Here is a 140,273-nt window from a genome sequence, read left to right as displayed (position 1 = left end):
TTTGATTAGCTTCTAGCACTGCAACAACCCCTTTCTCTAGGTTGTTGATTTTAGTGCTGTCCTATTGATGTAAAAACTATTTCTGCCTCCCCATATTAAGTATACCACCTGTTGGAACATTACCTGCCAGTCCAGGTGATCCCATCTGCCTATATTTCCTCTCATCATATTCTAGTCTATCCACTCTTCTGCACTCTTGTTATTAAATTCCTTCTAATATCTTGGATGAACTAGACTAAACCATAACTTCCTTGTTCAGGCACAATCTCTTAGAACATGTAGCTGCGTTTCCGGATCCTGCCCACATAGCTCACAGTAACTAATCTCTTGGAGGTGTCTTCTCTTCTTTTCCGCATTAGTTAATAGTCATTGGTGCCTAGCTAACCACAGTATGAACTGCTATTTGTCCGGTCCTCTTTGCTTTCAAATTTGCTTCCATTCGCAAGCACTTCTTCATCACATTCTAGCTGATATGCAGTTCTTATTGAGAACACTCCCCTGGCACTGGCAAATCCTTGTCGGTGCTTTCTTCTACTAAGCGAACTTCCAATAGTTTACTTAGGATTTGGGAGGACAGTAAAGGTTCCAATGCATCCAAACTCCATCCCTCCCCAATAACCCAGTAATCCCTGACTTTCTTATGCAGTTCTCCTATCGAAATTTCCCTCCCACTTATGTCCACTAGCGGCTTCTCTAATAACCATGCGCCCTTTCAAAACCTAGTATCTATCCCATTTACCATTGTCCACCGCACTCCTTTCCTCACCACCTTCTGCCTTTCTCTATGCTCCTCCAGACGAAGGATTTGCTCCCATATCCTCCTGAGTCCTTATACTTGTTGCTAAGAATCCTTACCCATAGTGCCTCCCCTCTTTAGGCTCTAATCCATTACACAATTTCTTTATGCTCTTGCTCCCCTTTTTAGGCTCTAATCTCCTATACAATCTCTTTAAACTCCTCATTTAGACTTTAACACAACTCCTCTTTTAGGCTTTCTTTCCTCTCTTTAGGCTCTAACCCTACCTCTTTAGGCTATTCCTCCCTTCTTTAGACTCTAACCCCTTACACATAATTTTTAGATTCTTCCTCCTCTCTTTAGACTCTTCCTCCGCGTAGAATATGATAGATTAAATTAAACAGTCTTTTTAGACTCTTCTTTCTCTCTTTAGGCTCTCTCTGCATGTTGATATGATAGATTAAGTTATAAAAATATTATCGTTGTCCCTTTTTAGGTTCTAACTCCTTACACAGCCTCTTTAAAACTCTTACTCCTCTCTTTAGGCTCCCCCTCCCTATAAAATAGGATAAATTATGTTATAAAAATATTATCATTGTCCCTCTTTAGACTCTAACCCCTTATAAAATTTCTTCAGGCTTTCTCTCCTCTCTTTAGTCCTTCTCTCCCTATAAAATATGATAAATTAAGTTATAAAAATATTATTGTTGCAGCAAAAATTAAATTACACTAACCAATCGTCACATTTCCAGTCAAATTTTGACAAGAATAGGTCATAAACCCATCACATGAATAGTTTTTGAAAAGTAAATTTGGCAACTCAGTTGATGATGATCCGATTTCTCCTTTAATCTATCGTTTTCTTTCCTATTTCTCATTTAATACTTTGGACATTCGATGAGTCGTGATTGATTTATATACACAACCATAGTTTAACAATGAAATGTGTAAAAAAAACTTGGTAATTGTTTATTATATAAAGAAAACTTCTCTATCATCTATATACATAAATATTGTTGATCTAATTCATTATGTGCATTTGATAAAAAAAAATGTTATTTGCACTATGTTGTTATTATTTACATTCTCACTGTTTGTTTCATTATATAATCTAATAAATAAAAGGAATAATTTCATAAACCTCTCATGAGGTTTTTGACTATGTCATTGGCCTCATTCCAAATTTTCAAAATTATACTAACCCCCGTTAAGATTAATTATTTTATAATATTTAAATCCAATCAGTAATTAAAAAGTGATATTAGAAGAGAAAAGTTGATATGATTCCATCAAACCTCTGATCTACTTTAATTAATTTAATACCAACTCACATATTAATGAAAAACACTAAAATTTGATGTTTATCATTAGAGATCAAATTACATATAATATCAAAAAATAATGTATTGTTTTATATTTTCACATAATGTAAGATCTAAATTAATCTTTTCAATTACATACCCATTATCAAACATGGTCAATAACAAATAATAAAAAAATCTGCAACCAAAATATTATAGAGAACAAACTTTAACATCATAAATATTCTTGTCAACATATTAAACTTAGTCACTAAAATTTTTATAATATTAAAATTCGCTCTTTGTAATATTTTTGTTACAGATTTTTTGATTATTTATTGTTGATCATGTTTGATAATGAGTTTGTAACTGAAAAGAGCAATTTGAATCTTACATCAAGTGAAATATATAGAATGATATACTATTTCTAATACCATATACGATTTAATTTATAATGATAAAAAACAAATTCTAGTATTTTCTTTAATTTTTAGACTGATTTAAATTAATTAAATAATTTAGTAGATGAGGGGCAATGATGAAATCATATTATCTTCTCTCTTCTAATATCATTTTTTATTATTAGTTGAACCTAAATGTTACAAAATAATAAATTTCAAGGAAGGTTAGTGTAATTTTCAGAACATGGAAGGAGGCAAATGAAATAGTAAAAAATCTCAGGGAAGGTTTTTGAAATTATCCCTAAATAAAATCTATATGAATAAAATGATAGTAGAAGTGTGATTAATAAAAATGGAAGTGCAAATAACATTTTCTTTCATAAAATGGTAGTGGACATCTATCATTTAGTATTTCTAATTCTTTTTGACCTTTCGATGATAGAAAAATGATATTAGTTGCATATGTACATTGAAGACATTAATATAATTAAATTATATACTTCGAAATTAAGTTGTTATGGATTGGTTTATATTCCTTACACTTTTGGCCTTCATTTATTAAAAAATTCATATTTTTATAAAATCAAACAGTACTCTGTTTAATTAAATGAGTGGTTCTTTGAATTATAAATACACTCGATAAATTATTAATTTATCAATTAATTAATATATTTTTAAATTAATAGATTTTGTAAGGTTCAAAGATTATTAATTTATAAGGTTTCATTAACACTTCTATGAGTTTGTTGAATAATATAATTTAAACGTGTGAATGATACTATTTAGATTGAATAGCAAAACCATTATGTTGCAAAAAAATATCGACTGTCAATTGTCTCTGACAAATACTCAAACATTTCCCAGCCAAGACTCTTAAAATAGTTCTCAGAAAAAGAAAGAAATGCAAGCAAAAAAAGTGTACCATTCTTCTGTTGTTTTGAAAAAATGAAGGCGCTCAAACTTCAACCAAGATTTTCTTAATCAATTAAATTTGAGGCCAAATTTGACGTGGCCTTGAAGACGCAAAAGGCCTTTATTCCTCGCCGATGAAAGCAATACAAATACAGGGGGAGCGAGACGGCCGTCCGTCGCCCATGAAACCTATTTCCCGCCAATTTGTTTCGCACTTGTCAACTGCCCCCTCTTCACGAACAACAATCCTCACCAAGAAATCATGTGTATACCTCCTCAAGACTTGCAAATCCATGACCCACCTGATGCAAATCCAAGCGCAAGTCTTGATATTAGGCCTCCACCAAAACTTAGACATTATCCACAAGCTCGTGGCCTTCACTGCTGACCCTTTTCTAGGAAACCTCGGCTACGCACAAAGAATCTTTGACCACGTTAAAACCCCGAGTCTATTTATCTACAATGTGATGATCAAAGCACACACGAAAGCTGGAAATTTCAGAAAAGCCCTTTGTTTGTTTGATCAGCTAAGAAAGCACGGTTTGTGGCCTGATAATTACACTTATCCCTTTGTTTTTAAGGCCATTGGAGAGTTGAAATCGGTAAGAGAAGGTGAAAAGATTCATGGCTTTGTTTTGAAAAGTGGGGATGGATTTGATTGCTATGTTTGTAACTCAATCATGGATTGTTATGGCGTGGAGGGTTCTGTGGACAGTTTGAGAAAGGTGTTTGACGAAATGCGTCAGAGAGACTTGGTCTCGTGGAATGTCTTGATATCTGGGTTTGTTAGGTGCCATAAATTCGAGGATGCCATTGGGGTATATACGAGGATGAGGCATGAAGCAAATCTTAAACCTGATGAGGCTACGGTTGTGAGTACTTTATCTGCTTGTACTGCACTGAGAAATTTGGAACTTGGGCGAGAAATACATGACTATGTGAGCAATGAACTTGAATTGACTGTTATAATTGGAAATGCCTTGTTGGATATGTATTCCAAGTGTGGATGCTTGAATATAGCTAGGCAAATTTTTGATACCATACCAAACAGGAATGTCATATGTTGGACAAGTATGGTTTCAGGTTATATCAGTAATGGTAAGCTCGATGATGCCAGAGAATTGTTTGATAGAAGTCCAGTTCGCGATCTTATTCTTTGGACAGCTATGATCAATGGGTATGTACAGTTTAATCGTGTCGATGATGCACTAGCCTTGTTTAGGGAGATGCAAATGGAAAGGATAATACCAGATAAATTCACATTGGTTACTTTACTTACTGGATGTGCTCAGTTGGGTGCCATGGAACAAGGGGAATGGCTTCATGCTTGCATTGTGGAAAACAGGATATCAATTGATGCTGTTGTCGGCACTGCTTTGATAGAGATGTATGCAAAGTGTGGATGTATTGAAAAGTCCCTGGCAATTTTCAACACGTTGAAGGAGAAAGACACGGCATCCTGGACTGCTGTTATTTGTGCGCTAGCCATGAACGGTGAGTCCTTCAAGGCGCTGGAACTGTTCTCAGGAATGAAACAAGCTGGAATTAAACCTGATGATATCACTTTCATTGGAGTTTTAAGTGCTTGCAGTCATGGTGGACTAGTAGAGGAAGGCCGCCAACATTTTGATTCCATGAAAAATGTCTATCACATTGAACCAAAGTTAGAGCATTATGGGTGCTTGATAGATCTTTTTGGTCGCGCTGGACTATTAGGGGAAGCTCAAGACATGATAGCAAATATACCCAATAAAGATAACAAAATTGTAGTACCCCTTTATGGTGCTTTACTCAGCGCTTGCAGAACCTATGGTGATGTCGATATGGGTGAACGCATTGCTAACATTTTGATACAAATTCAATGTAGTGATTCTAGTACTCATTCTCTTCTGGCCAACATTTATGCGTCTGTGAACAGGTGGGAAGATGTCAAAAAGGTCAGAAGGGAAATGAGCACCCTTGGATTTAAGAAGTCCCCTGGATGCAGTTCAATTGAAGCTGATAGCAATATACATGAGTTGATTGCTGGCCATTTGCAGCACTGGAATGAAATAGACTAAGTTCACTTTGTCTAGCATGGCTAGCCCACTATTGCACATAGAAGAGACAAAAGCCGAATAAGGCAACAAAATGAAGGCGTGCTTTTGTGATCGATCAGGAATCAGTGATTTCTCCACTCTAGTAGTTCAGATTTCTAAGCCTTGATCTTCTGGAAGTTCTTTAGTATGACAATGATCATACATTTAAGTGCTGGAAACATAAAAAATGTAATCTTCACATCGTTGATAAGAGGTTCTCAAACTATTGGTTTTACTTAAATCAGTTTAATGAGGGCTGAGGAATAATTAACACAAGCAAAGCCAGTATCAGATGAAGACAACAATCCTTGCCACGCTGCATGTGTTTTGATTTGCTCAGCTTCTTGTTTTGTTCTTTGACAAGAAAGGTACTCAAGGATTGCGTCAACGAAAGTGGGGGTCTTCAAATACAAGCATATCACAAATCATGCAGGTCTAGAGGGAGTAGGCAGCACAAGATCAGGTAAGTAATAGCCATACTAGTTCTACGCATAGTTACTGGAGTTGCAAGTTTTAAGTGAATCAGAAAATTATTGTTGTTAGAGAGTAGGGATCTCTGAGGTTCCTACTATTAGGTTAACAATGATGCTTAATATATCTAGACTTTGGTAGAAGATTGCTGATGTGTGGAGAGATTTCTCGAATCATTGGCCAAACAAAAGAAACATTTCACATATAAGTAAGCCTTTGTGCCAGCCGGTTTATGTGAACTGTGAAGTTACCTTAAAATGAAAATCAAGAATGCAATTGTTAATCTGCCTAGATATTTAAACCTTATTACTATGAATTACTAAGCTGTCATTGAGGAAATTGTCTTCTCGTAATTCATCCGGCTCAACTACAAAACACAACTCAAACGTATCAGAAAATCGTGTATGTAATTTTTTCTTTGGAGAGTGACATGAACTTTCACCATGGCTAAGTTGCTGTTCTTACTCGTAACAGAGACCATTCAATATGATCGCTGTCATTACTAGCTGCCAATCAAGGAATTTTCTTTCTTATACCAGAAAGAATTAAACTGCCCACTTAAACAAGAAAAGCATTGGTGTTGTTTGAAATCATTTAGTCTTTTTTAATCATTACAACCTTCACTGGCTTCTTGCTGGTTTGCTTGACTGTCCAAGTGATATGAATTTGTTGATATATATTTCTACTTTGGGTGCATTCGTGCAGCTGGCCCCTGATCATTGCCAACATCATCAATTTCCAGGAATCCTGCCAGAGCACAGTTTTAAACCGCCTAACATTGTCTTCATCTCCTTCCAGCCATTCTGCTGGAGCATGATTCTTTGGCATGCTCTCATCAAATCCATTTGGATGGCTTTCTTGTACTTTGGGCAAGAAGTTGGAAAAATGGATGGTTTCTGGGTCGAAGAGTGTGACTGGGAAAGAAACGGGAAGTGGGATTGCATGGACGAGGATGCCATAAAAGCTTGTATAAGCGAGTTCTAATAAGCACTGGTATACTGAATTAGGCACAGGGCCAGCTCGTGGAAATTTGTGGAGTGGTACCTGATGGATGTGAATACCCAACCCGGGTTGTATGTAGCCCAAATAGCTTTGCCAGATCAGGAAACTGCACTCCAGATCGGACATTCAAATGACAAGTCAGCAAGCACATTGGCTGGCAAGTAAATAGTTCACCATCATGGATGGGCAAAAAGGCGAATTGTCGGTCCAGAATCAGTCAAAAGAGTTTGAAAGTTTTTGTGCATGGTGGTGACTGGTGACAGCTAGACGTAGATGATGCCGTTTTCACGGCTCTACGGAAGAGAAGAGGTGAAATTACGGCTCCGTTTGGGAGACGAGTTTTTTGGCCGATTTTTAATAGATAAATTTTGTAGCAACTTTAACTATAATAACCCTCTAAAATATCCCAAGAGTTTTAAAATACATACCACAAAAACACACAGTTTTTTCCTTTCTTTCCTTTTTTTTCTTCCTCCTCCTCCTCCTCCTCCTCCTCCCTTGCCTCAACCCATCACTGCCAACTGACACCCTTCTTTGTTTTTTTCTGTTCTCCCTCCCTCCCTCCCTAGTCCCTCCCTCCTCCTCTGCCCCTCTTTCTCTATAACCGGGCCTCTTTTATGAGCCCCGCGACCCCAAAGTTATGCTTTGTCGTTTGAAAAGAAATTTAAAACACGTCAGTTGCAAAATTTATTCATGCTGATGGTCGTATTATACTGTCACAAATAAATTATATAATATTGTGACTTTATTTAAATTATCACTCTGACTGAACAGTACTGCAACCCACGTAACGTTAGCAGTACAATTAAACAAACCAAAAAGAGCAGCAGAACCAGAAACTGTAAAAATCCGGAAAAGGAAGTTAATAGATTTCACCATTAGGGTTCTGAGGCTAAAATATCAGAAACGAGGAATACTACAATTAATCAATACTAATTGAGTTGTAACTTGGAAGGTTCGATATGATTAAAAAAAAAAAAAAGAACATGCGAAAAGATTCCCAGGTGCAAGTATGAAATTTTGGGTGAAGTAAATGAAGTTCATGCAGCTGGAGCACAATGATAACCGTCATCGTCATCGTCATCGTCGTCATCACCCTCCTCCTCCAGGGATGCAGCCGGAGCATAGTCATAATCTCCGTCATCGTCGTCGCCATCGCCTTCAACGCATGCGGCTGGGGCATAATCATAGCCGCCATTATCATCATCGTCATCTCCATCTGCGTGCTGCCTCCTCATCTTCTTCTCGTACCATGACGACTCAATAATGATGTTCCTAAAAGCAATCGACATTTATTTTTTTTTCTCTTGTCGGGTAGTCGGATCAACTCAAACTTCACCGAGGAGACAAAAATGGAAAAGGAAAATTTAAATATACTTCTGGTAAGCGAAGTACGAGGACTACGTATTGGAGGAGTTTTTTCTTTTTTCTTTTTTTTTGTTAGACTGGACTTGGTGTAAAGGAAGACTGGGTAGCAGGGGAGTATATAACACTATAGAAGTGGATCGGAAGCAGGGGAGGCGTGGTGCAGCGCAGGGCTGGCACGGGGATTATGACAACATCCCGACGCCGATTACGTGTGTGCCACTGGTCCCTTAACCACGTCGGAGATCTCATATGACACGTCAGTAATATCCGTTTTTTTTTTTTAAAAAAAAACTTTTTTAAATATAAGTGAAAGTGTTGAAACTCGAGACATCTCTCTTTGAATTACTTCTTCCGTGCCATCAAATTTATTCATCACTCAACAAAATGTTAACCGTCCTTCTACTACTTGCTTTTTTTAAAAAAAAAAAAAAATCAAATAAATGTCGAGGTCTTAAAGGTTTACTTACAATCTTTCCTCCTAACATTCAATGTTCATCTTTATGTTTAGTGTGGCTCTGGAGTAAAATAAACGGGGATTGGTACGCAGGAACTACTCTCCGGTGCGGACACGGGAAGAATTTTTTTGGTCAACTTAAATTTTGACAGACAAATCATATGATCAGCAGATCATAATCCAGGAAACTGTTTATTAGAGTATCTATCATGCATCACACTGTCTTGTTTCCATATACGGTAATACTCCATTCTTTTTGGGGCAAAATAGTTACCCGGAGACGCAAGTACAATTTTATGGTTAAAATATCGATTCATCGGACAAAATCCAGTACGGGAAGACAAGACCGGTGACGTCCACCATGTCGTTGGGCCACAAGGGCATGACCGGACGAGGGCTTGACGCTACCGGGACTTTATTTTTTTTTATTTTTATTTTTTTAATAAAAAAGGGGAGTAAACAATTAAAACTGCCACATCACACAATCTGGTCGGTCGGTTCTTGAAACGGCATCAACACTGTACACTTATTATGTTTGAGGCTGAATTCTATATATCACTCCATGTATAATGGATGGCTCACGAGTTTGATGTTAAAAAATTACATCATTATTATTTTTTATTTGAAGTGTATCCTTTCAAAATTCAACATAATATACTCACGTTTTAATCACCAAAAAATTTTGAATAATCTCCAAAAAAAAAATTATCCCTTTTTTTCCTTGCTTTAAAAATATTTGTTTGATGTGCACACACACAGTATGTGCGATTCCCCACTAGTATTTATAAATATAGGCCTAATGAAGATAAAAGAGCAAGCAAGATTGAAAAAGCTAGCACATTTTTAACGGACCTGATTTGATTACGGTATTGCTGTTCACGTATGCATCGCATGTGCACACAAAGCCAAGCTAAACATCCATTGATCGAATATTCTCAGAAGCTTTATATCCTTGATTTGTTCTCTGATCCATAATCACCTCTCATACAATTCAACGACCAACATACCCCTTAAGAGAGTTATTTTTGCATTGCTCCAAATTTTTGCACTGCGGTTTCATCATTCATGTGCTACAAACCTACTACTCCCTCTGTTCCAATTATTTAATTATGTTTCGGAAATTCAACTTTCTTAAATATAGTGATTTAATTGTGATGTTTGTATTTCTTTTTTCAATTTTATCCCTATAAATTCAAATTTTAAATTTGAATGATTAGATGCATACGATTAGAAAGAAGAATTATATTAAAAAGATAAACTAAAATTTGCTTTGACTTTTCTGACGTGATAAATATCTTGAACCATTCAATCAACCATTCAATGAGACGGGGACTACTTTGGTTGCTGGAAGTGGAGAGACTCCGGAAGCACAATCATATGATGTGAAATCAGGCATGTGGTCGAGCTGCTACCGTGGAGCATGGGGAATGGACTCAAGAGTCATGGCCACATTTTGAGCATTCAAATTTCAAAAAATGTCGACATTCATATTCCTATGGGATAATTTCAAAAACCTCCCTTGAGGTTTTTAATAATTTCATTTAGCTTCCTGAGATTTTAAAAATTATATATACCTCACTTGTTATTTAAAATGATAGTACTATCCTTAAATATTTTAATAAAATTCCCTTATTTTGTATGTTTATACTTAGAATGACTTTTAAAAAAAATTTTATTCTTTTCCTTCTTATTCCTTTTTTTTTTTGAATTTTTTGCCAATAAAACTGTAGAACTATCACTATTACCTATAGTTTCTATTGTAATCAAATATCAAACTAGTGATTTTTTTGATAAATTAACTTTATACGCAATCCAATGTTTTTGCTGATATTTATTTTCTATTTTTTGGTATTAAAATTAACAATAAATCAAAAGGAAATGATCCAAAATCATTACTAAATTATGATAATCCCACAACTCAAAAAATTTCTAAACTCTAAATGAATTATTTCAACATTTTCTTTTCAACTTATAAATTTAAATTCAAAATAAAATACCATAAAAAATATTCTACCATAGTGATAAAATTATTATTATAGTTATTTATTAAATAGTAAGTATAGACATGAAAATTTTGGCACCTTTTCTTATAATTATACTAGATAATTTTATAATTGTATGGAAAAGTAAATTAAAACTCATTACACAAGAGCATTTTTGGATATTCATTTAAAAATTTGACCAACTCAATATTATTTTAAAATTTTGTTAATAAAACTATCAAATCAAGGGAGATACGTGTAATTTTTCAAATATCAAAGGAGGTCAGTAAAATTGTCAGAAACTTCAGGAGAAGGTATTCGAAATTATTCGTATTCCTATTCCTGCAAGTAGAATGCTTTTTTTTTTTTTTTTGTCAATCGTCATTTTTTTTATCTATAGTATCCTACACTATCCTAATATAAGGGGCAGACCAACTGGGTTTAGGGGGATCGATGGAAACTGAATCACTATCGGACCAGACGAGTGCACTACACACTTGTTGAATTTTTTAAGAAGCTACTTAATGTGGCAGTTGGTGAGAGGCAACTTAATGTGCACTACACCAAGCGTCTGAACCCTTGTCTCCCACCTCACCAAGCCTTTAATGGCAAGGTTTTTTTAAGTAGAACTCTTGTTAGACATACCTATAAAAAAGTTCCTAGGGTCATTGCAATTCTAAAACGAAAGGTCCGGGCTGGAGCTTCCATTCTAGCAACCATTCAACCTTAAGTGGAAAATTTTGCCATATTAGTTCATTCGAGGATCACTTTTAAGAAAATGCGTAAGTTATAAAATTTAATTGAAGCACGACGTCTAGGGCAAACAATTTTGGGTAAAATACTTATTACCCCCCTGTGATTTTACAAAATGCCAGATAACCCCCATAAAGTTAAAATAGCCACATAATTCCCGTGTGGTTCTATGTAAACTAGAAAATGGACACCAAACGGGCTTTAAAGCACATGTGATAAAATCTTAATATCCATGTACTCCCTTATAATTTGTATAAATATTCACTTTAATTCTTATGATTTTTGAATTTATTCATGTAATTTCCTTATACTTGCATACATGATGGTTAAACCATTTATTAATTTTGCATTTAAGTAAAGATACTATTGATATTTTAACTACCGATGGTACATAATTATTTTTCGTCAAATTTTCATTTTACATAAAATCATAGGGCAGTGAAGTGGATCTTTTGAAACGTTAAAGGGATCACGTGACAACAGATGAAACTACGAAGGAATTACATGTAATTTACCCAACAATTTTCTTGAAAGTAACGATGGGAAATAGATTTTAACTTAGAATAAATTTTATATACATTGTCAATATATACACTATCACAATTGGATGGATGACACATGAGCAAATTTTAGATTCTAAATTCAAATTTTACACATGTGACATATATCTAATGGTGATAGTGCATATATTGAGAATGTATACGAGATTAATCTTTTAACTAATAAGCATGGGACCATTTTTGGATATATAGGGCGGCTCTCAAGTGAATAAGATGCCACTAGATCCCCCAAACCAATCTTTTGGAGTCTCGAAGAGACAATTTGAGATAGATTTTCTCCAAACTGAACACTGTTTGGATATATAAATCCATGAGAAACGGAACCATCTAAAACTTATACTTCCTGTAACAATTAGTAATTAGATATATATCCAACATAAAAGTAATCAAATGTATGAAAAAGATATAGATAATTCAAATTATGAGTACGAAACTTCAATGGCTTGATTAGCCCTTTTCATCTTGGTGTAAGAAATATTGAGATGATGGAGCTCCATTATGCATTATATCGTGCTTTTGCGTGACAAAATGCTCAGTCAGAACTGGAAAAGTTCCAAACCCTACTCCATTTCCTTTACCAAAAACGATTAACCTTTTGTCAGAAATGCTCATTCACCCTCTAAATCAGACCATGATTGAGATATGGAGGCCATTCCAGGATTGTTTTTGTACGTATAAGCCCCAGTAATTACATAATTTTGACCATGGAAATTGCAATGGAACTATAATTCCTAATTAATATTTTGGAGGCCTTTTTGATAACATGAACATGAACATGGCCTACCAGGACCCCAAAAAAGAAAAAAAGAAAAAAGAAAAGATAAAACATGAACATGTATGGATTCACAAACCGTTGGAGTTTATAATCCTTAGGGTATAAAAAGTGACTAGCAAGAAACGAGTCATTCACTAGTACCTCAAACTTTCACAGCGTACTGATTTAATAGATGCAAAGCCAAGAAATTAGGGCTGTATATAACGATCAACTGCAGGATTTCTTCCTTAGAAAGCACTACATACATATTCTCCTTATTTCAACTAAGTGAAAGACATTCTTGGATAACCTTGTACAAGGGGATAGATACACTCTATTAGCGGTCTTAAAATTTTAGGGTTTAAATAAAATATGGGATTTAGTATTCAAGAACTAGGGTTTGGCTGATGGTATAAAAACTAGGGTATTGGTAAAGCCCCGATGAAAACTTCAAGCAGCTGGAGCATAATCATATCCTCCATCACCGTCATCGTCGTCGTCATCTCCGTCTCCATCAGCAGGTGCAGCTGGAGAACGGCAGTACCCTTGTTCCTTGTCTTCCATAAACATTGACGATGGAGGATGAGAAATGTGATAATATTCGAGGTCATCATTTACCATGGACAGTAAGATTACCATGACCATCGAAATGGTGGACATATTAGCTTATTGTAGGATTTGAAGCAGATGGATGGTTGCTGGCTTGCAGCTAAGTGGATTTATTTTGGGAGCTTAGAACACTGAGCTGAGGGTAGAGATTGTGAACTTATATACCTGCCCTAGCATTCTACAGTACGAGGTTGTACACTACGAAGATTAAGGCCTAGTTTGGTAGTTACTATAGAAAAAGAGAACTTCCCCAAAAAAGAAAAAATTGGATTAATGTTTCATTACCATTTTTTTCTTTTGGTTCAACCTTCAATGAATATAAGGTTTGTGTGACGGAGAGTTCCCTCCGTTTAACTCCCACGTGATAAAAAGGCTGGATCCTATTGTCTCTGTTCTTTTTATTCTCCTTCAATTTCTCAACTAAAAGAAAAATTGCAAGCATGTTTGAGTAGCAGAAAAATTATGTGCGATGTTCTTCAGGAAAAGAGTTTTTTTTTTTTTTTTTTATTTTGAGTTGGGGGAGGTGGGGGGGGGGGGGGAATAGAAAGAAAGTACAAAGAAAGCAGCATTTAGTGAATGGTTATTTGAGTTATATGATTAGCTGAAATTTTATTGTAGCATTAGGAAAAAAAGTTTAGAAAATGCAGATTTGTTACGACAAAAGGAAAGTAAAACATCGTTGTGTATGTATTTTTTCTGAATAGAAAAAGATATACAAGAAACTAGATTGAAGACAAGAATTCTCGAGATATAAATTTTGCAAGATTGAAATTTTTTTGGGGTGGGGGGGGGGGGTGGGGTAAGCTAACACCCAGCTAAACCAAATATATTTGAAGGGCAGGGCAGGACTATTTACCAGCTACTCACTTTTCGTTTACTCTGTTGTTGTTCAAGCAATGATATCAAATTGGAGTGCATGAAATATCAGCTCAGCAAGAGCTAATTACCTGATCATAATCTCTTCATAATTCAAAACAAGAAATTCCAATAATGAACTTGTAGAAATTTTCTGTGCTATCCCTTTTCACTTGAGAATTCAATGCCACCTATAGTATTGCGCCAAGTGTCCTATTATTATTTACACTTGTGTTAAACCAAACCAAGTTGAATTATTTGAAAATTAAAATGTAAATAATAACAGAACACTTGGCATAATACTATAGATGACATTGAATTGGCATAGAAAATATGTCACGGATGATCCCAAGTGATCCCTTTTGCCCTCACTCAAACAAAACCTTAGTGAGTGTCGGACCCGTGCACGGGTGTGCATTAAATGTTTAGAAGCGTGTATTTCGCATGGAAAAATATGCCATGTTGGCATCACCTTTTTCAAATTACAATCATGTGGTCTTTTTTTTTTTTTTTTTTTTTTTATCGTAAATCGTAATGGTGTTTTTGCCTTTTGCTCTCCTGAATCTTAACAACGCTGGCCATTTAAATTTGGGGCTTTTGCTCGATAGATTCCTCCAGATAATTTAGCAGGCAAGAAGTGAGGCTGATTGCAAGAAATTGTTTAGGCAAAGATCCCTCATCCACGAAAATTCATATGACTGAAGCAAATTGATGAGTCAAGTTTCTTCCATTCAAGTGAACCTTCTAATCAAAAATTAAAGAACATGCAGCAGATTTTAGCTAAGTGGAGGATTTAAACCTCCGTTCTTTTCATTAATGTCATTACTCATTCGTGATTTACATTTAAAACTCAAATGCCTCTCTCTCTTTGACAAGGCAGGGAAAAACTGCTGATAAAAGTACAGTGAAAGGAGCCGAGAGCACCTCTGGGTAGGAATAAAAATTATTTTTAAGTGTGTGCATATCTTTCATGATATGATTCCTTATTTATTTATAGGGCCTTACCCAATAAGCGCTAGGGAGAATAGGTTTATCCCTTTGTTTCACGATATCCATTCCATAAGATGATTACAAGATTATCAGATTACCAGTTTACCCTGGGCGGAGCTCTAGAAATGTTGAATTCACGCCTCAAACTTATCCTGTAAGTTTGGGACCAAACTTAATACTACCCTTTTCCCTTGTTCGGGAAATGGCCGAACAAGTCACCATGACACATGTCCATGGTGACTTCATTCCTCTGACTGTAGCATGCAGCGGAGGAGGGGCAGGAACAATCATTTCTGAAAGTTTATGGCGAAGATTTGACAAAAAATATATATATATATAAGATCCATATTATATCATATATGAAATTTATAAAATTTTATTTTACAGTTACATGTTTGTTGCAAGTGAATTATGCAGTACACGTACAAAGTTACTTTTTATGCATTTTGTACAAAATCAGTTCGAACGATTTTCCTGGCAACCGATCGGACCCATGTCCGCATGCAGCATATTACCACCTGAAAATCCTAGGCTACAGTAGGTCAAAAGCATGCTCAAGCCATAGGCTGAACCTGACTACAGCAGAAAACGCTAAAGCTTTCCTCCGAAAATGAAAACCAAGAGGAGTAAAAGGCTTAGCGCCCTCCTCCTCGACTCCTGGAATTCAGTTTCAGTTGGACTCTCTGCAATGGTCCCGATTTGTTGTGTCTCCAAGCATCGTTATTGGGCCTTCAGCCCATGGATAATTCTAATAAGATATTTTTGTCAATTATCCATTTTACTAAATTTTGCAATCCTCGAATAAACGGTGCTGCTTCGAGCTGCAACGAAAAATACCAACCAATCCTTTTGTATGGCCAGGACTTTTGTAAACACCGGCCTGGCCAGTGGCCACCAATCACCCAGTCGTTCGATGCCTCACAATCTGCGCAGCAATCCACATGGCCACTGCACAGTTGTGCCGCGACCAAATTTGCCGGCGCACGCCCACTTTCCACCACCACCACCCCACCACCGCCGCCAAACCCTCCACGGCACTCCTCTTCATTCCTTCCAAAAACAACCCAAGTAAAATAAGAACTACACTAACTAGAGGGAAGCCAAAATTGGGATGGGCAGTTAGGATGAGCATTGTTGAACGGAGCCCGCCGAAAGAACCAACTAGTGTAAATGACGTCGAAAGGTTGGTTGGCTTCTTGTACGAGGACCTTCCTCACCTCTTCGATGACCAAGGGATCGACAGGACTGCGTATGACGAGCGTGTCGATTTCAGAGACCCCATTACTAGACACGATACTCTCAGTGGATACCTGTTTAACATTGCTACGTTAAAGTTGCTGTTCCGCCCCCATTTTCAGTTACACTGGGTCAAACAGGTATGATATATTTTGTGACATTCAATTCTGCTGTGAGAGGCAACCCCAGATGTTGTTTAATGATCCCAAGTGTACCATATTTGTTCCCTGTCTTTATGGTAGGCTAGTATTCTGCTATATGAACAACTACGAATGCAGGGAAGGAAGAAAAGAATTAAAAAAAAAAACAAAAACAAAAACCAAAGCAAGAAAAAGGCAGCAATGGAATGTGTATTTTACTTACAAATTTTAATATGTGCTTTTTGGGGCAGTCGGTTTCTTTCGTGAGAATGGTAAGATCATTCGAAAGTTTGCATATGGAGTAGCGAATTTTTTGGTTGTCCAGAGGATGGTGGTATTATAGTATCTTTCATTGGGGTGTCATTCGTGACCTGTATATTTGTTAAATAGACGAGTGAAACTATTTTGGTCGGCATGCACGTCTCCTTCACATTTTGCCATGCGTAACTGGTGTTTTTACAACTGGAAAGCTAGAAGTATAATCTGTCAGATTTCCAAATTGATATTGCTGGTTTTACTGATTGAGTTGGTATAGACAGGGCCTTATGAGATCACCACAAGATGGACTATGGTAATGACTTTCATGCTTCTGCCCTGGAGACCTGAATTAGTCTTCACAGGAACTTCTGTCATGGGAATCAATCCAAAAACCAACAAGTTCTGTAGCCATATTGTAAGATGTTGCTCTTTGCCTTTGACACAGAAAGTCAGAGTCAGTTCTGTAGTCTTTATTTATCGTTTGTCATCATAATTAATAGGACTACTGGGATTCTATAAAGAACAACGACTTTTTTTCTATTGAAGGCCTCATGGATGTGTTGAAGCAGGTATCTGCTACTTAATTCGCTAGTGCATTTTTCCATTTGCAATTTTGTTATTTGTCAAATTTCCATTGCCAATTTTAAGCAGCCGTAACTGATATGGTTGCAATTTTAACAGTTGCAGATTTACAAGACTCCAGAGTTAGAAACGCCTAAATATCAGATACTAAAAAGAACTGCTACGTATGAGGTCTGTGGTTTTTTCCCTGAATGCAGCAGCGTTCTTAACTTGCACCCGTTAAATCTGGCATTGCTTTAATTCTTCAGATCTGAAACAAAACTTACGTGAAAAATCAAATTTCCTTTGTTGCTAACCGACCCATTGTTGAAGCTAAGGAATTCCATCCTGCTGATATAAATGTCAAGCCCTCCGGGTAATAACTAACTTTCCATCGTTAAATACAGGTGAGAAAGTACAAACCTTTTATAGTCGTCGAAACAGATGGTGACAAGTTGTCTGGTTCAAGTGGTTTTAATGCCGTTGCTGGGTGAGGTTTGGTGTTTGAATCCATTGTTTATCATTTGATTGGTAATTGCTTTCGTTCCTACCGTCAGCTCCTTAATCTTTTCTCACAGGTATATTTTTGGGAAGAACGCAGCAGAGGAAAAGATACCCATGACTACTCCTGTGTTTACTCAGGCAGTTGATGCTGAAACATCCAAAGTGTCTATCCAGATAGTTCTGCCATCAGAAAAAGATTTGAGCAGGTGAAGTTCACCAAATTGCATCAGGTTACAACCTTTGAAGCTGAACCCTACTTGGCAAGGGAGACAGCCAGTGTCAAAATTGGGGGTCTCTTAGGAGTTAATTAGGGAGCTCCAATAAAACCACTCAGTTTTCTATCAAATACTGTATATAAATAAAAAGAATTTGTTTGAACAGTTTACCGGCTCCGAATGAGGAAGCAATCACATTGAGGCAGGTTGATGGAGGCATAGCAGCAGTAACAAAGTTTAGTGGAGAACCTATTGAGAATATTGTTCGAGAGAAGGAGAAAGTTCTCCGGTCTGCTGTTATTAGGAATGGTTTAAAACCTAAACCCGGTTGCTTGCTTGCACGTTACAATGATCCAGGTCGAACGTGGAGCTTTATCATGGTAAGGACTAGGGAATGGAAGTCTTTTCTTCCATATTTTTGAATGTTTATTCATGAAAATTGTTGGTTGCAATTTTTGAGCTTTTTTTTTTTTTTTTTTTTAAATAACTACTAAATAATATCTTGTGTATCTCCTGTTTTGTTGTTAAAAAAAGAGGAATGAGGTGCTCATATGGCTTGAGGAATTCACATTGGAATAAGATTCAACATTCTTCACTTGCTGCCATGGAAGTACGTAGTTGCAACATCAGAAGCGATGGTAATCTTCAATCGCTGTTTTGGCTGTGTAGAATCTTTAAAGATGGTTGTGAGAGCCAGTCACAATTGAATTTTCGTTTGTACCATAGTACCCAATTTCGATTGTAGCTACAAAGTCCAGTTTCACACTCCTTAGTTACCTCAATCCCTTTGCTTCGAATTGAGGAATCACAAATGCTTTTGGTTTCTCTTTTAGCTCAACCCATCCTGGATTTAGACGGAACCTTAAAGCAGAAATGGCATCGATATTTAAAAGAATTCACTCTTTAGTTTTATACGCTAATGGTATAGTAATTTTTTTGATACTAGCAGCTATGAATGTACGTCACGTCACGTGTGCATGATTTTAAATTTAATTCAAATCATGTTATATGGTATGATTTAGATTTATTAATATAAAAAATAAATTATACAACTTAGAGAATTATAAGAAACTTATCCTATTTTTTTTTTTAAAAAAATTATAAGAAATCTGTTTGGATTGGTCTATTTTTCAAAAACTAATTTTTCAAATACACTGTTACAATAATACATAAGCAAAAAAAACTCTAAAAACATCTTATCCATATAATATATCAAAAACAACTCATAAATATACAAACAAAAATATTAAAAAAATAAAATTTACAGCACTTTCCGTCTATGAAGAGTGAAGAGTGAAGCAAAGGGAGAAGGAAAATGAAGGAAGAGGGAGAAGAAAGGAAAAAAAGACAGGATGGTGGCGGTGGTGAGTGGTAATGTTAATTTTTAAAAGCTACTCTAAAAAATTTTTTAATTCTAAAAGTTACATCAAAATATATTCCAAAAACTTTTCAAAAAACATTTACAATAAAAATTTTTCATATACACTAGTACAATAAAATATTTTAAAAACATTTCAAAAACTGCGAATCCAAATGGAGCCATATCCTCTTTAAAAATGCACCGCACATGGCTTTATCATCTTCAGAAAGGTCAAAATTGAATTTGGACAAAAGAATGACAGTAGATTAGAGAAGAAGACTAATTCGCACAAAGCGTACAGCAAAAGGGGAAATGTGATCAATGATTCGAATTTGGAAAATGAGTTGGGTATTCCAAATTTTGACCAAACCAAAAGAACGGGACTTGTTTTGGTCGCAATCAAATAAATTAAACAGACCGACTCTCCGTGAACAAGAGAGGGTGGTCACCAATTCACCAACTTTGACCCGTTCAACCCCCGATTGCTTGCCCAAAGAATTTGAATACATCTGGCCCCTTTGCCTCCATAATCTGTAGCGTCTGGTTTTTCGTCTAGGCGTCTAAACATACTTTGTCTAATTATTTTAATAATGAGTTTGAAATTGTGTTCAAGTTTAATTTGTTTATTAATTAGAATCGAATTCAAATACATTTTTATTGGGTTCTCGAATTTGTCTAATTATTTTAATGAGTTTGAAATTGTGTTTAAATTTAATTTATTTATTTATCAGAGTCGAATTTAAATGACTTTTTATCGAATTCAAATATTTTGAAAATTAAATTTGAATTAAATTTAAAAGTTTATTAAACTTAAAATATCATTATTGAAGTTTAACTTAAACTCTTTTAATTTGACTTACAGCCATGACAATTGAAAGTGTAGAACCAGCGGCTGGGGCAAAAGAAAGGAGGCCAGCAAAGCAACGCCTCAGCAGTTCAAATATATTCTCTCCCCGTTTACGTTTCCGCCGCCGCCTCCTCCTCCTCCTCCTGCCGATATATATACATCTCTAGTCATCTTCTTGGACTCCTTCTATACACACAAAGAAAGAGAAAAAGATCGTGCATGAGACACGGTTTCTAGAACACGTTGCCAGTGAGGTGGGGGGGACTAATACTAGCATAATTTTGACCATTTAAATTTGGTGGCATTGCTTGTTATTCTCAATCTTTTCTGCGTATATTCCCAGAAGCCCTCTTCGACTCTCATTTCCTCTAATTCTTCACTGGCCACAACACGTTGAAGGAAATAAACACTCTCATTTCCTCTTTTCCCTTTTTTCCTAATATACTTCCTCTAGTAAAACTCCTGCATCCATTTCATTTTCTGGCGCTCTCTCCCTCTGCATCCGGGGCTTCTATCCTTCTTTAGTGAAGAGATCGTTGAAGCTATCTGGGTTTGAGATTCACCTTAGAGGTAATTACTTTTTCTGGGTTGTTTTATTTATTAATGGTACTTGTGTAGCATACATTAGTATTTCACCATAAAGATCTGTTCTTGATTTATTTTTTGGCTAGATTTTATTTCTGCATTTTATGTTCTTGCGTTGTATGATGCTTCAAATAATATTTTATTTTATGTTTGAACTTCTAATCCTGGTTTTGTTTTAAAATTAACAACTTCAGCGGTGTATCCGATCTACTTCACAACAGATTTCATTGTGAGGGTTTTATGCATGGTGATTGGTTATTGATATTTAGCTCAATTTGATCTGTCAAGTGTCAGCAGACGGATTTATACAGAAACGACCAGATTTAACTGCCTGATCTCTTGATTATTGCGGTTGATATACACATTTTTTCGACCAGATTTAACTGCCTGTCCTCTTGATTATTGCGGTTGATATACATATATTTTTTTTTCCTCTGTCTCTTTCTGTGGAACCAGATTGTGGCTACTTTACAACTACAATAGAACTGCATTTAGGTTGATAAGTTGGAAAATCTGTCATGACCTTCTCTCGGAACAATATGAATGTATTTCCCTGCAATTGTGTAGTCTCCCAACAAATTATTGGTTTTCTCTTTTTTTCAATGCTTTGGCTCACATTTTGTCAAGTACGCTTTATGAGACACAGTATTCTCCAGAAATTCTCAATCGGAATCAACTCTAGATCATTTTCTTCTCTCTCTCAGTTGTCTGTTTTTGTCTTCTCTAAAATGTTTCTGCTTATCTCACCAATTCTTGTTATGTTTGAGCAGGAAAATAATGGAAGAAACAAAGACAAAGGCGCCATTGCTCGCCCCTTCATCAGGGAAATTTCCAGATTATAAGAAATCAATCAAGTTGAAATATGTCAAACTTGGTTATCACTACCTTATCACTCATGCAATGTACCTGTTCATTACCCCCTTTGTAATTGTAATTGCAGCACAAATGTCCACCTGGTCTCTCCCTGATCTTTACGAGCTATGGGATAATCTCCAGTATAACCTCATTTCGGTGATCCTGTGCTCAAGTCTCATAGTTTTCATATCGACCATCTATTTCCTCACTCGTCCTCGTCCAGTTTACCTTGTTGATTTCTCCTGCTACAAGCCTGATGAAGCTCAAAGATGCACAATGAAGACTTTCATAGATCAGTCCGAAATGGTTGGCTCATTCGCAAAAGAGAATCTTGAGTTTCAAAGGAAAATCCTTCAAAGGTCTGGCCTTGGAGATAACACTTATCTTCCTGAGGCTGTCCTTAAGATACCTCCAAATCCATCAATGAAAGAAGCTAGAAAAGAGGCCGAGGCTGTTATGTTTGGTGCCATCGATGAGCTTTTGGCAAAGACTAAGGTAAAAGCAAAAGACATTGGAATTTTGGTTGTCAACTGTAGCTTGTTCAATCCAACTCCATCTTTGTCTGCAATGATAATTAATCATTATAAACTTCGAGGGAACGTAGCCAGTTATAATTTAGGCGGCATGGGATGTAGTGCAGGTTTAATTTCTATTGACCTAGCTAAAAAACTCCTTCAGTTCCATCCAAACTCATATGCCTTGGTCGTCAGCATGGAGAACATCACTCTGAATTGGTATTTTGGAAATGACCGATCGAAGCTTGTATCCAATTGTTTGTTCAGAATGGGAGGTGCCGCAATACTACTTTCCAACAAATTCTCGGAAAAAAGAAGATCGAAGTATCAATTGGTTCACACTGTTCGCACCCACAAGGGTGCTGATGATAAGTGCTATGCCTGTGTCTTTCAAGAAGAAGACGCGGATGGAAAGATTGGAGTTTCTTTATCAAAGGAGCTCATGGCTGTAGCTGGTGATGCATTGAAGACCAATATCACTACTCTAGGACCTCTTGTTCTCCCAATGTCGGAACAATTGCTTTTCTTTGCTACGCTAGTTGGGAAGAAACTATTCAAGATGAAGCTCAAGCCTTACATCCCCGATTTTAAACTAGCTTTTGACCATTTCTGCATTCATGCTGGAGGTAGAGCCGTCCTGGATGAACTGGAGAAGAATTTGCAGCTATCTGAATGGCATATGGAGCCATCAAGAATGACACTGCATCGATTTGGCAACACCTCAAGCAGTTCTCTGTGGTATGAATTGGCTTACACGGAAGCCAAGGGAAGAGTAAAAAGAGGACACAGAGTATGGCAAATAGCATTTGGTTCAGGTTTCAAGTGCAACAGTGCTGTATGGAAGGCCCTCAGAACTGTGAAGCCTGCAAAGGAAAAAAACCCCTGGATGTCTGAGATTGATAAGTTTCCCGTGGAGGTTCCAAAGGTAGCAGACATTTGAGGTTCGCAGATGATATTGAGCATATTCTCAGTTCTGTTAGTCTAGAGGTTGCCATCGTTAGTTTTTCTGTTATGTTCTGGTCTAGATTAGTTACTTTTACTTATATGAAGGGGGCGATTGACTGGGGTTTTATTATTCCAAAGCTCTAAGACTTAGCCATCAACAATGTACATGAGTTCAGACAAAAGGTTCTGATCCCTAGTTCAGGACGTGGATCAGTGAGAACATCGTTAGAGATGGTTTGGCATTTCCTTTTGGCCAACTCTGTGACTCAGACATTTGAGCATGTCAAGATTGCGTTCTTAACCCTCTTTACCTGGCGGAATCTCTTTGTGCGTGTATTATTACTGGTACAACCATAAGCTGCACCTTTTGTCACGATACGGTGCTTCTAAATTAGAGGTGCAAACGAATCGAGCGAGCGGCTCGATTCAAGCTCGACTCGAGCTCGATATTGGTTGAGCCAGTGTCGAGTTCGAGCTCGAGTTCAAAACATTAAGTTCGTGGCTCGCGAGCTCGAATATATATATTTTTTTTATTTTTATTTTTATTTTTATTTTTATTTTTATTTTTAATAGTAAAATTACATAAATATCCTTAATATTTTATTATTTATTTAAAAAAATATTATTTTATTTATTTTTTTAAAAATAAAATAATTATTTTTTATTTTTTTCGAGTTCGAACTCAAGCTCAACTCGAAATTTTTTATTTTTATTTTTAATAATAAAATTACATATATATCTTTAATATTTTATTATTTATTAAAAATATTATTTTATTTATTTTTTAAAAAATAAAATAATTATTTTTTATTTTTTTCGAGCTCGAACTCGAACTCAAGCTCGGCTCAAATCGAGTCGAATTCGAGCTCGAACTTGCAAATTACTAGCTTGTCAAGCTCGAGCTCGATGAAATTAAGTCAAGACTTGACTCGATAAGATCAAAACTCGAATCGGCTCGACTCGTTTGCACCCCTATTCTAAACTGCGAGTAGGGCAAGAAGTAGTCTTCGGTTTATGCTCTCACAACCATTTTGTGTACTCAGTAGGGAAGCGTCTGATTCAGAAAAAGGTCTTAGAAAACTAGAGACCAGATTAGGATTTAAGCGTATGGAATATTGTTACATTAGATCTCTAATATTCAACTCGCTCAGGACCAAAATGACCAAGTTCAGGAAGAATAGCAACGCTAGTGCCCTAATTTTTAGCTCGCTCAGGATCGAAATGACTGAGCTCAGAAAATAATAGCACACCAATCTCTCTAATGAATTTTGAGGTTAGTTAAGTCTGCCAGTACATGCAACGATCAGGAAACAGTCTTGGCACCGGAATATATAGAAAAGCACAAATATAACAGACTTGAGAAACATGGCTTTATTTACACATTCAAATCCGCCAGAATATAAAGACAAAGACACGATCCTAATAGCCTATAATTGTAACCACGTCTACAGCATCTAAGAACCAGCTAGAATTCATGCAGACGAGTTTAGATGCACAAGCAAAGTGACACAGGGTTAAGTCAGCCAGTCTTCTGAAAGTGAATTCTCTCAACTAAAAGAAATCCACCATCCGTTGGAAACTAGTCCTTGGATGATTTGTTGATAAGTGACTTGTGGATGTGCGGAATCACACCTCCACCAGCAATGGTTCCTTTGATCAGTGTATCGAGTTCTTCGTCACCTCGAATTGCCAGCTGCAAATGTCTTGGAGTAATACGTTTCACCTTAAGATCCTTACTTGCATTGCCAGCAAGCTCCAACACTTCAGCAGTCAAATACTCCAAGATAGCTGCAGAGTAGACTGCCGCTGTTGCACCCACTCTCCCATGTGCTGTTGTCCTCTGTTTCAGTAAACGATGGATCCGACCAACTGGAAACTGCAGTCAAATGCGATATACAGTCATTTCACTAAGAGAATTGGTTAGCTAACACATCACATTCGGCTTAGCAAATAACAGCTAGTACAAACATTTAGAACCAAGAAAACAATATATCCAACTAACAAATGACCTTTGAAAAAGTAGACAAGTTAAAGAATTACTCCATAACCACAAAGAACCCTAATTTCTCATTAAACATGAAAGAGGGGAAGGGGGGGGGGTGGGAAGAAAAACTTAAAGCAAGTACACGATATCAAAAACAATAACCAAACAAGAAGAAGACATACAGATGTTCCCAACAGTCAGAAAACTTTCAGTGTGTTCATAAACATGAATATGCAACAAAATATCACTGCTAAACAGTAAACAAATACATAAGAAATTTTACATTTGCTAGTCATTAAGAAGAAGGGAACGGCAAAAGAGAGGAAGAAAATACTAAGATGAAGAAATTCAGTTTGATTTCTTCCTGGCTCTCAATAGTTATCCTATCTTGCATGAGTGGAGGGCACATAATGGCCAAAGAAAGAAGAAAAAGAAGAAGAAGAGGTAACAAAAGAAAGTTATTCATGTCACACAGATCCATATGAACAAGAACCGGGTTGATATGTTCCTGAACCATCCGCAGTTGGGTAAAGACTAATATGGTTATTGAATACTTACAAAACAAGTTCAACTTCTAGAACAAACCGACAAAACTGATTTGAGCATTTCAACCAAACATCTTTTTTTGTCTCTTACTTGCTGGGCATGTGGATCATGGAAGAGTAACATGTAAACTGTCCAATGATCTTATCTCCTTTTATTTTTGATCATTTGAGTTTTACTGATAAAGCATCACTGACTTTGAAATTAAGAATAGAACATTCTTCTCTTTTTCTTCCTTTCCTCTTTTAATAGTTTCATTTTTCACATAGCATTAGATTGTATTACCACATGAATAAGACATTTTACAAATCCATAACAATGAGCACCATTACTTCGATTTTCCCAAAAATAAAAATAGTAGTGAAATAAACTCACAACTTTCTAAAATTCCTAGGTAGAAACTATAAACTAATCATTCAAATGCACAGAAGTAGAGTAAATCTACGGGCTTATTCCCACAATATTATAGTTTTTAATCAATTTATCGCACCTTTAAAATCAATTAAAAGCCCAATAATCATGTAAATAACCGCAGAATCTCCGCATGCATAACTTTGTGTATTTTTGCAGGGTCAGGGCCTTCATATCATATGGTAAAAGAACAAATCTTAAACCCAAATAAACAAATAAGAAAACCATGCAAAAGGAAGAAATCAATAAGAAAATTGAAAAACAAAACAGGAAGGGAAGAACACAAAACTTGCTTCGGAAGGGTAGTCAGGAATTCGGTTTTTTTTTCTTTTTTTAAAAAAAAAACGAAAAAAAAGGGTTGGGAAAAAGTACTTGGAGGCCGGCACGAGAGGAACGAGAAGTAGGTTTCTTCTTGTCCTTGTCTTTGTCCTTGTTAGCCGCAGCGGACGCGGAGGAGTTCTTGCCGGTTATCAAGCCCTTGGCGCCTTTTCCCGACATTTTTTCCCGCCAAATCCCTCCAACCGATTGGAAGGGCTTTCAGTTTTTATCAAGGCTTGAGAACGAAAAAGAGGCTTTTTGGAGCTTCCGGTTCGGGTTTTGATCGACGGGTCGCAACTCACAAGTCACAAACGAGGCAGCAGGCAGTCCAGTCGAAGACGGAGAGAAAGAGAGGAGAGGAGGAAAGTTAACGCGCGAGGCGCGCGCAGTAATGGAGTTGTCATTAAGGGGGGATGCCGTATTTAGGTTACCCTGAATTTCGTTGGAATTTGCACAACTGTCCGCTTTGCATTCACTGCCATTGAGGGTAAAAGGGTAATTTCGTGTACACCACGGGTACTCCAGACGAGATTGCTTTTTACCTCTTCTGTTCCCAGGGCAGGCAGCTGGATAAGGATCGCTCAAAATCCCCCTCCCTCTTTCCTTACAACGTTGGTCTGTCGGGAAATTTCAACACATATTTAACTCGTGTTACCTTTCTAACTTTACCAAATCGCCCTAAAACAGTAAAGAAATCTTCGGCTCTTGAACTCGTATAACCCGTTTTGGCTCGTTCAGTAGATAAGGCAATTTCAAATTGTCCAGCTTTTAAGAATTTCTAGAATTTTTAAAGCCGCATTACGTTGCTAAAAATCTCTGCTAAACCTTTACAAGAATTAAAGGTTAGATAGAAGAAGTTAACTTTTAGGGTTCGTTTGGGAGTGAATGATTTGGAGAGAAAAGAAGGCGAAAGAAGAGAAAGCGAACATTTCCTTCGTTTGTTAGTTTTTATTAGGAAAGAAAAGAAGAGAAATGGAAGGATTTAAGAGGATAAATAGTAAGTAAAAGTTTTTCTCCCAAATTAGAGAGAAAGTTGGAGGAAACTTATGAAAGTTTTTTAAAATATCTATTTTATCCTTAAAAATGTCTTGAACAAATATTTAATGATTTTTATATCCAAAATCATTCCACTAATTCTCAAAACTCCCAAACAACACAACAATCCCTTCTCTTCTCTCATAACTAAAGTTTTCCGTTCGTCTCTTTTCTATCCTAAACTCCCAAATAGCTTGAAAAGGAAAAGGTTAGTCAATCACACTTGGATTAAAACACGCTTCACCATATACTAACTTCCGCAACTGTAGCTGCTTAACTTAAAACTGGAAATACTTGAGAAACTGGTACAGACATAGGCCTTTATCTTGATTGCTTTAGATTTTACAAAATCTGATTACAGAGAATAATCAACATCAATGAAAGCAACCTTTTAGGTAATTATATAAGTTATATTTTTTTTTATCATTATGAAATCTACAATCAGAATATAAAAGTAATTGAGAACATCACAAAAACTGATTACTCGTAATCAAAATGTATAATCTGTTAAAATAATCGATTTGAGTACAGGCCCACCATGCTCACGGGAAGTGGTGTAAACTAAAGTGCCAATCATCCCTTGAACCGTCATGAAATAACTGCAAAACTTCAAGAATTTCCAAATACCACAACTCTCACGTCAATCCCAACAAGTGCGGTCAAAAGGTAATGAACATAACCCACATTTTATAAACGCGCCGTACAAGCACATTTCTAATGAATCATCACCAGTCATGTAGTAGCTAGCTTCCAGCGAAGCCTTGATATACATACAGACAATAACTAAGTGCACCAAGCAATGGTCGCGGGTTTACCACAATAGCTGTTCTTAAGAGAGCAGATCCGCAAATTTAAACTAAAGATATCCTGCCTAGAGGCAAAGGAAAGACAATTAGACTGACATCCGACAGAGGAGGAATCTTTGTACGTGGCATTTGACATCCCAACCAACACAGATATCATCAGCCCCTCAGGCGTTCTCCATCTCTTCTTTCTCCCTGGACTTTCCCTCATCTGTAATGTGGAACCCCTCAATTTTGCGGGAAACTTCATCTGCACTAACCTTCACCCTTCCTGTTCCACCATTTGCTGCAATAGGTTCACTCTCATCATTAATCAGTGGCCCTGTTTGCCATATTCTGATTGTTCCATCTTCAGATCCTGAGGCATATGTTTCCCCGCCTGGTGCAAAGCGAACACAGTGCACAGGACCATGGTGACCCTTGTTACATGCTGCACCCAAAAGATAAATACTTAGCGTGAAACTGGAGACCAACCAAGGATGTATTCCCTAAACCTTCAAGCGTCAGGTTAGTACATGTACATCAACTAATTGAAACAGGACAAAAAGAAAATCAGACGCAACATGGGATACAAGGAGCCTGTAAAGCAACCAGCGAGGCCAGGATTTAGAAGGTCAAGGGTCAATGAGAAAATAATATCTCTGCCTAGAGGCCCCGACATTCTTTTCATATTACAATCCATGTCTCATAATTTTGTAATATGCGGTCCAAAATCTGAAGTTGGTTCACTCTAAATCTCGTTTATTTTACTGACGTACCTATCTCGTCACCAGTATGAAAATCAAAAACACGAATCCACATGTCTTCTCCTGCAGCAACAAATTTGAAACCATATTTGGGTTCCAAAGAAGCTGACTCTACGGTGCATGGCATGTTGTAGCTCTTAACCAATCCAAAACTGCAAAACAAGAAAACACATGTGACTAGAAGTTAGGCCCGCAGAATCAAGACAAATGCATCTGATTTTCGTTGAACTCACTGATTTGCATCCCAGAACTTCACACTGAAACCATCAGCAGTTGTAATGTATCGACCATCTTGACTAACTTCAGCACTAGTCACGGGTGATTTAGTCTCTAGTGTTTCGACTACTTTGCCAGTTCTGACATCCCATAATCTGAAATGGGAAATAAACCATTAGAAGATAAGCTTCAACCTCCTGTAAGATCTCAAACACATTATAGAGAATCTGAAACACGAAAAACAAGTACGGACAAAAAAGTAAATGAAATACCAGGTTATAGCAATAAAGCTTATCTTATTTTCAAACTTCCACCTCTAACCTCAACATACACGCTAACTTCAATTTTCATAGTGTGAACTATGAAATCTATCTAATAAAATGGAAATGAGGATCTGAAACTTTAAAAACCCAAGAACCAAAGATTTCAGTACACCGAATTCTATGGTACAAGCATACCTGACCCCTCCCATATCCGTACAAGAACTTAAAATTGTCTGATCACTGTGGAGCCATGTAACAGTTCTGACAGAGCCAGGAGACTTGTCTACTTCTCTAGGAGGAGCATCAGGGCGATTCAGATCATATATTCGAAGAACTTTCTCAACTCCTCCAGTAAGTAAAAAATTGGTATCCTATTCCAGGAAAAGGAAGTAATTCTAAGAAGAGCATGAATTGATGGCAAGAAAGTGTTTATACAGGAAATGACTCAAAGATGTACCTCTGAGAAAGCACAGGCTCGAACAATGTGCTTGTGCTCAAAAGAATGCAGTATGTCCCCAGTTATAGCATCCCAGATTTTTCTGTATCACAATAAACCAGATTGTACAAGGCAATCAATTGAATGCTGATCAATGGAGCCAATACCACCCTTGTTCTTAAATGCAGGAGATGACAAGAAGACCGAAAGACATCAAGACAAATGCATATAATTTCTTGAGCGACTATCAACAGTGTGCAAGTTTGGTTCGCTTTGCAAGAGTATTGAGGAGCATGTTACATACGCAGAGAAGTCAGCAGAACCAGTAGCAGCACGAAAAGCATTTGTATCCAAGCAGCAACTCCAGACTGCACCTTTATGCCCTTCAAATGTTCCAATCCAATCTCCAGTCTCACCATTTCTAAGCATAGGATTGGAATCTGGAATATACGAACGAAATATGATATACTAATCAACTAGAAGTATGAAAGTGCAGAAAACAGGGTTCTTTACAACAATGAAATACAACTAAGATAAACTCTCATATCTTACTCCTACCGGAACTAACTGCTTGAAAAATTATAAGCAAACAAGCCATTGAACATTGACATATGCTGGTTCGATTAAGGTGCCCTTCTCAGACAATACTCCTTTCACTCAATGCCAAAATAAGGAAGCAATCAAAACCTAGAGTTGCTTCTAGTAATTCACAATGATCGTCCTAATTTACACTGCTGACAGATAATGGACAAAAGTACTCAAGAAACTGTACATCAACGGTAATTAGACACGAGTATCAGCATGATCAGAGCCTTCTACTCGGGGGGCGGGAGGAAGTATTTTAGAATCTCAAGAAATTTAACAAGAAACAATTGATTGTCGGAATGAAAATAATCTCAGTATAATTATCCAACGTATGTACCAACAGATACGTTGAATCTCTCGCATATATGTAAAATGTGAATAAAAACTTAGGAAAAACCGAAAAAAAAAAAGTGCAAACCTTTGCTGGCACTGATGAGGAAGTAGCCATCTGGAGTGACAGGACTATAGAACAAATCAACGACGGGGCGCGAATGGCCGTGGCAAACCAACGGCACCGCCACTCTCTTCTTATCCATTTCTCCCAAATACAAATTCTACTATGTTCAACAAAATACCTCAGCTATTTATGTATATCTACCGTTTTTAATCTAAAATTTTATTTATTTGATTGATATATATTCTAGCAAATACGGAAAAGATTTTTTAAAATTATTTTGAATGCAATGTTTTGTTGAGCTGCCAAAATTACAATTAACAAAATATAAAAGGGAAAAAAAAAAAGACAGCTGCAATTAAACAAGGTTGTAAGAAATGAGAAAGAAAATTCTGGTGGTGTATAAGATTTAAATGTACGTGAATCTGGCGGTATATGGAATACAAGTGGGATTCAGGAAAGGGAATCCGCACCTCCTAGCCCCTCCCTGTTAGCTCGGCTGTAGATGGAGATTTTCAAAATTGTGGAGATCAAGGGTTGGGAAAGAAAGAACTGAGAAAGAGGCGAGCGGGTGACCGGGCTAGGCGCAGGGTCAAATTCTGGCCGGGGCAAGGCTTTTTATGGGAGGTTCATGGCTCTTATTGGCTCCACTCGAATTAACTGTTTTTGAAGGTATTTTTTAAAATTTTATTATAATTTTGTATATGAAAAATTTTTACAGTAAATATTTTTAAATTATTTTTAGAAATTTTTTTAAAATATATTTTTAAATATTTTTATAATTTAAAATTTTATTGAAATTCCTTTTAAATATATACTGGCTCTGTTTCTCTATATCCTAATGAATTGTTCTTGTTCGCTAAAAATTGCTATTAGAGTGGCATAAGTTCTCACATGTAAAAAAAATGATTGAGTTGGGTGGTGGGAAAAAAATATAATTGAAAATTTTTTAATTTAAAGCCTTCACTTAGAAAAGAAAAAGTCTTAGCATTGTTTAAAAATTAAAAAAAAATAGTCTTGATATGTATAAATTCTATTATTTTTTAACATTTCTTTTACGGAAACTAAACAAATTAGCTGTTACGTATTACAACTTGTTAGTTGTGGCTCCAGTAAAATTCTAGACAAATATGAGAAAAAATCATTTACGAAACGAGCCAAACTTTTGGTTTGTTGTATTCCAAGACCCGAATGGGTTTCTGAATTCGTTTGTTGTCTTCCAAGACCCAATAGGAAATCCGCACCCTATCGACCCGCCCGATTTATCCGTATTTATAAATAGGGCAAGGAAAAAGGAAAAAAACAATACCAGAGTTCAGAGGAAATCGATCGTCATTCTGGTGCAATTGAATCCCCAATTCACCTATCATCAAAATCCGATAAAATCGAAGCTACCAAAGAAGCTTTAATAAAATGGCTACAGCAGAGGTAGAGAAGAACCGAAGTGGAGCAGAGAGAGAAGAGAGCTGTTCGAGCAAGGGTACGATGATGGTGAAGCAAGGCGAGGGCTTGCGGCAGTATTATCTCCAACATATCCACGATCTTCAGCTCCAGGTCCGCCAGAAATCCCACAATCTCAACCGTCTCGAAGCCCAACGCAACGAGCTCAATTCTAAAGGTTGCCAATGCCACTTCCAGTTCATTGCTTGCTTTTCGTTTACCCAAATAGTTAAAAACCCTAGCTTAATAGTTGATTTTTTTTTTTCAAAATCTACACAATTTGCTAGTCCCGCACTATGCCTTCGCAGTAAGGTGCCTTGGGCTGGGGGGGTGGGGGTGGGGGAGGGCTATACACGTATTTTAAATAATGTTGTTGACGAATTCGCAGAATGTTGGAGGTATTATCTGGGGATTTGTTGGAGTGCACAGCTTGTGATTTATTTTGGCAATGCACAAAGTGGATTTAGGTCTCGAATTGGCAAAGTTTGAATCTTGAGAACCTTGGGTTAGGTGATTGGCAAAGTTCAGTTCCGTAGACGCAGCGGTGTGTGAAATTTTTACATTTTGGGATTCTTTTAAGGTACTTTCCTTTACAGAGAAGTAGTTTGGATATGGTTTTGAACACTTGACCCACATCATAAAGAGCTCAAAAGTAATAGGCAGGGGTCGGCAAGGACCTGAGTTTTGGATCGGATTACATATGCTGGATCAACTAATTGTCATATGCACAGAGGTCCTTAGCTGAAAATCATCTAAATCAGATTAGCAAGGTTTTTTAGCTTAATGAAGTTATTGGGGTTTGGGATATTAGAATTGACAGAGAGCAATATAAATTTACTATGCCCTTTTATTATATGCACAGAGGACTTTTATTATTGTTCTCTGGCATGAATAGTTTGTTCTTTTAGAATCTAGTAGCGCTTGTATCCATGGTTCAAAGCTGTCCTCATGTGTGATGTAGACACCTGTCTATCTAGTTTAAGTAAATAAGAGGATTTGGGACGGAAGAGTTGAGTTGAGTGCAAACGTCGCTATATTTTAGTAAACCTGTGGGACAATATGATTCTTCCTTTAGTTAATGCTTACTTGAACAACTTTTTGTATTTTAAGCATAAGCTAGCTCTTTTATCTCTTTATTTACTTTTACGAAGAGATGGCTACTATGAATTCTGTTTTCTATTCAAGCTGTCCGAATCATGACTAATTCTGATTTTTGCTTATCGTTCAACATGTGATTCGTGCAAGTTTGCAGTTTTAAATATTGAATTACCAGTTATTGTTTTATCTGTACTTGAAATGACAGTGAGAATGCTCAAGGAGGAGTTGCAACTACTGCAGGAGCCTGGATCTTATGTGGGTGAAGTTGTCAAAGTAATGGGGAAATCTAAAGTTCTAGTTAAAGTAAGTTTCCTTATGTTCTTGCAACCTCTCTTTTGAAGAATCCAAAACACAAAAAGAAAGCAAACAAAAAATTAATAGACGGAGTTCAATGCTTACGCTTTCCTTATTGTATATCCCATCAGGTCCATCCAGAAGGAAAATATGTGGTTGATATTGATAAAAACATTGACATTACAAAGATCACTCCATCAACCAGAGTTGCTCTCCGAAATGACAGCTATGTCCTGCATTTAATTTTGCCCAGCAAAGTGGATCCGTTAGTCAATCTCATGAAAGTTGAAAAAGTTCCTGATTCTACATATGACATGATTGGCGGTCTTGACCAGCAAATCAAAGAGATTAAGGAGGTTTTTCCCTTTCCATTTGAAATATTTGGAAATTATCATAGATGAACGTTGTAATTTTGATGTTTTTGGATAATTGATTTCTTTGCATTCTGTTCCTGTTGCATTCCAGGTTATTGAGCTTCCAATCAAACATCCTGAGTTATTTGAGAGTCTTGGGATAGCTCAACCCAAGGTGCTAATTTGTAGCCTAGCTATTTGAATATGTTGCCTTTATGATAATTTAACTTTCTACTCATGCTCTCTCTTTTATTTTTTAAATGGCAGGGAGTCCTACTTTATGGACCTCCAGGAACTGGGAAAACACTGTTGGCCAGGGCAGTCGCACATCATACTGATTGTACTTTCATCAGGGTCTCTGGTTCTGAACTAGTGCAAAAATATATTGGGGAAGGTTCCCGAATGGTGAGGGAACTTTTTGTCATGGCCAGGTTGGTTGCAAAACTTGCTGCTTCATTTTAATATCCTTGAATTTTCATTTCACTGAAGTGGCTATATGCTCATTTTCCTTGTTTTCTGCAACATTTCTTCTAAATGTGGAAACCAAGTTGGTTGAAAGAAGCTAAGGAAAAGGTGGGGTAGGATCCAGCATTTAAGATTGTTGTGTGATGATTTATTGGAACATTACTTGCTATTAGGTATTATTTTGAGATATTACGTATGATGCAAGGTTTTTCCATCAATCAAAGAAGTACACGAGTATTTTAGTGTCACAAGAATGAACATCCAAACTGTTACCTTTTTTGGGCCAGCAGGTTGTGGGAGACTGCAAATTATATGCATTGGAGTAAAATGTTAATTTGTGAACTTTTGGCTAGCAGATGATTGTGTTGTAGGCTGGATCTTAGAATTGGCATTTGAAACAAGATTGTTCTCCTATAGACAACAGAGGAAAAAAGAAAGTTTAATTAGAAATATAGAAAAATTCGCGTGGAGTCGAAAAAAAAATGAAATACAAGAAGGATTGACTCTTCCAATTTATCTGTATCAGATTTTAATCATAATTGCGTTAACTTATTTTACATGATTATAGCATAGGGCTGTATTGTGTATTGCAAAGTGAATGCCTACTGGCAGCTCTTAAATTTCTCTGTTGCAATGGGGCAAAGTGATCCAGACACCCGCAAAAAATATTCTCATTGTTCAGGAGAATTGAGAAATGTCATCTACCAGTTGAAAGCATAAGCCTCTGGATCTCTTACCTTTTAAGATTTTTTTGGGGGGGGGGGGGGGGGGGGGGGGGGTCCTATTGACGTTTGCTTTAAGCTTTTTGCCATTGAAGCATGGCTTTTGCTGGATGATACAGTTTCATGATTACTTTAACAGTGTATTGTAAGGACTAAATTTCCTTATTTTGGGCTTTATTGTTGTTTTATAGGGAGCATGCCCCATCCATCATCTTTATGGATGAAATAGACAGTATTGGTTCTGCGAGAATGGAATCTGGAAGTGGCAATGGTGACAGTGAAGTACAGCGGACGATGCTGGAACTTCTCAACCAACTTGATGGTTTTGAGGCATCAAATAAGATCAAGGTGAATACATACATTGGCGCTTTATTGAATATCAGTTTTGTGTTTATCCTTTATGTTCATGGTGCTGTAGTAGTTAAAATTTGCCTGTTCAGGTTTTGATGGCCACAAATCGTATTGATATTTTGGATCAAGCTCTCCTTAGACCTGGGAGAATTGACCGGAAGATAGAATTTCCAAATCCGAATGAAGAGGTATGTGGATATTTAGACAATGTTCTGAATCCTTGAAAGTGTTTTTTCTTGTCTACTTCTTCAGCTTTTTAGCTCATTGAAGCGCTTCTTGTCTCATTATAAATATTTCAGTCCATGAGGATGGATCTCTTCTGCCTTTCATTTGTAGTCCTCCTGGGAAGTCAAATCATGAAATGTATAGTTAGGGAATGCCCTTGCGTGTTTTCGTAGTCTAACATTGTCGAAATTTCCTCAGTTAGATATTGCCCTTGGATGCTTTCATAGTCTAAATTGTTGAAATCTCAGAAAATGCATTTTTATCCTATTTTTGCATATCTTTTGTACTTTCACATAGATGCACATGCTAAAGCAACAATTTTTAGGTCTTCGTTTTTTCATGTCATATCAGTGAGTTTGTCTTGGTTTTACTGATAATAATTTTGGTAGTTAGTTCCATCAGTAACCTGTTTATAACTTTTCATCAATTGACTTTGGTACTGAAATGCTTTGCAGTCTCGGTTCGATATTCTAAAAATCCATTCAAGAAAGATGAATTTAATGCGTGGGATTGACTTAAAGAAGATTGCAGAAAAGATGAATGGTGCATCTGGTGCAGAATTGAAGGTGCAAGTCTATCTGCTTCTATATTTTTTGCTTAGTGCTTAACCCTCTGTTTCTTGTGTCGTATACTAAGAAACTGGCAGGTTCTTTTTTTTTTTATAATAATAATGATGCATGTTTTTGTTGCTTATGTTGCATCTGTACCTCTAACTTGACTCTTTCTGCATCCTCAGCTGATGTAAGTGTATGAAACTTGTTTCATTCAAAGTAGTTGTCATTAGGAAGTCTGGCTAAATGCAATAGGCGGTACTGGTGAACTGTCAGGCTCTTGGTTCCAATCCATGATTTGTTTGTGATTTTGGCACATCTGCCAACTTTCAGATTTATTGATACATGAATTCCATATTCATATATTAATTATGTTATGTGGTACCACTGGATTTTGTTAGAACTCTTAGACAATTGGAGTGTAGGTGAGAACCAATTTCTGGTTTATCAACTCGGTCCAACACCAATGCTGAGCTGAATTGATTGGGTTGGGTTTTTTTCCCCACTTCTTTAGTTGAATGTAGGAGTATTCGAGTGCTAGAGTGGGGGGTTGAGAAATTGATATTTCTGACTTTTCTTTTGGTTAAACCTTTAGCATGTATTTCAGTGATCTGAGTTTAGGCAGCTTTGTATTGATTGTGCACTTGAGAGACAATTTTGAGTTTAAGGATCAAACGAGTAGATTTTACTCGTTTCATGATTCTTTTTCTACATATATACTATTTTTTTCTCCCCTCTGATGTGAATAGGATACTCAGCATCAGCTTTTAAGTTCACTTATGCCTTGTCGCTATGGCTTTAAGCTTTATTGGCCCCTTTATTGCAGGCTGTGTGTACAGAAGCAGGGATGTTTGCTCTGAGGGAGAGGAGGGTTCATGTGACGCAAGAGGATTTTGAGATGGCTGTTGCCAAGGTGATGAAAAAGGAGACGGAGAAAAATATGTCCTTGCGAAAGCTATGGAAGTAATGAGAGTTTTGGTTTTCTCTGGATTGATGTACTTGAAAAGTGTCCAAGTTTCTGTTTAACTTTGGTTTTATGTAGCAGAATATCGTTGATCTGGAAGATACCATGTTTGCATCTGTCGTTGCTCGCCTTTGCGTTAGTAACCCCAGATGCAAATCGGTTGTGTTATTTTCTGAGTTTGACGTTTTTCCTCCCTTGTCTTGCGAACATTTGTATGTAATTTTATGAAGTGAGTTCGATAAAGTTCTTAATCCAGCCCGAGGTTTCATGACTCGTGGCATTTTCTTCTTAATTTCCTTCTCTCACTGACGAAGCATATACTCCATGCAATTAAAGATGTTACAAGCGGAGGTGTTAAAATGTGTGATTCAAACTGGTATAATTGGGTCAACTAATTTGAGTCAATTTATTTATATTTATTTAATAAATAGGCATAGGTAATATTTAATTATCCATTTAATTCACTTGAAATTTTTACTTGTTAATTTTTTTACTTTTTCACGCATTGTTTGATAAGAACTAGTAATATTTTATTATTATTAGATTGATAGAAAATTCAAATGTATTTTTGTTTGAAACTCATTAATATTTGAGTTTAAGTGTATAATTATTTTAAAATGATTATAAATGGACGCGTCGAATCGGTCCACTATTTATCAATTAAATGGTTTAATTGAATACTTGTTAAAATCCATTTAAAGTTCGTCACACGCTTTAGCGGACGGGTTTGGATAGTTCAACAATTAATTAGGTTACAATCGACTTGTGATTGACACTTGATCTTTGATGATAACATTTTGAGTGAAGTTCCTTTCTGGATTTCCAAATCAACCACATTCACAATGGCAAATCTCCAAAGAATGATCATTAATTTAATTAAACAGCGCGTGTATCCAATCAAAAAACTGAATCAAGTTTCTTTCCGATGGAACCCACAAAAGAGACGGTCGGTGAATCCTAAAAAAAACTCCATGATGAGCAGGCACGTGTTTTGCGGGGGTTTAATGTTTGGCTATTGTCCTTATTTTTTTTATCGATACGATAGAATTCCTATAACTTAAGCTAACCTATTCTAGCTTCTAGGAGAGAGGGGAAGGGAATTCGATGGGAGTAGAAACTCTATCGAAACTGGTCAATAAAAACGATCACATATTATGATAAATTTTGTGGGAAGTAAAATTCGAACCCTTGACCTCCCGTACCACCAAGCCTAAGAAGGCTTAGGATGGGCTATTGTCCTTGCGTGGTCATAGTTTGCTTCTGACTGACGATGCTTACGCGTCGCGTCATGCAAGTTGAAGATTGCATGAATTCATATTATTGTGATGCTAAATCTCATAGCTTGCCATGTTAAAAAGTAACACGAAGGAGTGATTCGACTGGCCTGAATGTGCTCAGGCGCTGAAGGTTTTCTCCAACCATGCAAGTAGACCTTAAAATTGCTGAAAACTGGATAATAGCAGATCATTGCTACTAATTAAAAAGAAAAAAAAAAGTAAATTGAAAAGTCGATAATAGCAGGCAATTGCCCCGCCAACGTCTCCTGTTTTTTGGTACAAATAGTGAAATAGCGCGTAAAATTGGAGAGACGAGACGTTGGCTAATGATGACTTTAGTATTTAAATTAGTTTTGTACCCGTTGAACGGGGAATTTTTAAAAAATAATAAAATATTTAGTCAATTTTATAAAAATATCGATATGAAATACAAACTTAATGTATATTTTATTATAATTTTTCTTAAGTATATTACTATATGCGCATTGTAATATAAAGTATTCTTATAATATAAATTTGAATATCTAATTCAGTAAATAATAATTCAAAAATGAAAAAAATAACATTCGACAATACTATAATATTCAAAAACTTGAAAATAAATAAAAAGTGCAGTAAATAATATCAAATAATATTCTACTCTTCAGAAACTTGTTTTTGTTTTTCTTTTGTTTGAATATTCTCCTTGATTTGTCCGTGCAAATCAGCATTTATTGATTTTCCATTATCACTGCATGATAGCAAAACAGAATAACTAGGAATAAAAAAATAAATGATTTATTGCATTCAAGATTGTGTATAACAATACGTAAATATTGTTAATTTAAGAAAGTAAAATAGTATAACAAATCTTTTTATAATGATTCCCTTCCTCTGTGATTTTTGTTGAACCCTATGATGAATGATTCATATGAAGTGTATTGAAATATTGTTGATTAGAATCATTTATTATACTAATTGGAATCTGAAAAAATGATGTTTCAGGTTGGTATTGGTTGTCAGTTCCACCAATCTGATAATGATTTATCAAAATTAAAGGCAAAAATATTATGTGAGATATAATATGTGAAATATAAGAGAAATTTATTACTAATTCAAGATATATTACTAATCCTATGTGTTCATTAAAAAAATAAAAAAATTTAAAAAAATTCAAGATATGTTACTAAACTTTTACAATTAAAGATCAACATGCCTTTTTAAAAAAAAATGTTTTGAAAGAAAATGTACCTGATAATCAAGGGGAGTGAAAACCCAAAATCGATGCTTTAATGTGCCAACCGCTTGCACTGAAAATACTTAAACATGAATTTGATGCTTGAAATCAATATATTAGAGACTATATGTAGTGTAGGCATAAGAAATAAGGATTGATAAGAATATAAAGAGATATTGATAAAAACATTAAAAGTAGGTTTATCTTGATTTAAATTGTTTAAAATACGTAACTTTGGGTAGGAAATAAGAATCCTATAATTTTAAGAATTCTTATAGGAAATAAAAGTGTGTTCTCAAGATAAATTTTACCTACCTTGAAAGACCACCTCAACTATATCAAGTCCTTTAAGTGCATAGACTTCTATGGTGTATTGTGGATCCTATAATCTAGCAATGAGTATAACCTGCATGTTTTGATTAACAACGAACGGGTTTATAAGATTTTACAAACCCGTGCTCAAATAGGAATTTATATTTGACCGTACGGGTTAAATACATATAGTTAATTGAATTCAATTAACTTTTTTTTTTTTTATAAATTTCATGCTATGCACTATGTCTTGATAACACACTTAATAATAAAATTTATTAAAAATTATATTTCCAACATCAGATATTGACTTCTATTATTAATGGTTCCTTTTGAAATTAGTTACTTTTCTACTTCTTGTAGTGATAACAATTCTTATTTACTTCGGGTTCCCTATGCAGTACACAGATTATTGGCATGAATTTGAAGATATATCTAATAAAGATATTTATGTCTCTTTTATTTATATCGTATTACTTTCCAATTCATTTTTTGGGTAGGAAATAAGAATAATATAATATTAAGAATTCTTATAGAAAATATAGAAAATAAGAATTTATATATATCTAAACAAAAAAGGAGCAAGTCACGAATGAAACTACTTGCCATCTCGTTAAGCCACGTAAGAAAGAGAAAACATGAAAAGATAAGAATGAGAATACGATTTTATTATATATATATATGATATATACAAGTAATTGATAAATTAAAAATTCCTATATTTCAAATAATCCAAATAGTAATTTAAAAGGATTTAAACAAATTTAAAGCATTCATCAAATTCCCTCGCTCCATACGTTGCATAAATGAATGCTAATTTATGTCAACAAAGTCAACTTCTTTCTATCTGTGTTAGCCATACAAAAAATTTGATGAAAAAGTACTTAGGGGTAGGGGTGTGCAAAATCGAAAAATTTCGATTTACCGATCGAATTCGAATTGAATTTTGAATTTGAAATTTCGAATTGGTCGAATTTGGTAATGAGATTTTTCAAATCGGAATTCGGAATTCCTATTTCGATTTTAAATTTATTATATATATATATATTATAATATAACATTTATATTATAATAATAATTTTTATATTCATGAATTCGGTGAAATCGGAATTCCTATTTCGATTTCAATTTCGTTTTCACACACATATATATAACATTTTTTTATATATAGGTAATATAATATTTATATAATAATAATAAATTTTATATTCATGAATTTTGTGAAATCAGAATTTACTGAATTTCAAATTGAATTCAGAACAAATTCGAATTCGAAATTGGTGAATTTGAAATCGAAATCGTTCGAAATTTTGATACCCAAATTCCGAAAATTTTGATTTCAAAGTTCCGAATAACCGACTTCGATTTCGATTCAGACCCCCTTAGAGTAATTCTCGACTGATATGGGCCAAAATTAACAATACCTTCTGGCAGAAACTAATTCAGATGGCCCATCCAGCCTAGATTATAAGTCCATATTTGTCCTCGTGCAGTCCAGAAATACCTACGTGTAGTATTCCAAGCCCTATCCACTTATGTATCAGTAAGTACTTACTTAAATTAGTTAATCACTGATAACAGCGTATTCTTCTCTTCTCGTCTCTTCTCTTCACTTCTTTAGTAATTAAAGCAGAAAAAGAATAAGAGGAAAAAATAACGAAAAAACGGAGTCAGCAGTCAAGAGAAGAGACCCTCCCCCCTTGACGCTTTCTGTACTACAATTTTTTTTTTAAAAAAAGAGCCTAAATTTGATTAAATTTCTCGTTTACTCCGTCTTCTCTCAAAAAATTGCAGGCATTAATTTTCCCGTAATTCCTACGTTTCTTTGCTCTATTTATATTCTCAAATTTGTTATTTTAATTCAATATTGTTCTTTATATTGTAATTCATTCCAATCTTGCATTTTCAACTTTTTTTTCCTGTTATTGAGATAGGGTTTTCCGATGAACGGAGAATTGCAGCTGGAGTCGATTGGTGGTGACCGGAACCCCAGTGACTCCGATCCTCTGCTTCATGAACGCCAACAACTTCAAAAGCATATCGACACTTCGTCGCCATCGTCCTCGGGAAGCTCCAGCGAGATAAAGGATGAAGACCTTGAGGCCGGTTCCTTGCCTTGTTGTAGGATTTGTCTCGAATGCGACGGTGAAGATGGTAAAACTGATGCTAGTAATCTGTATATTAGTAGGTTTCATCTGTTCAGAACGGTGTATTTCATCGCGTTTTGTTGATTCTTTGGGGATTTTAGTTGTTCAATTTTCTATTGGTATATTTTCTCTTGGGGTGTGGGAGGTGGTTGGTACTTGGTATGTTTCCGTGTTTATATTACTACTTGGTGTAGCTGTAATTGCAATTTGGGAATCGGTTTATCTGAGAGGTTACTGGCTAATGCAATAGGTCTAAATACGACATTTCTGGTGTTTTGGGCAAGCTCAATTTTTGCGTGTGAACTGTTGGTTGATTTTTGCTGCTTCAAAGGCCCCCACGTTTTTTAGTTTAATCAATTTTTTTGTCCTTTATTTGAGAAACAAAATATGACACTTATCAAGGAGAACAAAAATTTACAGTTTTATGCTTTAACATATAAATGTATATTGTTAACTTGAACATAGGATTGTCTTACGATTATTACTGACAAAGGTGACGACTAGGTAGAAGAGTTATGACAATTAGGACAAGTTCGTTTGTCGTCATCGAAATTTGTTACCATTGGAAGCATGAGAGGATATTCCCGATTCTTGAACTCGAAAGCTTTAAAGCAAGAAACTTGTGTTTGTGCATTCAAGGATCTGTCTAGTTAATCAAGCATTAATTTTTGTTCATTGGAATTGATTGTTCAAGTGCTGATGATGTCATATTGCTTTTCATTCATTTTAAACTGTCATATATTTGGACTGTCATACATTATTAGCATCCATTCTCGATAAAATTGCAGTCTCCTTTTTGTAATGGCTTGGGATAACCATTTATAGTGGTTGAGCAGTATGTGTTGGTATTGTTCTTCTGCTGTGGACTGTGGCATTGCACATTGAGTCTCATTTTGCTGGCCTAAAAAATTATTTTTCCTTGATTGGTAGATGATGAATTGATATCTCCGTGCATGTGCAAAGGCACACAGCAGTTTGTTCATCGTTCTTGCCTTGATCACTGGCGGTCAGTCAAGGTGAGGAGAATAATTCTGGTGTGACCACGTGGTGATACTAAGGATGCAGATTCTGTTTTATTGATCATAACAGCATGCAATTGCAGGAAGGTTTTGCGTTTTCTCATTGCACAACTTGTAAAGCTCAATTTCATCTTCGAGTGGCAGAGTTGGAGGACAATTCTTGGCGAAAAATAAAATTTAGGATCTTTGTTGCAAGAGATGTTTTCCTCGTATTTCTTGCTGTACAAACTGTAAGCATGATTTTTTGCTGTCAATTTCATGTAAAGTGTGGTTATAAGGATTCTTTTTAATTTATATTATTGGGGTTAAATTAAATTTATCTTAAAAGTTCGGAATGGCTATGCATGTTTTCTAAGTTATGAGGTTTTATTCTTGTTGCTATCTCCCATAATGATTGGATGGACACAATTGGTGCTTTAGTAGTTATTTTGCTGTAAGTTTATAATATCAAATTTAACTAAATCTACACTCTACCGCTAGGAGTGAAGGATTGAATTTGAGGATATTCTGTAATGAACTATATAGCTCTGGATTTGCTTGTGGCTAATCCCCAAATGGTTATTTGGTTGCTAATTTTCTCACTTTAATTTACTACTAAACTAGTCTTTTGGCTCACGCATCTGAATTGGTACCCAGATTGTGTGATTTCTTGAAAATCTAAAGTTAGTGGTGAGTAAGCGCTGAGGTCCTCAACTTTGAAATGTTTTGTTTAGATACATGAATGAGTTTTCTCATTTAGTTCTTCTCTGACTTTTTTCTTTTCTTTTTCCTTGTTTTTCTAAGTTTTATTAAGTAATAAAGAGGTGAACATAAGTATATGAGGTTGTTGCGGCATTCTGTCACAACTGTCAGTTGAGACTTTTGTTTTCTCTTTTTTTTTCCTTTAGACATGATGCATGGCATGGACTTCAAATTTCTATACTGGGTGTCTTCTAATGTCTTAACTTGTTTTCACTTGTTCCTTCAGGTGATTGCTATGATTGGCGGTTTTGCTTACCTCATGGATAGAGATGGATCTTTCAGGAACTCGTTCAATGATAGCTGGGATCGCATACTTTCTAAGCATCCAATTCCATTTTATTACTGTATAGGTGCACCGACAAATTTATTTTGTAGACCAAAGACTAAATGCATCAAAGGTCCACTATTGTATCTCCTGTGGTAGATTTGTTAGTCCTGTGGGCAAAGACTTACATAGACCTGGTCCACCACCTCGAAATAGACCCTGTGGAAATAAATAAGCCACGCCGCGCTTTTTCTTTGCAATCTTCAGGCTTTTCAGCAAGGAAGTGATGTGGCGAGTTTTTGGCCACATGGTCCACAGCCTTGCTGGTGGTCCAGGTCTATCCAAGTATTTGCCCTTGCGGTGCTCCATTTTCGGTGAAGTGTGACCTTTTTATGTTAAGAAAAGATGTTTATTTCGGTGAGGTGTGACCTTTTTATGTTAAGAGAACACGTTTAAAAGGATAGCATAGATGAATGGCTTGATGATCTTATCAAATATATAAATGGGGTTTGGCCTGGTAGCCAGAGTTCTGAAGGGAGAGAATGACATGAGCATGGTGATGGCCTAGCTCTTGTGTCACTTACAAAAGAGTATCATGGTTTTCGTCGAAAAGATAGCCTGGCTGTTGGGTAGGCAGTTTTTAATGTGTTTTAAACCCATAAACTTAGGAAATATTTTAAATGTACCTTGCAATTCATTTCCATGAAATAAATGAGACTGTATTATGAAGATTTAACTTCTTTTAAGCATGTCAAGATGGGTTTTCCTTCCACTTGATTTTATTGTTTTCGCAAGATTCTGATACAGTTGTTGCCTTTCAAGTATTCCTGAATTTGCTGGAATTGTTAATGCGATAAATCTTGTTACTACTGATCTGGTAACATTAATCAATAATCGGGTTGCATGTTTTAGTTGCTGTCTCTGTAATGCTTTCTCTAAGGAGTCATGAGTATCTCTTTTTTGCATTCAATAGGGCAGAAAGATCCCATGGATCTAACCATACCAATTCATTGACTGAACAGGGGTTCTTGGCTTCTTTGTGCTGCTGGGATTTTTTGGGCTCATACTACACTGCTCCTCTCTGAACAGCAATGACCCGCGTGTGGCTGGTTGTCAAAATTGTTGTTATGGCTGGGGCATCTTGGATTGTTTCCCTGCATCCATGGAAGCATGCTTTGCCCTAGTAATTGTTTTTGTTGTCATCTTTGCCATTCTTGGAATTGCTTATGGTTTCCTTGCTGCCACCATGGCCATCCAGAGGATTTGGCAGAGACACTACCACATCCTCACGAAGAGAGAACTCACACAGGTAAAATCTCTTGGCTATGTCTTGTATAAATTATGTGATAAGTCAAATAATCATTGTGGTATGAGTGAACTTGTGTAGTTTTGGAATCTTATGATGAAGCTAGTCAATGGTGTCGACTTCTTTTACTTCATTTTATTTTTGGAGTTAATGACTTGCTGGAGTTTCCTTTTATTATCAACGAGGTTTGTTAATGGTGACAGTATGTTCTTTAAAAAAGAGTAGGAGCAATGTGAGAGAAAAGGGGGTTTACTTTGGAAATCTGAGGTTGTTCTTTTGAAGTTCAGTCTGCAGAATGATAATTTTCTCTTAATGTTTGGACTTGGAAATAGTAGGTAAACTAGAGATTTGAAATTCATGGGCATCCATTGAAGATTTATGGTGAGACTGGTATCCAATTTCTGTGCTTCAAAACACCTAAAAGGAAAAGGGACTGTTCCAGTTCCAGTGGTCATTTGGAAATTGATACTTGGTTATGCTTTACTACTTAAAACTACTCTATCTCTTATTCTCCAACTCCGACAACCGGTCCTGAAATTCTTAGAATTTTCTTTTCCATTAGAATTGCTTCATCTGTGATCTTGTGGTTGACCACTTTGGTTTTGAATTACTAAGGAAATACTTGCCGTTGATGTTGACCAAGATAGCGTTGAAGCTGGGCGATGTTCAGACTTCTGAGTTCTTTAGGCACATAGTTTTCCAATCAGTTTCTGGAGAATAGATGATCAGAAAAATCTGAACTTTTAATCTAATGGTCCCAGCACGGAAAATTCTCGAGACCCAAATATTTGCCCTTCCTATTTTGTAGTGCTAGGTTATTTTTGTTCTCCTCCTCTTTCCCTCACTGCTGACGTTCATTTTTTGGGATTTTGCAGGAGTATATTGTTGAGGACCTTCGAGGCTGTTATACCGCTCCAAAATTGGACCTGGAGCATGAAGAACGGCTCAAAATGCTGAAGCTGTTGTAGGGAGGAGTTATCTGGATGTGTATGGTACCATGAACTGCTTTGAAGTTATCACTCGAGATCCGAAGCTGTTTCGTGTTTGTACTGATGACCATTATAATAAATAGTATGGAAGATATGTCTATAGTTTAATGTCTATAGTAAACCTTTGTGCAGATGAGAGGATCTGAATTTGGCAGTATCACATGTTAGCTATTTTACTAATTTATATTGTACGTACATATGCCCATCCATTATGGTTGAGTTTGATTTTCTGCTGCATGTGTATTGTATTTGCTAATACTCCGGAGTACAGCTGTATGGGGAACCAGAAGATATTGCAGGTCTGACCTTGCCTTTACTTCGACTTAAAAAAGAGAATTACGGCTTGGAGATCATTTGATTCGGTTGTGTTAGAAGCATAAATCTTATGTGATATAATCTTTAGTGAACTGATTCGAATTTATCCCGTGGCAAACAATTGGGTTGAGGGCACAGAAGAGAATGATTGAGTGTAGCCCCCAAATGGGTGCGTGCATTCACTGAGCAAAAACAATTGGTGAATGATAGATATGACTACACAATCAAAGACGTTGGCTCCGGAAATTGATGGCATTGAGGAACCTACAAAGATTTAGGAAGAAAAATGGAAAACGCGGTTTTCTGGTTTATCTCAATACACCATCAGCACCTTCAGCTCTTTGCTGATTAGGCTCGCGCACGCCACCATCGCTTACGAGTACCAAATGGTCACCGTCCCTTACCAACTCAATTTCGTCAATTTCAGCTCCATCCTTGTTCAATATTCTGGCTGGCCAAAACCCATATTTTTTGAATCCAATCTCACGTAACTCTTGGAAGCTAGGTGGAAGGCAAACAAGCCTTCCAGCAACATCTTCTTTCTCAGGGCAACTTATGGTCACTCTAGCAACGTAGATTCTGGTAACCGTGGCAAGTTTAGCCTGATTCACGGATAAAAGCAAGCTGTTCTCCCCATTCCGGGCAGCTGACATGATCCCGAATAGTGAATTGTGAAATTTATCAGCCCTACGTCTTCTACTTGATCGTCCCCACGATCCTCCAACGGCTCGGAATGAGCCTTCCTGCGGCACAGGGAAGATCGTAGGCTCACTTTTAAATCTTCCAAGGAACCGAACTCCATGCTTTTCTTCCAAGATTGGAGCAACAGGTTGAGTTTTAGTTTCTTTGATGGATTCAAAGAGAGCTGTAATGTCTTCATGACCCTGCTGTTCAGCTAGAGCTCTCGGGGTCCAGCCATGTTCGTCTGTTTTATCAATATCAGAGCCTTGTTGCAAGAGGAATTTCACAATGTCATTGTTACCTTCACAAACAGCAACATGAAGAGCTGTTGATCCATTGCTCCTGGGACGTTTAACATCCCCGCCGAGACGAACAATCTCCTGTAGCAATTTTAAGTTGTTATGTTCAGCAGCAGTGCATGCAAATTGGCCAACATCTCCAGAAGTTATTTTGGCGCCATTATCACTCAATAGCTTGACGACTAATTCATGCCTGCCCAACATGGCCTCCCACAATGGTACGTTTCCCTCCGAGTCTGCATAATCACAAGCACACGCGTTTTTTTTTTTTTTTGGCCATCAATACAGATCAACAGGCAGACCATAATGAAATGGACAATCGCAGTAAATATAGAGACCTTTTAAAAGAGTAAATGAGACTGGTGTTACAGTTGTCTAGGAGATGCAGATTCAGCCATTTTCAACTTGTACGGAGTGACCAAAAGGGTATTTTTCACTTTTCATTGATGCAAGAGGGCCAGCCCAATACGGACGCACTCGCGGACAGAATGAGGGGTAAATCATACAGTACTAGCAATTAAATCAAAGACGGCTCAAATTAATAAATAAAACTGACGCCTGGAGAGTATTAGGGGCCACATTTCGCTAAGTTGACTATTGCTGCCATTACTGTAGTTATAAAATATGAAGAAGGGGCATGTAAATTATAATTGTCATTAGTTTGCGACAAATGATGCGGGGGGTGCAAGGAGGACAGCCCTCTTGATAATGAGGTGAATTGTTTAAATTGTTTTCCTGCTTCTATATCATCACAAAGAAAGTTGGGTTCCCATAGCAGTATTTGGACGTCATAACTTAAAGCAGTATGAAAGTTGGAGATACCTCTGCTGTTGGGGTCCGCTCCAAAATCCAGAAGCAGTAGCACACAATTCTCGTTTCCTTTTGACGCAGCTATATGCTGAGTACATAAAAGGATGTAGAATGAACAAAAAGACAGAATTGCATTCTAGAAATAATTTTTAAGGAGTCAAATGAGAGTAGTATATACACACCAGGGCAGTTCTCCCATCGTTGTCAGATTCATTTGGATCTAGACCTCGTTTCAACAAGTGATGCAACAGCAAGTCGTCTCCTCTGAGTGTTGCAAAGCAGAGGCTGAGAGGTAGGTCCATTCTACCGCGAGCTAGCATGTTCTCTGTCTCTATCAGCACTCCCTCCATGATTGGATCCTTTAGCTCCTTCAAATGCTGCGCAACCAATGAAGAAAGCCAAAAGCAATTCAATGATAGTCAATGACAGAGAGTGTGCAGTAGTGAACCCAAAAGGACCTTGTAACGAAAATTTTCAATCAAAATTGAATATCGTCTTCCAGTTAATGAAGCATACGGACCTGAAGGAGATTATTCATGATAATGGTCCCGTCTCCAACATTGGCCTGAATGATGTTCATAAATGTGGTTCGATTCAGTCGCAATAGCTGGCTCAGTCTTTTTGTTCGTACAGTGAACAGCTGAGGCCTATAGCAAAGAACCCCAATCTCACCACAGAGATCACCATTTTTTGCCTCCCCAACAATCTGAAAATTCAGTCAACATCTTCAATATAAAAGGAAAGTCTAAATCTTCCATTATTTGTTGAAGTAGATAGTGTAGTCCAGGGAAAAACAATGGGGGAGTATTTGATCCGAGCTATGCATTGCACTTGCCTGCTCGCCACCATTTTTGAAAACCAGTAAATCCTGTGAGCAGTTCAAACATCAGCAGCAGGCATTTATGAGTCAACAGCTTTTTTACAAGTCCAAATGAGGGTAACAAATTACAAGCACATGACTTTCGATAAATCACAATGAAAAAGGAAGCCCAATTTTACCACTGCTCCTGACACAAGAATGTAAAAATCTGTTGGAGCTTCATTCTGCAGAATTACATCCTCCTTGGGAGGAAAGTACTCAGCTTTCATCTCTGAAACCTGGCAGTATAGGAAGTATATGCTATAAGGCCTCAAACTTGAAAAGTGAAAATGTTCTACCGTTCCAAAGAATTACCAGTTGGAAGAGCAAGTCATTGGACACGCCACGAAATAAGTACACCTTATCCACTAGGGAGTAAAAGAGAAAATGTGAAATGCTTGACCGGATGGCTTTTGGAAGAGAATCTAGAGTCTCTTGCTGCTCCAGCCCCTCTGAGTCAGTTCTGAACTTCAAGCACAAGTGAGAGAGCATCTGATCTTGTAGGCGAAGAGGCAACTGGTTCCTCTGAGCGAAACTTGATGCAGCTTGAATGGTATCTCTCTGTTTATGTATGAATGCACGGCCTCATTAAAATTGAAGATCATGTCCAAGCAGTTAACATGAATATCCTAAACTTAGACTTAACTTCAAGAAATCACAAAAAAACAATGCATAGGTATTATTACTCACAAATTTTCTGGTCCTACTGGTTCCATGAACAACCAAATTGGTCATATTTCCTATCAAATATGCTGTCAGCCCCAGGTTAAAGAGCATGTAAACGATGTCAAAGATCATCTCTCTCGTATTCTCGGCATGTAGGTCACCATAACCAACTGTAGTTAGAGTAGTGATGGACCAGTACATTGAGGTTACATAACGGATCCACAGACTTTCCCGAAGGAAGTCCCCCATAGAAGCCCCAATCCATGTCTTCTTGTGATTGTGATAACGAGCAGCAAGCAGATAGTAGAAGCACCCCGCACAATGAACAGCAAAAAGAGTCACCTATAATCACACATGGATCAGCATTTAACGAGATAACGTAACTACTTTATACTAATGATTTATTTACCAACAAATTGTGTAATATATACATACACAAATAAGCTTAGCGCATCGAACCCAAAAGTAGTTGAAGTTTCTGTCTTTCTCCAACCTGTTGCGAAGTAAGAAGGGGGTGGGGGGGGGGGGGGGGGAAGCAGGAATCAGTATAAATTACAAAGAGAGCAATTTCTTCATGCCTGGAAAAGATTAGTGCGCTCAACAATTCGGTTAGCTATTTGAGTCATTTACCGGGCAAATAAGGCACTAACTCTACGAAGACGCCAGAGACGAAGCATATTGAATAAGCCATATGTCCGCAAAGCTTGAGGAGAAATTCTGCGAGCAAGTTCAGAAGGAATAGTGGAGACAACATCGAAGGCCAACCAACTGCTGGCGTATTTCCAAGCAATCAGCCCGCGATCATCAATGAGAAGATACGTAGTTCTATCGAGGTATGCAACAAAGAAAGTGAGAATGATATCAATGGCAAAGAAACCATTGACGACATTATCCAAAATAGGCAATGGTGCCTCTGGTTCCTCCAAAAACCCAAACTCAAATGGAGACACCCAAGCAGTATAAGCTACCAGAACAATCAGAAACGTTTCCCATGCCCTGTAAAAAATGCAATTGTATTGCTTGGATCAAACATAAAGAACTTTGCACATAATATGAAACTGCAAAAATCATCAAAGCATAACGTTGAATACAGAAACAGTCTAGAGCACGGTCGAAACACAAGAACAGACGAAGAGTCTACAACAGCAAACATCGCAAGTGGAATTCAACAATTTCCTAACGTCTCCATTGATAAAACACAAGAAATAGCCTCATAATTGACACATTCAGATATTGAATAAAACGATACTGTTGTATTACTGTCTTTTAATCCATACCACATGGGCGTGAAGATATACACTAGCAAAATTCAACAACTTACCAAATTGCAAATAGAGCACAAAGAAAGCATAAATTTTACCCTGGTGTCACTACCAGGGCAAACAAAGGATTGAGGCTATTCTTGTGAAAATACGGATAAAGCACAGTCTATGAAAAAGAAAGCATATCAAAGAATTCTGGATTAGCATTTGAAACTGAAAGGAACCTCTATTGACTCAAAGAGCCTCTGAGGAAAACAGGAAAAATATCTAGTGCTACTATTATTTTGGAGTTGGAGGATACTGCACGAAAAAATGCCTTCCGTTAATTGGATGAAGAATTGGGTTCCACTTAGTCACCCCTCAATAATCCAATTCTTTTCACCCAATTCACAATTCACTCACACTACATGATGATGATTTTTTTTTTTTTTTTTGGGAAAGCACACTAAATAGATTGTTTTTAACACACAAAAAGGGGGGGAAAAACGACCGATTCTTATTAAATGAGGGAGTAGAATGACTTCCGCGAAAAGTGGTTGGTAGGAAAATAGTACTAACTTTGTTGACATAAAAGCGAGAAGGTTTAAAAAAAAAAAAAAAAGGTGAAACAATGATTGTAACAGCCAACTACCGGGGCAGACACTGTGAAAAAGCGGCTGGCTCATGGAAGAAACAAGATTAAAAGACAGAGGAAATTCTGAATTATTTCGTAAGAATTCGTAAGCTGAAGCCTTGGCAACCATATTTACAGTGCATCTTCTTCTCAAAGCAGTTTTCGTTCCTTAAATAAATAAATGAAGAAGAAGAGGAAGAAGTCAAATCCCGCTCTACGACTCTATTATTCTCTTGGGTCAGACAACGATTTCATCATCACTTTCCATTCTGCAACATTCATTCATTCATCGAGTAAACGGATGAATACAAACGAACCTCTATCAGTAGAAAAAAAAATCGTCTCTAACAAAAACATGCGGTAATTTACGCAAACAAGAAAATCTTAGACCCCGAAAGCGCGGCCATATAGTCATATTGTTATATAGTTACTAAAGAACACAAAAAACAAAACACTCACCTGTAGCGGCGATCATATGGGGAAATAGTGAATCTACGGAGCTGGACGCGGCGGTTGCTTCTTGCACCCAGCGAAGGAAGGATCCCGGAGGTTATACTGTAATGGCTGCCTTCTCTGGACAACTGCTCCATCTCTTCTGCTGCCCCGGCGCCGCACATTGATACCCTACCAAACATTCCATTGTAATTCGCAGTCCGCAATCCCACCATGTTTTTGTAAATCAATTCCTTTTCTTCTTCCTTTTTTCCCCACCCTTCTTTCCCTTTTTCTTGGTTTTTTTAGTCCAGTTTCTTTCGTCTTTTCTTCTTCGTTGGTATTTCTTTCCTCCTATTGAGCTACTGCTCCTCGTTGAATTCAATATTGCATCCCTCCCTACTCCTCACCCGTCACCATGCTCCAAGCCTTCCTCTTAAATATAAATGAATGAATGAATAAACAAAAGGAGAAAAAAAAAAGGGGGGGTCGGGGTGTATCCTCCCTCCTTCCTCTCTAGCTCCTCTCCCGTCAATTCTCGTCATGCTACTGTAGTCCATATATGATACGTATATGATACGGTTATATTTCTTTCCTTTTTTGCATGTTGGATTTTACTGTACTACTTTTAATTCGTTCACTTCTCTATTTGGTTATGGAAATTGGCTAATTTTTTAATAAACCCCGCAGTCCTCACCATAATTAGTGCATACTATACTATAAACAAGAAACTAGAAACGGTTAACTTTCACTAACTTGTGAGGGGTATAAAGTGAGTTTAGGCAAGTCAAACACCATTACGTTATAATTGTTTAATTATTTTAACAAGTTTAAATTTTTATTCACCTTCGACTTATTTATTTACCAACTAACTTTGACTTTAAAACACCATTTAAGTTTGACTTAACTCATTATTGTATCAAATTAGAACTGAAATCTTACTCAATCGGATTCGAGTCAAATATCAAATAGTTTAATTTACCTTTCACCTCTAATAATTTGCCTTCGCAATCAACAAACTCTCCCCACACTCTTTTGACATCTTTACCCCTACCCCGCAGCTCGCCCGTGACATATGGGTACATGGGGTCTTTGACATCTGGTCCTCCCCTCATTCTTTAGATTCTTTATGTTAATTAAAATCGTTAATTGTCAGATCCTGTGGCCTCCTAAACCGACTATTAGTGGTTTCCAAAAGGCCCCTCGTGTTAGTGTCAATTTGTGACATTTCACGACAATTCAGCTCCACCAAAAAAAAAAAATTTTTCAAAAAGGAAACATATCGGGAAAAGACGTCTGATGAAAAATCGTTAATTCATGTATTTTGCACTATTAAATTTTGACTGATGGGATGGGGATCATGACTGCAACGGCGTTTGATACGTAAGGAGATGACTAAGATGATGCAAAATAGTAGGGATGTTTTTCAGGCACTAGTTAATAAATTTTATAGTATATAACTAACTTATTATGTGTATGCTACCCAAAGCCAAATTTGTCCAGGTTCGAGTCCCATTATTAACGTGCTCGGTGTGGGGTGGGGTCTCCTCTTCCAAGCCGCAGGGATTAGTCGGGCCCGTAAGGATTAACCCGGACACCCTTGTATTGACAAAAAAAAAAAAAAAAAAAAAGTATGCTACCCAAAGCCAAATTTGTGACGTGAAATTGCTCATTGATTTGAAAATAATTACATTATTGTTCTCATCAGTTGCGAGTTAGCATATAATAGAAGTACACTATTATTGGCTCGTAATCCTTTTGCATAACTATCCTTGTTGTCTGTTCCTAGTAATCATTTTTTATTAGAAGAGAAAGAAAAACTCAACTATTATACTTCAATGCACTTTCAATAGTACCGTCCACGACCACAAATTGAATTGGGTTTTGGTTTTCATTCACGGACAGACGCCTAGTACGTTGAAAATGTCCTGCTTGCGAAATCAAAAAGAGGACCTATTGTTGTGGCTAAGGTCGATTCACGGGGCATTACTTCATCAACCATGATGGTCCAACCCCTTGCGCGTGTAGCTGCCAAAGTTGACTCGCAAGTTTATTTGGATGATTTATTTGAGATAATTATTGTAATATTTTTTGTGATATGATGTATGTGAAATAAAAAGATGATTGGGAAGATAAAAAAGGTGATTGGAATTTGTGAAGTAAATTATTATTATTTTTTTCAAATCATCTCAATCCAAACACACTCATTATCTTCCCAGCAAAACACATTTTTCTCAAATATCAAAATTACTCTTAATCAATTAATTATATATTTATTTATTGATTTTCCTAAGATTCATGTGCATAAATTACTACTCTTTTCTCTCTCTAATTAAATATTTTCTGATAGGGCCTCTCATTCTTCTTCCTGCTATTCTCATCTCTCTCTTTCTCACCCACAGACTAATAGATCTATTGTTTTACAATTAAATAACTTAATTTTTGCCTTAATCTTTTCTTGTATCTTTTTCGGTTCTATGCACTCTTGGTTTTTTTTTTTTTACTTAAATTACATTTTATTTGAAAAAAGGACATTTTGAATAAAATTTTAAAAATAAAAAATATAAGGACATGTAGAATTAATACACAAGAAATTATTAAAACCAAGACCAATTTAGCAAATTATGAAAATAATTGATGAACCAATGTGTGTGAGAGTGAGAGAGAGAGAAGAGTGCAGGTGAGTAGGAAAAAACTTTAATTAGATAGAGAAAAAGAGAAGTAATTAGTAGTTAGTGAATTTTTAAAAAATCAACAAGAATATAAAAGATTGATTGATTGTAGATAATCTTGACATTTGAGAAAATTTTGTTCTAACAGTAACATATTGGGCCTGTTTGGAACCTGAGTTTTTTGGGAGTTTGTCTAAAACTTTACTGTAGTGCACTGTAGAAGTTTTTTAAAAAATTTTGTAGAATTTTTTGTAAGTAGAAAAATTTTGTAGAAGTTTTTGTAAGGTGAAATTTTTTTTCCATTTCTTTTTTTCTTTCCTTTTCTCTTTCTGTTTCTTTTTCTTTTTTTCCTTTTTCTTTTCTTTCTTCTTCTTCTTCCTTCCCCCTTCCCCTTCCCCGTTACCTCCGCCACCCCTCTCTTCCCTTCCCCATTAGCTCCGCCACCCCTCTCTTCCTTTTCCCCTTCTCCTCCTCTGCCCCGCCACCTCCCTCCCCCCTTCCCCCTTTGCCCCGCCACCCCCTCCCCCCGCCTTCTCCCTCAGCCCCGCCACCCCTGCAAAAACTCCCCCTCCCTCTCCCTCTGCCCGCAACCCCCCTCCCCCACCCCTGCGCTGTGGTGGAGGGAGCTGAGAGGAACAGCGGCAAGGTGGGAGTTGCGAAGATGAGAGAGAACGCACGAGGGCTTTGGGTCGCAGCCAAGGAGGAACGGCTGCGCATGGTAGAGCCAGGGGGCGTGGCGGGAGGCAGAGGGGCGGCAGTTGGGCTGGAGTCGCGCGAGGTGGTGGTGGCTTCGTCGGCATTGCAAGGGAGAGAGAAGGGTTGTGGTGTCGCTGGAGTCGCGCGGCCGTGGGCAGTGGTGTCCGGCCGCGGAGACAGAGAAGCGCGCGAGAGGAGAGAGACTTGCGGCGAGGTGGCGGCGTGCGCTGGTGATGAGGGGAAGAAATGACTGCGGACAAAGGGGAAAGGTGGCGGGGAAAGGCAGAGGGAAAGAGGGGAGGGGGAGGGAGAAAGAAAAAAGAGATTTTGAAAAAAGGGAGGGAAGGGAGTGAAAAAAAAAAAAGAGGAAGGCCGGCAAAAGTTGGCCGGAATAGTTACCGGCTCCGGAAGCGGTGGTGGAGGTGGTGGCCGGTTGGGTGGGGGAGGAAAAAGAAGAAGAAAAGTTGAAGGGAAAGTTTTTGTGTATTATTGAAGTGTGTAGGTAAAAAACTTTGATAAGTTTTTTGGGGTTCCTGTAGCAAAAGTTGTTAAAAAACTAGTAGCTAAAAAATTAGGCCAAAAACTTGGCTTCCAAACAAGCCCAATTATTATTGCTTTGGAAATATTCCCAACCAAGTTGACTGCACAGCATCAAGGGTAGCAGCAACGGCCTCAAGTTCCTCAAAAAGTTAAAAAATGAATCAACTTGCTTGATTCAAAAACTTGACCATACTCGCAACCCTGTCACTTTTGTCTTTACATCAACGAGAGCTCAAAGGTTATCCTTGACACAGATCAAACCGCAGCACTCCAAACAGTAGTGATCCTAGATTTTCTGTTTCTCGCTCTTCTTGTTCGGTGTTTGCCTGGAATAAGCATTCTAAGAAAATCTTCTTTCCTTTTGCGGTAATTATTATTTTTGTTATTTTCTAAAAATGTGCTAACCAGTTACTAGGTGCAAAGCATCATTTGTGAAAACAGATTGGTGTTTGCATGACAACTAAAAAAAAAAAAAAAAAAATCTAACAATTAGCATTCAAAAACTATCATCATTTTGTTGCATGACTTTAAGGTGAGCTCCTTTTTTTTTTAGGTTTGTTTGGAGAATTTCAACATAAAATTTCTAAATCTTGGTGTCTCAATCCAAATAATGAATGTGACTGTAGGAAATGAAGTATGGCTTAAAACCTTGAAATTGATATGTCATTCATGGCATTCATCCTCTATGTGTTTGTCGCGAATTTGTTCTAATGCGAAATTACATAATTTTACCCGAATATCATGCGACAAAAAATTCGATAAATAAATTCTCGTGTGCTCTCAGTCTCATGCGTCCAAGTTTTACAACTATATACTAATATGGATATTTGGGAACATCCATAAAAATGATAAATCCCAGTTTTAAAAGCATATCAATCCTCTTGCATAAAAATGACTTGAAAGAAGAGATAAGCAAGGTACGTAAATTTGGAGGAGTAATTAATAGTTTTGTTTTCTAAATCTGGCCATTTAATTTGCACCACTGGGCGGCCGCGAGCTCGGTTTAGGATAATCTTCTTCTTTTTTCTTTTTTTTTTTTTAATTCTTCGTAAAATGGCATTCATCTGGATAGAAGAAGTTCATATCGTTGCCTCTTAATGATCTGTAGTAATGGAATTAATAAAAGTGCATTATTATTAACAATTAATGTTGTCTTACTCTTCACCAAGAAAATTAATGTTGATCCTGCAAAGATTGTACCTTTTTTCTTTAATTTTGCCTCCAACAGATCTTAAACTTGAGTCACGTATTACACACACAGACGATCAAAAAATGATGATTTGATTTCAGATAAAATAATTTACTTTACAAATTTTAACCACTTTTTTATCTCACATATATTAAATCATAAAAAATACTACAGTAATTATCTCAAATAAACTCGTATCCAAACAAACTCTATCCATTGGTGGTACAGGAGGCATGTTTAATTGTTTGTCGCATTGATTAATAGAGTGCCTGATCGATGATGCTTTTCCCTTAGACGACAGACATAGCCACTGGTCCTGTTTTAATTATAATAATTATTCACAAGTACAGACACCTGACGTTGAAAGGAACTGAAGAGGTCATCATGCTGTATCATATGTCGTCAAGGATCAGGCTTCTTCTGGATTCATTTAGTCAATTGATGTCGAGAGGAGGATTCGGATAATGGCATTTTTTTTTGAAGGCGTTAATATAAATTGATTTGGTGCCTTAAAATACTACTAGTAGTAATCAATGCGTCGTGGCCTCCCAACAGATATAGAAGAGGAGGGACAGATGGTCCGCAGATATCACGCCCTCTGGCTACCTACCCAACTGGGCGGCTCATTTTTATGTTCCGTTCCGGAAATGAATACTACTACTATTTGCAGTCAACTGCAGGCAAAAGTTTTCCCAGAAAACAATAAGATGCCATTATTGATTATTGATTGACTTTCTTTCCATAGAATTATTTTCGGATTGATGTTTCTATATGGACTTCTTTTTTTAGTAATAAATATCCCGCAGAAGAAAGAAACATCTCCACCATGATGCTGCAGGTATATTCTCCAAGTGTTTTAATACACCATCTTCATTTACACTGAACTTTTTGTCAAACTTATTTAATGGCTTTGAAATGTGTAAAGCAACATTATTGTTTGTTGTCTTGATTCTGAAATCTGTGAATGGATTACTTAAAACCGATACATCCCTACTTTCATTTTGTCTGTTTTCTATTAATCAAGTTCAAGAAATTGCGAGACGTACCATCCATGTCCAAATGTCAGTCTTTCATCATCTTCTGCACTTGTACGCACTTCCCAAATTTACGAAAACAAGCTTTACATTGACCATGAGATTTGTTTTCTCAACTAAATCAAACTGATCAATCACATTACATTTTCCGTCATGGAAACACACAATTTTCTATTTTCCAACAAAGAGTTTAGCACGCCCGCGCTGGGTTGTTCGGATGGTGGAGGCGGGATAGTTACTCCGAGTCTACCTGAGTTCGATTCCAGTCCGCAATTCAGTTGTTGACCTCCTAGGCATCGATCGCTCCTGCTCTGTCTAGGTGCTGTGGGATTAGTCGGATGGTTCCGAATACCTACAGTGTTAACAAAAAAAAAAAAAACAAAAACAAAGAGTTTAGCTAGATTGGACACGTGGGTGGATTCAACATGGTCATGTGTGGTGTCACCTAAGTACCTAACTCAATGAGTGCCAAAACGCCATAATGTCGAGTTCACAGGGATATACTCTCCTGAAACCGTTTCCCTTCTTTTGTTCAATTGATTGAAACCGAATAATAATAGTATGGTAATTTCTGGGTCTACTATTTCCACGAGAACAACGTGGGATTAAACTAGTTTTCGTGATTGAATCAAAGCCTCTAAAAGCGAACAAACATTCAAGAGGATATTTCATATTGAATTGTCAATATTTGCGTCGTATAAGCCAAGTGGAAAACTTGAAATATGTTCAAATGAATTGAATCATTCTGATTTTCCAATAATGGTCCCAAGAAGAGGTTAAATGTCCAAGACTTTTCTTCGTCAATGATTCTACTGGCCAAGGATCAACAACTTGTAATCATCCCGTGGTCCCCGGAACATTGCACCAGCTAGGAACGTCCCCAGAAGTGGGAAGGCACCAATTAGTAGTACCTAAAATTTACATTCTAATAAGGTGCAAAATGAGAGGACTGTCGAAACTTGCTGGTCCATTCAGAATATTGAACTACTGGCTTGCAAGGCTATATGCAGTTGCCTCTCTCTCTCTCTTCTATTTGTTCCTTCGCTACAGTGGATTACGAGAGTTTCTCCTTTCATATCTTAAACTCCCCAGACTAGCCATTCTAGGTTTTGAACCTTTTGCCTTCTTAAAATCTGAAACCGCGAACCTGCACTAGAATATTGTACTAAAGCATGCATCCTACAGTTAGCATGTTACTTCTAGTACTTAACTATGCTAATCTCCTGACGTGATTTCTCTCACGCCATTGAAGGTGGAAAGATATTTCATTAGCATATATGTAAAAGCTAAATTAAAAGCAGACAAGATCATGATGATTATACTCTGTTAACGATCGAAGAAAAGTTGATTTACGCATCTAATTTGCTGCCATTTGCTTTGGTCGGGAACAGGAACACTTCCATTATCGGCTCTCCACTTTAGCTGAAAAGGTTGTTCGATGTGAAAACGCTCAACTTACCGACAATGTGGTGAAAGTTCTTTTTAACAACTAAAAAGTAGGAAAGATAAATAACGGTGTTTCTACGAACAGAGAGGAAGCTAACATAAACACGATATCAAATGATAATTCACACACCATATATGTATTGGTGCTGATCGAAACCATAAGCTTTTTTGGGAGCTTTTAGACCTTAATTAAATTGCATCTTTGCATGTCCAAGATAGTGATTCGTTGTTTCAAATTGTCACCAGATATAAGTAAATTGATTATTGTGGTAATCTCGGGTAGCTTTATCCTTCTTTTTTTAAAAAAATAAAAAATAAACTCTTTGTTGCTATGGATGATTATATGAATGATGCACTTGAAATTCAGCTCTGTAGGTTGGGACATTCGTCAATGACTGTTAGGTCCCAGATTCAAAATATCTCAAGCTTCTCTGAAAGAAGTGGTATGCTAGAAAACCAATCGGTCAATTGCAATGATTCCTCAAGAGGTGACGGCCTCTGATTTTTAAAACGAAAAGAATGCAGTGCTGGTTGGTTGGCCGTAGTCCTGATTCGTCTTTCCTTGGTCCAAAAGGCGCTCCTGTTCTGCAGTATTAGCTTAGTTAAAAAATCCCATCAATGTTTTTTCACTTTTGAACGTCACCAGTCCAGCAACTGGATAAGTCTTCAGCTTGTTTTGCATGCAAACTAACATTCATGAGATGAGACATGACTTCGAGCTTATCTCTCTTCCTCAACCCCAATGGTGTGTTTGATATGAAAGAAGTACGTACAAAGGGGGTAAAAAAATGTGGGCTAAAAAGGTGCAAATTTGGAAAAGGAGTTGGTCCATAGTCCCACCATAGGACCAAAAAAGCAAAAACGGAAAAAAAAAAAAAAAAGTGGCAGAAAATGCAGCAAAAGGATAAGTTCAGGTTGATAGCCAGTATATTAAAGACCAATTGTCATTTAGAAAGAAACCGGGCAGAAAACAAATCAAGCTACTAAAATTTTTCATTACATTTGTTGTAATCGCCTAGAAAAGGTTGAAGAATTCAAGAGTTTTCTACATCACTTTACGTTCCCTAATCTCCCAAAGAAGATGTAAAAGACTGAAAGGTGACTACTACGATTCGTATTGTTGCAGAGTGGATAAAATATCTGTAATGACTTTTCTCAACAGTAACCGGGAGTAGAAAGGCCTCTCAAAGATCTGGAAACTTATGATTATTTTATATACTTCCTAGACCCTAGTCCACATTTCCTTCTAAACCAATGGTCATTTCAATCATGCAATTGTCGTTAATTATAATTACTTTAGGCAAAGGAAGCCGGTAAGTCATGATTAATAGAATTGTCAATTGGCTTTATGAGTTGAATTTTGGCATGTTCAAACTTAGGCCTTGGCAAAGTAATTTTTGACCAAGTTTTTCTCCTACAAATTTTTTAATAACATTACCTACAGTAATTTCAAAAAAAAATTTAAAATCTTTAAACTGTACACTTCAAAATATCCAAAAACATACAAAAAAATTTTTCTTATTCCTTTTTTTTTTCCCACTTCCTCCTCTATCTCAACCCACCACCACCTTTGCCGTCGATCAAGATCGACCGATGCTTATTCCGGTGCCTGCAGCCATCTCTTCTTTTTTTCTCTCTCTCTTTTCCCTCTCACTCTCCTTCTCCCTTCCTCCCTGTCCCCTACCACCTCTCTTCCCCCTCTCCCTCCCTATCCCCCGTCCCCTCTGCCCGATTTGGTTGCCCAACTAGATCGCGCTAGGGTGAGAGGAAGAGAGAAAAAAAACAAAAAAAAAATGTTCTTGTTGCTTGAGGTTCAAGCAAGAGAGGGTGGCGGGGAGGGAGGAAGGGAGAAGAAGAATAGAGAAAAGAAAATGAAAAGGAAAGAAAGAAAAAAAAAAAGAAAAAAGGTTTCCCATATTATTTTTTTTTTTTTTACAAACTCTACAGTAAGTTATAATAAAATTTTAGATAAATACCAGAAAACTCATTTATCAAACGGGGCCATAGTTTACACAAAAAATCAATCGTGGAAACATCACACGTTTTAATGATAGATGGAAAGCGAAGAATTTAAGGATAATGGTGCGTTTCATAAAATTGAAATCTAAAATCTAAAATATAAAATCTCAATTCATTAAATTATTGAATAGTTAAGTACTAAATTTGATACATTTGAATCTATATCATATCAAGTGATGATTGAATAACCTATCACTTATTTTTTGTACCAAATTTTACCTAAAAAATTTATTGCCACTTTATTAATTCAGATGTTCTATTTTTGGTTATCTAACACAACTGAATATATTAAGACCTGAATCCATTTAGGAATGGCAATGGGGCGGAGTTACGGAGGGAGACCTCTCCCCCATCCCCCGCCCCGCTACCTACAAACTCCTCCTGCCCCCACCCCATCCCCCGTCCCACGCTCCCCCCGCGCCTGTCCCGGCCCTGCTTCCCCCGCGGGACTAATAAAAATTTGTTATATAATTTTATTATGGTTAAATTTTAGCAAATAATCAAGTACGAAAATATCAACACATCATCAATTATTCATTGTAATTTTACAATTGAAACTTATAAAAACAATCAAACAAAAATTATTTGAATACTGCAGAGGCCCCGTTCTGGGCCCGGACACGCGGCAGCCCAAGAAGAACCGAGCTGGGCCTTGGCCCCCAGACCCCTGGCAGCAGCCCTGGGCCGCACCGACTAGGGCTCCCAGGGGAGGCGAAGGTCCGTCCCGAAGAGGTCGGGAGTAATCCCCCCGAGTGCGGGATACTATCTATACTGGGCAAGTCCCGCGTCGTGCGGAGGTCGGACTCCCTTCCAGGTATAAATAATAACACACATCCACTGTACAAGGTACGCTCACTATTGGCAATTTATCCTGGACCATTGCTACTTCCCGTGAACCTTACCCACCGGAGTACTAACTTGGCCGTCGGAGCGCCCTCGGGGACAACCCTCGGGCCCCCCCCACCGTGAGATCACTTTTACTTGTTTTGCAGGTCTTGGATCAGCTCTCCCATCGACACCCCGAGCTCGTCAGTTCAGCTCGGTCCGGGGAAGCCCCGCGCTTCTTCAGTTGGCGCCGTCTGTGGGAACCGTAAGGTAAGTAAGATTGTGTTGATGGCCCGGACGCGATCCAAGCGTACGGCAGAAAGCACCGGCCCTGGGGGCGGTGGGGGTCCCAGCGGAAAGAGGCTGGTGCATCCCAGGGGGCCGGTGGCTCAGCCCTTTCAGGGGAACGGAGGCAGCAGATCTTCCAGTTTGTGACGGAGAATCTCCCCATGCTGGAGGATATAATTCGACAGGCGAAGGAAGGAGAGGGGGCTGGGGGTGCACAGACCTCCAAGGCCAAGGGGAAGGAGAAGGAATTACCCCCTGATCCTTCGGAGGATGAGTCGCGAGACCAGCCCCCTAGGAGGAAGCGACCCCGGACTCCTCCCCGCCCCCGAGCCTCGGTGGTCGGGGACAGCGAGAGGTATTCCCGCGACAGGTCCGCGAGGAGTCACCTCAGAGACCCCTCTCCGAGGAAACCACACGGAATGGGTTCGAGCGTTCCCCTGCTCGGTCTGTCAAGAGCCGGCCCCGCGACCCCCTTTATCTGGACCCTGCTCGAGATGAGCTCGAGCAGATCTTGAGGCCCCGGCCGTACGAAGACAACTATGCAACCTCGCCCTTTACCCGGGAGATAGAGGACTACCCCCTACCCCGGAGGTTCAAGATTCCGAGCATCGAGATGTACGATGCCTCTACAGACCCGGAAGACCACCTCTCGGTATTCCTGACGCATATGCGCTTGCAAACCGCCGCGGATGAGGTTCGCTGTAAGACCTTCCCTATGTTCCTAAAGGGGAAGGCGCGGCTCTGGTTCCAGGGACTGAAACCGGGATCTATACGGAGCTTTCCCGAGCTGGCCCGGCAGTTTGCAGCCCAGTTCGTCTCCTCGAAGGTATACGCGAGGAACGCAACCCACCTGATGTCCATCAGGCAACGGCCCGACGAGTCGCTGAAGAACTTCATGACCCGCTTCAATGCGGAGAGCTTGCAGGTCAGAGACAGGGATGAGAAAGTGGTGATGGCTGCCTTCACGAACGGACTCAGGGTAGAAGAGTTTTTCTACGACCTGGCCAAGAAGCCTCCCGCGCACCTGGAAGAGCTCCTTCGCAGGGCGCACGAGGCTGCTAATGCGGAGGAGGCAGGCCGTCTGAAGAAGGAGTCTGATCGGGAGCTTGGGGATCGGAGAGGTCGGACAAACCTCCCCGAGAACAAGGACGCCCCGTCCAAGAAAAACGTCTTCGACCGGCTCTCGAAGGAGAAGGCCCCTGCTCTGCTGCCACCCCCCGAGAAGACCTACACCCCTCTAACACGACCCAGAGCTCAGATCTTGGCCGTTATGGAGGCGGAAGGACTAGGGGATCGGCCGCCAAAAATGGGGACGCCCCGAAACAAAAGGAACCAGGACAGGTACTGCGCCTTTCACCGCGACGTGGGACACGACACGGAGGGATGCTGGGCCCTGCGTAAGGAGATAGAGGACCTGATCCAGCGAGGCCTTCTAGGGCGGTTCGTGCGCCGACCAGGCCAGGAGCCCGGGCGCAACCACCACGGGGACAGGCACGAGGGACGGCGTCGGGACCGCTCAGAGCGGCGGGACGCTCCTCGGGGACACTCTCCCGACCCGGACACCCAGAACCTGGCGGGTGTGATAAACACCATTGCCGGAGGTCCCACAGGGGGGGACAGCCACGCAGCTCGGAAGAACAAGCGACCACCCCCCGAAGGCGACGATTCCTTGAAGCGCTTGCGCATGGACGAGAAGATCACCTTCGGGCCAAGGGATGCGGTCCCCCTAGCTTCTGGGAACCATGAGGCCATCGTGATAGACATTGTCACCAACAACTATCGGGTGAAGAAGGTATACGTCGACCAGGGTAGTGCGGTCGACATCATGTTCTACAGGGTATTCAAGGAGCTCGGATTAAGGGATGACCAGCTCACCCCGGTCCGGACACCTCTGGTGGGCTTCACCGGACCACCCATCAGCCCGGAAGGGATGATCGCCCTGATGGTCACCGTAGGTCAGGCCCCCAAGTGTCGGACCGTTCCCGTTAACTTCGTGGTGGTCAAGCAGTCGTCCCCGTACAATGTGTTCCTGGGGAGACCTGCTTTGAACCCCCTCCGGGCTATTCCCTTTACCTTTCACCTCAGCGTCAAGTTCCCCACTCCCGGGGGGATAGCCGAGGTGCACGGCGACCCAGAGGTAGCCAGGGCTTGCTACCTGGCCACTCTCCGGGGGCAGGAGAAGGTGGTCGCCCAGACAACCTGTTTGGAGCCCTACATCCCAGGGGATGAGGCCCAACAGCTGGGCACCCAGGATGAGATCGAGGAGTTCCCCCTGAGGAAGGAACGTCCCGACCAGGTCATCCGCATCGGGGCACTGCTGCCAACGATCGAGAAGGAAGGCTTGAAGGCCTTATTGAGGGAGTACTCCCAGGTCTTCGCGTGGACGGTGGATGACATGCCCGGGATCCCTACTGACCTGGCCGTCCATCACCTCGACGTGGACCCTCACTTCAAGCCAGTAAAGCAAAAGAAGAGGAGTTTCGCCCCCGAGAGAAATGAGGTGATCAGGCAGGAGGTCGGCAAGTTGTTGGAGTCCAAGATCATCCTGGAGGTCTACTACCCAACCTGGCTGGCCAACCCCGTCCTGGTCAAGAAGGAGGACCTGACCTGGAGGATGTGTGTAGACTTCACAGACCTTAACAAAGCCTGCCCAAAAGACTGCTTTCCCCTGCCACGGATTGACAGGTTAGTAGACTCTACTGTGGGCTTTGACGTTTTATGCTTTTTGGATGCATTTAAGGGATATCACCAGATAGAGATGGCCGAGGAGGACCGGGACAAGACCTCCTTCATCACCGAGGAGGGAACCTACTGCTACAGGACCATGCCCTTCGGATTGAAGAACGCGGGAGCAACTTACCAGCGCCTGGTGAACAAGCTATTCCAAAACCAGGTCGGCAGGAGCATGGAGGTTTACGTGGACGACATGATCGTCAAAAGTCGAACTGACCAGCGCCTCATACCCGACCTGCGGGAGGTCCTAGACATCCTACTGAAGAGCCGGATGCGCCTAAATCCGAAGAAGTGCACTTTTGGGGTCAGATCGGGAAGGTTCCTCGGTTTCCTGGTGTCCCGAGACGGAATCCGGGCCAACCCGGATAAACTCCAGGCCATCATGGACATGGCCCCTCCGAGGAGCGTGAAGGAGGTCCAACGGCTAACAGGAAGGATGGCCGCCCTGAATAGGTTTCTCTCGCGATCCGCGGTCCGGGGGCTGCCCTTCTTCCGAGTACTGAAAGCGCCGAAGGACTTCCACTGGACTGAGGAGTGCCAGAAGGCCTTCATCGACCTAAAAACCTACTTGGCCGAGCTACCATCTCTGACAGCCCCAGAGCCGGGGGAAACCTTATTCCTATACCTATCCGCCTGCAACGAGGCCGTCAGCGCGGTCCTGGTGCGGGAGGATGTGGGGGCTCAGAGGCCGGTGTATTACGTGAGCCGAGCTCTACAGGGGCCAGAGACACGATACTCGCCAGCCGAGAAGTTGGTCCTTGCCTTGGTACATGCGGCACGCAAGCTCCGCCCTTACTTTCAGGCTCACGGCATTGTAGTCCTGACCGACCAGCCCTTGCGTCAGATACTCACCAAGCCCGAGGTCTCGGGCAGAATGACCAAATGGGCTGTCGAGCTAGCCGAGCACGACATCGGCTATCAACCCCGCAAAGCCATCAAGGCCCAAGCCTTAGCGGATTTCCTTGCCGAGGGGGCTAGCTTGAATCTAACCGAGCTAAGTCCCCAACACGAGGAGCGGTTGCCGAAGGAGCCCTGGGTGTTGTTCGTGGACGGGGCCTCCAGCAAGGAAGGAAGCGGGGCGGGTCTGCTACTCATTTCACCTACCGGGGAAGAACTGACCTACGCCCTCCGATTGGACTTCCCCGCGTCCAACAACGAGGCCGAGTACGAGGCCCTGTTCACAGGATTGCGGATAGCCCACCAGATGGGAATAACCGCGATCCAGGTCATGAGCGACTCACAGCTCGTCGTCCTCCAAGTCCTTGGGGAGTACGAAGCCAAGGACGAGGTTATGAAGAAGTACCTGGCCAAAGTACGAGAAGCGGTGGCTTTGTTCGAAACGTTCGAAATCGAGCGGGTGCCAAGGTCCCAGAACAAGCGGGCAGACGCCCTTTCAAAGTTGGCGTCCTCCTCATTTGCCCACCTCAGCAAGGAGGTATTGGTGGAGGTGCTAAAGCAGAAAAGTATCGATCAGGTCCAGGTCCTGGCCATAGACAGCTCGGCCACCTGGATGACGCCCCTCGTGGATTTCCTCAGCTCGGGTGACCTCCCCGAAAACAAAGCCGAGGCCCGACGCATCCAGCTTCGAGCTGCCAAGTACGCCTACGCCGGGGGAACCCTCTATAGGAGGTCGTACCTGTCCCCCTGGCTAAAGTGCGTCACACCCGAAGAAGGTGATTACGTCCTGCGCGAAGTCCACGAAGGAATATGTGCGGCCCATGTGGGGTCCCGAATGCTGGCTAAGAAGTGCCTCCTTCTGGGCTACTATTGGCCCTCCGTCTTCCAAGACGCAGCGGATCTGGTCCAGAAATGCCGAGCCTGCCAGGTGCACGCTTCGCTGCGCCATCAGCCAGCTCGGGAGATGGTCCCCATCCACAGTCCTTGGCCCTTCGCCCAATGGGGGATAGACCTCCTAGGTCCCTTTCCCCGAGCCCCGGGAAGATATGAGCACCTCGTGGTAACCATAGACTACTTCACGAAGTGGGTGGAAGCGGAGCCCCTGGTCTCTATCTCGGGGAAGGCGATCCAGAAATTCTTTTGGAAGAACATAGTTTGCCGGTTTGGGATTCCGCATGTCCTGATATCTGACAACGGCCGCCAGTTTGCCGAGAACCCTTTCCGGAGCTGGTGCGCCGAGCTCGGAATCATCCAGCACTTCACGTCGGTTGGTCACCCCCAGGCCAATGGCCAGGTGGAGAACGCTAACCGAACTGTCCTGCAAGGGTTGAAGACTAGACTGGAGTCCGCCCAATCAAGCTGGCTGGATGAGCTCCCCAGTGTCCTCTGGGCTTACCGCACTACGCCCAGGACGGCTACTCACGAGACCCCGTTCTCCCTAACATACGGAGCAGAGGCTGTGGTGCCCGCAGAGGTTGGTCTTCCCTCACCCAGAACGCAGAACTTCGTGGCAACACCCAACGAGGAAGAGCTTAGGTACAACTTGGACATGCTCGAAGTCAGGCGGGAGGAAGCGGCTATCCGAATGGCTAAGTACAAAAGCCAGCTCGCTCGCTATCACAACGCCAAAGTAAAGACTATACAATACCAGCCAGGAGACCTCGTCCTGAGGAGGAACTCGATAAGCCGAGTACACGGCTCCAACAAGCTCGACCCAAAGTGGGAGGGCCCCTACAAGGTCCTTGAGGCGAGCCAAGCTGGCTATTGCAAGCTCGCTAAGATGGATGGATCTGAAGTACCCCGGACTTGGCACTTCTCCAATTTGCGGTTGTTTGTGGCGTATGTTAAACCAGGATGTTCAATGGCCTGTACTCTGGAATCTGAATTTTTGTTTTTCCATTCAAATTACAGCTCGTTTTAATTTTCACTTGTACTTGTTTCATTTTACAATTTTCAAACCTGCACCTTACACTAGCACATTCAGCATTCCCTCGCTCAACGTCCTAGTGGGGGGCTAGGGGAAGTGGATGAAGTGTGAAGTGTTCGACCCAGGAGGTCGGCACGAACGCGCTTAATGAAGCGTGAAGTGTTCGACCCAGGAGGTCGGCACGAACGCGCTTAATGAAGCGTGAAGTGTTCGACCCAAGAGGTCGGCACGAACGCGCTTAATGAGGTGTGAAGTGTTCGACCCAAGAGGTCGGCACGAACGCGCTTAATGAAGCGTGAAGTGTTCGACCCAGGAGGTCGGCTCGAACGCGCTTAATGAGGAGTGAAGTGTTCGACCTGGGAGGTCGGCAAGGACGCGCTTAACATTTAAAGCACTCAGCCCCAAGGGGTGAGGTGTGAGGTGTTCGACCCCGGAGGTCGGCACATAGCATTGCGAGTGGGCGAGGAAAGAAGGAAATAGTCCTGGGAAATCTTGTGTATACATTGCAAGCCTATCTATTACAAAGCTTCCGAGCTGCCTATCTATTACAAAGCGCCCTGACTATCTACCGTAAAATTTCCGAGCTGGTAATCTCCTTTGATGTCTGTTCTGCCTGCTGGTGTCCCGACCGGGGTGGAAGCTGAAAGTACACCTTAAGCATGTTGAGAGGCGTATGGTGAAGGCTATTCAGGAGCCCGGAAGCAGGAAACCCCTTCCGTCCTGGATGGACCTCCAAGAGCATTTTCAACTGGAGCATGGTCACATCCGTACAAAAAGACAGAAAGGGTTTCTGGAGTGACTACCGCCCTAGACCACCGGCTCTTTCCCGGCAGCTCTGCCTGGAGACCCGTCCTCCTCCAAGGGAACCTCCTCTAGGTCTGCTCCTACGTCGGTTCGGCGGACCAGGCTCCTCAGGGCATGCCCCTTCCGGTACCCATCAAAGAGCCAGTCCAGCCTATCCTCGGCCGCAGGATCGTAGTCCTTGAAGTCCGCCACGTCGAAGCCGGGTAGGTTGAGGCCCTGCACCTGGGTCAGGGCCCGCGTAGAGCCAACCTGGAGGATGGGCTGGTTGAGGAGGGCGATGTCCATCTCGAACTGATCGGAGGAGATGAACTCCCGAACAGCCTTCTTCCGCTCTCGGCTGACGGTGCCGAAGAGCTCCACGGCATGCTCCTCCTTCAGCCTGGCCACACCAGCCCTCTCCTGGTCGATCTCCGACCTGGTGGAGGCGAGCTGGACCTGGGCGGCGTCCAGCTCCTTCTCGGCCTTGTCTAATTTGGCCTTGAGGGAGCTGGCCTCCTGGAGGGCCTGGGAAAGCTTCCTCTCCGCCTCCAGGTTCTTCTTCCGCAACTTCTCCAGATCGGGAGACAGCTCAGAGAAGCGGGTGGCCAGGGCGGCACCGGCAGCGTTGGACTGGAAAAGAGAGAAAGCAGGTCAGCATGCCACATCACTTAACCCAGGCACGGGGGTGAAATTAACCCCTGGGTGATACTTACTTGGGCCTGGGCGGTACAATACGCGTCCAAGAGCTCGGGGGGGCTGGCCAGCTCCATCCACTTCTTGTCCCTGGGAAGGACCGAGCCCACCATCAGCTCGCGAGCCACCTCGGGGAACTGGGCTCGGTCGTTGATGGAGAGTTTCCAGGACGGGCAGAAGTGGCGGGGGTCATGCATCGTGGGGGCTTGGCCCGGCTTCAGGGGAGCTATGTGGCGGAAGTGCCACAAGCTCGGGGGAGTCGACTCCTGGACCTGCTCCTCGGCAGAGCCCACGCCCAGGTGGACTGGTCCCCCGGAGACCCGCGCAACAGGAGGCTGTGCGGAGACCAGGGCGAGCTTCTTCTGCCCAGCCTGAGAGGGCTCGTCCCCTCTGCCCCTCTTCTGTCCGGCCGCCTTCTTTTTGCTGGCGGCCTGCTTGGAGGGGGATGGTTGCGATGTCTCCTTCTGGGGGGCTGAGCCGCCCCCCGGGGTGGAAGCCCCACCCGGGGCCCCCCGAGCAGCCCCGGGCTGGGGGTCGGGAGTGACCTCCTCGAGGGGTGCGCCCAGCAGCTGGGAGAGCTTCCTCACTGAAATGAACACCAGGTCAGCCGAACGAAAGACAGTAAAAGGCAAAAAAGGGAAAATCTATACGCTATGAATAAAGACAGGGACGGAGCCAGCGTTACAGGTGTCGAGTTTGGGCTGGGGGGTCGCCACTTCCCCAGAGGATCCGGACAACTTCCCCATCAGCCCTGCTGCGGAGATCTGCTCGGAAGAGATCCTGGTAACATCGAGCTTCACCTTGGAGCCCAACAACGGGCTGAGGGTCTCGTAGTCCAGGTCCTTCGGGTAGGGGTCGGCCTTGACCCCCCCAACCTTCCACACATTGGGAGGAAAGTGTGTGGATCGGACAAAGAAGAAATCCTCCTTCCAATCCTTAACGGAGGAGGGGAGGCCGAAGAACAACTCCTGGGCCCCTTTCCCTCCCTTGGTCTGGGGGCCCCGACGGGAGAAGTAGTACCACCCCGGGAGGGAAGACTTAAGAATGAAGGCGGCTCGGAAAAGGGAGAGAGAGTAGGGGATGTCGCAGAGAAGGCAGTAAATCAGGAATCCGGTGATGATCCTGATGGAGGTAGGGTGAAGTTGGGTGATTCTGAGGCCCCAGTAGGTCAGAATATTGGTCAGAGCTGGATGAATGGGGAGACGGAGCCCTGCGATGAGCTGCTCCCTGTAGATAGCCACGAAGCCGGGGGGAGGTCGGCAGGCTCGGTCGTCGGGCCCGGCCGCCCTCGGCTCGAAGGCCGGGGGGATGGAGTACGACTCGGCCAGCTCAGCCACGTCCTGGGGCGACAGAGTGGCCTCCTGTAGGTTTGGGTAACCATAGGAGAATTCGGGATCCTCCCCCTTCTCCGAGGTAGGGGTCCCCTCAGAGGGATCCCTGTCCTCCCCAGCTCCGCCCTGGGCCCCGCCAGGGGAGTCATGGGGGGACTGGGGAGAGGAGGTGGTTGCGGCCTCTTGCTCAAGGTAGGCGTCGAGCTCAGCCGTTTCCTCTAGAGCGCGGGCAGAAAACGGATGGGATGAAGGAGACTGGGGTGAAGGAGAGCTCATGATGTCAGTAGGCTCGGGCAGGTCAGAGGTGTGGAAGCTGGGACTAGAAGCAGAAGAAGAGGAAAGAGGGGGAGGAGAAGATGGTGACGAAGATGAGGGTGAAGGCGAGGAAAGAACGATAACTCGGGGAGCTCTGCGGCGGACTGATACTACAGCAACAGAGGAGGAGGAATGATCCGACATAAAAAGTGGGGGGTAGCAGAGGGCAAAAGAGACACTGCGAAGAGGGAAGATGAATCGCAAAAAGGACTTACTGATGACGGCAGAAGAAGGATTGAAGGCTCGCTGGAATCTGGGCACAGGACGCCGGAGGTTGCTGGAAAATGGAAATGTGGGTGCACAGGGAGAGTGATAACTTGAAATGCACAAGAAGAAGCGGAAATGGCAAATGGGACAGATGAGTATTTGGCATCCCCTATTTATAGGGGGAAGAGTGGAGGGAGAACGGTTGCGTGGATTTGAACCGACCCTCATGTGAACGCATTTAATGCGGGCGCGAAAATCGAAGAGGCGGGACAGCTGAAAGGACGTGGGCGCAGCGTCCCTGTGGCAGCACTGTACCAGAGGTGAACTCGGCAGGGTAGTGCGCGGTTCTGGCCTCCCACGTGGCGAAGATAGATTAGGTCTGCCTGACAGTCCTACCTAATCTAGAGGGCTAGTGCAGAGGCCCCGTTCTGGGCCCGGACACGCGGCAGCCCAGGAAGAACCGAGCTGGGCCTTGGCCCCCAGACCCCTGGCAGCAGCCCTGGGCCGCACCGACTAGGGCTCCCAGGGGAGGCGAAGGTCCGTCCCGAAGAGGTCGGGAGTAATCCCCCTGAGTGCGGGATACTATCTATACTGGGCAAGTCCCGCGTCGTGCGGAGGTCGGACTCCCTTCCAGGTATAAATAATAACACACATCCACTGTACAAGGTACGCTCACTATTGGCAATTTATCCTGGACCATTGCTACTTCCCGTGAACCTTACCCACCGGAGTACTAACTTGGCCGTCGGAGCGCCCTCGGGGACAACCCTCGGGCCCCCCCCACCGTGAGATCACTTTTACTTGTTTTGCAGGTCTTGGATCAGCTCTCCCATCGACACCCCGAGCTCGTCAGTTCAGCTCGGTCCGGGGAAGCCCCGCGCTTCTTCAAATACAATCCAACATGATGAAATAAATATAACTAAAGTAATCAAGTTTTCACTTTTGGCACAAATACAATCACTAATTCATTATTGTGCTTGTGCTTTTTTTAAGAAAAAATGTTATTGTATTAAGTGTAATTAGGGATTTAGTATAAATGTATTCCTAAATTTAGTATAACCAATTAATAATTTGTATTAGTACATATATATAATTATTAGTATAATTAATAATATCAATTATATTATATATACTAATAGACATCATATAATACATATAGCTAATAATATCACTATCATAAGTTTGTAACTAATTAAATTAGATATTATATATAATTATATACATATATATTTTATATATTTATTTTTTAAAAGCAGGTGGCAGGACGGGGGATGGGGCAGGGGACCTGTTTCTAAGCAGGGGACCTTAATTTCCCCCGCCCCGCCCCAACCCCCTCCCCATTAGCCCTCCGTGGGGCGGGTGCCCGCAGTCACTTGCCCCCATTGCCATCCCTAAATCCATTACATTTAAATACTAAATTGATTTATTAGACCTGCGGAACTGTCTTAAGATTATTGGTTGCTGGTTTTCTTGGTCCAACTTGTTGAAGATTTTTTGAGAGATTTCGCTTTTGATTGAAAATATCGAGCTACGGCGCCCGCAAATTAGGTCCAGGGCTGAAGGATATAACAGATATATTTGTTAAAAATTAGGTACAAAAATGTTTTTTAGGTTCCAATAAGTCATTTCCGTTAAGTTTAACGGATTCCGTCACCTTTACAATTTAGTTCAAAGTACGATGTCGTGTTGTATATTTTGAAACTACGGGAAGCTTTTCTGTGTACTAGGTTTATCATAGGAAGTTTTTTTTATATTTTACCCTTGATTTTTTTGGAACACTCATTTTAGGAATTATATTTTAATTTTAGGATAAAGAGTAAGGGAAAAGGAAAAATATGCAACTTTAGGCTTATGTTTTCAAACCAACATCGACTCTTCTTCTTCTTTTTTCTTCTTTTTTGTTTATAGCTCCACATACAAATTGTAGAGGCAATTGAGTTCACAATTGTTGGGGCATCTGAGTATTCTTTACAAGTTTATAGTCATCGTGGTTTGGGGCCTGCGAAAGGAATGGAGGATTGGCTTTCAGTTGCAGCTGCTTTGCTGGAGATGCAAAATGTGGATATCCTTGTCCCCGTTTGATGGTAAACGCATTAGGTGTTTACATCATTGAGGACCACGCTGCTGGGATTCAGACTTTAGATAACTCCAAACTCCAAAGTCCATGGGGAACCACTATACACTAATAGCCTCGCATTTTTTATTTGTTGAGCCTAAACAATAGCTGCTGGGGCCAAACTCAACTTCCTACGATGGATGTGACTGAGCGTGGTTCTCTTCTGTGTGTATGTGCGTCTGTGCGTGTTCTCAATGGTTAACCCTTGTACTGTCTTAGTTTTTAAAAAATTTTGGTAAAAGCAAATATGGCCTTCTTTTTTTTTTTTTTTTTTGTAATAAAAAGGATTATATATTGAACAAACTTAAATTATAGGTACAAAATGAGGGAAGTAAATTCCCTTAATATCTGCATCTACTATATTTCTCAAGGCACGAGAGACACTATTATAACATGCAAAATTCATGTCTTGTTGAGTATCCAATTTCGCTAATCTGTTAGCACATTGGTTTGCTTCTCAATAAGCATGTCTAAGTGTGACTTTCGGCAGAGCAAAACTTAGAAACCTGCAATCAGAGATAATTGAAGCATACTCATGAGTTGAGTATCAGGAACCTGCAATCTGGCCTTCAATATATAGCATATGTGTAGTTTTAGTCTCTAAAATTTTGACAAGAGTAACTTTAGTCTCCAATACGTTCAATTTAAAGCAGATTTAGCACATTTGAAGAATTTTTTTCAATTATTAATAGAATTTAGCCACGTCTAATCACATGTCCGTTAAGTTAACTTTTAAAATAAAGAAACAAAATAGTAGCTGACTTTAAACAATAAGGACTAATAACTTATATGCTAATTAATTAACTAGCAAAAAAAAAAGAAAAATCGTAACCTAAAAAGCTAAAACTAGTCGGAGCAACCAATTTATTGATCTAGTACTTATTTTTACTTTGTACCCCACTATCTCCAAACAAAAAATTATAATTTTTATTTTTTTGTATAGATTTCCATTTTTTATTTCTTAGTTAATAAGTTACAAGCGTGCCATCACATGAATTATTCTTATTATTCAAGATTACTCACTATTTTATTATTTTTTTAAGGACGTTTAATTCAATAAATATAGAACTACGCATCCTTTCAATTGTCCTAAATTTGCTTCAAATCGATAACATCAAGGACCAGATTTGTTTTTGACAAAACGTTTGAACTAAAATTAAGTATTAAACATTTGAGATTAGATTTATTTTTGTCGAAACTTTAAAGACCAAAATTGCACGAGTGTCAAACAATGAGGATCAAAACTGTATTTCTCCGTGATTATAAAATGAAGCAATTCCCAGCTATTGGAACTGGAAGGGTTTATTACCTGTGTTAGTGACACACTCGATGGCTCAAAGTGAGTAAGGTTTAGCCTGCTGGGCCTTTTAGCGGTAGAGCCCGTCGTTTAGAGACTCGAAAAATTTCAACGGAAGCCCAAAAATAGGCCTATGATCCGACCCAGGGTGCCATTCGAAATTAAACAGCAGCGTCCTTCGTCGCTGCTCATTGTGATTTGTGTCACATAGAGCAGCAGCAAAATCTGAGACCTCAAAGAAAAACAGAAATGGCGACGGCGTCGTCTTGGGTGGCAAAGATTCTGAACCCAAAGAGCAATCCCTTGGCCGCTATGCACATGAAGGCCATCTCTACCCGCCTCCGCAAATACGGTTCGTTTCCTTCATATTCTTTGTTCTTTTTTTTTTTTGGGCTGGGTGTTGAATCAAATATCCATATAGTATTGCAATAGAATTAGAGGGAGTAACATTTTTGGGATGATTTCGTTTTTTTAATTTTTTTTTAAATTAACAATAAATAAATGGGGAAGATGGATTTGAATGATAGGGTTGAGGTATGACGACCTGTATGATCCGATGGAGGACATGGACATCAAAGAAGCATTGAGACGGCTTCCTCCAGAAGTTGTGGATGCTCGCAATCAGCGGCTTTTGCGGGCCATGGATCTCTCCATGAAGCATCAGTACCTTCCCGAACACCTCCAGGTCCCATCTACTTTCCTCTTCCCTTTCTTTTGTTTAATTTTTTTAGTTAAATTTAGATAATGAATTTTTCAGTTTATAATTTTTTCCGATCGTCGAAATAAGAACCTGTGTAAATGAAGATGCTTGTTGTTGGTAATGCAGGCACAGCAGACGCCATTCAGGAGCTATCTTAAAGATATGGTAGCTCTGGTACCTCCTCTCTCTCTCTCTCTAGGAAAATCAACTTCTGATTCCATTTCTGAATAGGTTTTTGAGATTAGTTCTTTCTCTCTAAGCAGGCGTTGTTAAGGCCTGAACCTGATATTCCTTTCAAGTTATTATTTTTTCTGCTTTAATTTCGATTTTTGTCTCGCGTTTGATTTGAGTAAAGCAGAAAAGAACTCCTATATTAGTTTACAGCCAAAATGGACATTCAAGATAGTATTCAAGTCATGTTGATGTTAAGTTTCAACTTTTCTTTCTTCTTTTTCATTTTTTTTTCCAGGAGTAGAAGGAGAATGAAGGTAGGCATTAGAACTCAGCATTCACCATCATATGATAGTCACAAGCTTAGTGCACTGTCATAGGTTTTGAGCTTTCTCAGTTTTTTATACTGCTGAGACAGCGAGCTGGACAATAAGGCCTGACTATCAAGACTGTTGTCCTCTTGTTTTTTAAAACCACCCGTTAGAGGGCAGGCTTGCACATCATGAACTGGTTCCTCCTTTCTTAGATGACTGTATATGGTGAAGAAGCCTCAACTGGTTATCGTTTTACAAGTAGATTTGAAAATGAAACCTTTTCACAAGGTTCTAACATAACTTAGGCATCCAAAAAACATTTTCCATGCATAGATCTGTGGGTCAATGTGAAACTTGTATTTCTTCTGTTGAAAGGCAAGTGTACTTGTATCCTATTTTTGTAACTAGAGAGGCCCTTCAAAAGAGGTTTTGTTTTGGGCAGAAATATCAACTAGTTCAAATGTGAATCAAGTTATTCAAGGTTGCTGGCCAGTGAGTAGTTACACGATAACTCGTCGAAGTTGTAGTCTTAGTTCCCTGTTTGTTGATTTTAATAGTTGCTGTGGAGTGCATTACAAGTATCAATGCCACCAGATTTGCTAATGTATAGTGGCAGCTTACTAACATGAATATCAGCTGTGTATGCGCACGGTGTATTTAGCGATATTTCAGTTTCATTCCTCATTAACTAATGAAAATGCTGAAATTTTTTTGTCTTTGGCAGGTAAAGAGGGAGAGGGCAGAGCGTGAAGCTTTGGGAGCTTTGCCTCTTTATCAGCGTACACTTCCCTAAGCTTGGTATTTCCTCAGGTCACGCAAGTTAGATGCTCTTAGAATTCGGTCTAGCGAATAATAGCTGTAACATTTCATGGGGAGGAAGACCTCCATGGAATGCAATTGATGGGATTTTGGATCCAATCGATGATTTTTCTGTTACAGCAGCAGAGTTTCTGAGCCTGCAGGCACATGTTTTTTGCCCTAATAAGTCTTCACGCAAATGCATATTGAAATTTTTGGCACGCAAACCGCAGCTGTGAACCTTGCATTTCCATTTTTCTTGGTCATCTTGTGCTATATAGTATTCATCAGGTTCTTGATAATGCTGATACTGCTTTGGACAAACTTGTTGGACTGCTTCCCGTGTTTGGGCTAACAATAAATAATACGTAAGGCTCATGGTCAATGCGTGAGTTTTGGTTGCTAATTGTATCACGGACGTCCTCCTGCTCAGCGTTTCGAGTGGTGTAACCCAATATTCCGGTGAATGTGCGGGATTGTAAAGAACAATAATTTTATTTTCTTCAAATCGAACTGGAAAGCCGCTTTCAGCAAACCACAAAAATTTTAAAATATCAGATCTCCCGGTTCAATCCTGTAGATGGTAGTTAATTTTCTACTGAGCCCATCGAAGATGCAAAATTTCTTTCATGTAGCGCGGCACGCACAAGCTATAAATTTATTTATTTATTTTTTTTTGTGGGATCAATCTGTAATTCCCATTCTTAATTTTACACTAATCTATAGTAGGGGAGGGGTTTAACTAAGCACCTTTTCCGTTCGGCCATGAAAGTGTCCACTTTCCAGAACAGAGTTGAATTCAAAGTCATTGCGCATCGCGTTGTGCTAATGAAAAAGCGGAGGTAGAATAATGAAGTCCGATTTCAAGGCCCATAGGAGAAGTCCAGATTCTGAATAAATCGTTTCTTGATCCAATTATTGCCAGCCATGGAGACCAGCGGCAACGGCATCAACAGAGACAAAGATGTCGAAGTCTCGTGCTGCCCAGCCAGCGGAATATGCCATTCAACACATGGATCATTTTTTCCCTCAACCCCCGTGTCCCATAACGTCAATATTGTACACTTTCTCTAAAACTATTCAACCCCCGTTTTGGAACGCCCCGGTATCTGACAAAGTCGGCAAAGCGAGGTTCGTCGACAGCGACACGTGCCGTCCTCCTCTCTCCAATCTCCATGCCATGCCCATTCACCCCTACAAAATGCCAACAAGAAGGAAACCTTCCGCCTCTCCTCCCGGACCACACTGTTCCGTTTCAAATTTTACAAACGTGGCCGTGTCAGCAACCTCATCATCTTTGTCACAGCTTTTGCACGTTAACACCACCTTTCTTCGAAACTCCATTTCAACAAAGGAAAAACTGCAGCCAAAAGACGAAAAATTGTCATATTCATTAATTAAGCAATATGCGCCAGTGATTAGGCTAAATCATTTCGGCTCAATTTTTAATCATTGAACGACAGCAGGGAGAACCTAAATCCAAATGGAATCGAGCAATAATAATATTTTATAATCGAAGAAAAGGGGGAATGGATATGGCTGGACAGACGTTAGTAATAGGTACCGACTACCGATGGATGAGGCTAGATGACATGAATCATTACCAAATGGATCTCCTGAAAAGAGGGATACCCTAATTCTTTAGCCAGCTCCACCCTTCCAGAATCCCAATTTCCGCTATCTGTCCGGCCAAACCAAGGGCAGTTTCGTCCTATTCACTATTCAGTCCTCCGGAGTACCGGCACAAACGGTTAAAACTTATGCATAAAGTAAGAGTCAGACGGTCAAACCCTCGCTCCAGCGTTACTCGTCACCTCCACGTGTGCATCTTATCCAATCCACCCCTTTATATACCATCTCCTATCTCCGACACTCCTCCGTAACCACTTTGGCCCCTAAAAGTTTCCTTAGCCTTAAAACACACACAATCGCCCCCTTCAAAAAACGCACACAACTCCTCTGTCTCTCTACAAATACTTACACAATTTCCACTCCGCTGATACGTACCACATCTCTGGTCCAGTGATCTAAATGGCGACTACTATGTTACCGATCAGCGCAGTCGGAGTGAGAGCCTGTGCGAGTACCGGCCCCCGGAAAGCTGACGTAAATAACCGGAAGAGTTCATCTTCCAACTGGTGGTCCCCAATCTTCGGCTGGTCTGCTGAGCCGGACTACATTGACACTGATAACAAGAGAGGTGATTTATCATCTATTAGTAAAAAGTCGGAGCCGGATCAGGATCCTAAGCCGGTGGCAAAATCTCGGTTTGCTCCTGGTTCGTTCACGGCGGAAAAGGCCAGGCAGCTCCGGATGATGACGACTGGGTCGTCTACGTTTCATGACGTCATGTACCACTCTGCCATCGCCTCCAGACTCGCCTCCGATTTCTCCGGCCGCTCCGAACTATAAATCGCCTGCACAACAGCTATAAATAATTTAGAAATCTGTTGGCGTTTAGGTGGAAGTCGTAGTTAATTTTTTTTTATTTTCTTTTTCCTAATCTTATTTTTATTAATTGAACAAAATGTGAAGGCCTTAAGATCAGACGGTAATGATGTAGATTATCATGTATTGTTGCATGATAATGTAGATCTGATGATGGATAAGCATGTAGTACTTAAGTATCTCTCTCTTTTTTATTGTTGCTTAAGTCAATGCTTATTACACTACTGTATCATTACATATGTAAATGCTTGTATGACGTGGAGAAGTCGATGATTGGATTAAATTATTTTGGATGAAGATCAGATGATTCATCACTCTATTATTTAGTTTATTGACAACTGATGATGCGATGCTTGGCCAAATAAATCACGGATTAGTGTCCTCAACTTCATATTTTCTTGATCAACAAATCACGGATGGTTGGTTCCGCTGTATGGGCAGCAATTGCAAGCAAGAACGATGCAGGAGTTAATATGTGGGGTAGATAATTCTGCCGAGGTTTGAATGGGTAGAAGCCCGATGCAGTCCAGTACGAGTTAATCGAACTGTTTTTAGCCAAGGCCTCAGGGAGTCTGTTTGACGACATTTTTTTACTTTTTCGTTGCTTTTCCATCCAAGTGGGGTTCACATTCTGATTTGACGATTTTGTTTACTTCTGAGTTCTGATACCTTTTCATTCAAAGTGGATGGCATATTCCGGAGTACACTTCTGATTCTGTGTGCTCTGAACCTGTGGACGATGGATGGTGTATAGATATTTCCTCCTAGAAAAATAGGAGACAGGGAAAGACTCGGAGCCAAGTCCCGGACATCAAAATATCGTCGAGCATATAAATGAAAAAAGAAGAATATGCTCTCCATGTGACTGATTCAGTCTATACTCAGAAAAAAAAAAAAAAAAGTAATTATGAGAAAGGGTGGCAAAAGAATATTCAAGGAAACTATTTCAGAATAAAAATTAAAATATGGTGCTTCACTTGCCTCTTTCCTGTGTACTCCGTGTGTTTTACTTTTACCCATTGAAGGTACAACTTCGAGTCAACCATTGGCCACCAAGGAGGGACACCAAGGAGGGACAGGGAAAGGGAAAGACTGGGAGCCAAGTCCCGGACTATAAATCCCTCCGGACATTAAGACCCGCCTGGACTGTGGATAGGAATTTAAATTTCACTCGCAGTGAAAAAAATTCAAAAAAAATTAAAAGAGGATGTCAAAACACCGTTTTGATCCAATAAAAATTCAAGTCAATTGATCAGTTATCTTGCTCATTCGCTGTAACATGCAGAAGATTGACCTTTTCATTCCTGTGAAACAAAATAGGCCTTTTGCAATGCAACCTACAGTCAATATTGGGTTCATGCTTGACTAGCCAAATAGACAAATGACCCTGCATTTTTTTTCTCTCCCATATTTTTATTTGCATAAGTATTTCACCTTTACGATAAAATTTATGAAGATTGGTTTTATATTGTACAAAGAAATACACTATCTAATTCACCAATTCATGGGAACAAACTGAAGTTTTGTATTTGAAAAATGTTTCAATGAGCATATAAAAAATAGCCAGAGAGAGAGAGAGAGAGATTGAAGCGGCACGGTGAGTGGAACTCCATAATTTTCCATTAGCTTGGGGCATTGCCTATGAATTGGTGTAACAAAAGAGTCCGTTGAATCTCTAGCAGTCGATTCATTGCTTTATTGAAACCGTTTGAAGGCTTGAAGCTAATATGGAAGAGATAATAATGGCAAACAACGGTGAAAAATCAAACCCTAGATTGTCAGCAATACATCATGTTGTTCCAAGATATTAGAGCTGCATGTCATTTGCAAAATGGTGGCTACGTTGCTTCCAAAATGCAGACCTCGCACTGCATTTTGTTGATTCACTTGCTCTCAGCATCATATATATCTGTTCTGGATACGTCGATTAAGGAAAACATGAGAATGTCCAAGAACCATAAAAATCCAATGCTTTCAATTCCCAAAAATTTCAAGCGTTGAAGCATTCATGATGATTGCATCACTTTGGCATCTAATTCAATATCTCCGTCCACCCACACAAAATAAATTAAAAAAAGGAAGAAAGGAAAGGGCAGTGTGGGAACAGTCAAGGCATTCTATAAGGCTTGCAGATCACACAATTATTCCAGAAGTAGCAGAAATAGCCATAATTCTGGTGAACAGTAGAGATAGGAAAGAGGGGAACAATAACAAACTAAATCAAGTGCAAGTGAGCGTCATGTGCAGAATGAACTCAAGAAGTAGTGGTGTCTGATCACCTATATTCCAGAAGCCCCACGAATGCAGGATGCAATGATTATTAAACTTGATAAGGAAGAGTTTATAAGTAACTCATAGAGTGCCTCCTAAATCCTAACGAAAGTCCAAATTCTACTTGTGTTTTAATTGTGATTATATAAATTTCAAAATGAATACCATGAACCAAGACAGGCTGCATCTAAGCACAGTCTTTACAGGTGCTCATCCAGATTGCAACAGCAAATGTACTAATTAATCAAATGAACAACATCCGTTGTTCTCAAAGACTTCAATTCTACTGGCTTACTGATGCAAACATCCCAAACTCCTCAGTATTTTTTTTTTTTTTTTTGGGTGAAAAAGATAGGTAAACAGTAAAACTTTTTCTGTGTGGTCATGATACATAGAAAAGCAAAAGTTCAAGTTGCAAAATCTCCCAGTTTAATTGTTTTCCTAGTTGCAGGTAGGATCTATAAAAATTTGGTGAACCAGCAGCCACAAAGTCTGATCTTACATTAGCATAATGGCATATCTCCTGTACTAAAATTCTAATCTAAATGCCAAACCAATATTTTAGGTTCACCATACATATATTTTATAAACAATACCTTTAAACAAAGACAGCAACACAGACAAAGTGTGAAACTAATCCCAGTGGTTCAACTGTTGCATTTGGCTTGCAAATTGCCCCCAGCAACAACACAAGGCAGCTAATCGGATACGGTGAATTTAAGACCAAATCATCTACCTTAGCAAAGAATAACAACACCTGTTTCATTTTTCTTCTTCTCTGAAACAGAGAATGGAAGAAGAAACTAGTTAAACAATACGACGGTCAAAATGCTAAAACATGCAGCGACCTAGTATTCCTTCATTTTCACGCATGTGATCTCCCAGTCACTACTTCCTGACTGACTATCAACAATTTCGTCAATTGACTATTGTTATAAACTTTTATTCTGTATTTCTTTTCCTTGATGAGTGAATATTCAGTTTACCATGTCATTTTCTAGTCGCAACTATATCCTTGACCATGTGCCCTACACATATGCTGTTCTAAGTTCATTGCCATCTGAATTCAACTTCAGGCCCCAACTTAAGTAGATGGTCCTCTAAATCACTCGTTACAAGCACGGCAGCTTTCCTCTTGCAAATCATATTCCAATACCAGGGATTATCATCCATTATAGACACTGCAAATATTTAGACAATTTTTCTCCAACGAACTAACTTCCCCATATTATTCCTATGAATTTTCTTTAAGAAAAAAAATTCCTAAATAAATCTAAGTTTTAAATCAAATGAGTAATTTTTGAAATAAAGTTTTAAAAAAAAATTGTCTGAGAATCGAATGAACCTGTAATTACCAATTTTACTTATGAATAATGAGATCAATCACTGAGCTACATTACGCCCATTGGAATTGATAGTTATCATAGGAAACACAAAAGGTTAAGGACACAAAAAAAGGAGGTGCTAATGTAAGAAAAAGAATCGAAGGATACACCAAATAAAAGCCATGAGCAAATGCACCAGCCAAAACAGCAGTGAACAAACGATCCCTCAGAACTGGCCTATGCCGCAACGTTAGCCGAACTGACAACAAGAAGCAAAATAACATAAAAGCAACAATCCTATTAGAACATTGACAGCATTAATCCCATGTAGTAATCCAATCTCAATAAAACAAAGAAGAAAAATTCTGGTAACGAGAGGCGTACAAAGCAACGAACTTACTAAGTGGAAGAACAGGAGCGTAGATTAGAGGTACCAAGAACTTAAAAGGGGGTCCTTTATTTTGCCTTCTAACCACTTCCCTTCAACAACAGAATCTATTCAATTCAGAATAACTGATGAAATTTAAATTACTCTAAGATGTCATTTGCAAGGGAAAAAAAATGGAGATCAACGGGGTTGGGATCAAATCAATCAAAATCGTATCCAGAAAGAAATAGAGACAGATCAAAAGGCTTACTGGTTTGCTGTATTCGACGGGGTGGCCATGGCTGTTAAGCTTGAGACTTTTTTTTTTTTGACAAAACCAACAGCTGAATTAAATCTTAGGACTAACCTTTTCCTCCGATGGCAGAGGATGCATCAGCGATAAAAAGCAAGGAAATTCTATACACTGTAGGTGCTAATACTTGTACTTTCTTCGTATTGGATATCGGGATTTTCCCTATTTTTAAGGTGGCTTGAAATTTTAATGGCTTTCTGTCTCCTCTCCTCTTTTCTCTTTTCTTTTTCTTTCCTTTCCCCCACAATTCACTTTTTCGTTTCCTGCGTGTCTTAAAATGGGCCGGGCTTTTGGCAACGTTGGCGTGCGCTGGATCTATTGGCTTGACAAATTGAACGATGCGTCACGTATGTATTCATTTTTGGAAATTGTTTATACATACAAAAAGAGATACATGTGTAATATAGTGTAAAATGAATATGTAGAGAGGGACTGTACCATTTGGATCATGAGGTATACATAAGCGAATCTACAACATCAATCGTGTGAGGGAACTAAAGAATGCAGCAAAGTTTGGATTGGTAGGGCTGCACACGAATCAAGCCACTCGCGAGCGGCTCAAGTCAAGCTCGAATTGAGCTCGATCAATATCGAACTCGAGTCGAAATTAAATTCGAACTCGAGTTCAAAATATTAAACTCGTCGCGAGCTCGAGTATATATATATATATATATAATATTTTTTATTTTTTTATTTTAAGTATATATATATTTTTTATTTTAAATATATATATATTTTTTATTTTCTTATTTTAATTGTAAAATTATATATATATCATTAATATTTTATTATTTATTAAAAAATATTATTTTATTTATTTTTTTTAAAATAAAATAATTATTTTTTTATTTTTTCGAGCTCAAACTTTAAATTGCCGCTCGTTGAGCTCGAGTTTGGTAAAATTTAGTCGAAACTCAGCTCGATTAACCCAAAACTCGACTCGTTTGTAGTCCTAGTTGAGTACACTCTCTTTTTTTTTTTAATTAATGTTTCTTATCCAAAACAATGTAGATACACCTAAAACTATTTATCAAAGCAGTATAAATTTTTGTTTTGCATATATATCATGTATTTAAACCCTCTAATGTTATGTGTCTACAAGCGAAGGATACATTAATGTTTATGTTAACAAGGTAAACACAATTCAATGTGCTTGGATAGTGATTATTTGGGATAAGCTTTTCAAAAAAAAAAAATTGTAACATTTTTTTGATGCGATGTATGTGGGATAAAAAAGTGATTGAAAAACATGTTGAGAACATGAACAAGTAAAATCGTGCAAGCAATTCACTGTCCAAACAAGAGTACAAGACCAATGATTTTTAGGTCGAGAATTCATGGAAGCCCAATAAAGCCCAGCAGCTTGGCCCAACCAATGTCCATGACATGCAGAACATGGTTGTGGGGTCCGGGAGATGGACAAGCCCGGTAGCTTTAAAAAATGGAAAAATAAGAGGGGATAAAAGATTCAAAGTACAGGTGGACTGCCGACTCGACGAACAGACAAACGGGAGAATTGACGAATGTGAAGGCACGAAATAGTTTGCAATTCTTTCCAACCAAAAAGCGAGGTGCTACTGGTATCTTCTGGAAGAGTTAATTAGTAAAAGAGTATCTGCCGCCGCTCAAAACAGTTGGGCGGAGGGGGGGGGGGGGGGGGTAGCGTCCAAAGCAAGCCTAAGTACAGTTTACGCTACTTTCTCCACTTGTTTTTTCTTTTTGTGTTCGTCTACTGCTTCTTCTTTTTCTTCTTCTTCTATATAAAGTCGTACAAACGGACTCTTCCCTCCTGCTCTACTGTATCATCTCACGCTCTCAATCTCGATCTCCACCGTCCGTTAGCTCGTACTTGCAAAATGGTATTTCTCTTTTCTATTTTTGCTGATTTTCAAATAATTTAAAATTTCCCTTTTTTATGGTTGTACCTATTCCTACATGTTTGTAATTATTGTTGTTCTAATCTACTGGTTTCTAGGCTTTTCAATTTGGACTTTTGTGATTTTCTATTGAGATCTGCTCCTTTGCTGCTGTGACCACTCTATGTTATTAGGATTTTATTCCATATCGTATACTGATATTTAAATTATTTTCCAAAATCTGTACATATCAATGGAAGATAGAAACAACAATTTCGTCTGCTTTTGCATTGACCTTTTTTTTTTTAAATGTCAAATTCTTTGAGCGATGGAGCAATGTAGTCATAGCGTTATGGATTTTTTTTTAAAAGAAAAAGAAAAATGATTTTGTTTGGATTTCTTAATCAGATGGTACAGCGTCAATTGATCGAGTACGTATTACGAAAGAATTTGTATTCATGATTCCTATCTTTATCTTTCTCGGTATCTGATTCCCCTTTTTTTTCCCTTCCCTTTGGTTGGTTATGTGATTTCAGGCTTTGCCTAATCAGCAGATTGTGGATTACCCTAGCTTTAAGCTTGTGATTGTCGGTGATGGAGGAACTGGTATTATACAGTTTGATTTCATATTGTTAATGCTACTTCAGTTTTGCATGCTTAGTTTAATAATCTCTGCTGAGTTAAGTCGCTTCATTTTGCTTTAATTATTTAGTGGATAAAGTTGTGTTGTCAAAGAATTGAAGCACCTGCTAGACATAGGACAGCCCAAGGAAAAAAAATTATACTTTTGAATGTGGGTTATGTTCTTCTTCTTCTCTATAATGTAATTGGTTTAATACCGTGCAGGTAAAACTACTTTTGTCAAGAGGCACTTGACTGGTGAATTTGAGAAAAAATATGAACGTAAGTGGGTTCACCTTTTACCAATTTTCCTTTGCGCTGTAGTTTCATTAACGAGCAATTTTTTTGGGAAAGGAATTTCTTTGTCTGATCCTCTCTTGGGATGGTTTACAATTTCGACTTGACTCGTTTTGAGTGTGCTTATTTGTTAAACAGCAACTATTGGAGTGGAGGTTCACCCATTGGACTTTTTCACAAATTGTGGGAAACTTCGTTTCTACTGCTGGGATACTGCTGGGCAAGAGAAATTTGGAGGTCTTCGAGATGGCTACTAGTGAGTTGATTTGCATGGATCTGTTTGCGAACATAAGTTTGAGTTTGAATATATTTCTTTGAGCTGCTCAACCTTTACAGTGCACTACCTTTTGAAAATGGATAATGGTTGAAAATCTATATGGTGAAAAGTAACTGCAATGGGTTAGACTTGATTTTTTGAGGGTGAGAATTAAAATACGTCATTGTTGCTGAGTATTAGTGATAAGATCAGGACAGATGGATCTGTGGTCAACACAGATTGGATGTCATGCACGTGTACTAACACGTAAAAGCGGATTGATATCTTTCTGAATCTTGATGTGTAGGACACAGGGAACCCAAGAACATGGATATTGAAAACCAAATTAGAAAAGAGGAACAAATTTGGAGGACCCCATGTGAAAGGAATGGGTATCTTCAAGTGTCAGTGGCTTTCCGCAAATTAATGGGGTTTAGAGTCATTTCATTGCTTCCCTGGCTTAGAAATGCACAGAGTACTACAGAAATAGGATTATTCGTTATTATCTGTAGGGTTAAAAGTTCACAAGAATCATTCACTGTATGGCTTCTAAGTTTACCATTGCCTACATCTGCTCTTTTTTTCTCTCTTTTTTTTTTTTGGAGCTTAAATCTAGTGCTTTGCAAAATATTTCATGAAAAATGCTGGGCATTTCTCCTAGATTTTGATTTAAGTAAACAGAAGTTTGGCTATGGTATTAAATATGAAATTACAAAACCATAGCTGATTTTGATCTTCTAGATGGAGCTTTGTCTTTTTTACAGTTATTTTCATGTAAAAGTGCAGATAAATATAATTTTGGTTGAAAATGAAGCTGAGTTACCCAGTCTGTTACTGCTGATGCATCTTGGATTATTAGTACTAGTGCTAATGGCATACCTGCAATGTCTGCAATATGACAATATTCTATGTAAAAACTATTGTAGGGGTAAAATTATGGGCATTATGGGTGTAAAATTAATTTTATCCTTACCTTAGCTGTTTTATGTTGGCATGTTAGCATTTTGTCTTATGGATACCCTAGTTTATTTATCAAAACATTATGAGATTTTCAATTAGATTCTCATTGTTCACTTTTCAGGATGGGGTGGAAGTGAAAAAATGATTGATGTTTTACATAAATTTGTAAGACATTTTTTGGTTTGTAACTTTGTCCATTGCTAATGCTCCACCCCCTTTCTCTGTTGAAGTGCTTTGGCTGATTGTTAGTTTAATTGATTATTCTTGACCTTCCTTTCAATACATTTGTGGTAAATCTCTCTTTTACTGAACTTCAGAAATTGTGATGCAGCATTCATGGGCAATGTGCAATTATAATGTTTGATGTCACAGCACGGCTGACCTACAAGAATGTGCCAACATGGCATCGAGATCTCTGCAGGTTTGCCTGTGTATCCTTGGTGTGCTTTTTCCTAAATTTCTCTTGTGAGAGATTTATCTTTGGTATTTTCTAAGTATAATATGATTTGATATTTGCTGGACGTGACAGGGTTTGTGAAAGTATTCCTATTGTCCTCTGTGGAAACAAAGTTGATGTCAAGAATAGGCAGGTGAAGGCCAAGCAAGTTACATTCCACCGGAAGAAAAATTTGCAGTACTATGAAATTTCTGCAAAGAGCAACTACAATTTTGAAAAGCCTTTCTTGTACCTTGCCAGGAAGCTTGCTGGGTAACATAGAATTATAACGTTATTTGTTGTTGTCTCAGTAAAGAAATTGTGGCACCATTTTGAGCTTCTATTGTTGGTGCATGTTAGGGATCCCAATCTTCATTTCGTGGAATCACCTGCCCTTCTTCCCCCAGAAGTCCAGATAGATTTGGCTGCACAGCAACAGTAAGAGCATTTTTGAAGTTTAATCTTTCTTCTTTCTGTGGATAATAGAAATCACTGGTTGTTGAGACAAATACGCTGTAGTACAAGGATGTTTCATAAAGGAAGGGGCGTGAATTCTTTCTTCTAGGGCTTGGTGATTAGCAATAATGCTATTCCTGCTTGCATTGACAGCATTCTTTTATTTGTCAATTGGTTGGTTTCTGGTCATATGTTGTGAAACCCTTCAATAGTTGTAGAACTATCTAAAGGATCTAGTCTAAGTTGGACTCACTTGGCAATTTTGCAAAACATTAACCCGGTATCATACATCTATGCTTCTGCACTGTGGAAGTGCGAATGTGATGTTGGTATAGTTTCTTCTTCTGACCTCATATGAGGGAGGCTATGGGTGCACGCTGAATTCTCTTCAGGTTTTACTGCCTACTTTTCTGCTCATTGTTCCAATTCTTTGAAATCAATAGATTGGGATTTTTGGTTCTTTTAAATGTTGGATTTGATTCAAGTTTGTATTGTGGTGCATGCAACAGTTCAGATGTAGCAAGTATTTTTTGTTGGTGACTGAATACGGAATGGTAATTGTATGTGCGTGCTGGATGATGGTTATTGATTGTATCGTCTTCAGATTCAACTTATTTTTGGAAGATAACTGCTTGTTTCAACCTCTGCTCAAATGCGGATGCTCGTTACAAACTCTTAATTGCATGTCCAGGATAACTTTTCCTCTGGGCCCGTTGGTTGGTTACAAGTTCTATGACGAGAATCTGTCTTGAATTATGCTCACTCACTTTATTGTTTGTCTTTTCAGGCATGAGGCTGAGCTTGCTCAAGCAGCTATTCAACCACTCCCTGACGACGACGACGATGCGTTCGAGTAAATAAGATGGGTCGTTTGCTGCTACTTCACAACCTACTACCTCGCTCTTTTTGGTTGCAAAGTTTATGAACTTCTAGATAGTAGTAGTTTATTGCGACGATTAGCGCTAAGTAGGTTGTGATTTCGGGCGTCGGCGGGCTGTCAGCTGTTGGTACCCTTGTGTTGTGAGTAGGTATTGTAACAACAGCCAATGGCCAAATAGCCAATAGTCAAGAGGTACTCCCAGAAATTTTTACTTTCTACTGTTTGGGCGTCCCATTTGTTGTGATCTTGAACTTGTGAGGAGATGGAAAGTGGTAGACGTAACCCCCATTCAACAAGCGCTGGGAGTCTCTCAGTATTTACTCGTGTCATTGCTTTGTGTTCCAATCTGCCTCCAGAGTTCGGAAATCCTATGCGAAAACTCGTCGCCCGCTGTCTCTGAAGGTCGAAAGACGTTTTGATCTGTAGCGTCATACGGGAGCTATTGAAAAAAGGAATAACCCTGGAATGGAATGATTAACATTTACGCTTTTCAAAGATTTAGAAATTGGGGTCCATGATGTTAGAAAATCCCATCCCGCCTTTGCTTGCTACGAGATCGGCGCCAATGAGGGACGACTGCATGTTTGTTATTTAATGTTTTTCTATAATTTGTTTCTTGCGCGAATTTTAGCAAAAGAATTATTAGTATTTATTTTCAGCAGGGTGATAGCGTCAATTCACAAGGGGACTTTTGTGATATTATCCCAAAAGAAAAACCCTGGAGTGATTTGCGATTTTTAAAGGCTTCGAAAATGGATATATGAAAACCCTTCACGACGGCAAACGTTTGATTTTCTCGATTCACTTGGCTTGGCTTTTCTTCCCGAATTTTGTTGTTGGGTGACGTCTCTTTTCCCGATTTCGGGGATTAAGCAAACTCTCTACAGAATAAAGCAAAATATTTGGGGATTTCAAGTTTGTAGGCGCTACCTGAAACCCAAAAAAAAAAAAAAAAAAAAAACTTCGCCTTAAGTTTGTCCTCCGGGCCCGCCCAAATGCTTGGTTTTGAGTCAGTGTGTGCGGAGCTTTGAATAGGTTTCTTGGGGTGTGGGGGGGGGGGGGGGCGTGGCGCATGCGAAATCGGTGCAAATACTTTTTTTTTCTGACACTACTATGAGAGGTCCAATTTCAGACTTATGAACATAATGCCCTTGTCGTGTTTGGTCATTTAGGGCTAATGGTGGAAGGGTACGGGAAGTTGATCGCCTAGACAATCTTTCCCCTTATCGACCGTTGATAGAGTGGGGCACCTCTATTTTTGTTTCCTAATGGAAAGCACTTTTTGAGTTTATGTGAGTCCACAATATATCTGGGCCATGCCCAAGTGGCTATGAGCATTTTGCGCCCATTTGTTGCTATAACCTCAAGCAACCAGCAGTCCCTCCCCACTTTGCATGGAAAAGATCTTCATTATTTAACTGCTAGAATGGAAGCCCAGACAGAAGCAGCACGCCAATGTCCTACATCTACAGCTTTAAGTTTGTTTTCGTCCTTTGAACCTGAAAATGTGAGGTCCAGCGCGAAGGTTTTTGTACTCGTGTTTTTATGCTATCAACCACTAACATGTCTCCGATACATTTTGATCTTTGGAACCAGACAAGTGATCCAGAACTCGAAAACTAGGTGGGCCGCTCTTTTTTCTTGGTTCTCTTACTAGGCCTCAATTGTGGGCCCTTCTGTAGTATAGAGCCCAGCTGGAGCTAGATGGTACGCGTCCCCTGTTGCCTATTTGCTTACGGCCACATCCGTTGATAAAGTGCTCAATTCAGCTCTTTCTTTCTCTCTCTTTTTTTTAACCTTTTTTTTTTTTTGTTTTACCTGTTTTCCCTTGAACTTAGGGTCTATTCTTATCTGGTTTTTTTTTAGTAACTTTTGATTTTAGAAAATCTGTACGCGATGTTTTTATTGTTAAAATCACAAGTTGCAGAGTACTCTTACAAAAATCAATTGAATAACACGCAAAATAAATATCCTATGCTGTCTGTTCCTGTGTTTAGGCACTGAATATACGCTACATAAAGCAGACAGGATCATCTGTTCATTATATCTGTCAACTTTTATATCCAATACAAAATTACATAGTTTTACTTACTAATACTACTGATGTAGCACATAACATTGAATGCATATTTAGGAGGTGTTTGACAAATGGGTTTCAAATTTAATTATATTCATAAAATGATATCTGTTTATGCCCAATTGTACTACCCATAGTCTTTTACTTTGGAATTCCAAGCAGCGTGATTCAAATGAGATTAAGCAAGCATTTGAAAACAAGATCTTTGAATTTGTTAGAACTGCAGTTACATACAGTCATGTTGATTCAGAAAGTAGGCTGTCTATGCTAAAATTGAATTGAAAATTCATTTACCAAATACCCTCTAAATATATATTCAATGTTACGTGTCATATCAGCGATATTAGTTAATGAAACTACGTAATTTTGCATTGATTGAAAAAATGAATAAACATAATAGATAGAGGATCCTGATGCTACGCAAAGACACCCGTTACAATGATGACTCAAATAGTAGTACTGTGAACTTGTGCTGGTACAGGCACTAATGCATGTGAAATCTAAAAAATTGTGTATATTAAAAAAAAATAGAGAGAGAGAGAGAAGGGAAACATGGATACAAATCATATCGGCTTGCACAGTAACTGGGTCATGTGCTGCTTCTCTAATCAATTGGTCTGCGCAAGGGTGCAAAGGAGTCTGGTCCGATGGATCGCAATCCACAATATTTGGCCATGGCCACCAAAGGGCAAAGGCCAACCTTATCGACTCAGGGCATCTATAGACTTGTCTCTATCGCTGTCGGTTCGAAGCGCTCCCAATAGACCCCTTTTGGGTTTTGCCCTCAGTAATAAACACTAAACAGTGGAAATGATTGCCCCCTCCTACGGTTCTACCCACCCACTAATACTACTACTACTAATAGCCGAGCCCCATCATTCCAACCCAGACCCAGAACACAACGACTGAGTGGGTGCTCCTTCCTGTTCCCTCCCTCCCAGATTATACGGTAGAAAGAAAGAAGAAATGGCCTGCCGGTTTCACGTACAAATCGAAAATATAACTAGGAGAAAAGCTCTTACAACATGGCTTTGCTTTAGGAACGTTAGCTCCTCCAACTGCAATTTGCTGTTCGTTGAGCTCCCAAGGCCAAACATTCCAGTAACTTTCACTGTCGGTGGATGGTCGGAGTTCTGGGCACACTGATCTCCCAAGTGATCCAACAGCCCCCTCTGGCCTCTCCTCATTTTCTTTTCACAAGTCATCTTCTATTGCTATTTTGCCTCAATGCGGCTCCCCCATTCCTGTGTCCCTACTACTGTTTTGCTTTGTCCTTTCTTTTTTTTCTTTTCTTTTTGGTGAATTGGCTATTCCTTCCTTGTCTTGTTGATCGATCGTTGTTTCACTCGTATCGTCTTTGAATTTTCCCATGTCTAGAGTCCTTCTCATCCGGTTTTCCGTCCAATTAACGGATTTCGGTTAAAAAGAAATGACTTTTCAGCACAGTGGAAATTATGGATCTGTGACTCATTCATTATATATATACGCTATAAAATGGAAAACTGCAATTTTTGGTCCTTTTTTTTTTCCCTAAAGAAAACAAAGAGACGCAGGTAATTCTTTAAGTATTTTAAACAAGCCCACATCAGTAGTAGTACGTCAAGTTAACAAGAATAGTCCAAGGAAAAAGGGTGGTCAAGAGGGGTAATGATGCAAAAATAAGAGGCGTCCACAGTACCTGGAAAATGGGCATCAAAGTTGTGTCCTGTCCGAACAAGTACGTATACATATATGAAATATGAATTATGAAATGGGAGTACAAAACCAGGTATATATTAAGGGCACACGGTCCATGGCGTATGAATGCTCAATTTTGTAGAAAATGAAGACAGACCTGGGGAGTTGCCCTCATTAATAGGGCAAGGAGCAGCTAGCTATATACTACCACCATATAGGAAGGAGCACAAGGACACAAGACAAGAATAACATGATCGATCCCTTCATAAATACTCTGTTAGACATGCCCTGCACTTGCGCCATGTGCCAAGGCTTGCAATGGAGGAGCAAATGCAAGAGGCCAGGAAGCAACTGTCATTGTCTCTTAACATGAATTTATGCTATGACCTTTTGCCTCCATGATGCAAGCAGAACGTAAAACAGTCTGCGATGCTGAATCTCCCAAAGCTTCCTTTAGCTACCATCCCATTTTGTTTCGAGTCTTTTAACTGTCTCTCATCCTTACTTCTTGGAGGGGGAGCTGGCCATATGTTTCACCATGCAAACAATATAACATGCTGCAACATGTACATTTTTATGTTTCCGAAGCGAAAAACACAACACAGCTGACAGCACTACATTAATTTCTTTGGAATTCGAGATTGGCATTACCCTTGAAAATTTGTTCTTATTGCACAAAATCTACACCGGGTATTGTAATTCAAAAGGTAGGTAGCCAGCCTAATTTAGCTTTCTTTTTTTTTTTTTTTACTATGATTAATGACCTCTAAAATCTTTAGCCCTTTTAATTTCTAGGCTAACCTTTTTTTTTCTTTTAACGACAACGATAACATTTCTATAACCTATTTGAAACAACTATTTTATAACTAGATATGAGAACGGTGGAGCCTTTATGGTTGTAAACATTCATGTAGATACAGATGATTATGTACTAATGAACTGCTATTAAAAAACAAGGTATTAATGAACTTTTTTGCTCTTTCCAGAAAGCCGTCTTTTAAACCTGAGGTTTTATTAAAAGAAATAATATATATATATCTATGGAGAAGACAAAGAAGAAAACAAAGAGAGGAGGCAGAAAAAGCCACATTTTGAAACAAACAAACGCAGACTCTTTTGCAGCTGAGGCGAAGAGACAGGTTACCACCTGAAATTTGGCCTTATTCTTCAGTCGCAATCTGCAATTGCTCTTTGCCAGATTTCCATCTTGTCTACATGCTGAGCCATCCATCAGCTTTAATAATTTTTCGTATAAACGATCATCACCCCCAACACCCAAACCACACCCAAACAAATCTTTCCTCCACCTTTTCCACTTCCCCTCTTCATTCCCATGATTCTCTTTATCGCGTTCATGGGTCCTTTCTATTTTCTTTTCTTTTTTGTTGGCACTCTGAAAAATGGCAAAATCTTAACCCTCATTCATTACTAATGTTGACAGTTAACGAAACTCATCTAGCCTTTCTCCTTGCTTACTAATCTATTTCCATTTCCCGGCTGTAATTAAAGCACGTAATACATATCCCATTGAAAGGGGCCAAAGGCCACTTTCCAAGGTTCTACCAATGATTTTCTTTCGTACATAATAATGCTTTAACAGAACGTAAACTCCAGCTTCACTGGAACTTACTGCTGCTTTTGTATCTGTAAGATAATATTGAAACCCAAAAATAAAAAATTATTGTCCCATCGTACCAATCATGCTAAAGTATTGAACCCATAACATGCAAAGTCAAAGGGGAAAAAAGAAAGAAAGAAAGAGAGATGCACCCTATTTCATAACAGACTGGTTTTATATTTTGGGGTCACGCCCTAATTTGAAGAAGTCACTACTTTCTTCAACTTCCACGTTATGTTTCCAGTGGCGGAACCCAGAAACGGCTCGGGCCACATCATATTGGGGCTGGTGCTGAGGCTGGACCGAGTAGCTTGACTTGAACTCGCAAACTATTTGGTCAGGAGATCGGCTCAAGTTCGATTTGACCAAGTTCGATCTCGAGCTCGAGCTACTTGATAGAAGCAGCGAGTCGAGTTCGAGTTTCAATATTTTACACTCGAAGGTTTGACAAGCCTAATCGAGCTTTTTTCTAATATATATTTTAATTTTTATTATTGTAAAATGTCAGTAATATCCTTTCTTTAAAATTATACATAAAATATTAATTTTTATTACGTGAGTTTGATTAGACTTGATTGAGCTCGAATAGGTTCGATTTAACTTGATTTGAATTGATTATATTTAATTAAACTCGCGCTTGAGTTCGAGCTCGAGTAACGTAAATTGACGTTGAATTCGAGCTCGAGCTTGAATTCTAAAAGCTCGACGAGCTCGAGTTCGATCTCTATCTCGAGCTTAGTTATTTTACTTTGAGTCGAGCTCAAGTAGTGCACTACTCGAGCTCGACTCGACTTGAACGCACCCCTAATTGGGGCTAATTACATTTACGAACAAAATCATTTTTGTGTACAGGACTTTAGAAATTATTTGACCCAGAATTGTATTAAATCTAAGGGCAAATACATCAGTTTGAACTGAACAAGCTCGACTCAACTTCCCACTCATGCACGAGTTCACACCACTAGTTATCAATTTAACACAAGCCAAGTAAGAAACTAAGTATTATAAAATGATCGAAAGTCTCTTTGCTTTTCCAATGTAAAACAAAATCTTTTGAATACTCATTTATTTACCACATGTACAATATGTACATAGATTGTCTTACATAATAATATCACGTATCATCTATGCTCATTTTTTCTTATTTCATGGTACTATATGGTCATTTTATTTACCAAGTAGATTCCAAATAAGTCCTTAGACCAAACGTGTATAAATATTTTTTTTAATGAATAAATAGTGTAACAATTTAAGAATGCGAATGCGCTGAACAACCAACGTGCCTAGTCTAGATAATTTAAAAATATATACATACAGATCAATAGGACATATAGATATGTGCGGTGCTGTCAAATATGATTACCAGCCTCACTCTGGAAGGGGAAGCAAACAAATTAAATCAGTCCAAATGCAATCTCGTGAATTTGCACAAATTTATAGTATAAGATGAGTCGAGTGTCCTTTAAAAAAAAAGGGTAAAGTGCATGCTGGTGATAATCTAGGTACCTGATTACGCCTAAACATTATTAAAATCGCCTACCATCTAGAGCTAAAAAGTGTAACCCTGGACCGGAATCATGACCAAAGCCGAAACAAAGAGGCCGCCAGAGTATCTGGGCAGCGACGGTTTTAACTTTTAAGAGCGACAAATCAAACGGTCAGAGGTGAGGGAATTACTTTTGCTAATTACCACTGTTAACACTTTTATGAATGGTACGATACGTAGCTGCGCTTGTTGGGAAGGGGGGAATAAAGGTCGTCGTGGGCGGTGAAAAGTAAAATAAAAGAAGAAAAAAAAAATGATAGTACTAGCTCAAAAGTTTAGACTAACAAGAAAAGAAAACAAAAAGAGAAAGAAATAAAGCAAAGGAAGAAACAGTCATTAATAGAATTTTAAAAAAAAAACGAAAATGGAAAGCAGTGGACGGCACCTCGATCTGCGAGGGGTCCCCAAAAAAAAAAAAAAAAAAGTGTTTTCTACTCTCTCTCTCTACTACGTGTCAGAGGTTGTTATCTTCGTATACTCAACGAACAAACCTGACCATGATTTACACTTTTTTTTTTTTATATATATTTATGTCCTCTCTCAAAATAAGCTTTGTTTGCATATGGTGTTAAATTTCTAATCATATTGCTATATAATTTAATTTGTGGATAAAAAAATTATAAATGAAATATTGAATCTTAATAAGAAACAAAAAAAATACTGAAGTTGCTTTGTACTGCAACAAAAAAAATAATTTTGAATCACTAAAAACTCATGTATAAGTATAACAGTTCAATTACAGGATATTTTTGAAATTTTAATGCATTTGAATTTCATTTTATTTATTTGGAATTCATATATTTTTAAAGAAACTTTAAAAATTGGGTAAATTTTGGATATCCGATTTTTACAGAGTGTTTTGGTTTGGCGCATTCAGATCACAAAATGGCGGATCCGATTGGTTCAGTATTTTGGTTTGCAGGTTAGAAATCAGACCCTAATTTAATTTAACAACTATGGATGAGAATTTTCACCTTTGTTTTGTTTTAAAGCTCTTGCCCTCGCAAAAAATATTATTAGTAGTAGATGTTTGTTTGACATCACTCTCGTCATTGAGCAGGTTTACCAACTTCTTCTTCTTTTGCACCGGCCTACTTCTTAGTTGACATCACGTATACCTTTGTCAATTCTGCACCATATAGCTAGAACAAGAATTGGAACCCTTCACTCGAAAATCTATCTATTCGACGCTCAATCAATAATTACAAAATACAAGATTTACAAAATGCCGGTGCACGTAGAAGAAGTTGGGAGTTAGCTTGTAGAAGAAGCTAGTTTTCTTTTGACACCCGTAATATGAGAATTTTGTCCTGAATTCGGTAGTGACAATATACAAGTTTAGGTGGTTTGATTCTTTGTGCACGTACGTAACGCAACCTAACCTTAATTCAATCTATACAGTTCTCTTCCGTTTGTCACCAAATTAAATTGTTGTTTTATTCAGGGAACTTTTTTTTGGAGAAAGATTTTTTTCAGGAAATCTTGCTGTGATTCTGATGCTCATTTGTTTGATCAGGTTGCTAGGGAAACAGGGAAGACATGTCGATCATGGAAGCAAGTAGTATCTCTCTCTCCTCTTCTCCTTTTTTTTTTTTTTTTTTGTGGGGGGGGGGGGGTGGTGTGCAGAGAATCCACAACAGTGAAATAGCAGTTTCAGGGCATCCGCTGGCTGTGAAACAAAAGAGAGAAAGACAAAGAAATGGTGGTCTGGACTCTGGACTCTGGACTCTGCACTCTGAGAGGAGAAGAGTTGAGTTGATGTAACCTAACAAAGGGATGTTGGATGCGGACAAAGAAGAGGAGAAGAAACTTTAAATGATTGGGTGACACGTGGCAAGTCGAGATTTGACATGGCTGGACACCACAAGACAGTTGCTATAGGTCTCGTCACACCGTTGATTGCGTGGACGAAAGCTCGGTGTGTACACATAGGCGCTGCGCTGGCGGTGCATTGTCGTGTATATTCTCTCTGTCACACAGAATCACAAAATCAAGGTCCGATGGATGGATGGATCCGTCCATTTTACCCATCCGTCCATAACTAAGTTAACTACAACGATCAATCAAACGTATGGTAAAAGTTGACGTCACATACTTGTCACTTCTCTTTCCACAATAAATATATATATACATATATATATAAAGTTTGTCATATACTTGTCACTTCTGTCCATCTGCCATACAATTGTGCTTGTTAGGAAATCATTTTCCACCAAAACAATTTTTGCATGGAAATGCTTTTTTATTTTTTAATCATATATATATATATATATTAAATCGTTACAGTATGTTTTTATAAAAAATTTCAAAAAATTACAATTTAATTAAGAGCTTAACATAGCACGAATTTTTTTTTTAAAAAAAAAATTCCTATGATTTTTAGCGCCTTTTTGAGTAGTAGTAGTAGTAGTAGTAGTAGTATAAAATTTTCTCCCTCCTTAATGGAGATGTTCTCGTGACAACTTTGATTGATGGCTAATGGTTCACTACTAATCAGATTTGACCGGTGGAAAAGTATCAAATTGGCATAGACTTGCGATTTTTGTGAATGTAATGATCACACAGATATGTGATTTCATTCGCTGACCTCCAATTAAGCAATGCAGAAATTTTGACTAATGCAACTCGTAGTTTACATTTGTTCCATCTTGTGACGGTGATATTTGAAGATAATCCACTCAATGATCAAGATTTGCCACTTGTGAAAGTTGTTAACGAAAAGCCTACGAGTTATGATCGGCCTATTAGTCACGACTCATGAAAGCAAGCAACACAAGGATTTAATACTCCTAACAGTGAAAGTGAAGGTTTTTTTGTTATTATTATCGTTTTTCCCCTCTTTCACGCTTGATACTCCAAATAGTCGATGCAAAAGGGTTGCGGGAAAAGTCATCTGTGGGAAAATTTGGGAGAGGGATGGTGGTGGGGTAATTCTTGAGTAGTATTTGAAAAGGTGTTTTTTTTTTTTTTTATTGGATGTCGATTGATCACTTGTTAAACACGTCTAAATAATATCTAACTTATCATGTGAGTAGGCAGGCTATAAATTATTATTCTTCTTTGCGTTTATATAATTTTTTAATCTTTTAAAAAAAATTTAACAGTTGAACTACATTTCACCGAGTGCCTAACAAATGCGCATTAGACTGGTCCTATTTAAATACAAAAATTGCCCATTTTTGAAGGGAGAATTTTGAGGAAATTTAGATGTCTACTCGAACAGACTTTGTTGGTGAGAATGGGACCTGGTGATGTCCATTTTTGAACGTCGAAGGGAGAATTTTGAGGAAATTTGAATGTCTAATAGAACAGATTTTAATGGTGAGAATGGGATTTGGTGGGAGATCATGCAAATCCCTTTTTTCGGCTCAGTGTTTAAAAGTCTCCTCGCCTTTCATGCACAAATCCAGCAAATTGTGGCAATGTTTACTTTCCTATGGGTCCAACTTCCAAGTTTAATAGTATATATATAACTTCCAAGTTTATCATCTTGGGACCTCAATAATGTAAACTTACAGAGAAGTCATCTAATCTAACAACAGAATTTACTATTACTAAATGCCATCAACTGATAATCTTGATCTGCAAAATTCTCCGCAATGTGTTTTTTTTTTGCATTTTCTATTGGTTCTTTTTTGAAAAAAAAAATTTTTTGTGAGGTGATAGGAAAACCTCATCATCAAGGCCACAAAAATATCATTCGCGCGAAGTAAATATAGTCATTCAGAAATTCTTAAAAATAGGCGCAAAGTCAAGGCTTAATTTGCCTTGCCCCTGTGAGATTGAGAATGGGGAACCCCCTTCTGTGGTTAGGTTTTACTAGAACAGAACAGAAGAATTTTGTAATTGGAGTCCATTCACACCCAAAACATACCCTTTTGGTGTTCTGTTGCTTGCTTCAAAGTTCAAACTATTTGATTTCTTGTCGACACAATAGATTCTATACTACAATTACTCCTATTCTAGATTAGGGGTACGGGGACCTAAACAGGTCAAGTAAAATTTTGTGAATCACCGCTGGTTCAAACAGGTGCCTATGCATTAATACTCAAATTGGGTTAGACAAATTTTCAGGTGCTTATCTAACCTTCCCTACTGCTTTTGACCGGAAAGTGGAACCCCAAGCAACAAGAGTTAGCTGATTGAAGAGAGGGGGCGGGGGGGAAAAAATTTAATTGCACATGCAAATTATTGAGGGGAAAATTTTCTAAAAATGATCGACTCAGAGCAGCTTAACCCCAGTCGCTAATGAATACGGTTGCAACCCCATTTTTTAAACAAAATGACAAACTACAGCCCCTTTTCTCCAGCAGATGTGCAATTTGCGGGCAGCTTTTTCCTATCATCATCTGACAGTGGACAAAGAGCCATAAGAAATGAAAAATCATGTGTGTGTAAAATGGATAAAATATCGCCAAATAAAGCTACTTTCAGCATCAGCAGGCTTTTGTTGGTTGGATGATTTTGGTTATTTTCGATAGCTCCACGCCTTCGTCTGAGTGATTGCATATTTCTGCCTTGTCTTCTTGTACTTTTTTCATATGGGGAGATAAATTTTCCAGTCTAAATTATTCATAATTTTTTTATTTGGTAAAAAAAAAAAAATCTTTTTCTCATTTGCCAACTAAAGTAAATTAAAGCTGACAATATATGAGGTGAACTGGTCTTCCATCAGAAACCAACTCAGGCATTGCTTGAAGTCCTGAATCAGATGCAGTGATGACAACTACTCACCCCCTTGCTAATTTCTACTCCTCCTCCTTAGATAGATATTCACAATGGAATATATATTTTATTTCTAAGGAATTTTCTTTTTATTCTCCCACCCCCAAAACTTTTTTTTTTCTTTTGGTATTAATCGAGGAGGCATCAGACGTTCCTGACATATGTTTTCATCTATTATTCTTTGTCTAAATTATTTCTTACGCTTCTTGTTGATGTAATAATCCAAATGACAAAAAATACAACGAGAGAGACAAAAAGTGAAAAAAAAAATAGCTAAATAAGCACAAAAAAAGAGCACCTTTTTTTAAAATTTTTTTTTAAACATCTGAGTACGAGGTTTTTCTTGGCTAGTTAGTTGCATTACATTCATATGTCGGATTTAAATGTCAACCTCGGATAACTTTGTTCACTGTTGACTATCGTAGATCAATAAATTACCTATTACTGTGTTCCAGTAGTTAGTAGTATATCTTTATGCACTCGATGGGTGAATCGTACTTCTCAACGACCTTATACGGATAAGTTATCGACTTTCAATTCTTCAATAGATAAATAAATAAATAAAGTGATCGCTTTTCAAAGTTACCAAAAAAAAAAAAAAAAGAAGAAGTTATTTGGTTTGAAACTCCTCCTCCACATGAACCGATGAACGGAACCCAAAAAAAAAAAAAAAAAAACTTAGACGCAAAGATTTTTTTTTCTTTTTCTTTTGGTGATTTAATTTTAACTTTTGTAAGACGGTTATTTTAACAATTTTTCCTGCCCTTGGTTCTTTAAAATTGTAAGCTCTTCTACGCTTACACTTTTAAATAGAGCCACAAGTAGACAGAAGAGTGATTTTAACTCAAAAAGTGTTAGCAGTTGAGTTAATACTGCAGGAAAGCGTAGGACCCCTGGAGGGCACATGGCCCAAACATGTCTTGGGACTACTAAGACAGGATTAGGGAAGGTGGCCTTGGTTGGGTACTCTTGTTGGCTCAACCACAGCAGATTTCCCCACCACAAGCACAGGAGAAAACCCCTTAAATAGACAGCCTTGTTTCCATGTGCATAAATTTAAGTGCAACATTCCAAAATAACTACCCCCCAACCCCCCCCCCCCCCCCCCTCCTCTCTCTCCCCCATAACCCATCCTTTTTGGTAACAGAACGGAAGAAAAGCGTCACCCCCTTAGTTACAAAATGCTTCTTCCTTGTGTTTTCTTCCGTATTCCTTCTTTTGAAGACTCAAAAAGATCATCGATCAGGAGGATTATCTCTTCCTCGTCTGATATATGGGGATCCAAGGCGTCATCATTTTTGTGATTGTCGGGGCTCCGAATTGGAAACATGTTTTCTTCAGTTTGAGAAAGTTCCACTAAATTCATATATTGTGAAAATTTGAGATCGAATTAGATACATCACTAAATTCAATCTGTGGACTGAAAAATGAGTATTTAATTTTGAATAAATCCCTTATATATTGACAATATATACATAAGTAGGTCTAGATGCATGTCATGTTATCTTCAATTTTATGAAATATATATTTTTAATATATCTATAACTTAACGATTTATATACTGACGGTGTATACATAAGTAGTTCGATCAACTTTTTTTTTTAAAAAAAAAGTATATGTTATCTTACAAGCAACAATTCTGCTTAGGGGTTGGTTAAACTAATAGAAAAATTAGAAAGAAGAAAGAAAAAAAGTAATGTATTGATGAATTTGTAATTCAAATAGTATATGTGATTGTGACCCAAGTTATGGAACCACCCAATCATTATACATCAATCAAACAACTCAGTTGAGGCATAATGTGAGAAATTGTAGAAAAGGCAGAACGAAATTAATTTATGGCGATGATTATAGTAGCTTCACAAGTTACACATACCTTAAAAAAAAAGAAGAGAAAAAATGGTCAACACATGTTTTATTTTTCTTGATACGAATTCAATTTGCAACCACTTAGCCACTCGGAGTGACCAGATAAAACTACGGAGTTGACATAGACTATTTCACACGTGATATTTTGTCTATTCACAGAGTGCAATCAAATTTTTACCATTTCTTCATATATGAAATGCCATGGCATGGGATGATGTGGTTTCAGTTTAGGTGGATGAAGAAAAAAAATACTCCCTCCGTCCCACTTTGTTAGTCTTGTTTTCCTTGTTCGTCCGTCCCAAATTGTAGTCCACTTTCCCATTAAGAAATGTAGTAATCTTTCAAATTGTCTAAAATACCCTTATTAAATATCTTGTTATTAATACATTGTTATTAAATACTAACCCACTGCATTGAATACATTGAGCTTTTCCAATACTAACCCATTAGCTGTAACCGATATTAATTGGCACTCTTCGTGATTAGCATAAGGGTATTTTAGGAAATTATTAATCTAAATTTATGTTTCCAACCAAATTAATTACACTTTCTTAATCTGTGTGAAAAAAAAACCAAAACTAACAAAACGGGACGGAGGGAGTATATTTCTTTTTTGTCGAGGGAAGGAGGGGGGGGTTTGGGGTCAAAAAACATTGGCCCATTTACATTAATTTTTTTAAAAAAAAAATTAGAGACGCGTAAAGAGAGGTGACAAAATGGAAAAGGCAGACGTAGAAGTCGTAGTTGGTTAGCACATCTTTTATAGTTTTAATCATTTTGGAGAGTTTGAGACTTTGAGTTTGAGGGCGACCCTCCAACTGAAAATTTTCTGAATTCAATTCAATCTGCTGTTTCATAATTCTATTTTATTTGCAATAATGAAAATACCACAGCCGAAATTCAACAGCACGGCTTTGAGTCTAGCGGTCTCTTTCAATTAGATGACATGTATCTGTACACATACATAGTAGCATATCAAAAAGTATTCAGCGGGAAAATTACGTAATACTACTAGCTGGTATTGGTAAGCAAGAATTGACGATTGATATTTTATTCCTTTTTTTGTGTGTGTGTGTGGGGGGGGGGGGGGGGGGGCGACAAGAGTACAAAAACGAAGGATATGGGGTAGGAACGGTTGTCATCAGAAACAGTTGACGGTCATGATTTGGTCAAAAAATTTTATGTGGCTCAGATCACATATTGTAACTCGATTTTCACGCCGTGTGTGGGAATCACAAAAATTTGTTCTAAAATTACGTCGTGTGCAATCAAAGTTATGCACGATAAAAAAATGCACACAACCGACAGAAACGATTGCACCTGCGACCGTTTGTGCCCCTTGTCCAAAAAACGAACGGATAATAATGATGTTTATAGGTGCGCAGACATGTTTGCCTACAGCTCGGACGATCGTGAAATTTCAACTCATTCATATACGAAAGAAAGAAAAGTAGGTAACAAGGAGAAAAATATTTATTACGTATCGAAAGGGTCCTTAATTAATTTCATTATTGACGACATTTCAAACATTAGTAGTAGTAGTAGTAGAATTGTAACAAGGAGGAACTATTTACTAATTGTAATAAGGAGGAGATCGCTTCTAGAGAAAGAAAAAAAAAAGTGAAAATTTTCGTTTGTTGAATTGTTGTTATCAAATTGTAATTCATGGGGGTGATAGCGGAGCCTACCAGAGAAGCGCTTAACTCTTATTATTATGACTTGGAATTGGTACGTGCCTCCACCATCGGTAGAATATATAATTTTTTTTGTTTAGCAAAAAATTAAGTGTCCGCAGGAATAAAAGAATCTCCAAATAGACACCTCATGCCCGTCTGTTATCTTCTGCTTGCTGCTGATCCGAATTAGCCAATAGAGGCCTAAATAACATATGGAAATGTGATCGACGTTGCTTCCTTTGCAGACTAAAATACCCTTTTCCCGCATCAGATGCGTATCTCTTATTTCCCTCATCCTTGTTAGGAGAAGAGGACAAATTTTCCTTTTGACAATGCCAATAATATCACAAGGCAGGAGGAGAATAATTCCCAAACATTCAAAAGCTCCCCTTTGTAATAATCCAAAAGGATGGCCAGACTAATGCATATGAGATTGTTGCGTTGTTAGCACCTTTTATTGGAGTCTGCCGTTCAATTTGAGAACTTTGAATTTATTGTTAGAGCCGAAAAAATGGAATTCTTCTTTTTTTTTTAAAAAAAAAAAAAATTTTATGTCTCGCGATCAAGTCTTAGATATCAGCTTTACATCATCACACTATAGCACGTAAAATTGGAGAATTTCATCGGATCAAAATATAAATTTTCAAAAGTGGGTCCAAATGACTGGTGGTGCATCCACACATTTTATAAGATGTATATTCGAAAATTTAAGGGATTCATGTCCCTCCATCACATCTCAAAGATCATATTTACATCAGATCACGCTAGCATGTAAAAAGCCTACTATTTCATCGGATGAGAATATGTATGTTCAAACAACACCAAAAATAGGACCCAAATGACTGGTGTGCTCGTCTCTATGCGCATTACTTGAGATTGTATGTCTAAAAATGAGAAGGAATCGAAAGTTATTTACGTCTCTTGATCGTGTTAGATATCACACACTAGTGATAAATAAGGTGAAAAAAAAAATCCCCCCCCCCAAAATCCCCATCTCTTATGCTAATATATATATATATATAAATTAATTTTTAATAAGTTAATAATCTCTATTAAATCATAATTTGTTCCTTTCTGATGCCGACGAGTTGAATTAATAATTTCGATAAAATAATAAAAGTTTTGAAAACATATGATCATAAATTAATAATTTTGATAAAATAATAAGATAATAATTTTTTCGATATTAACTCTTTCTTTGGTCCCATTCATGCCATAACTTAATTATTCACTAACATTACATAACTTTATGTTTGTCTTTCTTTTTGTTTTTTCCAAAAAAAAAAGGGCGGGGGGGCGGGGGGGAAGAAGAAGCTGGGGAAGGGCATCGGGATTCTGCTGGGTAAAAGAGTCAAGGGATATAAGGATACTAGTTACAAAAGACAAGGGTAACATTGTCTTAATATAATATGGAAGTAAAAGAAATTCGTCATTCGTTGACCCTTCTAATTCCAATGGCGGCCCCTACGCCGTTGGCCTTGCCAACAAATCTCTCTCTCTCTCTCTCACAGACACAAACTTTGTTGGCATTAAAAGGAGAAGACGCTGGGAAGCAACAAACAAACTACAACAATACCAACAGCAGACTTGAACAAATAGGAGCAGTACTACTCCCATATATTAACAAGAAGATAAGAAGAAGAACAGCAAGAAGCAAAAGAAAGGAGCCCAATAATAAAAAGCTGCTGCACTCCTGCTCCTGCTCCGAACCACAAAACCAACTCCCGAGCCTTTAAAAAGAAAAGGACGAAAAAAGGCTGCCTTGAATTCCTCTCGTGCTAACCATCCATGGAAGAAGAAAAACTCTTGCACTGCCTCAAGCTACTCCTCATCTCTTTCTTGCTCTCCTATTTTATGCACAAAGCCTTAGTTTTGCTATGGTGGAGACCGAGAAAAATAGAGGAACATTTCTCCAAACAAGGTATTAGAGGACCCCCTTATCGTTTCTTGGTTGGCAATGCCAAGGAGCTCGTGAGCCTAATGTTGAAGGCCTCTTCTCAACCCATGCCTTTTTCCCACAACATACTCCCACGGGTGCTCTCCTTCTATCACCACTGGCGCAAACTCTATGGTTAGTTCGTTCTCAGCGTTTCTTTCTTTGTTTTCTTCCCCCCCACCCCCCCCCCCCCGGGCTGCAATCAATCTCCTCCAGGAAGCTTCTCAAATTTTCTGTTCCAACTTTCAACGAGAACGCTTGTCAAAACTACACGAGTTTTGATACAATTTCCTTGTAGCATGCAGTTTTCCAGCATCTTGAATCAGTCGGTTCACATGAAAATTCTTTTTCAACTCTGGAACTTAATATTTTAGATTATTTCTTATTTTTCCCATAAATCTTCTGCTTCCAGATAGTGTCACTTTCGTGGTGATGTCCTGTGTCTATGTATCTCAGCAGCAATGTAGACAACTCTTTTTTTTTTTTTTTTTTTGAAATGCCTCATTTAAGGGGATGTCTCTATAGGCTGTTTGTCCTTGAGTTTTGGTGGCGACTGTTGTGCAAAAACTTTGGAAGTTTCAGATTCGGACCACACCTTTAGTCTAGTACTCCACTCTTTCCTCTCTCCATTGTTGTACATTGGTTAACCTCATATGTTATCTTGTTTAAAATAACCAGACAAATCATTTCTTCCGAGCAGGGCTTCGCTACTCATTGCCTCTTCTGCTGCTACTGCCAGCTTCATTACAACTCATTCTCGTTTCCCAAATCACTGCAAATGGTCACAGCTTTAAATATTTATTTATTTTTTTGGCTACATATCATTTCTGTTTTTTTCTTCTGGTCATGGAGTCATCAACTCATCATCATCATCATCATCATCATCAAGAATTGTGTTTTCTTGTTGGAGTTCTTTTCCTTGGAGGCTCAAGTTTGATAACGAAGTCGCATTTTGTTAGGTAGTTGTATTAGTTTGTAATTGTCTTCTTCCTACTTCTCTTTTGTTTTGCTCTTACTCCCTTTCTCAATTGTAGGGTCTACGGTCTGCATTATATCCGTGCACTTGCATTGTTTAGCAGAATCGGTGGCTGCTGCCTTTGTTTCATCATTTTTTTTCCAACCCAAGAATCCAACCTGTTATACATACTCGTTTCCACCTTTTTTTTTTTTGAAAATACACACAGATACAATTTCCTTGTTTTATGGATGCTGTGGTACGTTCAGATGGCAGCTGACCGTATCAACATTTTGTAGGTGCAACATTTCTAGTATGGTTCGGACCGAACGTTCGACTGACGGTGGCGGATCCCGACCTCATCCGAGAAATCTTCACATCAAAATCTGAATTCTACGAGAAAAATGAAGCGCACCCGCTCATCAGGCAACTCGAAGGCGATGGCTTGCTCAGCCTCAAAGGGGCAAAATGGGCTCACCACAGAAAGATCATCACACCTACCTTCCATATGCAAAATCTCAAAGTACTACTACTAATATCACTCCTTTATGTTACAAAAAAACTAACTAACTATTAAGTACTAACTAATCCGGTCTATTATTGATAATTTTTGATCTTCTTGTCCCAGTGATAATTATTGATGGTAGTATTAAGATAAAATATTATTTATCATCTGTTGTTTCCAGTTGTTAATACCGATGGGGGCGAGTAGCGTGGTTGAAATGTTGGACAAATGGTTCGCTCCGGCAAACGGTAGTGGGGAAGGAAATGAGATTGAAATTGAAGTATCGGAATGGTTCCAGAACTTGACAGAGGATATTGTGACCCGGGCAGCCTTTGGCCGCAGCTACGAGGAAGGAAAAGCCATTTTCCGGCTCCAAGCTCAACAAATGGTGCTTGCTTCCGAGGCTTTCCAAAAAGTTTCCATCCCAGGTTACAGGTACAACAACAAGTAACTTCTACTGGTAGCAGTACAAGTTTAATCAGGTCCTCCGTCATGCTTATCTATCTGGTTGGGTCCTTGGAGTAAATCTTGCCTCTGCTGCGCCTGCGCGTATGTTGGACTTTGCAAAACAACATATACATATATATTTTCCTTTCCTAGTAGAGGCGTAGCTCCTCCTCCTCCTCATGGGTCATGAGCCTGTCCCGTTTAATTACGCTGAATAAATTATACACCTATCTCTTTGTGTGTTTGTGTGGGTGTATATATATATATATATATACACCTATCTCTGTGTGTAAGGAATTATGTACTGAGTATTTAAATAGTAGTAGTAGTACAAGTCAAGTCAGTGGTGACTGAGTGTTTTTTAATAATCAAGTGTTAAAGAGTAATAATTGTTGGTGTTTTACGTGGGTGCTTTTTTTCGTTTAGATTCCTGCCCACGAGAAGTAACATGAAGTCTTGGAAATTGGACAAGGAAATCAAGAAATCACTGATGAAGGTGATCGATCAAAGGAAAGAAAACTGGGGGAGCGAAATCAAGGAAAATGGACCCAAGGACTTGCTGGGATTAATGATCAAAGCAAGCATGAAAGAGGCCAGCAGCAGCAGCAGCAGCAGGGCGCGGGAATCAAATGCCGATTCCAATCCCAATTTGTGTCCATTCCCATCATCAGTAATTACGGTGAAAGATATAGCAGAGGAATGCAAGAGCTTTTTCTTTGCCGGGGAGCAGACAACATCCAACTTGCTGACGTGGACGACCGTTTTGCTAGCAATGCACCCAGAGTGGCAGGACCGAGCACGTGACGAGGTGCTCAAGGTGTGCGGACCACGTGACATCCCCTCCAAAGATGATCTTGTCAAGCTTAAGACGGTACTTATTACGACTCTACTATTATTATGCTTCAATCTTAATCTCATTATTATCAACTCCCCCTCCCCCCAAAGAACGAAAATTAAATGCAGTTTTTGTCTTTTATACACGTCATTTTATCATGTCCAACCAAATGTTTTTTTTTTTTTTTTCTAAAGTTAGAGTCTCCTGTCTATAATCTCTCTCGTTTTATTATCCATTCCAATCCTCCTCCTTCACGGTAATCTTTCTTTTATTCGCGCTAATAATAAAAAAAAATTACTTTGTAATATTAGTACCACTAAACAATTGATTGTTGTTACGATGATGATGGTGCAGATAAGCATGATACTAAACGAGTCGCTCCGACTATACCCGCCAATTGTCGCGACGATCAGACGAGCAAAGGCTGACATGGAGCTAGGAGGATGCAAGATCCCCAGCGGCACGGAGCTTTTGATACCAATCCTCGCCGTCCATCACGACCATGCCTTGTGGGGAAACGACGCCAATGAATTTAACCCCGCTCGATTCTCTGAAGGGGTGGCTCGAGCCGCCAAACATCCCGTGGCATTCATTCCCTTTGGGTTGGGGGTCCGGCAGTGCATCGGCCAAAATCTAGCCATCCTCCAAGCCAAGCTAACTCTTGCAATCATGCTTCAGCGCTGCACATTTCGCCTGGCCCCACGTTATCAACACGCTCCGACGGTCCTGATGCTTCTCTACCCGCAATACGGGGCTCCTATCATCTTTCGCCCTTTGTCCCATCCCGTGACTCCCCAAAATCGACGGTCCTAGTTCAAACAAAATTGGACGTACCCTAGCCATTGTGCGACTGCATATACTGACTGATTTTCAGCATGCCCCAGAAAAGAGACTGGGAGAAGCCCCCAATAGAAATTGTAGGAAGCAGGTGATAGATACCTTGTTACGTTGCCCCCCACTTGCTTGCTTCTTTTTTTTTTTTTTTCCACCTGATTTCACTGACTGATGATCCCCCAAGCAGGCAGTAATCAACGCCGGTATCTGTTGCCAAAAGGAATTGGATTTTGGGCAAAATATAATGTACCAAGCAGCAACAGCAGCGGGTTAGTTAAGCTAGTGCTAGGATTTCAGGATTAAGAGCAACCCCAAATCCCCCACCCTTGTATGTAATGTATATTGTCCACAAGTTCCAATCCAACACAGTTTTGTAATGTTATGCCTCCACATTTCTCTCAATCCTCAGAGTTCAAATGCTCAGTTCTAGATTAAATTAAAGTACTTTCACTCTTTTGCAAGATTTCTTAGGGGATTCAGATAAACTACATCAGATGTTTCTCTGCTGTTCGCTGCAACTTCACGTTTTGTTTGGTTGTAGCATTCATATAATACCTCTAGCCGTCAAAATCTTTTTATTAACGGGTTGCAAACAAAAAATCTCATTGGTTTCTTCGAAGTAACTTTGGTTAGAGTATTATTTCAACAAAACTTAAGCACTTGAAAAAAAAAAAAAAAAAAAAACAGAGAGAGAGAGAGATGGTAGCATCGACTCCGTTCTTGGAAGTTGAGGCAGACTTTGTGAAGAACAATGTGCACAAAGGATGGTAGCACCTTGTGCTACTACAAAGATTGTAAAGTGAAGGAACAATTGCGGTGCCCAAGACACACACACAGATGTTCTATTCAAGCAAAGCTAACTGTATCCCAGCATGCAAATGCAGCTCTTATCTATTGTATTACTACTACACATTCTCCTTTGTGGGGTTTAGGACCCTTTGAGTTGTAATGTGGTAAGTAACAATCAAGAATGAGATTTGTGCACAACCCTTCTTTTTTATTTTTTTTGCAAGTATCATAAATTTTGGGATCTTCTCTCAATTCTATCATCCCCCTTTGGGATTTTGACGATGGTCCCTATGAAAAGCATGTGCTCAGAGTGCATTTGCACCCTCTTCTCTCTCTCTCTCTCTCTCTGCTCTTCCATTTTTCAGATTTTTTTTTTTTGTTTTAGAGCCTGTTGTTAAAGGAATCCAAGCATGCTATCTACCATGTGATCCTATCCATAATTAACCTTAAAAAGCCTTCTCTTTTGCTAATGACATGCTCTTAACCATGCACACACGCTCTCAATCGCAATATTAATACTCCCTCCGTCTCACATTGATAGCTCTGTTTTCTTTTTTCGTCTGTCCCAAATTGTAGTCCGATTGAAGAATGTAGTTGTCTTTTAATTTCTCTAAAATACCCTTATTCAATGTAAGTTGTTATTACTATAAACTATCTTATTTAATATAGATGGTTAGTATTGAATATAACCTACCCCATTTAATACATTTAGATTTTTCAAAACATATTGATATATGAATAGCCAACTTTATTTAATATAAGGGTATTTTAGAAAAATAATAATCTAAATTTATTTTTTTAATAAAATTAATTATTTTTTCTTAAATTATATGAAAAAAAAAACTAGTACTATCAAAATAGAACGGAGGAAATACTACCTTGAAAGCACATGTTTGTTCTTCTTCTTTACCACGACGGGCCGACGGACGGACGCCAGCTTCGGAATATACGCTATCTGTATATAGAATCGATCATAACCCATTAAACCCTCCCTCGAAAAACCCAAAAAAAAAAAAGAACCACCCTGCATTAACTAGCGTTCCTGTTCTGGGGAGTGGGTGGGTTGGGGTGGGGTGGGGGGCGTATAATTAGGCTAAAGTCAATCAATATGGAGTAGTGCACAAATTCTCATTAATTACATGAATCGGTACACATGACCTGTAAACAATTTGCATCTACACCACTGATTAGCAAAACAATTAAAAAGTAAACGCCTTCCTTGTAATATTTTGAAGCATATGATATGATATCCCAAATAATAATTGAATGATCCGGCTTGATTTGTTCTGCCCTGTTTGTTAACTGGCTTCATTTATTTGGCTGTCATCGACAAGAGCAGTGCTACTAGTAGTATTTTAATATGGGTCCTCAATTACTCTCTCTCTCTTTTTTTTTTCTTTTTTTTTTTTTAGATTTTTGTGCAACAACAGCTGGGGTGCTTCCTTTGTAGTTTGTCCTTGTTCCTCTAATTAATTAATCTCTTTTTTTTTTTTTTCAGATTTTGAGCAGTGCTACGAGGCAATGTCCCTCCAGCCCTATAAAACGACAAAATTTAACATTCTAAGGCACCCAATTTAAAAATCAGGCATGTCCCTGTTTTGGATGATTAAAATTGTTGGCCCAAGTTTAATAATACTGCGTGATGAATATACAAAAAGTTTCCGATTGGCATCGCTTTGCCAAAAACATTTTTTTTTGATCATAATAAAAAATAAAATAAATATATTGAAGTTGGTAAAAAAATGTTTTTATTTGTTTTGGTGAAAAGGTAGAATGTGTGATAACCTAGAGTCCTACGCCAAAAGCATTTTTGCTCCCTATAGTGCCGGACTTTTTTTAACTTTTAGATTCAGGATAGAATTAGAGACTGTAGAGGGTGTATCAATTACTATTGCCCCTTTTTGTTTGGAAGGCCGACGAGACCCTTTTTGCCCAGCTCACGGTCCATTATTTGTTGATTTAGGAGACGGAAAAAAAGAAGAAGAAGAAAAACACCGACTAGTATTTACTTTGCAGATTTACAGTCTGACAAGTGACAACTAACAGCCAACAAGAAGAAGCGATGCATGCAGACAGAGATTCATGTGACAAAAAAGTTAATGCAGTCGATGGTTCGCAATGCCTGACAAGCAGAACAAATAGATAATCGTCCACTGTTACTGCCTTCAGCTCAGCTCATTCATTAAGGAGGAGGAGGAGGAGGAGTTAGCTTAGGCTTAGGCTTAGCTAGGGACACAAAATGGAAAAAAAAAATTTTTTTTTTTTGAAAAAAATGCTTTTTTAATTGTGTTAATTGCGGGCATATAATATAATTGATGCCTATTGGAAAGTGCTCTCAAGGCCGGTAATTATTTATAGCAAAGCAGAAGTTAGTTAAATTAATCCTCAATGTCTCCTGCCAATTTATGAGCTGGCTGGCTTATGATGAATAGGATTTTTTGTCTGGACGGTTGTGTATTAGAGCACCACGGGGCAGAGACTATTCCGTATTCTCTGCATGATTATAGATTCATGCCTCATCAGCGCCCCATTAAACTCCCTTCTAATCCATATCTCACTAGTTGTGTTGAAGAATAATTATTAGCTCATGATCATCTAATAAAGTATGTTGATCCTACCTGCCATCTAATTGTGATAAGGGCCATTCATTATTCAAAGCAACCTCCCCATTTTTTGCCTGATGGAATATTATACTATAGCTCCTATACTACCCACGTCCCACAACACACAGCAGATAAATTAATTAGATAATAGAGAGGAGAGGATATATATATATATATATATATATATATATATATATATATATATATATATATATATATATATATGGTCCGCATTTTTGCCCAGAAAAAAAAAAAAAAAAAAAAGGACCACCGTATGGCTGTTGGTGACTGTTGGGAAAATTGACAGTCACTCCAGTCTTTACGATGCCGGAATACATAGAGCTGATGTGAGCTTAGCTTGCACAGTCGCAGAGGACAGTGCACCCTTTGGCTGGCGGACCAATCAGCTGTCAATCTATTTTTTCTTGCCATAAAAATGATTATCATTGTAAAATACATATACGCATAACCAGCAGGTCACATGTCTGCATGTGATCGTATATAGAACTGGGGACAAATCAAATATCTTGCAACTTCGACAAAGTAGAGAATGAGCTACGGTAAGTAAATTTGCATATAGCCACGGCCGCCAATTTTACTTGTTGATGATCAACGAACGTCGCTGGCACGCACATCAGTTGAGTTTATCCACTAAATGTCTTCGACAATGATCTTTCGCCCACAGCATGATCGATCGATCATGGCCTTAATTATGAAACGGCAGAAATCCACTAAATGTTTTGTATTGCTGCTGCTACTCGAAGCATGCATGGTAAAGTTTGTGGTTTCATAGTATATTTTTTAGGCTTTTTTGTTTTTTTTTTTAATTAAGAAAGAAAAAAAAAAAGAAGAAGAAGACAGGATCAGTCGGATCATACCTACATATATAGTATAAGGATATAGATGTGACCAGGAAGGCTAAACCCTCTTGCAAACTGCAAAGGCGGAGGGGAGGCATGATCACATGGGAGTACCCAATCATGATCGATGCAAATAAGACAATGGCAGAGGATTTGGTGGAACCACATAAATGTACAACTCATTTGTAGGTTTCTTGCCTGGGGGTTGGGTTATCCATCCCTCCCAACTTTTACTCAATTGCGCACCTTCTTTCTAAATTCCAATAACAAATTTACTATGCAAGGCACGAGTAATTAATAATCTGAATCGCGTAAAGTTGGTACCAGATAATCCATTAATAATGCGTAAAGTTCCCGGTGAAGGAGAGCTGTTTTCATGGGAACCCCCCCCCCCCCCCCGCGGGGCGGCGGCGGCATTGAGAAATTTTGCTCTGAATTCAACAAGTATACTGCTACTTATTACTTACTGTAATATACTCCCTCCCTTTTTTTATAATTGACGTTTAAGAAATTTGCTCTTAAGTACTTTTATCTGTCGTTTTATTATTCCCATGCAGCATTAATTATTTTTTCACAATTTTACCCTTTTATCTCTCTTTTCATAATTGGTGGGAGTTAGTTTGCATTACTTTTGGCCTAGTAAAACAGCACCATTTAATATTCTAGTGAGAGAAAATATGGGTGAATTAAACAATTAATGAGGGTATAAAAGGAAAGTAGTGTATAGATTTAAACAATGAAAAACTTTTCTTAATTAGTGTGCAAAACCTTAAACGTCAGTTATAAAAAAAGGGAGGGAGTATATGTATACATGCCATCAATAGAGGTGGTTGTACAATTTGTTGTTACGTGTATTTTAAGGTGAATTAATTTCTTTTCTCCCAATTAAAAAAATATTTATTTTCCTTTTTTGGGTGAGTTAATCATTTTTTATTTACTAAGAATAGAATAAAAGCATAATCAGCGGAAGCGATGAAAGGCATGAATTAAATAAGTAGTAGTAGTAATAGTCGTGTAATTGAATGATGATGTCCATCCACGTCTAATTATTAGATCATTAAATGCAGAGGAGCATCCTGGTCTCTGCCGTTTTCACCGATCCCAGGCCCAACGCATTTAATACTCGTAACAACAAGACTACAATGGACTGGACTGAAACTATATCTGAAATCTTGGGGCCCAATTGATGGACATACCGTTTCATTAAACTTCAAATTGGGCTTCAGCTAAACATCAATCCTGTTTCTCCTTCGGACAAAATGGAAAAATAAATAAATATTGTACGGTGGTCGTACGTTGTGAAGTTTTGAATCAAGGCAGTCAGGCTCAAACGAGTCCTCAGCCCGCCCCGCCGTCACTGGATTATTTATTAAATCTAAATAATGTCAATGAGTCTCAGATCATCAATCATCATGTTCAAGCAGCTAACAGGTGAGGAATGACGCTGACGCAGCCTTTTCTTGGTTGGAACTTGGAACCAACAGTCAATGATCGATCTATTGAGGGCGAAGAAGGCGAGAGGAGTTTTGGGACGAAGGAACAAACACTCCTCCTGACGGGCAACCAACTTTGTCCGTCCAGACGTAGAATTGAAGCCGCATCAGAAATATATTTAACCACATGAATAAACGCTTAAACCAACAGGCACAGATTATCCGTCATATCCGCGACAGAAGAAAGAAGATGAAGATACAAAGCCCCCCAGATAGAAAACCAAAAAAGGCGCTAGCTTGCAGTTTCGACTGTACAATTACTGCAGAACGTAGTCAAGTAAAGAAATAGAATCAACACAATAATGGAAAAATCATCCCAGAAATGATAAGAGCGTAAAGGCGCGAAGAATCAGACACCTACACACCTACGTATATGCATACAGCAGCAGAACTTTGCCAGCAATCATAACTTTTTTCCTTCTTGTTCATGCCAAAGAGAAATAACCCCAGAATAAGTTAGTGAAGTAGCTCCACATGGGGGAGGAGGACGACAGCTTCTAGCAGTGAAACCGCTCACACAAACTAAATAAGGTTCGCTATACGTCAAAGTGAGCAGCAGACCTGCTAGAGACAGATGGGTACCGTTTCCGTATTTTAGGGAAAAGGGAGCTTTCATTGATGGAAATCTATTTCCTAAACTGATGCTGATAAGTATCTTCTCTCTCACCATTGATGACAACTCCACATGATTTAAACTAAGAGCTTATTGTGCAAGACACAGATAACACAATTGTTCAAAGTCGCAAGGGCATTTCTACGTTTGGAAGTCAAATTTTCCTACCTGCTGATCCATTCAATTCTGAAAATATAAATAGGAATATATGAACTAAAATATGCCACCCCAATGCAAGGCTGTAATCTCGCTTTCTCCAAAAAAATTTAACAAACCAGACATTCCAAACTTTATTTCCTTTTAGTCTCTCCCGCCAGCATGCCAAGTACCAATAGTCTAGCTCAAAAAGACGCGAATTCTTGACAACATCGAGCTTCAGGTTTCACACATGCAAAGCGCAGATTATTAAGTAGTTGTACCACTCAGCATGGAGACACTCGGACTTGTGCATTCCCTTCAGCTGAAGATATACAACCAGCTGAACTCCAAAGCAGTTAGAGATTATTAATATGTGGAATTGCAAAGGCCAAATCATATTAATTACAACAGCATGAGAGTAAGATCACACCAGGAGAGACGCCAATCTGTGACAGTCTGTAAAGGAATCCGGCAAACCATTTTCTCACCAATTTTCCATTTCCTCCACCAGAAACAAAATCACAGCTTCCATAAATCACCGCAACATGATTGGAAATCTGCCTGGGCTCAAGTTAGCAGAGCTCGGTGTTGGAAGCATAGCTGAAGGATGTTCAACAGCATGTACTTTATTTGGAAAAAGAATTGCTTTCGCATTACCAGAACAGAAGACAAGTGGTCAGGGTACATAACTTGTATCCTACATCATAGTCAATTAGCATAACAAGGCTAGTGGTCAGGGTACGCAACTCCTATCCTACAGTCAATTTGTATCCTACGTTGTGGAATGCTTTTTAACTCTAGTAGCCACTAGGCAGTGAGTGGAAACCAAGAAGGCAGCAAATAGTAACATGAATCATACCAAAATTGGTGTAATAACCTGCTTTAGCTAGTTTGATGCTGATGTTGCCCCATTGTCTACATCAAGAGAAAGGAGGCAAACCGAACATCACCATTAGAACTAATCAAGACGTACGAGCCTCCAAATGGGCCCTGGAAATACAGGTGAAGTGTCAATAATGCCTCAAAGACAGGAAGACCATGCTGGTAAACAGTGTGGAGGGAATCAAACTAAATATGCCAATGGATCCTAAACTACACAAGCGCTAAATGGAAGTTCTGAAGCATAAATCACGCCACAATCTATGGAAACATCACCCTTTTACAGCAAGATAATCTACTTGCTATGAAGTAAACTTCAAACTTTACACTAAACAAATTTTACTACCATCAAGCTCTTCAATACAAGCAGGAAGATCTGGCAAGAAAGAAATGAGCTGAAAAACAGGCCCTCCGTTCTAGAAATGCTTAACAAAAAGTATTTCAGTGGAACTTAGCGTAACTTTTTTTGTAATCAAAATCCAACCTGTCGAATAGAATCCTTTCATTGTTGTTACAATGTTCAGAAGCTATTAACAAAATGCAAAAGAAATTCTACATACAAGAGCAACAACAAATATGAAGGAAAACATACGATATCAGTTTTCTGTCAACTAACGTGGATGCCGGTTGCACTAGATGTTAAGTTCCTTAACTCCATCAAATGCTCATCATTTGATATATGAAGGGAAATACGAAGGTTTGTCATCAACGTTTCTTGTTCCCAACTTAAAGGTCCTAACGCATATAAAGCCCCCAGAGTGCAGCGATAGGCATGCAACTCTAACCTATGAATTTCCACAGCCAACTCCTCTTCACTGGGTTGTAAATAGTTATCTTCCTCTTTATTTAGCGGACAAACAGACTCAGCATCACTGGAATGATCGTCAGCATATCCAACAGGACATGCCAAGATCCTAGAAGGCCACTTAATGCGATTGTCCCAACCAATAGAACAGCTGCCAACAGAGCTCACATCATCATCCACATCATTACAATCTGAAGTTCTTGAATTTGAAAATTGTGCAACATCGATGATTCTTATCCGCCCTTCATCCGTTTGAGAGAAAATTGTAGTTTTATTGTTTAAAAGATAACATGTGTCCTTTTCTCCTGGCAATTTCTTTGGATGAGGATAATTTTCTACCTTCTCAGGCAACGGGGAAGGATCAGCAACAATCACTCGATGATGTCTACCACCTTTTTCGATGGCTCTAAACTTTCGAGCACTTTCAGGTGCTTTAGCTTGAGGGTAAACATTGTGAGACACTCTCTTTAGATTTTTCTTGGAAACTACATGTGATTCCTGGAAGTTGATGTTGTTTACAGTACCAACACTGTCCTTTTCTTCGTGGGAATCTAATTTTGCTTTTATCCCCTTAAAGGAGCCTGATATATAATCATATTTGAAACATGGCTGTTCACAGTATTTCTCTTCATCATAATTTCCAAAACCCTGTTTGAAGCAGAAAATACAAGGGATAGTTAATGAACATAGTCAAGCAAGGAGCTAGCATCTCACTACTAGATGCTGCACCAGTATCCAGGAAGATTGTATGACAAATGGCTGTCATACATTGACTGGGCTTACTATGTAAAAAATGAAAAAAAAAAAAAAACAAATATCAACAAGTCTGACATGCTATAACACAGACATGAACGCAAATCAGATTATACTTTGCAGTAGGTAGCACAAAACATACACATCTAGTTATGCAAAATCAAGAAAGAGATAGTTGATACAGGTTAACCAAATGAAACTTCCAAGAGTGTGATTAAACACCCACTAATAAAAAACTTGATTGAATAATAGATAAGATTTTAATGGAAGTACCTTTCCAACCACGATCCATTTCCCATCCATCCAAGATTGCCTCAGCCGGATATCAAACTTGTGAACCTTGAACTCATTCGAGGATCCGACAAGCCTGACCAAAAAGTGGTTTCCCTTTAAAACCTTTGAGACCGTAGCCATCTTCCAAGAGTAATTGTGCAACATCTCAACAACATCACCAGGCATCCAGCTCCGAGATACATGAACAACAGGAGGGCATGGCCTAATTGACTTCCTAGAGACTCTCTCAAATATTGCCGCATCCTTAGCTCCTATAATGCACCTGATGGTGTAATGGTGACCGTTGCCACATATTATCTGCCCACAACGCCAGGAGCCGGACGGCACCTCATCTTTACAAAATACTTCGACTTCGCTCCCTTTTTTGTATCTCATGATGTTAGCTTATTCTGATTCCAATGAGCCTTTTATCTAGTCAAGAAACCTGTTTTCCGTGAACAGGGAACTATAAGAATATGTGAAAAATTACAAGTTTCATAATAAACCATAAAACTAGCAATGAAATTTAGTAGTATTTTGGACAATCTGATGGATGTAGTCGCAATTCAAAACCCAAAAAAACAAAATAAAAGATAAGAGCTTTCTGCTCCGTTTTAGCAAACTGGACTTTGTAAAAACAAAATTCAACTGATCCTGAAGATATCCAGTATGGAGGGGGGAAAAAGGAAAGCTTTCAATTTGACAAAAACTGCAAGCATAAACTCAATTCCATCGGAAAGGAAGTACCATTATATGCAGATACATTTATAACAAATATAGCAAGAAATCATGTGGAATCATAATTCCAGTATGTACGCAATGGAGTATAAATACACAGAAATAGAAACACGTACGCACACAGACGTCTGCGTACAAGACAAAATGTACATACAAACACATACACCTTGCCAGATAGTTAAATGTTTGGAGCAGCCACCAGATAAATTAAACAGCGCCCCTGATAGAAGGGGGAAAAATTAGCATTAAACACTGAACAATCCAGAAAAATCAATGTTTTCCTATAATATCATAAAATTAGCCACCAGAATTAAAAAAAAAAAAAAAAGAAAGAAAGAAAACTCAGAAAGCAGAGAAGAAATTGAATCCAACGAGCAAGTCAGATAAGATTAAAGAAAATCAATAATACAAATTTTTTTAAAAAAAAAAATCAAAGAAGAAAAATAACAGATGAGTTGCAAACTTACCTTTCTTTAATCTGCAGCTTTGGGTTATCAATTGAGAAACATGGAGAGATAGAGAGAAATTTAGAGGCAGGGAGTGGATTGTTTGAAATTTGTTTTGGCCTTTTTTTTAAAAAAAAAAAAATTCTGTTGATGTATTATTCTGTTCTTTTGTTTCTTGTGCGTCAGTTTTCTTTGTGTTTTATGAAAAAATACACTTTTATTATTTTTCTTGTTGAGAAATAATATACTAATACTAGTGAGTAGTGACATTAATTTTTATTTAATCTACGGTTTCGGCAAGAAAATCATGAGGAAACAAATAAAGAATATAATATTAACTTATATTGTTGTGGCCCGTGTATTGTTAGCCAAGCCACCATCTGCCAAAGAACAATTGCTCTGTTTAGGCGCAGATAGTATAGTAATTAGCTATATATATATTATGATTAATCTTTCTTATATTAACAGTATACACATTATATCAGCGTTGGATGAATGAATAATAACTATGCAAAATTTAAAATTGAAATTCAACTTTTACACACATATCATGCATCAAACGGTGATAATATATTATATACTGTCAATATATATAAGATTTATTCATATATATATATATATATATTCAAAACTTAGATGATTTCTTTTCTTTAATCTAATGCTATGCCAACCCAATCTCAGAATTCAGATTTTGAAAGGAGATTTCTTCCGCATTCAGAAGCATGGATGATCACCCTGAGGTTGTGATCTTTATGCCTACCATGTTATCAGGCGATGATGGTATAGTTTAATAGTTTTACGCATTGATGTATTTCGTGAAATTTCATTTAGTTAATTTTTCATGTATTAGTTTTCTCAATATATTAATTGCTACTCTAACAATGGATGTATCTGGTGCACGTCTTTTTCATTTTCAACAATGCCCTTGTCCATATCAAGCCAAAAAAATTATTTTTTTAATTTTATTTTTCTATCAGCTCGACCTTCTTTTACGTTTAACATATTTTGATTTCTTAATTGACCTTTTTTCAAAAAATATATATATATTTTGTACGTGTATAAGGTGTGTTATTTGCTGTTAGTAAAATAAGGCACAATGATCTAAAACTAATTTACTGGTAAATTTCTTTTTTGAGTTCAAGAAATTGAATCTTTTTATTTGTGTTGATTAATCCACAACTAGGGCTGCAAACGAGTCGAATCGAGTCGAGTTTTGAGCTAATCGAGCCGAGTCTCGACTAAATTTTATCAAACTCGAACTCGAACTCAACGAGCCGGCAATTTTCAAGCTCGAGCTCGACTCGAATCAAATCGAGCCGAGCTCGAGCTCGAAAAAAATAAAAAATAATTATTTTATTTTTAAAAAAATAAATAAAATAATATTTTTTTCTTAATAAATAATAAAATATTAAGAATATATACGTAATTTAACCATGAAAATAAAAAATAAAAAATTATATATAATATACGTAATTTTATTATTAAATAAAAATAAAATATATATATATATATATATATATATATATATATATATATATATATATATATATATATACTCAAGTTCGCGAGCTAACGAACTTAATATTCTAAACTCGACTATAACCGCTCGCGAGCGGCTCGATTTGTTTGCAGCCCTATCCGCAACACATGAAGATATTAAGGGTTGATAGTTGTTTTTTTTTTTTTTTAAATATAGTTGTGACAGTGACACTGGCATCCATTTAACTTGTATACTTTAGTCAAAACTCAAAAGTATATCGAATAATTTAGGATTAACACTGAAAATAGATAAATCGCAACTTTATTGACCAGCCACGACTTTCTTTTCTTTTTCTTTTTCTTTTTGTCAATCAATAAATAGTAGGTCTCTCTTTAATTTTTCTTGCTTTGCAGTTTCTCTTGTATGGCCAAGGATGTTCTTTATCCCCCCCCCCCCTTTTTTTTTGTTAGTTTGTTAGAAGTCAAGTCAACTTTTATAGGACAAGGGGCACAAACAGTTGCACCTGCAACCATTTGTGCTGGTTTGTGCATTTTTATAACATTTTTTGCACATCGCGTAATTTTTTTTACACATGGAGTAACTTTTGAACAATTTTTTGTAGGCCCCACACATGGCGTGAAAATCAAGTTACATGCTGTAATTTGAGCCACACAAATTTTTGAGACCATATCGTGACCGTGAACCTTCAGGAACGGTTGTTTCTGACAACCGTTCCTGCCCTATTTCCACTTTTATATGAGTTGCCAACCATTGTGGAACGTTAATTTTGTTAATACAAGAGTTTCCAAATTAGCATCTTGTTTATTATGCAAAATGCAAAATGTTATAATTATTACACATTTCTACATATTTTAAGTACAAAAAATGAAGAAGTTCCGTATTGATTATTTTCTAATAACGAAAATACTAGCCAATTTTTCCGTGGCTTTTTGGCTACACAAATAGAGTTTTTATTTTCTTGCATCATTTTCTTGTTAACCAAACACATGTGGCAAAAATTTGTTTCCTTTTTCCTTTACCTCATTTCACTTCACTTTTTATACGATAAACTTTCTTACACGACTTTTCTGTTAAACAAACAGAGCCTAAAAGAAATTATGATCAGGTGATAGCCATAGACGAATGAAGAATCAAAGAGTTGTAAAGTCTACCATTATGAGAAGAAAAAGGGAAAAACAAAAGAAAGATGAAAAAGGAGTTGCGGAGTCTAAACAGCCGAATTGTGAAAAAAAAATAATGCTTGTTTAAATTGAGAATGGATAGTTCATTGATGATACAAATTATGTTTCTAGTTGAAATAATGGTCGATTTGATATTATGAAATAGAAATTTGACGGTCAATTATTGGACTCCTAAAAAAAAATTGACCACATTTAGAAGTTCAAAGGGATGCGTTCACCTTTTTTAATGAGTAGACATTTTATAAGATATAAGGTTGATTTATTAGAAGAGGTTTAGATTGGATGGCGGAATGAGAAAGATCGTAAATAGTAGATCTTGAACAAAAATCTCCCACTACAAAAAAAAAAAAAAAAAAAAAAAAATCATTTAACCAGGATAGCACGAAAATGTGCAAACCTCACCCCGCATCCTTGCTTATTAATTCCAGAACGACTACTTAATTAGCTTTTCGAGTGACGAGGCGCCATCGTCCTGCATTCGTCCTTTCCTAAATTCATTTTCAAGATCGAGATCCCCTTTTTATTCCCGGCTTGAGCAATAAAATTTGAGTGGTTAATAACAGTTGATTAATAACTGCGACGACTCTTGAGATGGTGATCCCAGCAAAAAGTACAAAATGGTTTTCCTTATCGATGACAGGTAATCCGTGGCTGAAGATAACAAAATTAAGAATAGACTGATATGACAGGTAACGTGACAGCTAAACCAGATGCTAAGAAATCTGTATTCTCCGCGGCGCTAACCAATGTTAGGAAACGACTACCCGCTTAGTTCCTGATCCAGAACCTTTGCCAGTGGCCCAACCCAACTGAAAAGAGAAGTGGTTTTGGAGATTAAACTAGTAAACTGTTCCAGAGAGCGACTTCAGCACCTCTAGCTCAGGAATTTAACCGATTAAGAGCTTCCCTCCATCCTAAATTTTTTGACGAGTAGGCAGTAAAATTAATCCGTTTGGATTGACCATTTTGCTAAAAAAAAAAAAACAAGTTTTTCATATACAATGTTACAATAATATACAAATCAAAATAATTTCAAAAACACAAAAAAAAACAACCTCAAAAACATCATCAAAAACACCAAAAACAACCTTAAAAAATAACCCTTATTTACAGTAAAATTTTTTTACCTATATTGCTACAATAAAATATTTCAAAAAGCACCCCAAAAAACAGCTAACATCTACCCGAAAAAGCAAAAAAAAAAAAAAAAAAAAAAAAAAAAATCTTACATCGGATTATCTTAAATTTGGAAAAAACTTGCACAACATTAACATCTACACAGATGACACCAATCAAAAGTTTTTTTTTTTTCTTATCAGCATCTTCACTAGTCTTTTTCAGTTTTTTGGACGCTACGGCAAGTGGCATAGCCGTATATGTCATTAGCTTTCATATCCCTCTGTCTCGAATATGTACTTTTATCTTTCTACATTTTGTTATACGTAGTTTGCTTTGTGTTAAGCTGAGGGCCAGAATCTGCAATGTCTTTTGGTGCCCTCTAAAGCCCTCCGTCGTCTTTGATTGATCAGCATAAGAGTTTCAAATTTAGACTTTCAGCAAGACTAGAATGTCAATCAGCGTATAACACGAAGAAAACAACCAGCATCATCCTAATTAATGACGTCTTCCCGCACTCGGCTTCGGCTCAACTTCATGACTGTACTTACTTTCTTATTTGTCGCGCTTCTTGAAATAACTGAAACAGCAAAGGTCACCGTTACAAAAACTTTTGCCTTTCGAGCTGGAGGTAAATCAAACACGCTAAACAACTAATGAACTCCACCCGGAATTGTAACCGGTTTGGAGAAGAACCAAAGAATTAGAGCACAGAGTGACAAGACTAGCGGGATGAGATGTACTGCTTTCTCTCCTGACGACTTAGGAGGAGGGATTTCTTTCTTGGTTGCATCCAACCTGGTCGGGAGATGATCAGCAGCAATCAGCATTTTTGGCACTGGAGGGCCCTTTGCAGCCGGTGATATGTTCACCATATACTCATCGGAGACTCGCGAGACAGTCGCAGTTCTATACATTTTCTCAGGGCCGGTACGCAGTAACGCGACAATGGCTGGCGGCATACACAAAATTTTTGGGAAGGTCTAAAGAATAACAAGATGCACACACGCAGGAGGAGTGCTGGAGGTCCGTGCGTTTATAGTACCGGGGAATCGTAAAGAGTGGAAAGATGCCAAGAAACTACTTAGAATCCCATTGCTTTCGAACTCCTCAAAAGAAAGAAAGACAGAACGAGCCATCACTCCGGTCCCTGAACTTATGGGCTCCTTTTGACTTTTGAAGGTTGCCAAATTTTCGAGAGAATCAAGCTTGCAACGTAATTAAATGAAAGAGTGTGCACGTGATCTATACGTCTAAATTAATTTGTTACCACATGCTTGATGCCCTGTAATCACTCTGATTTAAACCCATGACATGAACTACGTACGCAAAGGGAAGGGACTGATGTCACCCGTTCAACCCAGCGGCCTTGGTCTTCAGCTTCGGGCGGATAAACCAGGTCTGAATTTTCCCCTGTAACTCTTCCTCTTTTCTGGGTGCATTTTCCTTTTCTTTCTGTATAACATTTATTCTATTTTATTGGTGGTTGTTGTTGTCGTAGGGGTGAAGGGATGTGGTGTTATTTTGGTTTTGGAACCAACGAGACAGAATGTGGTTGCTTGCCTGTCAAAAAATCAACACGTTTCCTGTTTCAGACGCAGACCTCTCAAAATCACTACTGCTGGATAGCAAACGTAGCTGAAATGAAAAAGATGAAACATAGCTACTGAATAAGAAACCCAGGAAGATGGGCTATCTCCGATTAGACGATAAAGTTTTTGGATGCCGTGTCCCTCAGGCACTAGATTACAGTGGTATTAATTGCAAAAGTGGCGGTATCCAGTCTCTATATGCCCCCTTGGGTCGTTTTTCACTCTCACCCAAGACCCCAACCCCAGCCAGAAGTTGCCCGGGAGGAAGAAAGGGGGGAAAAGAAGAGCAGGTGTATCTTAAATTAAAACCAAACTAACAAAATTCAAGGCTCTCACAGAGAAAACCCAAGGTGCAAACGACCCCAAAATGAAAATACAACTGAAATGCATGAGATCCAGAGAAGATGCACTTGGATTCCGAAGTCGTCCACTCTTTGTATGCAAGCGCTGGAATAGACGACCACACCACACAAAATTGTCCGATACACCCTGAGAAAGCTTCGCAAGATTCTCATGCGTACCAGAGATTTACTTTGACTTGCCAGCTTGGATCAAAGAAAAAGAAACATTCTATTAAGAAACCAACCACAAGCAATTCCTAGTTGAAAAATGATGAAACAGTTCCACAACCTGAAACATTCAAATGAAACAAGTTACACCGGCTGCTTTCAATCGAATGGGTCAGTATGGAATCAAATAAACTCTTATTCCAATTTAGAAAAGGTTCCAGACAAAGACTATGCAGGAGGCTGCCCCAGCGCCATACGTATCATCCTGTAGATGCAGTTATGGGATACAAAATGTTGATAAGAGGCTCAACTAAGCTGCGCCCATGCTAAAAATACAATTATGTAATAGATTCATAAGTTTGTCCATATAAGCTTACCACTGACTGTTGGCAATATGCATAATACATCTTGTCAAGCCAAGCAATCAGTCGTAATAGTAGTATTTGTACAACCGTTACTTATTAGTTAAATAAATTAGTCTACATTTTTCCCTCCTTGGATTAAAATCATCGCATTTTTTTTCTCTCTTTTTTCTTTTCCGCTGTATTTACATACTACTAAATATCCATAAAATCTGCTATATAAGAGGCCGAAAAAAGCCTTCCAGCTTTTCATTCTGCATATAAGAAATGACAATTGGACACCAACAAAAAAGATAGCGTATTGACAAACATTGAAGAACGTTAACATCAGTGCTTCTAAAAACTTGACAAGTAATTATCATCTCAAATCCTATGCATGGATAAAAGAAAATTCTTGTTTGGCTAATCTGTAAGCAGATGTATGACATAAATTTCACCTTGGCAAGTTATCAGCGACCCTGCTTCTCATTCGATGTAAAATTTATTTCTGAAAGGGGGAAGCAATTTCCCAGAAGAATATCTTATCTCACAGCCAAATTCAATCTCCATTAATCGATGATTTTCTTGAGAGCGATTCATGGAAACATGGATGATTAATTCATCGTCTTGGCCAACGCTAAGAGGAGGATGTATGAGGAACACCTGACCAAAAAGATAGGGTGATTGGAACCTCTAATAACAGTTTCAAAACCCAGACAGACACCAATATTGTAACAGCATTAAGAACTCTGTAGCCAACAAATTAGAAGGACAATAAGGCAATATAGAAAAAACAGGAACACAAATTTTGCAAATTAAAATAACTTTCTATTGTTCCTGATATTCACTGTGTGACTCATTGCAAAGCAAGTGAAAAGCAGCTTTTTGGAACCTAACAATTACTAAAATACAAAATTTTGGAAAGCAACTTTATGACATAACAGAAAGAACTCACTACGCATCATATAAAACTTACAAAGATGGAAACGCAGAGACAAACCCTCTTGGTATGTCATGGACCATGGAAATGATAACAGTAAACTGCACTGGATATTTGCCCGAGGTTCATTGAGTACAAATACTAAAAACTCAAGCAGATACATAGAGCTTGAAAAGATGACACTAAAGAAGAAAAGAAACGCTAACATCATGGTTGCCTTGAGGGATCTCAATGGAGAAAGGATGAAATTAAACTCGAGATTATTTGATATGAAAACCAGAGCATAAACTCCATTCTACTTCATTTCCAACTACAAAATGTTAGCCAACTATTGGCATTTCTAGAGGTTCCACAGCCACCAAACTCAGGAAATCCTGATGCCAAGTAAAAAGCACAAAAGGAACTAACTAATCCAAAAAACCATAAACACATAAGACGTAAGGCACAAAAGAACTTTCTACCCACTTTATCCTTGAATATCTTGTGGACTGCAGTATAAAATTTGCGAAAATCAATTCAACTAAGTTATAACAAATTGCCTGGAACCATACTAAGATGTGCTTACTACCAACCTGCTGGCCCCAATGGGTCCCAAAATCTTCACTTGGAGCAGTTGTCAATTCAATTTCCTGTTGAGCAGGATTCTGCATACTTCCCTAGTGACCAAAAAACGAGTGTTCTAAGTGTACTTTAATTACTATGCAGAAGTCCTGATCAGCCAAATGAAATGCCCAAAAAAAGAAGCTCTACTCACTCTAAAATGGACATCAAACCATCCAGCATAACCGCAGAACCTGGTATCTTCAGCAAAAATTGAAGTTGATATGCTTGCCCGAACATCAAGTATATCCGCAATTGTCGCTGTTAAACAATCTATTTCCTTTATAATGCCAGCTTCTCCAATAACTTGATTTGGGTGGAGGTTATTCCAGAGTGATGTCTAATAATTAATAACACATTTTTCAAGACCAGTTTAACAAGTATCATTTATTCAGTATTTTTAAAATGTTCACATGTTATTTATGGCAGTTTAGAAACTGATACTGATTTTCTGATTCTGCACCACACCTGTAAATAGTATTTCCTCTGCTCATCAGTGAACGGCTTTGTAAAGATGCTCATGTCCACACCATAGTAAGTTTTAGTCTCATCAACAAAATTGTACCAGTCATCAATGGTTCCATCGAAGTCGCTCATTTTTTGATTTGCTAATTTAGAGCTGATAGGTGCCAACCACATGCGAGCATGGCTTGGATACCTGAAGACCAGAGCTCAACGAATCAACAGTCTGCACCATGCAAATTGTGTTATATGAAGGGAAAGGGGGCATTTGAGTTATATTAGTAAGCCTTGTCAGTCACTCACACACATAAAGGTAGATACTTTTTACCAAGTTATTGAACTTATACCAAGTAAAAAGTCTTGGACTTATTTAACAATAAAAAATAATAATAAAAGAAAAGATAATGATATTTGATAGGGACATCTGCCCGGCTTCTACCCGCCTTTCTCTCACCTATCTTAACAAAATACCCTGCCAAAGCAATTCCCTCAACTTCAAACAGCCAACTACAAGTTTGTTTTCTTGGCCGCTAAAAGGATTTTCCATGGCTCACTTGTCGTACATAGATTTAAGCCTTTTAAGTTTCCATCAAATATTCACAAACATGTTCCAATCACAAGCTTCACTCCTTTGAAAGACACTAAAGACCCAGCAGTCTCCCTGTTTTTCCACTTACAAACCTAAGAAAAGGCCAGGCCCATGTGCAACAATTGTGATAGCCTCGCAATAATTTTGAGCTCAATAACTGTACTGCAGCAGAATTTCGTTTTCCCCTTTCCCTTAATCCTCATCTTTTACACCCTATAGACTACAATATTCTGCTGTGAAGTCAAGCTTCAAATAACCATTAAGAGTTCTATGGAGTATATGAAGTGACTTACTCAAGTTAAGCTTCAAAGCCCGTCACCGACATTGTGGCAACTAAATATCCATCTGTGAGGAAACATTACCAGAATCCATGTATAATAATTGGTGAATTTTGCAAAATTTCAAATTTAGCGGTGAAAGTTTGTTTGGTCAAGTTCCTTCATAAAGTGCTAACTAGCAAGAAACAATCAAAAATACCTAAAGATGGGAACTCTATAAAGGTAGCATTGCAATATCTCAATTTGGTTATCCAATATAATGGCAATTCTAGAAATCAATTTTACAGGTAAACACGTGACATTGTAGTATATGCAATATAGGAACTTTTTTTATCATTATTCCTTAAGAGCATAGCCATATTACATTTGTTACCAACAAAGAGTAAAATTAAGGGAGCAACACACTAAACGATTAGGTAGGTGAAAGTGAAACCCTCAAAAGTGACAATTTTTAAGCAAAATCAGCTAATGGAAATACTCACATAACTCCATCTGGCTTCAGCCAGCGGTCACGGGCACAAATTACCGAGTCAAACATTGATTCACGCAGAAGAAAGTATCCCATCCATTCTGAGATGATTACATCAACTAACCACCAAAACAAAATCCCCGTATAAGACTCATGTGCACTAGTAATATGAACACCAATGACATAAAATATGGCCAATACTAAGAAAAAAATTTAAAACCTTTCTCTGGAAGTGCAACATCTTCCATTGATCCTTCAACCACTTCAACTATATCCTGGAGCTTATTTGCTTTTACAAGTTCACGGGCATGTTGTGCCATCTTGGTAGCTTCCACTGCATAGACTTTCCTTGCGCCTGCTTGAGCTGACCATATTGCTAAAATGCCACTCCCTGTTCCTACATCCAGAACAGTCTACTCCGTGGATTCACCAATTTAGTCCTTGTCTCAACCAAAAGCCCCAATACAAATAAAGACAATGGTTGCAACGACTGAGTAACGATTCTCGACAAAAAAAAGAAATTACATTTTTTTAACATTTGGAAAAAAAAAAGCCACTAATATACACACTTCCTACACCTATCTTTGACACTTAAAGGGCGATCTTTCAAATTTTTACGTTTTCTTCTTTTTGTGGGTTCAATGTGTTTGGGATTCTTTTACAGGCTATATCTATTTTCACAAAGTAACCATTTTCCACCTTTTTCTTGATTAAACTTACCCATCATTTGTTGACAAATAAGTTCATCACTTGCCCATCAAGCTAATCCAACTTACGTACACAAGTCCACCGGCATGAAACTATATCAAAAACTTGTAAAAAAGAAATTGAATACAGTCTATGTTACTTGTCTTAGAACGACAACTTGATTCAAAGCGTCCTATTTCCCTCCTCCTGCTTCCTTCCCACCCCTCTCCTTCCAGAAAAAAAAAAAAAATCTTTGAGAATACCGGATTAAAAAAATCCAAACTTTAAGCTTAATAATACCAAAAAAAAAGCATATAATGCATACAAGAGGCGGAGAAAGAAGAGAAATAGGGGCTTGAAAACAGTCATACCTTTCCGTGGAAGTGGTGTTTGTTCTCAAAAACAGCATTGAAGTAAGCGTCCATGCGAACTCGGTCGGACAGCATCTCTTTCTGGTGGTACAGAAAGGCGTAGGTGCAGAAGTAGTTGGCGTAATCCACGCCCTTGTCCACGGCGGGGCCGCCTCCGCCGTTTACGGAGGTGGTGGCACGGTTGCTACCGCCTACTCCGTTAACCGAGTTACTCATCCTTCTCGGCAGGTATAAGCCTGAGAGACGGAGGGTACAGAGAATTTACTACTCCGTATGCTAGGGCAGCTCCCCCGCTATTAATATTAGCTCCTTGTTGGGAGGGAAGCAGTATAATTATAAACTACTCCATAAGTTGCAGTAATTTCTAAAACTTTTGTGTAGTGTACAATTTGTTTTTGGTAAATTTGGGTTTACTTAAATTAATCCCAACGCTTTTCTTTCGTCCTGAAAAAGTTGTACGTTTTTCTTAATTTGTTTACCGAAAGTTTGACGGTCAAGTTTTAGTGAACCTATTAATTTGTTTGTTTCTTTTGACAAAAAAAAAAAAAGTATAATTTGTTTGTTTAAATAACTCATTTTTATATCTGTCGCTACTTTAAAAAAAAAAAGTTTAAAAAGTGTCTATATTTGCCTTTTGACGTGCGTTATACATGGGGGTGTTTTATTTACTTAGCTGCATTTTATAGGCTTCAATGTATATTCGAAACCTGTAGTATACAGTCGAATTCTTCAAATAATGCATAACGATTTTTAATAGAGCATAGAAATTCAATCTAGCTTAGGTTAATACAGAAGTAGTGTTAATGTTACCCATTGATCCCAAAATAAGTAATTTATCAAAAGAAAAAATCATTCAAAACTTTTTCTTACATTTGAAATTAATTTCAATTGAGATGGGTTTCATTTACATTTGCTTTATTTTGAACTGAAAAATGTCAGGAAATAAACCTAGAAAACTTTACATAGATAATTTTGTAATGATACGACAAAAAAGAATCAGTTTGGATTGACCTACTTTCAAAAAAAAAAAATTTCAAATACAATGTTGCAATAATATATAAGAAAAAACAATTCAAAAAATATTTTATCCATATAATATATCAAAAGCAACTCACAAATATACACAAAAAATTAAAAAAAAATAAATTCTACAACATTTTCAACCTATCATCATCACCGCCTCCTTGCCCTCCCTCTTTTCCTCTCTTCCTCCTCCTCCCATCCTCTACCCCCCGCAGCCCTCCCCTCCCCCCTCAATCTGAGAGGTAGAGGAAGAGGGAAGGAGAAGAGGGAGGGGTGGTGGTTGTGATTGTGGGTGTCAGTATTAAATTTTAAAAAGGATCTTAAAAATATTTTAATCTTAAAACGTATCCCCAAATATATTTCAAAAACATCACAAAAAAAATCAATAATAAAAGTTTTTTATATACACTATTACAATAAAATATTTCAAAAATACTAAAAAAAAACAACTAATTCAAACAGAAATGTTTTATCGGGACAAGCACTTTAATGTTGTTTTGTAACAATTTATATGAAAGACAAGGGCAACAATTTATATAGCATAATTTGTCAAAAATTTTAAATATTATTTAACTTGTATTATAAATACAATTTCCAATCATCAAACTACCTCACATACATTACATTATATTATAAAAATATTAGAGCATTATTCTAAATAATTTTTTTTCGGATAATATCCTGTCCAAATACACGCAACAGATTCCTGTAAATCAATCTAACCAGTGAGAGATCCAGTGTGGCATTCTAAAATGGGCCAAATCTTAGAGTAAGGGGATGTTGGATTTGGGCCTCAATATATCGGTGTTACAAGTCCAAGATCCGACTATCGCATCCTAAAAGCTATTTGTACTTTTTCTGAAAGATTTTCTACTCTTCCGCTTGATGAAAGAATTACCAGCGGAGAGAAACGGCTCAACCTTCTTGCCACCATGCGTACGAAGTCAACTTCATTTTAAGGATCAGACTCACCAAATTTGTCTCTAAAAGTGATGTGAAACCAAATACGGAGTATTAGAAAAGAGAAGAGAAGGGGGTGTGAAATGATTACCCCATAGAGAAAGTACGAGTTCTTCTCACATGACAAGCCAGGATATTTTCATGGGACCTTTGCGAAAGTAGTGATGTGTTCACATTCCTTTTCTACAGCTTTAGAATTTACCCAAATGAGAAAAGATGATAAATAAAGGAGAAGTTACGTGCATGAATGACAGTCGCCTGCCTAGTTTATATGTTAAAAATTAACAAGAGGAACAAACGCATGAAGCATCGAAGTTGCAACTTTGCTAGAATTTTACGTACTATCATTTACTATAAGCTACAGAGTACAGCCTACAGGCCATGTGGTTTTCTGGCGTCAAAACTGTACCCGACCAATCAAGAACTAGAAGTCATATTAGATATCTCAACCAGTGAGAAAGCGCTGAATACAAATGAAGGGAAGACTGACTCGCTGAGCATCGAGCAACTTCTCGTTTTGACATTTTGAACCCTCCCTCGTATGGTAATACTTGTGATACAACGGAACTTTCCGGCATCCCCTCATCTCTATGATTCTTATCTTTCTACGATGTTACTATAATAATCTATTGGACTTTGATCCAATAGTGAAGAAGTCTTTTACGGTGCACTAGATCGAGGCACTGGGGTGGAAGTAGCAGTGCATTTGTAGTATAATCTGAAAGTTTACGTTTCAACCCTCTTACAAGTCTAGTTGAACTTTTCCTTTTCTAATTTCTATAGTATAGGAGTAATATAAATTATTTTTTCAATCCCAAAAAATATTAACTGATTGGTTGACTTCTTTCGAATCTTGCTAAATCGACTAAATTAGCAAATTAAACTTTCTTTATTTTTATTTTTTTTTTACTCACAAATTATGATTCCCACTGATAAACATATATAAAATGACCCTCATTCTCTTTCTTCTTCTTCTTCTTCTTTTTTTTTTTTTTTGGGTAATACGAAACGGTTGAATTAATAATCCATATTTGTTGTCACCACAGATTCAAAGAGGTGAATAAACCAATGCCGTTTGGTGACTTTCTCAAGCGGTCAATACTCAATACCATATATGTTTGTTTTGCATTCCTTCTGCGTCGCTGTCCAGAAAATTTATGTAATTGGTCAAAAAAGGATGGCGAAAATAAAAAAACCCTGGAATTCTTGTGATAAAAGGTTAACATAAAAAATGAAAAGTGAAACGCTATTATATGTTGGTCCTATTGTAGCATGAACTCCATGTAGTATTTAGTAGTCTCCATAGGGCCAAAATTAATTTTAAGTGATTAAAAAGAAATGTCTGCGCATTGTAGAGGGGAAAGATATTCGCAACGGATCTTCTGTCCCACACCCTGTGCCACTTTTTATTATATTGCTATTTCTCATTCATAAACATCATGTTTTAATTCTTTTTTGCTTCCTTAAGATCCAATAACTATTAATTAAGTAATACACAAAATTTAACAAACTCAAAAAATCAAAATGCATAAAAAATGAGATTTTTTATGAATTTCCTGCTGTATTTTTTAATTTTCTATTATATATTGCTTTTTTGAAGCTGTTATATTTATTTTTTACTTAATTAATAGTTATTGAATCTTAAGGAAGCAAAAAAGAATTAAAACATGTTATTTATGTAGGAGAAATAGCAATATAATAAAAAGTGGAACAGAAAATGGTACAGGGTATGGGATAGAAGATCTATTGCGAAAAATATTCCAACCACAAAAAATGGAAAAAAATGACGGAATGATACTCTACTCATTCCATTAGACCTGATCAATTAAAAAAAAAATTGAAAGAAATGATCGATTCTTTTGTCTTTTACTTCTTCCCAACTTTCAGATTATGGTTTCTATTCATTTTTAAACCAAGGTGCGCGCTTTTATTTATTTTTTTTTCTTTTTGATTATTTCCACTTTCTTTCTTCTCCAATCTCCTCTCTCCAAAGTCCAAATTAATTCAAAGGCAGACAGGCTAATCCTCATATTCCTCTCCATTCAGTTACTTTCGTTTACTTCCCTTTCTAGGCAGTTTCGTTTGCTCCACTTCAATTTATTGCTGCTAAAGAGGTTGACTAATATATTTTGATTGGATACACTATAAAGTTCCACAGTTCACACACGTAAGTATTTCGCATACATACGTACATAGAATAGAAGACTGGCAATGTGTTTATCAGCATGGGATGGGATCATGGGAGACGAAATAGGTGCATGACTTGTTCTTTCAAACCGTGTAATTAAGGGAATGCTGCGGTTTGGGCCCCAACCCAAGTTAAAGATTGATGGAGAATGGGGGAGACTGGTCTTTAATTTCCTAGGAAATGCGTTAATTACTATTCCTACTCCTCCTCCCGGACATGAATTTCCTTCCTGCCCACCTTTTTTTTATTTTTATTTTAACAAAGAGTAAGGATTAAGTAGTGGAGCATCAAAATTCAATAGCAAAGCCTGAAATTGACAAGAATGAGAATCTTGACCACTTCTCTTTACTCAGTAGATCAACAATGGAGGACAGAAAAGCATACATAATTGCTGTTTCGTTGGTTTCCGTTCTCACCATCTCTATCGTCGTTGCTCGTATCTCATTAAAGCTGTCCAAGACATTTTTCTTGGTCTGTGGAGCTAATATTGCGGCCATCCTTGCTGTTTTTTCGTTTCTTATAATCAGAAGAAGATACAATAACCGGAGAAAACTGTTGGAATCCCAGCTTGTATCAGAGGGGCGGGAGCTACGAATTGAGTACAGTTTTCTCAGGAAAGTCGCTGGAGTTCCAACTAAGTTCAGGTACAAGGAACTTGAAGAAGCAACGGATGGTTTTCGAGCACTATTAGGACAGGGGGCATCAGCTTCCGTGTTCAAAGGAATCTTGAATGATGGTACCCCGGTCGCGGTGAAGAGGATTGTTGGAGACGACAAGGGCGAAAAGGAGTTCAGATCAGAAGTTGCAGCTATTGCCAGTATCCAGCATGTAAATCTTCTTCGACTTCTTGGCTATTGTAGCGTACCATCGGGGCCCCGTTTTCTCGTCTACGAGTTTGTGTACCACGGATCATTGGATAATTGGATATTTCCAAGGAGGGAAACTCACGGCCGGCGGGGTGGTTGTTTGTCTTGGGACTTGAGGTGTAGAGTTGCACTTGATGTAGCTAGGGCGCTTTCTTATCTACACCATGATTGCAGGTCTTGCATTTTGCATCTCGATGTGAAGCCGGAGAATATACTCCTCGACGAGAGCTATCGGGCACTCGTGTGCGATTTTGGACTCTCGAAGCTAATGGGAAAAGAAGAAAGCAGAATTGTCACGACGATTCGGGGAACTAGAGGCTATCTGGCCCCGGAATGGATCTTGGAGAACGGAGTATCTGAAAAATGCGATGTTTATGGTTTCGGCATGGTGCTCCTGGAGATTATTGGAGGGCGAAGAAATGTTTGCACGATTGAGGACGAAAACGAGAGGAGGAAGAAAAAGTTTGAGTGTTTTGCGAAAATTGCGATTGAGAAACTGAGAGAAGGGAAGCTGATGGAGATAGTTGACCAGAGATTGGTGCTAGCAGGAGGAATAGATGAGAGGCAGGTGAAGAGATTGGTTTGCATAGCATTGTGGTGTATTCAGGATAAGCCTAAGGTCAGGCCGAGTATGGGGCTTGTGGTGGAAATGCTGGAAGGCCGAGTTCCAGTGGATGAGCCGCCTGAAAATACCCAAGTTCTCATCGCTGACTTGTTGTCAGCTGAAGATGGAGGGTCAACGAAGCCCGACCGTGGCAGGCTTTTTGCTGCAATGGATAATGCAATCATCCCATCAACAGCGGCCTATTCTTCTATAGGATCAGTTCTTTCAGGACGGTAGCGCTACTGAATCTCGCCGCAGCTGGTTCCTTTTACTTTCTTTACACAGATTCATTGACGCAGGCATCTTTTTCTTTGACCGAGTATAGTGTACTTTACTTGCTGTCCAGTTCTTGAGGAGGTACAAATTTTATATGATCATTCATCGTGTACTTGCTGTCGGGCTCCGGTGTAAATAGACGATAAAACGAAACAATTCTCTGATTTGACTTGTAACTAAGAAAAGTTCATGCCGAGGATTGCTGTTTGGTCTGGTGTTTACCTCCGTATGGTGTTTTCCTTTCTGCAGTGCAGGGGCAAGAGTTGACTATCAAGTCTATGATGGTAGTATTAGATAAAAAAAAACCATCTCATTGGCAAGCATTGATATACTATTTTATTTTTTTTCTGAAAACAGTAGTGTGTATATTTTCAATTGATATCAACTAGTAGTAGTCTTCTTCATAGAAGTAGAATAACAGCATTGAAATGTTAAAGAATAAGATCAGTCTTATCAAGTAAATTAATAAGAAGGATAGGGTATGTTTTTTATATACTGGCCTCAGCTCCCAACATGAACAAGTCGAAATTTCCATCTTGCAGGCTTGGCTGTGAGCTTTGTGTTTTATATATATATAAAAAAAAAAAAAAACAATTTGCATTTTTCTATTCTGGGTTTGTGCGGGTAACTTGAAAACATATCAAATTTAAATTAGTAGAAGAGGGATGATAAATTGTAGATGATGAGACATGCTAATCCAAATAAATAAATAATCATGAGCCACTCCAATTCACAATTGCAAACTATTTGTACTTGTCAAGTTTTCCGTAAAAATATTTCTAAGTTGTGATTTCTTTCTTCTTCTTAAAGTCTTCTTTTATTATTTAGCATCAAAGTAATTTTTATATTAAAAAAATATTTTATAAGTTAATTGCATGCACAATACATACTAGTGTTCAGGAAAGCGGAACTTAATTGTCAACTTTTTTCCACTTTGCATTCCTCAAGTGTAAACAAATGGAGAAAAAGAGAAAAGAAAAAAAATTGTGGCCCTTCGTGTTGTCTTCCTCCTCCTCTTTTTGACTTTGAATGCAGCCTCCACAACCGAATCTAATCTCTTTTTTACCTTAAATTCTCTGAAGTAAAAGAAATGAGGACGATAAAAATAGAATTAACCTGAACATATTTGATGAGTGCTCTTGAATTTAGCTTTTGGGGTTAAGGCGCATATTTTCAAAGCCATTGAGAATGTTGACTTACGATGCGAGGGAAAGTAAATACTAGACAAAGGCAGTAGAAAGTAGAAACATGCATTATAATTTCCTAAATATTCATGGAAATAGAAGAAGAAAAATAGAAAAATTGAGAAGACAAACAGGCCTGATTTTAGACAAGCACTTCGAGTTGGAAGCGTCTACAAGTTTAATCATATCCAACGTCTTGATATATCAAACTTATTTGATTATTTTAACAAATTTAAAATTTTGTTCAAATTTGACTTATTTATTTGCTGAACCTAATTTAAACAATTTTTTTTTTATCAAATTTGAAAGTTATCGAACATAATACATTGATCGAGTTTGGATTCATTAGTTGTCAAATCAAATTCAAACAAGTCCTTGCTAAGCGAAACTTGATTCAAGTATCGAGTTATTTAGTTCATCTTTCAACTCTACTTTCAAACGTGGCACATCTTTCATGAATTTTGATGTGGTTGAGCTTGGATTGAACAGTAGCCGGAATTGAATAATTTGTTGAATATGGGCCAAAAATAAATGAAGCCTAATTAAGGTCTTGTTTGGATTGCATTTTTCTGGATTTTTGTCGAAAAATTACTATAACGATTTGATATGTGTGAGATAAAAAAGTGATTTGAAAATGTGTTCACGGAAAACGTAACATTTTTTTTTTTTTGGAAAATTGCTGTCCAAACAAGGCCTAAATTATTGCAAGTAATATTTGCATTCTAAAAATAGTTTCTTGTACTTAACTCTAACATTTTATCATTTGAAGGAAGGTGAAGTGCTAGATAATTATTTTCGGAGTGCGAATATCATTATTTCCATAATTACTTTCTAGTTTTGGTTATACGTAGTGAGCAATGGTGGTGAATTTTTAAAAAAATTTTTTTTTTTTTGTTGTTAATATATTTGATGAAAAATCATTAACCAATTTTTGGTTTCGTGTTGTAGGGAGACTCTAAATCTTATGCGGGGAGGGCAGAACAATAGGCAAGTAATGATTGTTTACCTAAGGTCTTAATGACAATTAAATATAGGGTAAAATACACGGAACCCCCCTATGGTTTCGCGAAAAGACACGAAACCCCCCTATCGTTTAGAAACATACACATAAACGCCCTAAACTTGATAACTAAAGTGAAAATAGACCTATAACCGGCTAAGTTACCGGCTGCAGGTCGAATATCCAAAATACCCCATTTCTCTCCTGCTGCCCCACTCTCCCCTATGCGGGCCGCTCGCGACTCTATCCCCGTCGGCAGCTACAATCCCTCCGAGTTTGTCGCTCCCACGGTCTCAGAGTTCACTGACGATGCTCT

At 38.5% G+C, this 140,273-nt stretch overlaps 14 protein-coding genes and 1 long non-coding RNA gene across 25 annotated transcripts; 9 read left to right on the top strand and 6 right to left on the bottom strand.

The window, feature by feature from the left end:
* The first annotated feature begins 3,355 nt into the window (after positions 1-3,355).
* Positions 3,356-7,352, top strand: LOC113692299 (pentatricopeptide repeat-containing protein At1g31430-like). Of its 2 annotated transcripts, none has more exons than XM_027210693.2 (2): positions 3,356-5,891; positions 6,642-7,352. In XM_027210693.2, exon 1 carries the CDS (start codon positions 3,485-3,487, stop codon positions 5,408-5,410), a length of 1,926 nt encoding a protein of 641 aa, XP_027066494.1. In that variant the 5' UTR covers positions 3,356-3,484; the 3' UTR covers positions 5,411-5,891; positions 6,642-7,352. The 2 variants fall into 2 exon arrangements, with proteins under 2 accessions (XP_027066494.1, XP_027066493.1); XM_027210692.2 differs by having other exon boundaries at positions 6,605-7,352.
* An 8,780-nt stretch (positions 7,353-16,132) lies between these two features.
* LOC113692383 (heme-binding-like protein At3g10130, chloroplastic) lies at positions 16,133-19,052 on the top strand. 2 transcript variants are annotated; one of them, XM_027210782.2, is made up of 8 exons: positions 16,133-16,602; positions 17,138-17,275; positions 17,361-17,429; positions 17,542-17,613; positions 17,829-17,911; positions 18,000-18,131; positions 18,307-18,520; positions 18,675-19,052. In XM_027210782.2, the coding sequence occupies exons 1-8, from the start codon at positions 16,168-16,170 to the stop codon at positions 18,717-18,719; spliced, it is 1,188 nt and encodes a 395-aa protein (XP_027066583.1). In that variant the 5' UTR covers positions 16,133-16,167; the 3' UTR covers positions 18,720-19,052. The 2 variants fall into 2 exon arrangements, with proteins under 2 accessions (XP_027066583.1, XP_071908723.1); XM_072052622.1 differs by having other exon boundaries at positions 16,462-16,602; positions 17,142-17,275.
* A 1,355-nt stretch (positions 19,053-20,407) lies between these two features.
* On the top strand, positions 20,408-23,567 carry LOC113693846 (3-ketoacyl-CoA synthase 11). The gene is made up of 2 exons (XM_027212585.2): positions 20,408-20,917; positions 21,703-23,567. Exon 2 carries the CDS (start codon positions 21,710-21,712, stop codon positions 23,240-23,242), a length of 1,533 nt encoding a protein of 510 aa, XP_027068386.1. The 5' UTR covers positions 20,408-20,917; positions 21,703-21,709; the 3' UTR covers positions 23,243-23,567.
* Positions 23,568-24,603: 1,036 nt separating this feature from the next.
* On the bottom strand, positions 24,604-26,937 carry LOC113691679 (probable histone H2A variant 3). The gene is made up of 2 exons (XM_027209939.2): positions 26,558-26,937; positions 24,604-25,123 (listed from the first exon to the last, which is right to left on the bottom strand). Exons 1-2 carry the CDS (start codon positions 26,681-26,683, stop codon positions 24,827-24,829), a joined length of 423 nt encoding a protein of 140 aa, XP_027065740.1. The 5' UTR covers positions 26,684-26,937; the 3' UTR covers positions 24,604-24,826.
* A 1,268-nt stretch (positions 26,938-28,205) lies between these two features.
* LOC113694020 (uncharacterized) lies at positions 28,206-31,589 on the bottom strand. 2 transcript variants are annotated; one of them, XM_027212862.2, is made up of 8 exons: positions 31,455-31,589; positions 31,006-31,141; positions 30,307-30,442; positions 30,024-30,105; positions 29,762-29,937; positions 29,321-29,458; positions 29,100-29,239; positions 28,206-28,771 (listed from the first exon to the last, which is right to left on the bottom strand). In XM_027212862.2, exons 2-8 carry the CDS (start codon positions 31,121-31,123, stop codon positions 28,509-28,511), a joined length of 1,053 nt encoding a protein of 350 aa, XP_027068663.1. In that variant the 5' UTR covers positions 31,124-31,141; positions 31,455-31,589; the 3' UTR covers positions 28,206-28,508. The 2 variants fall into 2 exon arrangements, with proteins under 2 accessions (XP_027068663.1, XP_071908722.1); XM_072052621.1 differs by having other exon boundaries at positions 31,006-31,589.
* A 684-nt stretch (positions 31,590-32,273) lies between these two features.
* Positions 32,274-37,736, top strand: LOC113693592 (26S proteasome regulatory subunit 8 homolog A). Its single transcript, XM_027212135.2, has 9 exons — positions 32,274-32,599; positions 33,725-33,822; positions 33,945-34,169; positions 34,279-34,341; positions 34,434-34,597; positions 35,545-35,701; positions 35,794-35,892; positions 36,385-36,495; positions 37,307-37,736. Exons 1-9 carry the CDS (start codon positions 32,395-32,397, stop codon positions 37,445-37,447), a joined length of 1,263 nt encoding a protein of 420 aa, XP_027067936.1. The 5' UTR covers positions 32,274-32,394; the 3' UTR covers positions 37,448-37,736.
* Positions 37,737-41,915: 4,179 nt separating this feature from the next.
* On the top strand, positions 41,916-46,953 carry LOC113691739 (uncharacterized). Of its 2 annotated transcripts, none has more exons than XM_027210030.2 (7): positions 41,916-42,057; positions 42,184-42,403; positions 43,327-43,412; positions 43,499-43,645; positions 44,383-44,506; positions 45,444-45,730; positions 46,603-46,953. In XM_027210030.2, exons 2-7 carry the CDS (start codon positions 42,193-42,195, stop codon positions 46,693-46,695), a joined length of 948 nt encoding a protein of 315 aa, XP_027065831.1. In that variant the 5' UTR covers positions 41,916-42,057; positions 42,184-42,192; the 3' UTR covers positions 46,696-46,953. The 2 variants fall into 2 exon arrangements, with proteins under 2 accessions (XP_027065831.1, XP_027065830.1); XM_027210029.2 differs by having other exon boundaries at positions 44,383-44,554.
* Positions 46,954-47,179: 226 nt separating this feature from the next.
* LOC113691738 (potassium channel AKT1-like) lies at positions 47,180-53,206 on the bottom strand. The gene is made up of 11 exons (XM_027210027.2): positions 52,681-53,206; positions 50,977-51,342; positions 50,782-50,839; positions 50,371-50,688; positions 49,996-50,241; positions 49,821-49,919; positions 49,657-49,689; positions 49,342-49,527; positions 49,004-49,198; positions 48,834-48,909; positions 47,180-48,247 (listed from the first exon to the last, which is right to left on the bottom strand). The coding sequence occupies exons 1-11, from the start codon at positions 52,887-52,889 to the stop codon at positions 47,340-47,342; spliced, it is 2,694 nt and encodes an 897-aa protein (XP_027065828.1). The 5' UTR covers positions 52,890-53,206; the 3' UTR covers positions 47,180-47,339.
* A 22,618-nt stretch (positions 53,207-75,824) lies between these two features.
* LOC113691710 (cytochrome b-c1 complex subunit 7-2, mitochondrial-like) lies at positions 75,825-77,946 on the top strand. Its single transcript, XM_027209981.2, has 4 exons — positions 75,825-76,013; positions 76,189-76,346; positions 76,488-76,535; positions 77,571-77,946. Exons 1-4 carry the CDS (start codon positions 75,911-75,913, stop codon positions 77,637-77,639), a joined length of 378 nt encoding a protein of 125 aa, XP_027065782.1. The 5' UTR covers positions 75,825-75,910; the 3' UTR covers positions 77,640-77,946.
* Positions 77,947-85,869: 7,923 nt separating this feature from the next.
* On the top strand, positions 85,870-90,459 carry LOC113693625 (GTP-binding nuclear protein Ran1A). Its single transcript, XM_027212185.2, has 8 exons — positions 85,870-86,227; positions 86,761-86,830; positions 87,071-87,127; positions 87,281-87,398; positions 88,690-88,779; positions 88,888-89,067; positions 89,155-89,232; positions 90,038-90,459. The coding sequence occupies exons 1-8, from the start codon at positions 86,225-86,227 to the stop codon at positions 90,105-90,107; spliced, it is 666 nt and encodes a 221-aa protein (XP_027067986.1). The 5' UTR covers positions 85,870-86,224; the 3' UTR covers positions 90,108-90,459.
* A 16,436-nt stretch (positions 90,460-106,895) lies between these two features.
* On the top strand, positions 106,896-111,232 carry LOC113692366 (cytochrome P450 734A1-like). The gene is made up of 5 exons (XM_027210761.2): positions 106,896-107,389; positions 108,509-108,732; positions 108,896-109,149; positions 109,588-110,032; positions 110,351-111,232. The coding sequence occupies exons 1-5, from the start codon at positions 107,107-107,109 to the stop codon at positions 110,807-110,809; spliced, it is 1,665 nt and encodes a 554-aa protein (XP_027066562.2). The 5' UTR covers positions 106,896-107,106; the 3' UTR covers positions 110,810-111,232.
* Positions 111,233-118,644: 7,412 nt separating this feature from the next.
* LOC113691835 (uncharacterized) lies at positions 118,645-121,399 on the bottom strand. 5 transcript variants are annotated; one of them, XM_027210139.2, is made up of 4 exons: positions 121,242-121,392; positions 120,891-120,994; positions 120,037-120,481; positions 118,645-119,658 (listed from the first exon to the last, which is right to left on the bottom strand). In XM_027210139.2, the coding sequence occupies exons 3-4, from the start codon at positions 120,430-120,432 to the stop codon at positions 118,813-118,815; spliced, it is 1,242 nt and encodes a 413-aa protein (XP_027065940.1). In that variant the 5' UTR covers positions 120,433-120,481; positions 120,891-120,994; positions 121,242-121,392; the 3' UTR covers positions 118,645-118,812. The 5 variants fall into 5 exon arrangements, with proteins under 5 accessions (XP_027065940.1, XP_027065941.1, XP_027065942.1 ...); XM_027210141.2 differs by having other exon boundaries at positions 118,806-119,658; positions 120,929-120,994; XM_027210144.2 differs by having other exon boundaries at positions 118,806-119,658; positions 120,939-120,994.
* Positions 121,400-124,512: 3,113 nt separating this feature from the next.
* On the bottom strand, positions 124,513-126,319 carry LOC140008414 (uncharacterized). The gene is made up of 2 exons (XR_011815795.1): positions 125,762-126,319; positions 124,513-125,598 (listed from the first exon to the last, which is right to left on the bottom strand). It is a non-coding gene; the product is annotated as an uncharacterized lncRNA (long non-coding RNA).
* A 366-nt stretch (positions 126,320-126,685) lies between these two features.
* LOC113693671 (protein arginine N-methyltransferase PRMT10) lies at positions 126,686-132,175 on the bottom strand. 3 transcript variants are annotated; one of them, XM_027212265.2, is made up of 8 exons: positions 131,857-132,174; positions 131,019-131,211; positions 130,812-130,917; positions 129,469-129,658; positions 129,155-129,340; positions 128,973-129,056; positions 127,919-128,123; positions 126,686-127,240 (listed from the first exon to the last, which is right to left on the bottom strand). In XM_027212265.2, exons 1-7 carry the CDS (start codon positions 132,070-132,072, stop codon positions 127,947-127,949), a joined length of 1,152 nt encoding a protein of 383 aa, XP_027068066.1. In that variant the 5' UTR covers positions 132,073-132,174; the 3' UTR covers positions 126,686-127,240; positions 127,919-127,946. The 3 variants fall into 3 exon arrangements, with proteins under 3 accessions (XP_027068066.1, XP_027068067.1, XP_071908720.1); XM_027212266.2 differs by having other exon boundaries at positions 131,019-131,714; positions 131,857-132,134; XM_072052619.1 differs by lacking the exon at positions 126,686-127,240 and adding an exon at positions 127,261-127,384 and having other exon boundaries at positions 131,857-132,175.
* Positions 132,176-136,185: 4,010 nt separating this feature from the next.
* LOC113691380 (probable receptor-like protein kinase At5g20050) lies at positions 136,186-138,264 on the top strand. Its single transcript, XM_027209497.2, has one exon. It carries the CDS (start codon positions 136,391-136,393, stop codon positions 137,732-137,734), a length of 1,344 nt encoding a protein of 447 aa, XP_027065298.1. The 5' UTR covers positions 136,186-136,390; the 3' UTR covers positions 137,735-138,264.
* The last annotated feature ends 2,009 nt before the right edge of the window (positions 138,265-140,273 follow it).

Source organism: Coffea arabica, chromosome 6c (genome assembly GCF_036785885.1).
Source record: "Coffea arabica cultivar ET-39 chromosome 6c, Coffea Arabica ET-39 HiFi, whole genome shotgun sequence".
Classification (NCBI taxonomy): Eukaryota; Viridiplantae; Streptophyta; class Magnoliopsida; order Gentianales; family Rubiaceae; genus Coffea; species Coffea arabica.
This window is presented reverse-complemented; position numbering and strand designations above follow the sequence as displayed.

Bases quoted from the DNA above. Each gene is read 5' to 3' on its own strand.
- LOC113693846 (XM_027212585.2), top strand. From the start codon at position 21,710: ATGGAAGAAACAAAGACAAAGGCGCCATTGCTCGCCCCTTCATCAGGG.
- LOC113691380 (XM_027209497.2), top strand. From the start codon at position 136,391: ATGGAGGACAGAAAAGCATACATAATTGCTGTTTCGTTGGTTTCCGTT.
- LOC113691738 (XM_027210027.2), bottom strand. From the start codon at position 52,889: ATGGTGGGATTGCGGACTGCGAATTACAATGGAATGTTTGGTAGGGTA. The intron at 50,689-50,781 runs GTATGTATATAT...GTGTGATTATAG, and splicing joins GATGCGCTAAGCTTATTTGT to GTGACTCTTTTTGCTGTTCA. The intron at 49,199-49,341 runs GTCCGTATGCTT...TTGGTTGCGCAG, and splicing joins TCATGAATAATCTCCTTCAG to CATTTGAAGGAGCTAAAGGA.
- LOC113692383 (XM_027210782.2), top strand. From the start codon at position 16,168: ATGGCCACTGCACAGTTGTGCCGCGACCAAATTTGCCGGCGCACGCCC. The intron at 18,132-18,306 runs GTGAAGTTCACC...TTGTTTGAACAG, and splicing joins TCAGAAAAAGATTTGAGCAG to TTTACCGGCTCCGAATGAGG. The intron at 18,521-18,674 runs GTAAGGACTAGG...TGTTAAAAAAAG, and splicing joins GAACGTGGAGCTTTATCATG to AGGAATGAGGTGCTCATATG.
- LOC113694020 (XM_072052621.1), bottom strand. From the start codon at position 31,123: ATGGATAAGAAGAGAGTGGCGGTGCCGTTGGTTTGCCACGGCCATTCG. The intron at 30,443-31,005 runs GTTTGCACTTTT...CGTATATTCCAG, and splicing joins CCTCATCAGTGCCAGCAAAG to ATTCCAATCCTATGCTTAGA. The intron at 29,240-29,320 runs GTGAGTTCAACG...CTTGTTTTGCAG, and splicing joins AAGTTCTGGGATGCAAATCA to TTTTGGATTGGTTAAGAGCT.
- LOC113691679 (XM_027209939.2), bottom strand. From the start codon at position 26,683: ATGTCGGGAAAAGGCGCCAAGGGCTTGATAACCGGCAAGAACTCCTCC. The intron at 25,124-26,557 runs GTACTTTTTCCC...ATTTGACTGCAG, and splicing joins CCTCTCGTGCCGGCCTCCAA to TTTCCAGTTGGTCGGATCCA.
- LOC113691739 (XM_027210029.2), top strand. From the start codon at position 42,193: ATGAACGGAGAATTGCAGCTGGAGTCGATTGGTGGTGACCGGAACCCC. The intron at 42,404-43,326 runs GTAAAACTGATG...CTTGATTGGTAG, and splicing joins CGAATGCGACGGTGAAGATG to ATGATGAATTGATATCTCCG. The intron at 43,413-43,498 runs GTGAGGAGAATA...ATGCAATTGCAG, and splicing joins ATCACTGGCGGTCAGTCAAG to GAAGGTTTTGCGTTTTCTCA.
- LOC113693625 (XM_027212185.2), top strand. The intron at 89,068-89,154 runs GTAACATAGAAT...GGTGCATGTTAG, and splicing joins CTTGCCAGGAAGCTTGCTGG to GGATCCCAATCTTCATTTCG. The intron at 89,233-90,037 runs GTAAGAGCATTT...TTGTCTTTTCAG, and splicing joins GATTTGGCTGCACAGCAACA to GCATGAGGCTGAGCTTGCTC.
- LOC113692299 (XM_027210693.2), top strand. From the start codon at position 3,485: ATGAAAGCAATACAAATACAGGGGGAGCGAGACGGCCGTCCGTCGCCC.
- LOC113692366 (XM_027210761.2), top strand. From the start codon at position 107,107: ATGGAAGAAGAAAAACTCTTGCACTGCCTCAAGCTACTCCTCATCTCT. The intron at 108,733-108,895 runs GTACTACTACTA...TGTTGTTTCCAG, and splicing joins TCCATATGCAAAATCTCAAA to TTGTTAATACCGATGGGGGC. The intron at 109,150-109,587 runs GTACAACAACAA...TTTTTCGTTTAG, and splicing joins GTTTCCATCCCAGGTTACAG to ATTCCTGCCCACGAGAAGTA.
- LOC113691835 (XM_027210140.2), bottom strand. From the start codon at position 120,432: ATGAGATACAAAAAAGGGAGCGAAGTCGAAGTATTTTGTAAAGATGAG. The intron at 119,659-120,036 runs GTACTTCCATTA...TGCTTCAAACAG, and splicing joins AATGGATCGTGGTTGGAAAG to GGTTTTGGAAATTATGATGA.
- LOC113691710 (XM_027209981.2), top strand. From the start codon at position 75,911: ATGGCGACGGCGTCGTCTTGGGTGGCAAAGATTCTGAACCCAAAGAGC. The intron at 76,014-76,188 runs GTTCGTTTCCTT...TTTGAATGATAG, and splicing joins TACCCGCCTCCGCAAATACG to GGTTGAGGTATGACGACCTG. The intron at 76,347-76,487 runs GTCCCATCTACT...TTGGTAATGCAG, and splicing joins ACCTTCCCGAACACCTCCAG to GCACAGCAGACGCCATTCAG.
- LOC113693671 (XM_072052619.1), bottom strand. From the start codon at position 132,072: ATGAGTAACTCGGTTAACGGAGTAGGCGGTAGCAACCGTGCCACCACC. The intron at 131,212-131,856 runs GTATGACTGTTT...TCCACGGAGTAG, and splicing joins AACACCACTTCCACGGAAAG to ACTGTTCTGGATGTAGGAAC. The intron at 128,124-128,972 runs GTTGGTAGTAAG...CTTTTTGGTCAG, and splicing joins GGACCCATTGGGGCCAGCAG to GTGTTCCTCATACATCCTCC.
- LOC113693592 (XM_027212135.2), top strand. From the start codon at position 32,395: ATGGCTACAGCAGAGGTAGAGAAGAACCGAAGTGGAGCAGAGAGAGAA. The intron at 33,823-33,944 runs GTAAGTTTCCTT...ATATCCCATCAG, and splicing joins AATCTAAAGTTCTAGTTAAA to GTCCATCCAGAAGGAAAATA. The intron at 36,496-37,306 runs GTGCAAGTCTAT...CCTTTATTGCAG, and splicing joins CATCTGGTGCAGAATTGAAG to GCTGTGTGTACAGAAGCAGG.